This window comes from Protomyctophum bolini (genome assembly GCF_963924005.1).
Source record: "Protomyctophum bolini genome assembly, chromosome: 12".
Lineage (NCBI taxonomy): Eukaryota > Metazoa > Chordata > Actinopteri > Myctophiformes > Myctophidae > Protomyctophum > Protomyctophum bolini.
This window is the reverse complement of record NC_137873.1, coordinates 25,885,975-25,995,273: the sequence shown is the minus strand read 5'-3', so window position 1 is coordinate 25,995,273 and position 109,299 is coordinate 25,885,975. Positions and strand designations below refer to the sequence as shown.

General features: G+C 42.1%; 4 protein-coding genes across 8 annotated transcripts; 3 read left to right on the top strand and 1 right to left on the bottom strand.

The window, feature by feature from the left end:
* The first annotated feature begins 253 nt into the window (after positions 1 to 253).
* Positions 254 to 6,829, top strand: pold3 (polymerase (DNA-directed), delta 3, accessory subunit). Of its 3 annotated transcripts, none has more exons than XM_080778051.1 (12): positions 254 to 385; positions 674 to 729; positions 2,163 to 2,262; positions 2,402 to 2,441; positions 2,540 to 2,672; positions 3,094 to 3,349; positions 3,469 to 3,541; positions 4,510 to 4,666; positions 5,067 to 5,176; positions 5,374 to 5,465; positions 5,655 to 5,733; positions 6,045 to 6,829. In XM_080778051.1, the coding sequence occupies exons 1-12, from the start codon at positions 329 to 331 to the stop codon at positions 6,251 to 6,253; spliced, it is 1,362 nt and encodes a 453-aa protein (XP_080634177.1). In that variant the 5' UTR covers positions 254 to 328; the 3' UTR covers positions 6,254 to 6,829. The 3 variants fall into 3 exon arrangements, with proteins under 3 accessions (XP_080634177.1, XP_080634176.1, XP_080634178.1); XM_080778050.1 differs by having other exon boundaries at positions 5,652 to 5,733; XM_080778052.1 differs by having other exon boundaries at positions 5,627 to 5,733; positions 6,045 to 6,184.
* Positions 6,830 to 12,769: 5,940 nt separating this feature from the next.
* Positions 12,770 to 41,874, top strand: LOC308326407 (kinesin-1 heavy chain). Its single transcript, XM_080779283.1, has 26 exons — positions 12,770 to 13,160; positions 18,704 to 18,791; positions 19,897 to 19,970; positions 22,899 to 23,003; positions 23,395 to 23,443; positions 23,837 to 23,892; positions 24,004 to 24,091; positions 24,235 to 24,359; positions 26,061 to 26,165; positions 27,301 to 27,446; positions 28,105 to 28,253; positions 28,541 to 28,728; positions 28,947 to 29,015; positions 29,869 to 30,075; positions 31,267 to 31,410; positions 32,416 to 32,604; positions 32,997 to 33,114; positions 33,997 to 34,052; positions 34,467 to 34,576; positions 34,987 to 35,088; positions 35,284 to 35,344; positions 35,985 to 36,056; positions 37,058 to 37,162; positions 37,545 to 37,761; positions 38,405 to 38,540; positions 39,281 to 41,874. The coding sequence occupies exons 1-26, from the start codon at positions 13,032 to 13,034 to the stop codon at positions 39,282 to 39,284; spliced, it is 2,892 nt and encodes a 963-aa protein (XP_080635409.1). The 5' UTR covers positions 12,770 to 13,031; the 3' UTR covers positions 39,285 to 41,874.
* Positions 41,875 to 44,022: 2,148 nt separating this feature from the next.
* Positions 44,023 to 96,671, top strand: LOC308326366 (rho GTPase-activating protein 12-like). Of its 3 annotated transcripts, XM_080779191.1 has the most exons (18): positions 44,023 to 44,224; positions 50,420 to 51,265; positions 84,706 to 84,954; positions 85,865 to 86,074; positions 86,522 to 86,602; positions 87,000 to 87,125; positions 88,632 to 88,709; positions 89,082 to 89,143; positions 91,005 to 91,086; positions 91,618 to 91,719; positions 91,916 to 92,014; positions 92,490 to 92,592; positions 92,983 to 93,102; positions 93,284 to 93,382; positions 93,753 to 93,830; positions 94,024 to 94,158; positions 94,265 to 94,370; positions 95,222 to 96,671. In XM_080779191.1, the coding sequence occupies exons 2-18, from the start codon at positions 50,519 to 50,521 to the stop codon at positions 95,394 to 95,396; spliced, it is 2,652 nt and encodes an 883-aa protein (XP_080635317.1). In that variant the 5' UTR covers positions 44,023 to 44,224; positions 50,420 to 50,518; the 3' UTR covers positions 95,397 to 96,671. The 3 variants fall into 3 exon arrangements, with proteins under 3 accessions (XP_080635317.1, XP_080635319.1, XP_080635318.1); XM_080779193.1 differs by lacking the exon at positions 85,865 to 86,074; XM_080779192.1 differs by lacking the exon at positions 88,632 to 88,709.
* A 32-nt stretch (positions 96,672 to 96,703) lies between these two features.
* Positions 96,704 to 101,647, bottom strand: mrpl37 (mitochondrial ribosomal protein L37). The gene is made up of 8 exons (XM_080778158.1): positions 101,180 to 101,647; positions 100,373 to 100,556; positions 99,312 to 99,427; positions 98,658 to 98,843; positions 98,042 to 98,196; positions 97,706 to 97,837; positions 97,272 to 97,346; positions 96,704 to 96,907 (listed from the first exon to the last, which is right to left on the bottom strand). The coding sequence occupies exons 1-8, from the start codon at positions 101,532 to 101,534 to the stop codon at positions 96,809 to 96,811; spliced, it is 1,302 nt and encodes a 433-aa protein (XP_080634284.1). The 5' UTR covers positions 101,535 to 101,647; the 3' UTR covers positions 96,704 to 96,808.
* Between the last annotated feature and the right edge of the window lie 7,652 nt (positions 101,648 to 109,299).

Genomic DNA, 109,299 nt, shown 5'->3' with positions numbered 1-109,299 from the left:
TTACATGTAGATTTGAACCAGTTTGATGTGAGATTAGAGCTGGGCCAATCTACAAAACAGAATCAGAGGGATTAAAATATTCTTGATTGGCTATTTGGCTCAGAGGTGAGTGAGTAGCACTAGCACAGTGGAAGACACAGTGGACTTGTGTTCCTTTGTCTTACCACTAGATGGCAGCAGTGCCACACAAACGATGGGTCCCCTTCTCATCAGAAACAGAGGAGCACACGTTTGTTTGACCGGAAGTAAATAAAGCGCTTCACTGCACTGTATTCCCGCGCAGTTATTATAGAAGCAACTGTTCTCCTGCTGTCAATAAGGAAACGCAATGGACGAACTTTATTTAGATAATATCGACGAGTTTGTGAACGACCACAACAAGATAGTAAGTGGAATCTGACACACGCCCTATTTTTCTTCTAAAGCTATTGTTTACATGTTATAATGAATTTACTGATGCTGCTCTGCATGCTAAGTAATGTCAACATTTCAGCTTCAGCGAGGTGTCATTATCGCCCTCGTTATTCAAGAAACTGAATAATAGTTTACATTGGATTGAACCATTTTACGTGTGATACGTGTGATTTAGCTTGTGTTCTGTATTTACAAGCTAACTTGGTGTAAATAATCCAGCTAATTTTTAAGAGTAGCTAATGCTGTATGGACCTAACAGGTGACCTACAAATGGCTGAGTCTCACTCTTGGGGTCCATGTCAACACAGCTAAACAGTGAGTGACACCCTGATATACATGATGTGTGAAAACCAACAGTCAACAGATACAGATTAATACTAAAACAAATAACTGTGTGTGTGTGTGTGTGTGTGTGTGTGTGTGTGTGTGTGTGTGTGTGCGTGTGCGTGTGCACTGACTGGAATCTTTTAACTTCAAGGTATATAATATTCTCTAATAACCGACACCTACTGTATGTTACATAGCCTCAAAGGCACAGTAGCCCTGAAACATGACATGACAACATGTCATAATCTACAAGTGTCATGTTTGTGAACCATGGCTAAGTGCACAGATACTGAAGACATAAGCGAGTGTGATTGACTTTAATGATCCTACACCTCGTAGACAAACCAGACGACCCTCTCGTAGACCCCCATAACTCTGAGAGTGTATACATGGGTCTGGGGTCCATTTGATTCCAGTTGTGCACTCTAAGAGTTACAGACCTTTAAGGGTCCATTTGGAACAGCCTCAAGGAACCCTGAGGGTACCTGGACCACACTTTACGGTCTACATTGTCTGTCATTGAGAGGTTCTCAGATAGGGCTGTCAGTGTCTACTAGTACTACAACTACTTGTAGATCTGCTGTTTTTAGTTGGTGTTTACAAATGTATGACCATTTTTCAACATGGAAATGATTATGCAAAGTTATTGCGATTATTATATAATTATTGTGACAGGCCTAACCACACCACTTTCAGTGGAATTGAGTTGCTAGGGAACAGCTTGGGTCCAAGTGTATTTACTGGCAGCTACTGATATTCACCAACATTACAACAGGAAATAAACTTGGAGTGAACTTTAAAGTTTTATTAAAGGGATGTACAGAATATTCGGACAAATAGTGGCAAAAATGTGTATTTGGTTTATTTTAGAGCCGAAACCGAATGGTCAAAGAACTTGGGTTACCTTTCGTAGCCTACTGTTTTGTTGTGATCAAAATGTAATCATGTCTTTTGCCATTATTATGTAACTCTACAACAAAGGTACAGCCATACCAAAACTAGTATTCGGTTTTCGGCCAACTGTTTCCTATATTCGGTTTCGGCCAAGTATTTCCCATTCGGTGCATCCTTAGAAAAGGTCCACATGATTATAATAAAATATAATATTTATACTGATACTGCAGAATGTATCTCACCACTTATGGAGTAAACAACATTAGCGTTAAACAAATTACCAGTGTATTTTCCTCAGCTAGTTCTTACTCTGCATTGTGCTTGGCTGGTTTTGTGCCAGCACTTCCTTGTCTGAACATACACACTTTCTTATAATTTACTAATTAAGAAATAAACTTGCTGATCTAGTAATGATTGCTTTCTAATCATAAATGTTAATAATAAACTGTGTACTGTATATTATCAGTCATATTTCTATTGCTTTAATATTCCAGAATAAATGTTGAAAATCTTTGTATTTATTCCAGAATGCTTTACCATTACCTGGATCACAAGAGAAAAGAAAGCTCTGGACCACTTCATGCTACATATCTTGTGTCCGGGAAATTGGTTGAAAATGGCCTCACGGTAAGGAATGGCGTAAAGGAACTCCTAATGATTCCTTCTGATCTAGTTTTCATCCTGCTTTGACAAGTCAGTGATCCACCCTAAAATGTGGAGTGATCATATTTCGTCTCATGGTCGCTGTTTGTCTTTGTTTTGTCAGTGTCACAAGGTGTCAGTGGTACGAGAAGACCAGCTGGAAGGTGAGCCCGTGCCACGTTTTGTTTCTTAGATTTTTCTATACAAATTCTTATAATGAAATATGTATATAGAATATTAGACTTACAAGTGTCTTTTGCAGATGTCAAGTCGAAGATGAGCATGACTGTTAGTGTCCATGTGTACAGTGTCCAGAAAGCTGTCCTGAAGGACAGTGGTCCTCTGTACAGTGTTGACTATGATGCTGTGAAAGAGAATATGAAGAACTGCAGCAAGTATGCCTCCTATATTCTGTCTGGCAGTATATCCCCATATTTAATTGTTTTTTTCCACAAATGATTAATGAATGCCATATTTTATCACTAAAGTAGCGAAAAGAGTCGACCTGTGAGCTCACAATGTATTGCAACGTTGTGAGTTTGTAGGTCTTATTGTCCTCTTTTTATATACAATTTTCTCCCCATTTATAACACGCCCAAAATAGTGACACCGGTGGTTAAGCTTGTGACAGGTTATTTTTTCAATTTCTTGAAAAGTAAAAACAAACCAAAAAGTATATAAGCAACGATATCCTTTTGTGCATACAGTACATAGATGAAAAATATTACTGATTACTTTTTTTTAAGTTATTTTGTTTTCCCTTTGTATGACGAGTAAAACCCTATTCCTATTTGGTGACACTGTATGTGTTTCCAGGTACAGTGCTATCCAGTGTTCCAGTGCGGTGCCCATGTCTAGAGCAGAGGTGCAGCAGACTCGGGATGTGATACAGGCGTCTACTATAGAGCCTCAACGTGTCAAACCCACTGTGAATGGCCATGCTAGCGTGACCTCCAAACCTACCACAAAGCCACCTAAAGGCATCATGGGAATGTTTGCCACTAAGCCTGCCACCAAGAAGCAGGAAGCTAGCAAAGAGATCAAGCCAGAGCCCAAAGAAGAGGCACCTGTGGTATGTTTTCATTAGTGATGGGCATTCTGGGAGCTGGATCCTTTGACTCGGGTTACCTTGATTAATTTGATCCTTTGTTATGAAGAATTCGATGTAATGCTTTCACTTGTTTATTCTAGGATGAGGCCCCCAAAAGCAAACCAGCGGGAAAGACCAATACTATAAGCAACTTCTTTGGGAACCAAGCAGCAAGTGAGTGTTCAAAACTGCAGTCCTTCACACTAACCTACCTGACCTCACTGTCTTTAAGGGTCGTCCAGAAAGATGACAATAAGTGTATATCATTAAAAAAAACATTGTCATAACTCAAATTAATGGTGGAGTCCACACCACAACTATAACGGCAACGACCAATGTTATTTGGATCACTTTCAGATAGATTTGATGAACGATAGATACGCTTACACGAATACTGGACTACTTGCCACGGTGCTTGCCCGTTTTTCCTCCCGGAATTTTCCCCAGGGAGGGGGATAAATTTGTAATATGCTTATTGGCTGTTTGTATTCTTTTTGGAAAAATATAAAAAGATACTGCTGTGGAAAGGCTATATTATTTGACTTATATTGAACCTATAAACAATTTAGTATTATTTAGTATATGTAAGGTTTTGCCCCCTCAATTGGTACCTCGTCAGATAATCCCCACATACCGTATACTACAACAACTTCTGTGAATAGACTTCACTGTAGTAGCTTTTCATAAATTATATTTGTACTTAGGCTGTTCTGCTGTCATGAAAGTTTATAGTTAGAGAAATTCAAAGTCCAGCCGTCGCTGTCCAGCCTCTCCCACCCCTCACTGGGGAAAATTCTGGGAGGAAAACAGAAACGGGGCGAGTAGTCTTGTTACCCGCTTACACTGGTGTTGTGTTGATAACATTTATAGAATGTTATCTTTTGATCAGTGTGGATGCTCACATCAGTATTGTTATAGTTCTCTTTGTAGTTTCATTGTTGGGCTGGATGGCCCTTTATTTGCTTTTCGTCATCAGTGAAATCTTACAGAATAAACCTTTGTCAGCAAATAAATCAATATCAAAACAAACTACAGCAGCAACAATAAAATAACTATCAGTTGTGTCAGGTAAACACTGAATTCAAAGTAATATTAAATGAGGTCACACTGTTTCCTAAATAACGTGTGTCCTGGCCCGGCAGAGAGACCTGAGAAGACTGAGAAGAAGGAAGAGAAAAAGGAAGACGAGGTCCAGCCAGCATCTTCAGAGGAGCCGAGACCTTCCCCATCACGGCCCGAGGACAAACAGATCGATGTGCCACAGGAACAAACCAAGGACACCAAGAAAGAGATTAGGAGGTGTGTGTGTGTGTGTGTGTGTGTCATGTGCTTTTAACCCATTCTGACCTGAGATCAGATTCATACGAGGTTTCCACTGGACACACACTGGTCTGATTAACCCATTCTGACCTGAGATCAGATTCTAAAAAATGTCAGTCGTTCTTCGATTTTTCAAAAATAGCAGACCTACAAGCTCGTAGCGCGCCACTCGGTGGCGCGCTATGAGCTTGTAGATCTGCTATTTTTCAAACACCATAATGGGTTCCCGGTCAGAATGGGTTAATGCAAAGTGTCTGAGTATTAAGTTATGAAGCACTATACAGATACATCGTTTTAGTATTGTGTAAAATATTTTGCTCAAATATGGGTAAATTAACACTTTAGTGTGATTTTTATTCCTTATTTTGATCCTCTGAAGTAAAACCAAACGCATACAGGAATCTGACAGCGAAGAAGACAAAATGGATAAGAAGAGACGACGCAGAATTAAAAGGCCTGTGTCAGACAGTAGTGATGAGGAGGAGGAAGGTGAGTCTTCTGGATCCTTTGTTCTTTAAATCTTCTAGTCTAGACAGTCAACATGTTGGGTGAAAATGGACAAAAAACTTATTACAAATAGCAAAAAATAGCTAATCTGCTATTTTTGCTATTTGTCATACAACAAAGTGTACCTGTCCTGTATAGGGCCTAAGTGGTTAATGTTAAATTATGGTGTTTCGCTACAGTGATTCCAGATTCTCCACAGCCACAGAAAAGGAGGGAGCCATCACCATGTCCTGAAAATGACGTGAAGGATGAATCACTTTCACATGCAAATGTAAGCAGACTACTGTTTTGACCATGTTCTGGCGGAAACCATTTTTCTCTTGCGTCACGTTTGCAGTTCACACTGGGTTTGTGTCGTTTTTTACTATGGTCAATGACAGCATGTAGATTTACTTAGTATCATGATATTTTACCAAAATGTTTCTCCTTCAGCATGTTTATATTTGCATTTCCATAGCAGCAGCATTCCGATGGGAAAAGGAGGAAGAGGAGGCGAGTCTTGAAATCTCGTACTTTCGTGGATGAAGATGGGTGCATGGGTAGGTGCATCAGCCTCCATAAAAGCAATTTCTATATTTAATTTTAATATACCAGTTCTCTCAAATTCAAAACCGTATAGGATCTAATCATCTTCCTGTGACTGCAGCCATGAAATACAGTAAAGAACAATACGGAATTCAATTATTGTACTGTACATGGTCAAATAAAAATATATTTAACAGATGTTAACGAGGCAATAACAAGAGGTTTCATCATAGGTCATACATGCTTATGTTTTTGTTGATAAAAGTAAAGAAACGGGTAAAGGTTTGGTGCTGAATATTGTTGTTATGTGTTATGCTGCCCATAGTAACAGAGAAAGGCTACGAGAGCGAGTCGTACTCTGAGACTGAAGAGGAGGCTCCTTCCAGCAAAGTGGCATCGAAGCATCCCATCCAGGCTAAACTACCAACGAGCAAGAAAGACGATGACAAGAAAAAGAAAGAAAAGAAAAGCACTGCGAATGCAAGCAAAGCAACTAAGCAAGCTTCAATTGTGGGATTCTTCCAAAAGAAATGATGGAATATGGAGTGTGGAGGATGGAGAAATAACAAATACTTAAGCCTGAAAATCCACAGTTCCACACATTTATTGGATGGCTTCAATACAATTGAAAGTTCTGCTGGTTTATTTGTTGTGTGACTTTAGTACTAACCTTTTCATCTTGGACTCCAGTTTGAATATCCACAGTTTCATTTGAATACATGGTGGTTGAGTAAAAAAAAAGAAACCTTTGGGGATACACCATTTTCATTTGACAACAGCACAGAGCAGACGGGTTTCTGACTTTTTGTCTCCTAATTACTAAAGGTATTGTTTCAGCCTAATGAATACCTTTGCTATGATTGACTGTTTGTCGTGTCAATCCGACAGACAGATGTCTTGGCAATGCTTATTCAAAAGATGGTTGTAAACTCCTTAACAATTAGTTCATTTTAAAACTAATAGGATTCATCCTATAACTACTTTGAGGCATAAAGAATGCGAGGACATCAGATGTGGGAGTTCAGGGAGTTTAGGTCTTGAGTATTGTATCTGCCCACGTCTTGTCTTTTTGTGAAAACACTGCTCAGATTAAATACATTAAAGTTGTTTATTTTTCTCATTAAAGGGCTTCTAATTTATTCTATGATTTCCATAGAGCCTTACACAGCTAGACATGTGAATTACTAGCAATGAATAGATGTGGTGATGTTGTAAAGGACCTAATTATGTGTGACCAGATAACTGAAACTACTGGCTTTTATAACCTAATTTTATATAATATATCAGAAACGGCAGAATGTGAGGGCAGCTACAGTGGCATGCGAAAACCCTGAAGTTGTGTAGGGTATGCAGGTCAAGAAATCATCCGTAGACATTTTATTCAGGATAACCTACAGTATTTAAAAAAAAAAGGTGCCCTATCATGCCACCCCTTATCCCTAAACTTATATGCTGTTTTTTAATATTTAGAAAAAAACCTTTTAAAATAGTTTAACTAGCTGATCTTGTAGGTTGGCTATTTCAAAGGTTTTTTCAATATAGTCAAAATATAAGTTTAGGGGTAAGGGGTGGTGCTTTTAGTCAAACGGCTGCAGCATTTAAATATGTATATTTAAGTACATTCTAGATGGGCCTAGACATACTGTAGTACTGGTACTACAGGCTTTCTCTCTTTGCATCAGGCAGTTTGAATGTTTGTCAATGTGCAACAATTAAAAAGGAACTCGCACATATTCTGTAATGACAACCAACAGCTACGAGGGACACTGAGTAGAGAATGAAGACGAGAGATAAACAAAACGATTATTGAAGGCAGAGGACAGTGGGCGAGTAAAACCAGGTTGGACTGGGAAATGTGTGGAGATTCCCATACCGTTGTTACAAGAATGGTGGAGGTGAATATGATTAATTCATAATCTATATTTCATGTGTATGAACTCATGACAAGAATTGCATTGTGAGTTGGGATCCATTGGATTTTTCTTTTGAATTATCAATACTATTATAACTATATATTTTGATGGTTTTGGAAATGTATGTCTGGATTATGTGTGTGCCATTTACCATTTTCTACATAGGAGCCTTTCTGTTGCCATACGGTCTGTTCGCAGTGGTTTATGGGATCCCTCTCTTCCTGCTGGAGAATGTGATTGGTCAGTACACCCAAGAAGGAATGGTCACCTGCTGGACAAAGATTTGTCCATTGGCAAAGGGTAAGAATTTTAAGGCAAAAAAACCCCCACACACACACATAATTTTTTTTAAATAGTTTTTATCCCACGATTTTGCAACCCAACAGGGGAGAGTTTCCCTGGCCGGACGTAGCGTGTGGAAGGAACACGTTATTCCGACCAGTTCCTTTCCCCTCCATCAGGCGCCCCGGCTGGCCAGGGGGAGGCAGTTTAGTGACCAGGATTACTGCATTACGGGGAGAACATGCAAACTCCACACAGAAAGGCCCATATATATATATATATATATATATATATATAATTGCATTATACACATATTACTTATTAATAAAAAATAATGTTTTATTACCGTATTACCACACGTCTGACACTCACTTCATGGCTTGAATAAATTCTGCTGATCATTTCATTTTGTGAAGCAATGTGTATTTGGAAATGATAACTTTTGAATCTGCACCCTGCACCAGGAATTGGATATGGACATCTGCTCTCTCCTCTATCTGATATTCTCCTTCAAATCCCAGCTCCCCTGGGCCAGCTGTGAAAACCCCTGGAACACAGGTAAAGGCTTAAAGGTTACATTGTGGACTTCATTTTAATGAGTGCCGCACCTGTAGCTCAACTGAGCTGTGTGTGTGTGTGTTTGTGCGTGCATGTGTGCGTGTGTGCGCGTGTGAGAGAGAGAGACTGGTGGTTTCCTGTAATTCTTCATATAGACACTAGATGGTGTTAAATGACTCCCACCTTTTGCACATAAATAATATTTGAGTATTTTAATGGTTTACAATTGTTCTTGTTTGTTTAAATTAAAATAATACATTTGTTCTATTACAGTTTTAGCATTTTTTTTGTCTTTTATCCGTCTTGTTTTATAAAGGACTAGAGCTGTCTGTACCCGTTGGGCACTGGCCTACTTGGACCCATGCAAGTTGGAAGTGCATGCCCCACCCAGTTATTTAAAATGAAAACAATGAATATACACCATGAACCCCTGTTACCATAGAAAATGAATACATATATAACTGGGCTCAATATATAAATCAATATATAAACTAAGGACTCAAACTGCAGCTGAGCACACGTCAATGAACACATATATGTGGGTTCTCACACAGCATGCTGCTCACTAGAAATAACCACATTTAAATGACCTTTTAGTTACATTTGGAATTAATCATACACATCCCGAAATTACAAACAATAATTTCATTTTATTTTCTCTAATAATCCACACAGCTAGCTGTGTAGATGATCAGATTTGGCATTCCCAGTCTCCAAATCTGACAACAAACTCAACCTTGTTAAACAATGCCACCTCTGCTGCCAGTGAGTAAAGTCTCCTGTATTTGCTATCACAAAAATACAAAATTGCACAGGTGCATTTTTGTTTAGAATGTTTAATAGAATAAGAGCGTTACAAAACCAAAACACATAATCCATTACAATTTGTATCATTCAAAAGCATACTTGCATTTCTTTACTAAGCCGAGTAAGCTCACCTTTGATCTCCATATAAACTCGTTATTTGTCCTTACATCAGACATCAAGTGGCATTGGGGAGCTGGGCAGCATGACCCTGTGTCTTCTGGCTTGCTGGGTGTTTTGCTACTTCAGTATCTGGAAAGGTGTCAAATCCTCAGGAAAGGTCCTGTGATAATAATTGATCAGCTAAAACCTGTGCACACTGTACAGATGAGATGATAATACATGATAAAGGCATACCGGTATTACATCATTATTTTCCATCATAGGTTTCATCGGATACTTCATATATTGTTCTCTCTATTTGTTCTGATTAGGTAGTGTATTTCACACGAATTTCCCCTATATAATGCTCCTAGTCCTGCTAGTCAGGGGTTTAACACTTCCTGGCGCTTGGGAGGGGGTTAAGTTCTACCTGTATCCAGACCTGAGCCGCCTGTCTGACCCTGAGGTACAGTAACTACAGTACAGTACAGTAACTGCATACTGTAGGCGGCACTAGCCCCGCCTATGCACAGCTGTGTGTGTGTGTGTGTGTGTGTGTGTGTGTGTGTGTGTGTGTGTGTGCGTGCGTGCGCGCACGCGCTGTTTTTCCACTGCAGGTCTGGGTCGAGGCTGGATCTCAAATACTCTTCTCTTATAGTGTGGCTGCTGGAACTCCCATTGTTTTGGGCAGTTATAATGACCCTAACAACAACTGTTACAAGTAAGCACGACTCAATTTTAAATTCTCCCTATTGTCTTGTTGAAAAGTTAAACATTTAAACAGTAAAATAACGATGTCTAAAAATAAATCAACCTCAATGTGGATGCTCACCTAAGAATAATTATAGTTGTCGTGCTTGGTGTGAAAATGCCTTAAAAAGAAGTGAATTAAGAACACACACACACACACACACGTTCTTGTGCTGTGCCTTCAATTACAGTATACTGCCATAGAACCATAATATAACAGCTCTCTATGATTTTCCCTCAAACAGCACTTGTCTGTCCTTTGTTGTCCTTCAAAATATTCAGTCTGGCAGAAAAAGAAAACGGAAGAACCTCAGACAAACCTGGAGTTGACATCATCTATATAAAATGTTGTTACTCATGGCACCAGAATCAACTTAGTAACACAGTTAGAATAGCAGCATTGCAGTCCACTATTCTTATGAGGCCTGGATTGTGGACAGGGACTTTTTCATATACATATTTTAAAATGCAAAATTAAGACTACTGTTAAAGCATGCAGGTGTGTACATAACAAGTTTTATGTCCAAGGTCTCCCTCTCCCAACAGAGAGAGGTAACTGCAAGAATATCTGAATATCTTTATCTACGATAAAGATTGTGGCGCATCTAATCGGTACAATTGTGTCGTGTGCTTCAAATAAATAAATAACTATTGATATTGTCAACCAGTGTGTGTCCTACCCGACATCAGGGACTATTTTCTCCACTGCCAAACACTGCGGATGTAGTTATACTCTACCATACAGACTGGTTAAATTCATGTTTTATTCATTCATTGCTATACTAATTCCTAGCAGATTGTAGGTTGGAAGGGGGAAAAAGCTACTCTGAACAAACAAGTTAACACTGAATACAAAGAATACCTACTGTTCACATTTTCTGTTGAAATTCTTTGAATTGCAGGCATTTCTCTGAGCTTGGACAGCAGTTCGTCCACATTATCACATATAGCCTTCCTTCAAAAGCACAGTTCTAGTCTTTGATCGATTTACTTTATTCGTTAATTGTATTAGTTAGTTAAAATGTAAACAGCATGGGAGTACAGTAAACTGGGACTATTTTGTTTTATCCGTTGTCGTCTAATATTTTAGATAATGTGGCAAAATACAAAAGTGGGAAAAGACTTTCATATAATTTTCCTCCCTTTTCATTATTGTGTTATGTACAGTAACTAAAAGTTACTGACTGAACTTTACTTGCTGTACTGTAAATATATTATTGCTATTATTCACAATGTTATTCGTCATCACCATGTCCATTGACAACAAAATAGCAGCTACACACCACATTCCATGGAACAAATGAGATTAATTGATCAAAGTGACAGCTGGACCCCATGGTGCCTGAACCCCCTCCTAAGAGAGGCTTAATTTGATAAATTGCTGTCATAGCCTGTTAACTCACATGTAAAAAATAAAAACATTTGCTCATAATCCAAAACAGAAAAAATACATTTTGGTTTACCCAACAGTAACAATCTTTTTAATCCACCTTGCTTGTCATCCATGCATGCATGCCACCAATGGTGGATGAAGTAATCACATTTTGAACTTAGTAAGAGTAGTAAGATACTACAAGGTACCAATACTACAAGGTCAAAAATACTAAAATAAATAAGTCCATACGTCTATGTTTGCAGAATGTCCCATTTCACAAGTTTCCAAATGTATTAAACATGCTTTGAAAATAGCAAATCTACAAGCTTTGTGAGCTTGTAGATCAGCTATTTTAACTAGCCTAAGTATGCATAGGGCTGAAGTGGTTAATGCATGTTTTATAATAATAATCAAAATCTACAAAGCAACTAAAATTGTCAAATAATTATAGTGGAGTAAAAAGTACAATATTTGCCTCTGAGGTGTAGTGGAGTAAAAGTATTTAAATTTGGAAACACTTCAGTATAAGTAAAACAATCCTCAAAAGTGTACTCGAGTAGAGTACTTAACTTGGGTAAATGTACTTTTACACCACTGCATACCACCAGCCCTGTATGCCCAGTGAACAAGTAAATAGACACAGTGTGGTGTCTTGTGGGACATGTATGTTGCTCATTGACAGGCTAGCCAGACAGCCTACACAGCAGTGCCACACCCATCCACTCCCAGAGAAAACACAAGTAGGCCAGTCAAACTGGTATTTGGATGAACTACGTAAGAAGCAATGGAAAAAGGATATCCCTTGTTTCAGGGAGTGGCCAATCTGTTCTGCCACTTGTGTTTTAGTCTGGCATTACTTCATTTGTAACATGTATTCAGTGAGGTCATGCACTATTAATTGTCCTCTAGGAATAAATTGCATGGCTGAAAACAAGTATTCTTAAAATAAGAATAAGTGTAAGGGGATTATATTCTTCATGACAGCAGAACAATATATTATGATTATATAAACAAACAAGTCTAGCAAGTGGATTAACACTGATCTATTATTCTATTATATTCACTTATATGCCATTATTAATATAATTGTCAGTAAAAACGACATTCAGTCATAATTATAATACATTCTAGTCCATTCAAAATATTTTGATCTGGCGGATCTTAGAAAATAATGCAAAAATGTATATCTGATATAATAGCCTTGCCTTTAATGATTACAATGAATCAGTCCGTGGCAGTGCTGAGGGGGTGACGTCATTGTGATCCACATACACACAGCAGGAGGGGTGAGGTGGCCAGCAGCAGCACTGATCCACCGGCATCATGGCTCCCATACAGGAGAGGAAGTGATTTAGGGCGAAATAGGTTATTTTTTTGTTGTACAACAGACATATTATTGCACTTTCCAGACGTCGAGAGCGGGACAGAGGGGCTCGGCCTCCCTTCCCCCCCCACAGGCCGCCCCTAGATCCAGGATCTAATTTTATTTTTTATTGTGTGAATATTTCCATCCCGACCGTGGTGGAAGATGGCCGACGTCCCGGCGGAGTGCACCATCAAAGTGATGTGCCGTTTTAGGCCCATGAACAGTTCAGAGGTGACAAGAGGGGACAAATACACTCCCAAGTTTCAAGGGGAAGAGAATGTGATCATCGCGGTGAGTTATTTTGTCTCGGTCGTTGATATTTACCTTTTTGTCGGCGGGTGACCGTCATCGGGTACGCCATTTGTGATTGTCTTGGGGCGGTTAGCATGTTAGCTCGTCGGCTAACGTTAAGATAGCCCTGACTGACTGACTGACCTGCGTTGTGGTCCCGTTGACCCTGCTCTCATCGGCTGCAAACCCAAATTACCCCCTCTAAACGTACATGGGTGCGGGGGGTTCATTTAGACGTGGCATTTATGTGTCACAAATGAAGGCAAGAGCGACATGACAGGTTGTGTGGTTGAGCTGTCATTCAACAAAGCCACAGCGGATCCCTGCCTGCCCTGGAGGAGCCGGTTGCTCGCCTGTATTGCGACCTTTTTTTGGGGGGGACCCTCTGATTTCATGGTGTTTAACGTTACTGTCATTACCAAGATATACATTCTGACAACGAAGGCCCCAATATAGGGTGCAGTGTGTATGTGCAATGTGTGTGAATGTGTCTAGGTTGCAGCAAGCTTGGCCAGTCTCCACTGGGCTGGTCAGCTAGCTATAGCTTGCTCATGGCTAGCTGTAGCCAAGGCCAGCTAATCTGTCAGCTGGCCTAGCTATATAGCACGATAGCTGACAGTTTACTTAAGCAGCTGTTATTCAATCCAAGCCTAGTTTCAGAATTATACACTGTGTTTTGTGCTGATGTACTCTATTAATAATTCATAGTTTTTTTTTTTTATAAGCGGGTATAATATCTAGGTTGACTAATATTCAATGCACATCGCAATATCTTGTCTTTCGGCAAAAAAATAATCAATGACGTATATTCAACTGAAAGCGTCGACAAAAATGACGTAGATATGTGCTTGGCTACTGCAAAGTGTCGACATTTCTGCCGAGTGTCATTGGTCCTCTTTGGTTGATTTTCATTACGGGTTGAAAGTGACATTTAGCTATTTTAGTTCACCTTAACCAGGTCCTTCTAATCTACGTAGAGCTCAATGGTGGAGATTTGATTTCAGTGAATTATGTTTTGTTTCCATCCAGCTGGACACTGGCCAGTTCAAGATCAATTTCCTGACAACATTGCACACCCGAGCCATTACTGATCCTATCCGTTTACTGTTTGTTTTCTTTTGGCCTAATTAGTCCTCTTGTGAAACAGACCTCAACACTTGATCATGCTAATGCCTACACTGACTACACTATGACAAAAGAAGGAAATGCCTTTTTAGTTGTGCATGTGTACAGCATCGGTTTAGGTCGTTGTCCAGATCATTCTGGGTTATCATCATTACACTTGCCTGGGTGTGTTTTTCAAGGATCCCTTGTATGGAAGTTAGTCTCATGACATTTCATGCCACTTGAGCATAGAGACAGACGGGTGACAAATTAAACGAACAACTATCAAGTGTTGGGGCACCACAAGCCAGCAGAACGGCTTCAATTTGCCTTGGCATAGATTGTACAAGTTTCTAGAACTGTACTAGAAGCATCATGGAACACCATTGACCATTCCAACTAAAAGAGTCTAATCTAACATGACCACATTATCCCATAGGTGTACTACAATTGTGGTGCGATCTGGAGTCTGCGGTTGCCACGCCATAGCATATGATGATTAGCATAATACTCCAAGTCTCCAACCATTCGGTGACCCCTCATGCCCTGTGGATGGGAGGCTTGATAATAGGATAAAAGGACAAGTGGACACACACACACACACACACACACACACACACACACACACACACACACACACACACAGTAAACCAGAGTAGCTGCTGGACCGCCTCACTGTCGGTGTCAAGCATTCAGGCCTGTGCCGTTATCTTGGTGTGTGTCACACCGACACATCCTTCAAATGTGCAACACTACTATAACATCCCTCACTATGTAGTAACCTGTTGTTCTCACTGACAGTCCGATCACGTCCTGCACCTGAGGAAGAGCTGCTCCTTTATCTCATACATGTCTCACTAATGCACGAGCATCACTGTAAAGTGTAAACAACTGGTTCCCAAACTTGAGGCAGTTCCATGGGGTCCCCAGCTAAATGATAGTTGGTAACCAAATGGACCCTTATGGGTCTGTATTGTAACTCAGAGAGTGTACAAATGGGTCCATTTGGTTCCATTTGTACACTCTGAGTTAAATTAACAGTGATTTTACAATATGAATTGGGGTCTCCGAGATAGAAATGCCATTAAATGCATTATGTGTAATGCATATCAAACTGGTGGTCCTTGGAATTAAACGGGTTGAGATGTGAGCCGTAAAAATCTTCTCTTATGAGGGTCCCTGGCATATCTTTTCTAATGGGGGTCCATGGGCCAAATAGTGTCAATTTGGGGGTCCTTGACATTTCTTTTGTAGCTTAATTATAAAGTTTGAAATGGGGTTTTATTTTTTAGTTGTCTAATCACTAGTGATTTTTAGCAATGAAGCATACTGCAGCAGCTGTGCAAACACCTTTTGTCTGACTTTACATGAAAATATGGTTAAACATTGTTTCTGTAACAATAAATGTAACAGTCCTGTCTTTCATGGACTTTGTCTACCTACACAGTCGACACACCTCAGGAAGTGAGGAGAAGGAATGAAATGCTTAAAGCTTTTTACAAGGTATAAACCGCTGTCTACTGTCTAGCTCCATTTGTGTTTGAAATTTCATTTTGATTCAGGTCTTTTCATAGTTTACCGTCTGGTGTATATGGCATCCAATAGACCTGACCTATTCATTCTACATCATACAAAACGGATAAGCAAGGCCATTTTAGCTATGGTGATTTGAGTAGTTTTGGTGATGCAGAGTTGCAGACATTAGACCTGTATGACTCCATCTCCAAGAAAGCTCACTGTTTCCTACGTGCCAGCCAAGCACGATGCTCCCTGGCCCAAATCAAAGTGCCAGTCATGCTGTCATGCTGCCCAGCCCATTTCGTCCAAGTGCCAGTCATGGTGCCCAGCCCGCTTTGACGTGCCAGTCATGGTGCCAGAATGCCAGCGCACATTGTGAAAGACGCAAGTGTTATGGGGCTTAGTAGATTCAGTGCAGCTGCTGTTCTATGAACTGCTACAACACTGACAGTACTCATATAAGCAGCAGAGGCAGCAGTACAAACCTCTTGGGTAATCCCCCTGTGTCCTCTCTCCTGGCAACCAGCTGTTCTACCAATCAGAGCAGGAAACGGTCCTGGTGACTGGGTGAATATGCGTGTTATTTTGCAGATGCTCTTATCCTGGATGCTTCATATTTATTTGTGTCTCATTTTGAAACAATCTAGGCCAGGGTGTGGGCCTTGTATTAAGCCTAAGCAGTCGTAATTTTACGTCTAGGCCTGTGATGAAGCCAACCAGCTTGCCTTTAAAAAAAGGCCCTGGCTTGCAGCTAGAGCAGCTTGGGCCTCTGTTAGCTACATGTACTACATGTGTTTGGATGCTGAGTCTTTGGTATTGTTGGCTTTTTCCTCACTCTGTTCCTGCAGTGCCTGTTCTCTTAGCCAGGGCTCGCTTTAAATGCCTGCTTGGCCAGGCCTGTGCCAGGGAGGGAGATCGGGAAGAAGTGAACAAGAGAATGATATGAGGTTTCCAGATGAGGTGGTACAAGTGTGTTTGCTGGCTAGGTTTTGCCGGCAGAGCAAGTGTGTATCTGTGCTGAGTGTGTGTGTGCTGTGCTGTGGGTGAATTATTCATGCACCCATTTCTTGCGCTGTCAGTCATGTACAGAAAAAGACTCACGAGCACATCATCCTCCCAGGCTATACTTTCTCATCACATATTAGCATTCAGATGTCTTGCCAGGACACAGCTGTGCTACTTTTAGGTAAAGGATAAAAGAGTAAAGGATAAAAGAAAAAGGATGCTGAAACAGCTGAATACTAGAGTGATGACTTTAATGAGAGTGGCAGAGTGCTATCTGGTTAAAGACCCAAATCTAGTTCTGTACTACTTTTGCTCCTGTAGCTTCTAATATTAGCAAGGTAAACATCAATACCAGATTGGTTAAGTTTGGAACAGTGGCCTAATTTTGCCTTGTAACACAAATTTAATTGGAAGTTAGTCAAGTCATGCACTGCTTTATTGGGATCATGTGGATGATGGGGTAGAACTATGTTGGACTTTGCTTTACACTAGTAATTGAATTGCCTTGTCTGAGAAATTTCATGACGTGGCCGTTGTGGGCCAGGGAACTGATAATAATAATAATAAGCACATTTTGTATACTATAACAATGCTTTTCACTGTGCAATATACGGTTAAATAAGTAATCCCATGACATTGAATAGTAGGTATTAATGCGACCAATGGCACCAGCAGTGACCGCGAGTACTTTGAACTTTGGCTAGACAGTGGTGGATACTGGCTCAGCACTCAACAGTCTGTTGGGTTGTGGCTAGCAATATTGCAACTGTAATAGATTTGTGATGTTAATGGACACCAGTGGTCCCTGGTTTTCTTTTTACGGTGGCCTTAATGCTTTGGGCAGTGATAAGTGGACAAATTAAACCCCTCTCAGCTATTGAGCCTATTGTAGTTAACTACTACGATCCATCACAATCATGTGTTTTCACGATTAATGATTGAAGCTCCAGTTGATTGAAGCTCCTGTTCAGGATTTGTGCACAAACGAAGAAGTCATGATCAAAGTATGTGTTGGTGTCCATGGTGACCTAAGAAGAGAGCGGTGTCAACATTCTGCACCCTGATGGGGCTTGTCTTTACTAATTCATATGGTGTTGTCAGCCAACCTGACAATTACCCCCCTGTGCTACTAAGTACTAAGGCATGTATATTTTGAAACATTGAGGAGGGCTATCCCTTTGTACTTGATTACACACCACACACAACAGAAGACACGATGAGTCAGATAAGTCTCTAACTCTATGCAGACAGCACACCATGTCAGTCAAATCGCTTCAATGTATACACTGCAGTTGGCTCCATTTGAATATACCCATTGATAGCTTTCTCATTAACTGTACTATTTGATATTACACTATAACATTATATGGCTGCCAAATAAATAATCAAATCGTTAAGTTCCGGGATAAATTGTGCAATTTATTCTAAAAAGTGTGTGTGTGTGTGTGTGTGTGTGTGTGTGTGTGTGTGTGGTTCTAACATTATACAGTATGCATATTTTTTCCCTGTGTAATGTTTCAGTTCACTTGGCCTTATAGCATATTAGTGTAAATTATAGGTTATTATCAGCAGGTAGTACTCTCTTCTTTGTTTTGCATTAGCCTAACTCCTCAGCCAGGGGTAAAAATTCAGAGTCTGGTGGAACAGTTGATTTCATTATCGGACTATGTAGAGACTGTTGAGACTGAGATAAACTGTATAGGAGTTGGGAGCATCAGTAGATTGTGGAAGATTGCTTATCAGTGGAACATGCTGTCATTTGGGTCATCAGGCTTTATTGGGGAAGATGTAGGGCAGATATTCTCCTAATACTGTGCAATACACCTACGACTACAGGCCATTTTAACGGGACTTTGAAAAGATGAGTATCATAATGGCATTATAAATAATTCTCACCATCTTTCTCACTATTTCAGGGGAAACCGTACCAGTTTGACAGAGTGTTCCAGTCTAATACAACACAAGAGCAGGTGTACAATGCCTGTGCCCAGAAAATTGTCAAAGGTGAGGTCTCTGTTGTGTTTTGTCCAACCATAAAAACATCTTAAGAGATATATGTACGTTAATTTGTGTCCGTCATTCAAGTCACAGCAGTAGACATTAGAGTTGTGTGAATCTTAATTGCCCTCACGATTTGATTTATTACACGATTCAGCAGTTACCGATTCAATTCTACGATGCATCTCAATCTTCTAAATTTTGTGGCTTTTTTTTCATCAGTTAATACAAGCAGTCAACTACATATTAATTATACGATGTACATATTTTAATTATAATTATTACGCCTGAGAAGCGTGCACGCATCCGCCTGCCCTGGGTGACAGCAGACTGCTGGGCGAGCGCTGGTGCTTTGCCTTGGGGGGTCATAAACATATGGAATGAATTCTGTATTGGCCATATATGGAGCGTGTCTTGTCTTGAGTGTACAGTGATTGATGAGATCAGATCAACATATGGACTGTCAGAACAGGTCAGCTCCATATATGGAGATCTAAGGGTGGCAGCGGGGCAGTGTCTTGAGTGTACAGGGTTTGATGAGGGCCCAGGTACGGCCGGGCCTTAATTTTCGGGCTTGTTGATAGTAGTGTTGCACATTTCTTCAGCTGCCGGGCGCGGCTGCCTGCACTAATAACTTTGGGGCGGCCCGTTTAGAGTTTAAATGGACAGGTATCAGTCAAAAGGGAGACATCGAAGAGGAAGGATGGATGGGGAAGGATCAACATAATGGAATGTCAGAACAGGTCAGCTCCATATATGGAGATCTAAGGGTTTGAGATTTGAGATCAGATGTAGAGTTGCTGGCCAATATTGATGACATCAGAGATCATCCATATATGGGCTTAATATTTATGACATCGGGGATCTCCATACATGATGTCACGTGATGTCATCTGGGGTGACCAACCAACCAACAATGCACGATTCCATAGTTAACTGCAACCTTTGGTCGCAATAATGACACTGCATTGATCGATGCCGAATCCAAATATGGCAAATGTGTAGGAAATTGGTTGAGCGGCTCTTGAGATATGTGAATGTCAGAGAACTGTGGAATTTATACACTGTAGACTTAACCTAACCGGCCATGTTGTTGTGTGTTCTCCTACAGATGTCCTGGATGGATACAACGGAACAATTTTCGCATATGGACAGACATCATCTGGTAAAACACACACCATGGAGGTAAGGGCTTTCTGTATGCCGTTAACAATATTATATAATAATATAATAAGTACAGTATCTTATATTCGACCCTAAGCGAGGGAAATGTTTTCCAAAAAATCAATATACAGAAAATGCCAGAAGAAAAACATTGTGTTCAGATTATTGGAAATATCACTTACTGTACGTTCTTTTCTTACAGCATGTTATCTATTTTAACATTTGTCAAGTTGGTCACGTGGCCAAAAGCGGTGGACAGAAACTGGTCTACATGTTCTGTTGCCCCAACAGGGGCAGAAACAAGGCCACAACCACGCTATTTACACACACTACAACTCGCTTACAATTCGCAAACCTGGCAACACTGCTCTGTGTTCTCATAGGCCCACCAGGCCCGCCCCCACACTACTTCTTTCAGTCTCACAATCAGCCATCTTGCTTTTTAGGGCCCTCGCAGGATAACAGAAAGAAGGAAGGGGAGAAATTAGTGCTTATCCCTTCTAAATCCCTGTATTTACAAAATAAAACACTCAGCTAATCCCTTAGTCAAATCAACATTGTTCATTGTCACTACTTGGATTGTGCCGAAAAATTTACATTACACGTATAGCTTTTGCTATTTTCGCCTGCCAGCCCACCGCCGACTACACACGCCTGCACACACACACACACACACACACACACACACACACACACACACACACACACACACACACGCCAACTACGTTCACTTAATGGGGCCAGTCCTTCACAGTGACACACGCGTTAGATGAACCACGCGACCGGGATGGTTTCTACCCCTCAATGTCGTGCATTTGCTGCGCCCTTCTAATGCTGCGCCACGCCTACTCTATACTGCTCCATGCGACTCGAACAGCGTCAGCAGCAGCAGCTCCGAGCCTCCGTCAGAAAGGCTGCCCACAGCACTGCACAGCCCCACACCCAAATGAATCGAATGAATGAATAAGGCGCTTATATCGCTTTTGCTCAGTGGATGGGACATTTACATTAAAAGCAATCGGATGGACGCGTGGATAACGGCATGGCTGTGTGCAATCGGAGGGAAAGCTTCCATAATCCATATAGCTTCCATGCTAGCTGCTTCAGACACAGGGGAGGGGAGGGAGAAATAGTGCGAAATAGCGCTTATGCAACAATTACCCTAAAACACAAACACCTCAACTCGATGTCATTGTGAATAAGAATTTCGAGCGAAATAATAATTTTTGGAAGGACACTTTCACCCAGTATCAAGCTAAATGTGGAAGCCGTGTGTGTCACACCAAAACGGGTGACCTATAGATTCCTGTAACCAGCCTCTCGCACTGCCTGCGAGTTGGCTCCGTCTAAGGCTCCGTCTCATGAGCAAATTTAGAACTTCCGGTCTGAGAGCTAGCAGATTTAAGACATCCGGTTGCTTTCAGAATAAAATAAGGTTATTTAATTTGTTAATTAAATAATTTTTACATTACATTATTCGTATTATTATTACATTACAGTTATTGTAAAGACACACATTATGTTTCTGTGTAAAAATAAGTAATTAAATAACATAAAAAAGTTATCTAAATGGATAAATGCTATTCACTGGAGTGCATGGACTTTATAAAGTGGACACTGGACAAAAGACGGCTCCGCCAGGCAACTATCTGGACATACCCACGCGTTTGGGAAGATGTCCTCTACCACCCCACAGTCTCCGCTAAGCGGGAGAGGTGTAAAATTCACAGCAGCAGAGCTTCTACTGGGGTCAATGCAAAAAAATGTACCGTTTCCGGACCCAGAATGGACACTGGACAAAGAGGCCTCCGCGAGGCAACTATCTGGACATACCCACGCGTCCGGGGAGATGTCCTCTACCACCCCACAGTCTCCACTAAGCGGGAGAGGTGTAAAATTCAGAGCAGCAGACCTTCTATTGGGGTCAACACTCAAAAAAGTGCCGTTTCCACACCCAGAATGGACACTGGACAAAGAGGCCTCCGCGAGGCAACTATCTGGACATACCCACGCGTCCGGGGAGATGTCCTCTACCACCCCACAGTCTCCGCTAAGCGAGAGAGGTGTCAAATTCAGAGCAGCAGAGCTTCTACTGGGGTCAATGCAAAAGAAATTACCGTTTCCGGACCCAGACTGGACACTGGACAAAAGACGGCTCCGCGAGGCAACTATCTGGACATACCCACGCGTCCGGGGAGATGTCCTCTACCACCCCACAGTCTCCGCTAAGCGGGAGAGGTGTAAAATTCAGAGCAGCAGACCTTCTATTGGGGTCAACACTCAAACAAGTGCCGTTTCCAGACCCAGAATGGACACTGGACAAAGAGGCCTCCGCGAGGCAACTATCTGGACATACCCACGCGTCCGGGGAGATGTCCTCTACCACCCCACAGTCTCCGCTAAGCGAGTAAATGGGTGCTTATATTTCTATGTGAAATGTGGTGATGCTGGCATCACAATAGATGCCAGCATCACGCTGCCTCCGTCTAATAAGCACATTTACAACTTCCTGTTTGGAAACCGAAACAGATGCTTCTGACATTTGCCTGTGCGTGCTTAATCGTTGTACTTCTGAACACATTTCCCAAATCTCAGTGATTTATCCACACATCGCTGTGTGTGTGTGTGTGTGTGTGTGTGTGTGTGTGTGTGTGTGTGTGTGTCGCGTCGCCCTCCAGCTGCAATTGCGAGTGTGCGCTGTGTGCAGGGCACACTACTGAGTTTAAAACCACAGCTGAAACATGAATTGGAGTCAATTCCCGCAATTTCCTTCTTCCCATATTGCGCTGCAACGACACTAGGATTGAGCCCCCCGAAGGGGGGCGAAATTCTAGTCATTGACAACAGCCTCCAGTTTTATTCCTGATTGTTTGTCCATCCTCCCTGTTCAACCTCATGTTTCCAGAAGTTGGTGGAATTAACATGCTGACGTGTGTTCTCTGTCTATAGGGGAACCTCCATGACACAGATGGCATGGGGATCATCCCCAGGATCGTGCAGGATATCTTCAACTACATCTATTCCATGGATGAGAACCTGGAGTTCCATATCAAGGCACGTAGACAGGAAGCGGTCCTTCTCTCACTCTCCCTGTCCATCCCTTCATCTTTGTGTTTTTAGTATTGTTTGACAGATAACTTTATTGATGCCAGTTATAAATCATGTAAATAGATTTAAGGTGTAAGATGTCATCTTACACCTTAAAGGAGAATGCACATCAGAGTGTCAACAGTGACAGTATGTGGATTATAACTACCCACTACAATGTAGGATTTTGGTAAAACAATTAATTGTCTGATTAAGGACCTATAGACAATACATGACCACGTCAAGATTAATCAAATATCGTTTTCCATGAATGTAGCAATTTCACTTTGAAATCATGTTGCCAGAATTAACTTCATAAGTGGATGCTGAGATAATAAAACGTATCCTCCTTTCACAGGTTTCATATTTTGAAATTTACTTGGACAAAATCCGGGACCTTCTGGATGGTAAGTGGCAAGGATGATGGTTGCCGAGTCCCTCGCTTATCTCATCTCCTTGCTTGTATGCTTGTGTAATAGGCTATATGTATATACATGTTATGTATATACATGTTATGTTATATGTTACATATATGTTATTATTGTATCATTTGGTATTTTGAACTGTTGAATATATCACCAGACACTCCCTGATTTGAGCTACATGTGTCCTACCCATACAATGCCATGTTTAGGGATAAAAGTTAAACTAATGACGCAGGCCACTAGTCACATGTCTACAGTATTTGCCCTTAGAGAGTTTAAGATAATTGATTCAGTGGAGTGGTATAGCTTAGTGCGGTTTAACAGAATTCCCTTGACTGAATTCACTGACAGGATATGCTTCTGTCTCATCTCCAGTGTCAAAGACCAACCTATCGGTGCATGAAGACAAAAACAGAGTACCCTACGTCAAGGTGAGAAAAACACAGCAAAGTAGTTGCTGTGCCGGAATGCGTAATCAAAGCCACTATGTGAGATACATCTGCGTACAATGTGCTAATGTGAATCTGTCATACATTTTACAGGGTTGCACCGAGAGATTTGTCTGCAGCCCAGAGGAGGTGATGGACACCATAGATGAAGGCAAATCTAACAGACATGTAGCAGTCACAAGTAAGTTATTTTTGTTATATATATATTATTCTCTCTCTCAAGGTAATTTTGGTGTGTGTGAGCGTTTCATTAAAATATTCTGCATCACGTTACCAGCCCAAAGTGCTGTGGCCCTTTTACATAAGTATTAATCCTTCTCCTAGACATGAACGAGCACAGCTCCAGGAGTCACAGCATCTTCTTGATCAACGTGAAGCAGGAGAACACGGCGACGGAGCAGAAACTCAGTGGAAAGCTCTACCTGGTGGACCTCGCTGGCAGTGAAAAGGTACACACATCAACTACTAAGATAGCTGTAGGCAGATAATCAGCCATATTTAGAGTTGATTATTCCAGGGTGTACCCATTCTGACCTGAGATCAGATTAAAAAAATGTCTTCTACATCCTGACAGTTTTCTGAAAAAGCTATGTTTCTATGTCAGTGGTTCTTCGATTTTTCAAAAAATAGCAGACCTACAAGCTCGTAGCGCGCCACTCGGTGGCGCGCTATGAGCTTGTAGATCTGTTATTTTTCAATAGCTAAAGCACAACATAATGACAGTTGACACAATGACCTGTAACGAGCACAAATCCATGTGCAGAGGGAAGACCCATTACATGTTTGATGGAAATGGTGGATCATGATGAAGTTGTGAATACTCATCTCAGTATCTCGCTATATATAAATATTCTGTGAATTATTTTAACATTGTGTTCATTCATAAACTCTAACTCCGCTGCACACTTATCCTGCAACACTGCTGCTTGGAACAGTTTGACCTCAAACGCCCATGTTACACTAGTAATTCGGCAGTCAAGAATAACCGTATCTGTGCCAAACGTTGTATATCTCGTGAAAACGTATTAAGGTCACCTGGGCCATCGACGAGAAACATGAGATTTGATCAAATTTAAATATTTATTTACCTTTTTTTTTTAGCCTTGGTTGGTTTTCGCAGTTAGCATCCATATGCATCTCATTGTAGAAACGCTGTACATGGTAATCTGCGGTACACATGCACAGGGTTTTAATTTATTAGTCTTATTTATGCTTAGTTAGAATGGCATAAGATACCATCTTTATAGCCTATTAATACGTTAATCCATGCCATGCTGATCACCATCGCTGATCGCGGAGCTTGTCCATTCCCTTCCCTATACACAACATATCCAGGACGTCACAATAAATGCATCTTATTTTGGAAAAAGATCACACTGTACCAGCGGTTATTCCTGTCATGCATTAATGGTGGTACAGTGAACTTGTTGATGAAAAAATGTATAGCCGCACACTCTTCGCTTCGAATGCCAAATCTTTTATTGTGGACACAGACGAAACATTTCGCACAGACAAACTGCCTTCTTCAGAGTTGGTTGTTTACCCGTCTATGGTCTTCGGCACAAGGATTAGTGGCAGACTTAACCGCGGTAGTCTGCAGTGCCATGGAAAAAACAAGTTCCTTTTCTGGCGCAAACACTCAAAATCTCATTTGGACTGAGGGTTCTACATACAAGATTACCTTCAACAATTGGCCAAAAATGCAACCTGCAGTAAAACCATAACGGGGACAAAAAAGTGTGAAAAGAAGCCAAAACTAAAAATACCATCAAACACCACCACTGCAACATGAAATCTCACAGGAAACACTAGCTGTAATGTCGGTTTTTAAGTCCACCACAACGTCAAAATATGCCATCCCAACCTCACAGAGTTTCGTAGGCGCCATCATCATTACATCCATAGTATCTCATTTTCCACAAACTGACTGTCCTATGGAGCCTTTGTAAAGAGACTTGATCAATAGGAACACATTATTTGATTATCCTAGTGAGTAACTGTTCACCATACCACACTTTATTTCACTGTCAAGACAGACAAGTGCCACAACATAAACAACACTTCATAGATGCTTGAATCCAAGGTGCCTGGCTGTTCTTGCCATGGAGCTTCTCAGAACCACATGTACATGAGGTCTGTATGACTTTCAGGTCAGTAAAACTGGAGCCGAGGGCGCTGTGTTGGATGAAGCCAAGAACATCAACAAATCTCTGTCCTCGCTGGGGAATGTCATCTCTGCCCTGGCTGAAGGAACGGTCAGTAACTACTCACACACTCTTGTATGAAATTAAACTCAAATTTTGTTTTGAAGTCGTAAATATGCGCATAACAGTGACACAGCCTGTATCCTCTTTCTCACTTTGGATTTAATATACAAAGTGAGCTTGAGGTCATGATGTCTGACTAGTGTTTTAATAAATCTTTCCAGTTAGCTTCCTGAGAGGCCTGACTGCGGCCGTACTTAATGTGAAGTGTGATGAAGTGTAATGCTAATATTTATTTTCTCAGTTTACTGTGAAAGTGCTATTCTCACTCTCTGAGGGAGCTATTAACAAATTCTGCTCCGAGCAATGCTTCACTCTGACTCGGATTCTTTCATAGCAATTTCATGCCTTTTGCTTTTGATCAACGATCGGTTTGCATTTGTCCGCTCTGTAAACAACACACTGCCGACAGCAGCTGATACATCAGTGATACGTTGGAGACTAGTTTACGTTAGAGACAAGTGAACTATTGTGTTCAAATGTCTCAGTCTGCCATGAGAAATATGGTGCTATTATGCTCCGTTTAGCCCCTGGCTTCAGTTCTATTCGTTAACATTGTCATACGGAGTCATCACATTAAGTGGTTTCTGACTGTATTACATATTGTCAATGGTAAATTAAAAGCACCACAACCTGTAGTCGGTGTAGGTGAGATAACTCAGGCACTGTTCTCAGTGGTGTGTCATTTCAAAATAGAATAGAGAGTTTTGCAGAAGAAACACTACCATTTAAACTGTATGGACTCTATTTTCGCCCATGCTAAACTCCTTATTCCTGAACTACTTAGCCTTTTTTTTACTATTTTGAAAAACATTTTTGAATAGTTAAAATACTAAAATAGCCAATCTACAAGCTCACAACGTGTCGATGTAGATCAGCTGGTTCAACTATTAAAACATTATTTTCAAAATGGTAAAAAAGGCAAAGTAGTTTAGGGATAAGGGGTTTATCATGGGCGAAAATAGAGCCCTACGTCTTTGTAACCCTGTATTGCTTTACCCTTAACCCTAACCCTAAAAGCAGCTTTAGTTACGCACATTAATTTACAGCTATGACCTCAATAATTAATGCTAATGCTGTTCTGATTGTGTGTGTGTGGGTGGGGTTGTGTGCATGCGGTCGCTAGGCCTACATCCCCTATCGAGACAGCAAGATGACCCGTATCCTGCAGGACTCTCTGGGTGGAAACTGTCGGACCACTATCGTCATTTGCGCCTCTCCGTCCTCCTACAATGAGTCTGAGACCAAATCCACCCTTATGTTTGGACAAAGGTAAAGCAAAATCAAATGCTGCTGGTGCCTTCATAGTGTTCATGTTTATTGGCTGATTTATTATTATTCTTATTCGCCATCAAAGGGATGATAATGATGATCACCCCTGCAACTAATGTTTGGGCCAAAATTATTTTATATTGAAAATCACAATGTGAGTTACCACATATGGTAACAAACAGTATGTATATTATTTAGTGTAATGTAATTTAGAAGAAGAAGTTAGAAATAACGAAATAAAATATATATTTGTTTTGTCACACCCGTGTGAAGTGAGGGGTGATCTTATCATACATCATCTCATTCCGGCCAGTCAGAATTTGCGTCCTCACCTTCGTCTTCAATGTTTGTTATGCAATGTTTGTTTATACGAACACAAAAAAAAAAGTCCGTTCATTGTCAAAGGGATTGAAGTTTGTGCACATACATCAAAAGCTGGACATAGGAGTGGCTATCGCCGATTAAAAACAAGACATAGGAACGTTCAAGTCAGCATCTCAATAACAAAAACCTTTGAAATTAGACAATTTCATGCAAACTACTCTGTAATTTGGCAAAAAAGGGTGAATAAATTGTATAAGCCCATCCTAGTGAATTGAAAACAGCCTTGAACCTTCTTTTGTAAACTGTAATTTAAAAATGTTCTGTTTGCGTCCAGAGCTAAGACCATTAAGAACACAGTTTGTGTGAACGTGGAGCTGACTGCAGAGCAGTGGAAGAAGAAGTATGAAAGGGAGAAGGAGAAGAACAAGACGTTAAGGAACACCATCACCTGGCTGGAGAATGAACTCAACCGCTGGAGGAATGGTGAGGCTAAATCTGGTTTCTCTTTGTGTTTTTCCAGGGGATGCACCAAGCCCAACTATGTCGGTTGCCTGTCATCTTCAAAGGGCTTGGGGGCTTGAGTTGTTCCATCTTGCCACATCTAGTTGAGTCGAGTATATATTGATGTTATATTAACGTGACATTCATGTGAAATACTACTGGCTAGCTACGGTGGCCAAACCAGTTTGCCCCCGTTTAGTCGTGTACCGTTGCCACTTCCAGCATCCAGCACTTATCCTAAAACTTCACCTCTGTGTCCTTTACCCCAGGGGAGGCCGTGCCGGTGGCGGAGCAGTTCGACAAGGAGAAGGCCAACGCTGAGGTGCTGGCTCTGGACAATGTGCTCAACGACAAGCCAGCCTCCACGCCCAACATCCCTGGGGTTCGCCTCACTGACGTGGAGAAGGACAAGTGTGAGGCAGAACTGGTCAAACTTTACAAGCAGATGGACGACAAGGTGATTATGTTTTCTTTGTGTGCAAGTCTTAGCCTATATTTGTATTTTTTTTGTTTTAAATATACTGTATTTAATTTTTATGAATTTGCGTGCATATCTCAATAAGGCAGGCTCACCTGCAGCCTGTAGTCACAAAGCGATCTGCATTGCTTGGGCTCGTATTCCATTTTGCGTTGATGACCCAATGTGAACACTAACGTGGCCGTCTCTGTCTCCAGGATGATGAGATTAACCAGCAGAGCCAGCTGGCTGAGAAACTGAAGCAACAGATGTTGGACCAGGAAGAGGTGAGTAGGTCCAACAAACCTTAAAATCATGACTTGTATACTATGGCAAACAAAAGATATCTGCATATACATGGCATATCCAGCTGGTACAGTATGTACATACATGAGGTTAGACAATAGACATAAGGTGATGATGCATACATGATATTGGACATTAAGCTGCAAAAGGAGTATCAGTGCATTGTACTGACTCATCATTGGTTCCCTGTTATTGTTACTCATTCATGCTACTACTGCATTTGATTTCCTAATTGGTACCACTAGGGTACTTTGGACCCAGTGGCACTCCAGTCTGTGAACCTTATGACCCAGTGTGATCATACTCATAGTCAGTCCAGGCTCGCTGGTTGAGGTGTAATGTGAGGGGACATAAATAGTATCCACTATTCTCCGATTCCTCACACCTCAGATGTAGTTGTGATGGCTGGGATAAGGTTGCTAACGGGGGTGGGGGGGGATTGAGTAGCATAGGCTGACCTGGATCTGCTGGACATCTGTCAATACACCAGATTAATTGTTTTGTTGGTTTTGCTTAAATGTTGATGTCTATGCCCGATTTATGATGAGATGGTGTGTGTCACTGGTGCTCCAAATTAACTTTTAGAAAACATCTCTTTGATCTTTGATTGAATACTTTATTAGACAGAAATGTAAACGGCACAAGGTATACAAAAAATCCCTGGGCACTTTACATTACTAATGTGTATATGTACTTGATCGCATGACCACTGAACACATTTTTGTGTATGTAATAATTTATAAATGTATAAATATAAGGTTTGAGATATACAGTATGTACAGCATACATCAGACCTACTGACCAAGCTTCCCCCTCGACTATTCCCTCTGCTAGCTCCTGGCCTCCTCGCGCCGCGACCACGACAACCTGCAGGCAGAGCTGAACCGCCTGCAGGCGGAGAACGAGGCCTCCAAGGAGGAGGTGAAGGAGGTGCTGCAGGCCCTGGAGGAGCTGGCCGTCAACTATGACCAGAAGAGCCAGGAGGTGGAGGACAAGACCAAGGAGTTTGAGTCCATCAGCGAGGAGCTCAGCCAGAAATCGGTGAGTCGTGAAAGCGAAAAGTCGAGAGTAAACTTGATTAACCTGACAGAGCCTAGGACTGAGATTAACACTTATGAACTCATACATTGTATATTTTAGTATAACATAAGTTATAGAAATCATCACCAGTGTCCGTTAATTGAGTAAAAGGTTGTGCAATGTGTATATTTCATAAAGATAGATTTTGGGTCGGACCGAGGGATATCCCAACCTAGATCAGTAGTGAATCTCTGCCATAATTATCCTCTAGTGTGAGTGGTTCAAAGATCTAATCTTTTACCCAACGAGTTGCTCAGATGACTGTCGGGGCCGTCCCGAGAATTTACAAACATGTTTGATATTTCACGAGCGAGAGAAAGCCTAGAGACTAGAGTCTAGAAGTGAATGAGTGGACTGTTGCATGGAGACCGGTCCAAACAGCCTGTGGTGTGTTGGACAGCTGAGGTAGGTAGCTATGTGGGAAGTAGGCTTTCCGCTAGGGATTTTGCACTACACTACGCTGTGTAACGCAGCACTTCTTTCAACCAGTGACTCTTCGTAGTTGTCTATAGTTTCATAAACTAAAGCATCATTTATCTACTCCATGCAGGTGTGTCGCTTGCCAAAAAGAACATTAACTAGTCAGGACGGACGAGTGGAATAGCCTGGAATCCAGTGTTAAACTGACTGAATTTGAGGACATTTAAACAGAAGACAAAAAAATGGCTACCCCTATAAAGGGTCATCTTAGAGGGATGGATAGGGACGTACGTGTTGTGTTGTGTATGTAATGTATATGTACTGTTATGTATTTGTGATGTATTGTTCCGTTCAGTGTGAGAGGACCTCAGTGGAAATAAGTCTTTGGACTTTACTGTGTAATCCTTGAATAATTTATTTTAGGTTTAGCACTATTGTAATTGATTCTATGTCTGCTTCCGAGCAGACGTAAGTTTGGTTGTCTGTCCTCCAACATTTTAAATCCACAGACAAAAAAGGTGAATCAGACTGTACGTGGAAAGGGCGGATATGCAAAAAGGGCGGATATGCACATTGCACACAAGTACAAATTGTGTGTGGACCCAAACTTAGTGAATGAGGCCCAATGTGTTTATCCACCAATCAGTTGCACGGGTAGTTCCATTATGTGCATACTTGGTTATATACACACATATTATACATGTTCCTGACGTTTGTCTTTTGTCACTGCAGTCCATCCTGTCGTCTCTGGACTCTGAGCTTCAGAAGCTGAAGGAGATGTCCAACCACCAGAAGAAGAGGGTGACGGAGATGATGTCATCGCTGCTTAAAGACCTGGCGGAGATTGGCATCGCCGTGGGCAGCAACGACATCAAGGTACAACGAGTTTGCGACCACAGACACAGTGATGGGACAATCTGATTTTGGTGCACTGAATTTCTACTAGTTTGAAATCCACCTGGTCACACAGACTTCTCCCTCCCTTATTTTCTCTGCCAAGCCGAGGCGTGGCCGCAACTATGTTTTCACCACCGTCCGTCCGTCCATCACTATAACCATGCATTATAACAGATTTCTGTGAGCAGCTAATCATTGGCACTGTTGGACCGATCGGCGTGAAATATTGAGGACCCCCTCGAAAACTAGTGCTGCAACTCAAGGGGCTTATCCTTCACCACACCAGGAGGCAGATTTATTTATTATTATTATTATTACTAGTCCTTATCCGTTAGAACATATGTATTATGTACAGGGATGGGCACAAAATTAATGTTGTTACTCACACACGCACATGCGCACACTCCTACACGCATGCAAACGCACAGACACACACACACCTGTGTCCTGCACTAACACGCACCTGCGCAACCCGTCAGGAACAGACATTTGGTTAATTATCGGATTACAATTATTATTACTTGCGCAAGCAGAGAGCACCAATCGGTACACATAACCCTAACCCTATCTCTATAGTCATGTGTAGAAGGTGTATCTGTCAGAGTTTTCATATTCCATCCTCATTGGCTTCCAAAGTTTGCAGAAGTGGCCCATTTGGAACAAAATGCCTCAAATCCGATTGCCGTAAGGCCCGTAAAACATTGCTGGCCCGCAATATCCCTGTAATCACGAAATACTATAAACAGAAATATCTTGTCTAGAGAAACATATTAACAAAAGTACCCACTGACGCAGTCGCAGATAACATACAGGAACAACAGTGCTTCATGTCTCACATGGATCACTGTTCCTGTATAAGAGATACCAGAGACATTTTTTGACCATACACAGCAATCACTTTGATATGAGGCTTCTAATCTCACTTCTAATCTCCTTTACTCCCCCACACTTCAACTTCATGTTTTAATTTCTCTTGTCCCTCAGCAACACGAAGGCAGTGGTCTGATAGACGAGGAGTTCACGGTGGCTCGCCTGTACATCAGCAAGATGAAGTCGGAGGTGAAGACCATGGTGAAACGTTGTAAGCAGCTGGAGGGCACACAGTCGGAGAGCAACAAGAAGATGGACGAGAACGAGAAGGAGCTGGCCGCCTGTCAGCTGCGTATCTCCCAGGTAGGAGGAGGAGGACTTCCACCCCACAGCATTGATCTGGATCTGAAGAAATATATCCACATGGACTCTTACGGGTCCACTCTCAGACTTGTATTATCACTCGCTACCCTTTTTACAGTGTAGTCAAACAAAGTTGATGTTGTCAAATAGGCTAAAATGTATTAGTAATTATCTTGGAATATGAGTCTGAGTCGTCCCCCAATCACATGTAAGGTTTAAGAATATTGATATACTCCCAACATCTTTGAACATACAGCCTTTCATCCGTTTCCCCTGTGGGTCTGTTATTTCTCTGTTTAAATGCACAAGCAACTTAACTATCCATAAAATAATCTATATGATCATCTTTATAATAAAACATTTTAACGCTTTGGATTTTCTCCTGCTTGCAGCACGAGGCTAAAATCAAGTCCCTGTCGGAGTACCTGCAGAACGTGGAGCAGAAGAAGAGACATTTGGAGGAGAACATAGACTCTCTGAATGAGGAGCTGGTGAAGATCAGCGCCCAAGGTACGGACCATCACTCAGTGACGCCATGGTGGCACATTACTCTGAAGAAAATGTGTCGTTGTAAATTTTAAGAGGCATTTCAATTGAAAATACATACGTTTTGTTGTGTGACACAGTGACGAAAGCGCAGTGCAATAAATTAGCTTTAAGATTTACTGCTTTACCTTTTTAGTACTTAGACTCTCACTACTTTTACAGTAGGTAGTTACTAATGTTCATAGCAATTAGCAACTGAAAAAGAGTGAGCAGTGCTTGGCTCAAGGATGCCGAACTTGATAAGATACATACATTAGTTTAGTTATTACTAGGGCTGGGATTTGAACCTGTGACTTTACATTTACCGAATGGTTTCTCTTGATCAGTAGGCCGTGGCCCCACCCTGAACTACTATGAACAGTTACATCTTACAAAAAACAAAACAACACTGCATATGTACCATGTTGAACTTTTGACTTGTAGCCCCTTTGGGCAGAACTCGGATGACCCTTGAGACTTATCCTAAATGAGGTCATCCATGCTGAGTGAGGTCAATCAACCCATCTTATTTTTTAAGTGATGTTTCTGGTTTTTATTTCCAATCCAACTTTATTCATAAAGCACATTTAAAAACAACAGAGTTGACCAAAGTGCTGTACAGTAGGCATAACAATAAATAAAAACACAATGCAACACAGGAAGAACATACAATACAAAATCAATCAAGAGTTAAGATGGAGCCAGCCTGACATTGTTTGGTAGCTGGTTCCACAGTTTGGGAGCAATAACTTTTCAGACTTTGTTTAGTTACCAGCCTTGCGCCACATTGTCAGAGACCTTCTATTAAACAGGCTTGCACTTATTGTACCATTTTTATTTATCAGAGGTCCTTTTTTTTTTTTGCAGAAAAACTCCATGCCATGGAGAAGGAGAGCGAGATACAAACTGCCAATGAAGTCAAGGTACACCCCTCAGTCCATAAAACAGAGCTGAATGGATAATACATGTAGAATTCAGAATTATTTGTTTCTTTTGATTCAGTATAAGCATAAGTTTTGAACTCCTGTATTTATTTATAGATGTGAATGAGTTTATGTTGAGTATCTGTGACCCAGAAAGTGATAAATGCAGATCCTAAACAATTTGGTTGATAAAACAAAGAAGAGAATACACAAACACTTAATCATGCACCTGCAGTACAGCATTACAATATTTTTTTATTACCATTTCCAGTTCCATTATTTTTGCTATTTTAGCTTTATTTTCCCTCTGAGCCTTGATTTTAGAGAATTATGATCCTTTAATTCCATGTAAATGTATGACAACTAGTGTGTGACAATGTTGTTGCATCTCATCGTGTGTGGGTTTTCTTTCAGGAGGCTGTGGAGAAACAGATCCACTCCCACCGTGAGGCCCACCAGAAACAGCTTAGTAGTCTTCGGGACGAGCTGGACAACAAAGAGAAGCTCATCACTGAACTTCAGGAGTAAGACATGTTGACTACTAGTACTATTGTAGTGGTGTGCTACTGGGAGAACTAGTGGCTCTCACACACCTGTCGTGTCCATCAAATCATGGGTTCCAAGCCGTCCTATGACTTGTCTCATGACACCTTGTCTTTACCTATTCTTTTTTCCTGTTTCACTCTTTTCCTCACTCTTTATTTCTCCTGTTTCTTTTAGATCCCCATCTCACTCTCTTCCCCCCCCCCCCCCCCCCCCCCCTGTCTTGCTTTCTTTTTGTCTGTCTCACACTTTTTCCCGTATGGCTTCTTGTAGCAGAGATATTATGACACTTCAATAGATAAAAGCTTAAAAACTAAATCCAAGAAATAAATACTTGCCAGTGCACATGGTTCCCAGTAGTGATTGTGTGATGGTGTGTTGCTCTCTCCAGTCTTAACCAGAAGATTATGTTGGAACAAGAGAGGCTGAGGGTGGAACATGAAAAACTCAAATCCACTGACCAAGATAAGACCCGAAAGCTGCACGAACTCACGTATGTTACCACACGCACTTCTACATATGGCAAAATATATTTAATGTTGCAGTCATTAAAGGTAGAGTCAGTGATTTCACTTAATTCAAATATCACTGATAACCTAAGGGTTTTTGACTGAAATCACTGACACCCCCTTTAAATAAAGTATCCGGCGCTCTGTTAATAACCTCAAATCCAATGTTGTTTGACCAGGGTGATGCAGGATAGGAGAGAGCAGGCACGACAGGACTTGAAGGGACTGGAGGAAACAGTGGTGAGTTCACTGAGAAGACATCACAGCATTTACTACCTGGAAACATGTTGAAAGGCCTTGATGGTCACTTTGTCCCTAAGGGTGTAGTCTCACAAGCCAGACTGTTGCCTCCTACTATTTTGAAATGCGTCCATCGTACAGTCTCGAGTATGGAAGCTCTGACAAGGATCAGAGGATAAAGGAGGATGTGACGTCTCCTCCCCGCTTCCGTTTCGTCTTTACAGTCATGCAAATTTACAGTACAAAAAGGTAATATTATTAAAAGAGAAAATAAGTGCAGGTGAGAAAGGAAACCCATAAAGGTCTTATACATGGTTCTCACCGGAATAATACAACAAATAGTAAGTTAAACAAAGTAATCAAACATAAGGTATGACAAACAACACGCTTGTGTGCTGGTTGTGCACCTTCATTTCCCTCTGGGAGACGATAAAGTACTATTTATCAGTATCTCTCTTTCTCAATTCAATTCAAAGTGGCTTTATTGGCATGGAAAACATTTTACATTACCAAAGCAACTGTCAAATAAACAGACAATTATACAAATCTCTCTCTGCCCACTCCCCTACCTCCTTCCCAAAAATCTGCTCACTGCCTAAATGTTTGTTTTTCTGTTTGTCTGTTCTGTGTCATATCCCAGGCCAAGGAGCTACAGACCCTGCATAACCTGAGGAAACTGTTTGTCCAGGACCTTGCCACCAGAGTCAAGAAGGTAACTGCACTTTCAACCTGGTGTCAATATTCTGAGGATGTTTAGGCAAGATTTAATTGAACAATATCTGGTAGGAAATAGATCAAAACTAGAACTGCACCCTGCCTTGTTGCACACTAGTAGGCCATAAATGGCCAACTAGTGCGCAAGCAGAGCGCGCAAGTACTTTCGACCGCTGTAAACTGTCACATCTCAGTATCTCTGTGAAGGAACGTTTGAAATGTATAATCATTAGGTGTAACTATTTGCTACCTACCTACTTTTTTACAGAAAAATGTGATGAAAAAAAAAAGGTATATAAACTGAATTAAAATATATTATACAGTATAATTATTTTATTACTTATTGTAAATTGTCAATTGTTTTAAATCTATTTCATTTTGGACTATAGTGATATTAATACTAAATCATGATCAGAGTAATATGTGTCTCTAACTTCAATTTCTGTAATGATACTTTCAAATTTGTTAAAATATACATGATCTAAAATACTTCCGAAATCTGTAGTTAATCTAGCTCTCAGTGATGACATAAGAGAAATGGTCATCTGTGTAATCTGTCCCAGCAGACCAGGCACAGATTTACAAATTACAAATTTCACATTACAACTACATATAGAGTATGTAGTTGTAATTTGATTAGCAGTATACTGTGGTTACTTGGTGCCAAAAAGTGACAGCTGTCAACCGTTTTTATGTGTATGCAAATCTGTGCCCGGTTTTCTGGGACCAGATTACACATTACGTCATCGTTGAGAGCTGGGACCAGAGTACATGGTGTGTATATGTATGACTAGCTCTCAGTGATGACGTAAGAGAAATGGTCATCTGTGTAATCTGGTCCCAGCAAACCAGGCACAGATTTGCATACACATAAAAACGGTTGAAAAAGACGGCTGTCACTTTGAAGAGACCGAGCGAAATGATTACTTGCGCGCTCTGCTTGCGGAAGTAATTGAGCATTTGATCACCTGTGTATGTGTGTGTGTGTGCTTCATGCAGAGTGCTGAGATGGACTCTGATGACACGGGTGGCAGTGCTGCTCAGAAACAGAAGATCTCCTTTCTTGAGAACAACCTTGAGCAGCTTACCAAGGTTCACAAACAGGTGAGACTTCATCCACATTCTATATTAAAATTGGCCGGCCAGTCGGCGGACCAATTTATATTGTAATTGTAAATTGACTTGTGTGCACAATAATTATATAAGGTATAAAGCTGTGAATGGCCTAATGGTGTCAACTGAACGTTGTTGTTCGCTGTGCTAGATGGCTGGCCCCTTCTGCACCATGTCGTAAAACCATATCTGCATGCTAGAATTCAAGCTCCCTTGTTTGGACTAATCTAACGCAATAGAGCTTGAATGTAATTTTCTTAGCACTCATGATTTTATCCAGTACCTGGCCTACTTGGGTTTAGGATGTGCACAGCACTAGTGTGATAGTCATTAAAACCACATCCAACCAAAGTTCTCTTCCTCCTCTGTGCAGCTGGTTCGTGACAATGCAGACCTGCGCTGTGAGCTTCCTAAACTGGAGAAACGTCTTCGCGCTACAGCTGAGCGGGTCAAAGCCCTGGAGTCTGCTCTGAAGGAGGCCAAGGAGAATGCCGCCCGTGACCGCAAACGCTACCAGCAGGAGGTGGACCGCATCAAGGAGGCAGTCAGGGCCAAGAACATGGCCAGGAGGGGGCACTCTGCCCAGATCGGTGAGTAGAGGAGCTTCAGGATTCGGAATGAACCTACCATATATATCAGCAAACCAGTGCATGAAAGTCATTACACTTCCATTCAACTGCGTTGTTTGACATAAATTGACTTTCTACTACAGTAGTACAGTACTACAGTAATAATATGCCACTATTAACACCCAGTGTACGGTGCATCAGTTTAGTTTCCGTTTCAGCACGGATGAGGTGGTGGTTGTTGTGTTGTGATCAGTCATTGTTAGCATTAGCTGGCACTCGCCTGGCACTTGCCTGTCACCAGAAACAGTTGGATGTCGGGAGTGGTGTGAGACAAGGTCACAATAGACATCCGAAATTCGGATGCGCGAAAGACCTCCATGGACAGCTCACGTAGTTTTAGAGTTATGCTGCTTAGAAAATCCTGCTGTAATGGAGACGATTTGTAAAAGACTGTAGCTGGTGGTGACGGAGGCGTTGCATAGCAACGGGAACAACGCTACAAGGTAATCTGCCGGTCGGCTATATATATATATATATGTGTGTGTGGATCTGGCGAATCACGACTCCTAGCCGCGAGGTACGTATACTGTATATACGGACCTGGGAGAAAAATAATTAAACATAACCACTCATCTCCTATACCCTCCTATTCTCTTCCTCTCAGCCAAACCCATCCGGCCCGGGCAGCAACCGGTGGCCTCCCCCACCCACCCCAACTTCAACCGCACTGGAGGGGGCTTCTACCAGAACAGCCAGACAGTGGCCATCAGGGGAGGGGGTGGCAACAAGCCGGAAAAGAAGTAAGTCTCTCGACCTGTCTGTCTCCACCAGGGTGACTCGCTTATATAAAAAAAGAAAATAACTCCTAGAGTAGAGTTCGGTGAAGTTTACCTGGTCTTAATCCAGTTTGATTTCACGTAGACTGACTGATTCAGTGAATGTCAGAGTTTAAAGTAACCTACAACAACAACAACCTGTTGTATTTACTTACAGATGGCACTGAATACATCTTGTATTCCATTAGTAGTAATCAATATGACAATGTGATTAACATATTATGTAAACCAAGCCATGCAATGGACTTGGGAATTGGTATCATGTAGCCCTAAACTTTGCCATTGTGGTGGTGCATGGTATTGTATGTTATTGCAGTAATGTATTACAGCAGCTTGTGGCTGCTTAGTGTTCAGCATCGGGTGTCAGGATCAATATTTGTTTTGGGGATGGGTCCCTTTGACACACTAGCATCGTTATGTCCAGGGTGTGTAGAAACTTAGCTATAGTTTTGGAACATGTTCCTTTTATATGGAATTGAGAGTTGGAGTGCCACTCAGTAAAACACATTTTCGGACATTTGACAGCATTTTGTAAAGTGAAACTATCACAGTGTCAGTTGGCTGTTTCACTTTAGCCGTGTATATGTTTTGATAAAAATGCAGCAGAATCTGTATGTTTAATCAGTGTCATCCATCCACAGATAGCCTTCTCTCTTTCTTAAATTTTCCCCTTCTCTTCCTCTCTCCTCCTCATCCCTTTGCAGCTGAAAAGCAGAGGGACAGCTGATCAACATCACAGAAGAAGAAGCTGAAATCATCCCCGACAACCTGTCATTCCATTACAGCAAACAGCTCCTGGCCACAGCTTTAGAAGACGGCCAAGGAGCCTCATAAATATAAATATATATATAAATATTCCTGACCTGTACAGCTCCACCGCCCCCCACCCTATCCCCACTCCTCCCACCTCCTCATATCTCTTATATCTCTGGATATTAAAAATGAATTTAATTTACAACACGCTAAGATATCATTATCCACCGAAAACCAAACGTCTTGAGCGCTGTCTCGTCGAGCGAAATCGCTGTTGCTGAGTTTCGGTTTCGTTTGATTGCACGGCCTGTCGTCATCCGTGGTCGTTTTCTCCTGCACCGTGCCAGGCTGAATGTAACGGTAGCGAGGTTTTGGAAAAACAAGCGAAAACATATATATATATATATGTGACCCTGCCACGAGAATAGCTCGGCCTAGTCTAACCTCTGTACAATTTCATCGTCATTATTATCGGTTGTTAACCACACTTTCTCTGGATAGATTTTACTGTACATGCTTCTTTAAGGACAAAAAAAATCAAAGATGGAGAATTGTTTTTCCAGTTTTGAAACGACTCGATGGCATCAAGCACTACTGTTTTTGTCCGGTCTTGTTGTACAGATGTAAAATTGGCACTACTGCACACGCTTCTACAGGATTTGGGGAATGGAAGAGGGAAAAAATAGAGAGGAGGAAAACAAATAAATGCCAAGACGTGCGACAGTGTAGATGTATTTAACTAAATACCTGTGGAGGCCAATTGTTTTTATTATCATTAAATTAAAAAATAATTATGTATACTCGTCATTGGTGACTTCACACGAAGGGTGTATTGTAAAGAACAAGGAAGGAACGTAGGAGAATGATCCGGTATAAAGAACACATCCTATCCAAGTATCCAAGTAGATACTGTATGTACTGTTTTAACTTCTCTAGGTGGTTTAATATGCATTGTTACTGGATCCTATTTATATCTGCACATTGGAGCACATAGACTGCAGGTTGTATAGGCTGAGATTGCACCCACACAAATGCTTGTCCTGTCTTAGCTAGGCTGGTGTAACTTGCTCTTTCACAAGCTGTGTCCCTTTAATTTGCTTGGATATTTGATGGATGGCTGGAACCATTATTTAATGTAAACGTGCCCGCCTAGGAATAGTGCATTGATTCGCCGGCTCCTCATGGGACGTTCCCTGCCATGTCAAGTCAATTAAACGTAATATAATTGATCATTTTAAGGGTGCCTCACTTTGACCGAATCCTTTTTACCCTAAACGGTGCCCCTGTCATTTGTTATGGATGTTTGGCCTATTAACTGTACTTGCACAACTGTAAGGCAATGTGCTCAGCTGGATGTATGTACAGTACTGTATTTGTTGCATTGTTCCATAGCTTGGGTGTGTAGATTGGGATGTGACAGGGTGGGGCTGCATTTGAGTTGCCAGACCCTTGCCACTGATCGTCCAATCAGAGGAGCAGGGTTTATGGCAAGGCAGAAGTTTGATATGTAAGAAATCCCATATCATGATTGAGAGGAGAGGGTAATTTAAGTAGTTGAGGGGTTAGGATTCTCTTTTATTGTCTTTATTCTTTTCTTTTTTTTCCCTTTTTTTTTTTTATGTTTCCCATTTTAAAATATTTTCCCATGCTCTATCTCACCACACTGTGTTTTTAATCATTTGAAACTCCTTAAGCATTTGCAGAGAGCTTGCTGAGACTGTAACCCCCTTTCAGCATGTAAACACTAACAACTTGTGCAAGTGCAATACACTGTAAGAGTATATCAGTCATAAGTGTTAGGTTTGGCCAGGGTGACATGTTGTTTTTGTTGTTTTTTTAGTTGTAGTCCTGCCACATTAAGTAAACCTGTTCTGAAAAGAAACATTATGGTCAATATCACTTCAGAATCCTCTCCTGTGGTAGAAAACACTCCATATGTGTGGCTACTTTGAATGAGGAACAAGATGTTTCTAAAGCTAAACAAATTGACTTATTAGTAAAGCTGTTATCAGTTGATTAATTGGGACTAGTATGGGCATTTTAGTTTCCCACTGTGGGATGAGTGGCTCCTCCATACCTATGACAGGACAATGTATTGTGTCTCTTAAGAGGTTTATTCCTGCTGTTGGATCTTTTAGATATGGTGATACATCACAGCATGGTCTACAAAAGGTATACCTTTTTTTCCATAGCTCCTACCCAATACTGGATATGAAATGGGAAGAGCATAATGAAAAAAACTAAAACACAAAAATACAAAATGTTATGTTTATGGTGTTTATCCAAATTGAAAGTTGTTTGCTTTAACTAAATAAAAAATAAAATAGCCACTTTTTATTACTGTGTAATAGTTTCTAAAAAGGAAAACCCAAACAAAAGGACAATTTCAAGGATTCCATCTGTGGATGAAGGTACTGGATCATTCCTAGAGAACGGGGACACAATAGCAGGGCTCTGATTTGGAGGGAAATGGGAAAGGTTATTATCACCTTTTGGATTGACTGCATGATGTAAATGTATGTGTGATTAAATAATTATGAGAAAACGTCTTGTACTTTTTTCCCTTTCATTTGAAAAGTGAGGCCATTATGACATTTTCAGATAAGTTGATTGAAATATAACTATCTATATAGGCTTTAATAATATCATCAAGTGTTTTACTAGCACTTTTAGGTCATATCCAAACACCTTATGGAATTGTGAGCAAGAAGACACCAAGAGTAAACTTGGATTTTTATAAACGTTTGTCTTGAACAGTCTCCTACAATTTCTACTTGTCATTATCATTATCATGATTATGTTGCCTCTAGTCATTTGCCTTCAGTTCAACTCAAATGTAATGTATACGCTGCCCACTAGGTGGTGTCCTGGCAGCGCTGGAAACACCTGGAAAGCAGGTGAAATATTTAACCCATAGCCCGAAGGGATGGTCCCATTGAATGCTTGTCTTTTTAAGTAAACTGTTGCCCACTGTCCACACACAGCAGCTATGACAGAGGTAGCAGCAGTTTGTTTAGACGAGTCTTCTGGTTGCCTGACAACTAATTAACGAATCAAAGCGCAATTGTTCCTCCGGGAAATATGATGATTAAAGGAAACTGCTGGGAGCGCGTACCGAGTCGAATAGAAGAGGAGGCTGTCCTGCACCACCAGTGACAGTGTTACATTAGAATAATCTGAACTCGCTCGTCAAACTGTACCTACATAAGCATGCCACTTCCAGTTGTGGGACTTCAAAATAAGAGTAACGTTATTTGTTGGCCTGTTTTAACTTTTATAAATAAAGTATCTATTTTTATCCACCCTCTCCTCATTGTTAACCTTTTGAGTGCTCGGATCGCCGCCTTCTCTTTAGTATTCTAGTCTAGTCCCATTGATCTTTGAAGCACCAGCCTACTTTACATTATAATTTTTTGCATCTCCATCGAGCACCTAGTTTTGATTGATTGATTGAAATATTTATTAACAGTTTGTAGAATTACAGTACATTTTAAGCACAAACTCAATACAGAGACTGTTAACTGTGAGTGGACGACCCAAGTAAGCATTACACTTGTTTACAAGTTCAGGGTCCACATTGTTCAATTCATCAAAACATTTAGAGACAGAATTCATCATATAGGAAGCAAAAAGGGAAAGGATACAGTGAAGGGAAAAGGGGGGGGGGGTGCGGTGGGGGGATTCAGATTTTACAGAGGCCAGTTTCGAATTGCAGCCATCCTTAGGTGCCCTTTGAGAGCGGTTTTGAAGGAGTCAAGGGATTCACATGTCTTAATGACTGTTGGTAGGGCGTTCCACATTTTGGTGGCATAGGAGCGAAAATAATTTAGTCCCTTTGTTTGTGCCGAATCTGGGTTGTACATGGTTTGTTGCACTCCCTCTGGTGTTGTGCCCTTGTGGGTGTGGACTTCGTTTACATTAAGGAAGTATTTAGACAGGTACATGGGTATCTTGGTGGTGTATCGAATCTTGTGGACCAGACCCATTGCAAGATGCTGTACTCTGTCGTCGACCCTAAGCCATCCCAGCCTGTCAAAGTGGGCAGGGGTGAGGTGGGTTCGGGGGGTGAGGCCAAGTATAGGAGCCTGACCAGTTTGTTTTGGGAGGTCTGGAGCCTTGTTTTAAGGGCCTTTGAGGTGCTGTGATTTTCTTTTTGTAACGTTATTTGTATTTTGGACAGTGCAAAATGCCATAAAGGAATTATTATAGGCCTACCTTAATTTCACAAGCCTGCTGCTGTTTGACATTGAATAATACGGATTCTTATTGGGAAATTATAGGATATACAAAATGTGTATTACCCTTACAATAGATATGTAAATTACATCACATTCTTCTACATTCATTAAAACTCTGAACTCTGACTGGGGTGGGAGTCTGCTCTGACTGAGTCTAATGATCATTATGAAAGAAAATATTTTAAAAATAAGGGAAAAGGTTATATTATTGACTTTGATGTAATTAAAATGCATGTTGACATGGTACACTACTGACTATCTAGAAAATAAAAACATGGCACTTGTTGCAGACCCCTGCAGTAAATAATCAAATATATAGTGCTTCTTCATTTTATAATGTTTTATTCATGTTTTATTAGTCAAAATATATATATATATCTTATTTTGAGGTCTGCCAACCGGATATGTATTACTTCGTAAGGCGCGTCTTGACGAACGTGTTAAGAGCTGACGGAACATCGGGTTGTCCTGTGTTACCTTTTTCTTTCGCAAAGAAGTAACCAGACAGTGGATTTTCACATACAGGTCGAAGGAGGGAAGAAGAAGGAATAGAAGAACATTCATGGGATTGTTTTAAACTTTAATCCAGGAAAACGTGCCGCGACGCGCGTGTTATTATTGTCTTCCCTCTGGATCCGATTCTCGCTACAAGAGAAGGTAAGACTTTTCCCTGAGTTCCAGTGTTTGGATTTACACTTCCAGGGAAAGAGAATCAGACAAAACCCTAATTAGCTAAAACGTTAGCAACAGCTTAGCTACTCCAGTTTCTACCTGCCCTGCCTCATGTTCATGTATAGAGTGTAAACGGTGTCGCAGGTTAAAAAAAAAAAAAGAAAACAATAACTGATCTAGAAGCTACTGTAGATCAGTTCAATAATCAATTTGACAAGTGACTTTAAAAAGCATCCCTGTTTATTCTGTTTTTCTGTTTTACTGTAGTAATCTTGCAGCAGTGCGTACTGCGCTTCAAACGTAAACATTGTGTAGCAGTGGTCGTGGAGACACCTTGATTGTCATAGCTCTTGATAGATGGACAGCAGGTATAGTTTGTAAACTGCATAATTCGCTGTATTCTGGGGGCATTGGTAGGATTGTTTACACAAATGGGAATAAAGATTTAAAATCTATATTTATAAATGGGGTAAGATAGTTCCAATTCATATTGAACAGCTGACAAACTCTTCAGTTCGTGGAATATAGATTTCTACAGTAAGTACAGTAATTGCTGTTATTGCTCCAACATTACCCAACACTTTCCCCCTGAAAATTCCATAAATGTCACACACTGGATGCAGTGATGCTGTGTGTGGTTTAGCATAGTCTGAGTGAGACATGGCCTATTTGCTCTGATTCAAGGAACGCTGTGGGGAGAGAGTTGTTTAACTAGGACATACTGTGCTGAACCAAGCTGTTATATTTGGTGTGCTTACACCCAGAGGTCACCCTCCTGAGGAGCGAGTACTTCTGCTTCAGACCTCTGTGATGTATGATGTTACAGTATAAATCACATTGATTGGAGATGTGTGTTTAACAGCCAATTTACTTGTATCACCTGAACCCTGGAAGTCATATTTCTTGACACATGCAGTCGGGTCTCTCTCTCTCTCTCTCTCTCTCTCTCTCTCTCACGCTCTCGCTCTCGCTCTCTCTCTCTCACTTTGCCACTCGATCTGCCATTCACTTTATGCATGTGCATACACTCTATATAGTATAGTCTATATGATATACACATACACAGTACACACGTTCTGTATCTTCATTATATGTAGCTAATGTATCTACATGACTAATGACTATTAACTTGGAGGCAGTTGCTGGCTAACTATTACAATTTTACAGAGTCCAGTGAGTGATATTAAACTCATCTCTGTTTTGTAAAAACGGTGAACTCTGCAAAGTGGAGCCATTTCAGAGCTGACAGCCTGACACTGAAGAACGATGCCCGCACTTCGATGGAAAACACCTTACAGGCTCATATTGAAAATTGAAAATTCCTTCCGAGGCATTGCTCTCCACTTTGCTGAGGAAGGAGAAAAAAACAACTGTAAGGGGTGCATCAGTGAACGTGCTGACGATAGCAGATTCTTCACTACAGTTGCCTTATCAAATAGTCCTCGACTTCACAGACACAACTCCTCTCCTGTCATGTCACTCTCTCGTGACCTTTCTTTCCTAGAAGCTCCACTCACTCCCATCTGTATTTCGTCATGTGAAACCACATGATGGCGTGTTCCTGAGATAAGCAATGACAACAACGACATGTTCCTTGTTTTTAGATAGCTTAGAAGTAGATGGTATTGTAAGAGCACATAAGAGTTAAGACTCAGTCGGCTCTGCTCCTTCAATAATATACACCACTGATCTGCCCTTGAGCAAGGCAGTAAACCTCTCCAACTTCTACACACTGCTAAATGTGGTTTATAGTACCCTATATTGGGAAGGCCTGTGTGTGTTCATGGCAACTCCTCAGCCCACGCTTCTCCAAATAAGAATATTTTTAGGTTGAATTAGGGTTTAGTAGTAGCTATTTATCTGAAAGGGAGCAGCGTAGTCTAACTTTAATGTAAACTGGCTGAGTCAACAAGTTTCAGACTGACTGACACTCACTCTCTCTGGCCCAGGCCTGACTTATGGGAGGTTGTCGGTGATCTTAGGGGGAAGTGTGAAACGGGCAGGGCAGGGTGGAAAATAAACGTTCCCCCACAGGCTCAGTGGATCATGGGAAGTCCCCAAATCCACTTGATATTTTACTGTGTTTGACAAGCCAACGTATTTTTTTAAGAGTTAAAGGAACCCCTATGTAACGGTTAGGACTGAACACACACACACACACACACACACACACACACACACACACACACACACACACACACACACACACACACAGTATTAATATTTGAGTCGTTTTATTTTTCCAGGCTGAAAAGACAACCACAAAGCATTTAAAATGTATATTTTTTTTAATGTGGAATTGAATTTTTATTCTTGTCGTGAGTATCATTTCCAAGGCATAAGATAATAATATGACATAAGAGATAACCTTCTACTGGAGTGATGGTGAATTCAGCTCCATCTTAACCACAACGTCGTCTCTGGGCTTACAGTACAACAAAGGTCTTCAGTGAAGTGTGTATCATCATGACAGATTGTGTTCAACAGTGCATAGTACAGTTTACTTTAGAAGAGGTTACTTATAGATGGATAGATAGGTGATCTGTGTATCTGAGGGTGGAGGAAAGGCTATGGGCAGACACAGTTGCACGTTCAAATAATAAACAACAGATCAGACAGCAATGGAAACGGTATCGATTTCTACCGGTGATACTTGCCAACTGAATTAGGACATTGCAGATGAAAGCGTTAACCATTGAAGTGATGCCAGTTTGCATCACCAGAATCTTATTAACCATATTAATTATACAGTGGTGTATGGCATTCTCTACTGTGTTTACCCACAAACCTTCACTGTTGTATGATTGGACAGTAGACCACACCCACTTCAAACTTCAAAGAATGAACATTGAAAATGATTTATTGTGTTGATTATGTTAAATACCCAAACTACTGCGTGGGAAATGGGAATTGCCCACATTACAGCTCACTCGGCCTAGTGCAGTCTTTTGTCATAAGATTTTATCTTTTACTGCAGTGTTTCACATAATTTATGATTTTAGCATGTCTGCTTGTAAAGGATCATGAACAATTTAGGCTAGGGGATGGATGGGTGAAAAAGTGTGAGATCAACTTTGCTTAATGAAATGAAATCACAGACAGGTTTGATCAGCTTCTGTAATGACTGTTCTAGCTTGAATCTGTTTTAGTGAGGTGTCCCTCAGGGTGTGGTTTGGGCTACAGTGGATTATAATCCGCAATGTTATTAGTCATCTGGTCACTATATCAGGAGGACTAATTTATGTGTTTCATGTAGCCCACTTAAGCAGTCTTTTAAGATTCATGTTTTGGCTTTTTTTTATTTAAAATACGTCTGTATTATGGAGACAGCAAACCAAGGGCAGAGAGAGGAGATACATATGATAAGACAGAGGGGTCAGAATCAAATGCTGATCCTTCCTCACGTTCAAAAGGAGCATGATGGTCTCTGTGTGCTAACTGGGCTGAGCCACCAGGAATAGTCTTTGATTAAGATAATTAACCATGGAAGATGAGTGAAGACAGCACAGCACTGGGTATTCCATAATGGCTGCCTAGTGCCTACTAGCCCAGAGTTTGCGGTTCAGCACGTCCAATTATGTTGATGGTGCTTGTAACGAGACTGTTGGTGAGCTGTAAGCATGTGGTTTAAACAAGGCTATATCACAGTGATGCTGATTGCTGTGTGGTCAGGCTATTCTCAAGAATGCTCCTACTTTGAAGAGGCTTCATTTTTTGAGGTATGGTGCAATTATGGACACACACACACACACACACACACACACACACACACACACACACACACACACACACACACACACACACACACACACACACACAGGGAATGAATAGGCCAGCCAAGAAAATCTGTATTATAGTTTGAATCACACCCACTGTAAATATAGACTCCTCTCCTATGGGCACATTGGGCAGTGCTTATCTAAAGCAACGTCCATGATAAATTCAGTCAGAGTGGATCCAATAATAGACAACGTGAAAAACACCATTATAGGGCAGTGCAGTACACACTCGCGCACCCACGCACGCCTCAGATCTCGGCACCATAGACATACAAGGAATAGATAGGTTATAAGTGCCTTACTTCTGTGTTCAGCGGAATGGGACCTGGTGATGCTTGTTGCTATGGATAGCCTACCATTATGCTTCTTAATATTGAACAAAAGTGTCAGAGCCCCCCATGATTTGAAGACTTCCTGGTTGACGGGAAAGCACAGCATTGCTATGAAGGGAAATGTCCGTTATACGTTTCTATCATGCTTAACACAGTCTGGGAGGCCATTCTAATTGGGGACACGTCGTAGAGGTCCCAGAATGCCTATATTTAAGTTGGCCTTTGTGTTCTAAAAGTGAATGCGCTGGCAGCATTTTTGTACCAGATAATATCTAGACTGGGTTATGCCTGTGTAGACTATTGACGTGCAAGGCCAACAATACAAGCCAGTCACTGAAGAAACAACAAAACTTTAAGGCGCCATCTACCCTAGCACTAGTCCACAACTTCTCAGCACAAGAGTGTTAAGGTTAAGGCTCAGAGGCTCAACAGCCTCACGGAAATCGTGTTTGGTTGGTTGACATCACCAATGTCACTGTTGTGCAGCCTAACACACACACACACACACACACACACACACACATTAACTGTGTATATATATATATATATATATATATATATATATATATATATATATATATATATATATATATGATTTCGGGTGTGACAGTACAGTACAGTAGAGGCATCTGTAGACTGGGCCTCAGGTCTTACATGAAGTGGATTCTACTGTGCAGGAAGCATAATGAGAGAAGCAGGATGTGATCCCATACCAGGTGTGCTTCCAAATGGACAGGGTATACCCTTACATACTTTCTCTACTCTTAGCTCTGGTCCATAGCTCTAATGCGTTGCATTTAGAGCTATGTTACTCTCGATTACCGAGTGCTCCCACTAAGGAAAGTAGGCTTCCTAATGACAGTATGACACAACCCGCCTTTGTTGAGTAGCAAAAACCAAAAACTTTATTTTTATTTACGCCAAAGACGAGAGGCTGGTCTGCATTCATGCGAGAGGCGGAAGTCGAGAGTAACATAGTTCTAAATGCAACGCATTAGAGCTATGGACCAGAGCTACTCTACTCTATACTACTTGGCCCCCTCCTTTTTTTTACCCTCTTTTTTTTTTTAAACAATTCCAAGAAGAACAATTGATTTGTCCAATTAACTAATTAAAAGCACAGTTCCTCTTAGCAAGACTCTGGTCTGCCGTCTAAAGCGGAGATGTTATGAATTTTTTCTAACTGGGGTGTGGTGTTTATGGAAATAAACCCTCTTGATTCTTGGATGAGTGCTAAGCGACATGATTGCAAAAAATATATATAGAATTGTGGACATCATGGAGTCATCATGAGCTACGTAAATCCTATATTTATCACATAACCACGGCGCTGGTATAGTGGTGATGAGGTTATTGTCCCAGCACTACTCAAGTCTGCTTTCTAAACGAAGCACTAGGCTTAGTAGACTGGTTTTACAGTCGGTTTAATAATTGAGTGTATGCTCATTTCTTTACACATTCCATTGAACAAAGCCTTGTCAACTCTTAGGTTGCTAAAGGTGTGTGTGTGTGTGTGTGTGTGTGTGTGTGTGTGTGTGTGTGTGTGTGTGTGTGTGTGTGTGTGTGTGTGTGTGTGTGTGTGTGTGTGTGTGTGTCCTATTAGCACTAGTTACTGTTTGAAATCAAAAGGGATGGAATGGAAGAGAGGAAGATGGAGAAAGAGACAGACAAGACATTTCTGTCTCTTTAATCTCATGTGCTGTTCAGCCACCTATAAGCCTGGGAGCTCTACCTAGGATTACTGATCTTCATTTGTTCTGACTGGGTTGAGGGGTTAAGTCTGTCTGACTGAATGTGTATCTGTGTTTGTTTGGGTGTGTTCAGTGTTGTAAGAAAGAGTCTCATGTAATGTGTATGGCAGCATGTGTCTCATTCACGTGAGTTTCTGTGTAATCATTAACACTCACCGTGTTTTCAATGTCATTCTGTTTCATCGGCATATGTTTCAATGTTGCCAAGAGTGGCAAGTGTAAGGGAATCAGATGAATATTAATGATGTTAATTGAGAAATAATTATCTCTCTCCAATGAACTTCTGTGCTGACCCCTATGTCTATCTGCTGTCTCCAGCCTTCATCCGGCGAGCCATGCTGAATCTGCTGATATCTCCGTCTGTCCTGCGGTGAATGTCCTTCCAGAGGGGAGACTAGAGAGACGGTCAGTGGCGTCATGGCGGACCTGCCCATCGCGCCGGGCCAGATCTATATTGAGGTGGAGTATGACTATGAGTACAAGTCCAAAGACCGCCTCATCACCATCCACCAGGGAGACTGCTACATGCTGGTTAAGAAAACGAATGAGGACTGGTGGCAGGTGAGGAAGGAGGAAGGCACCAAGGCCTTCTATGTGCCGGCTCAGTATGTCCGAGAGGTCCGCAAAGCTCTCATGCCCCCGCCCAAACCCATCCACCATCAAGCCATGCCCCCAGAAGGCCCAGGCAACAACGCAGTCCCTGGCCAGCACGCTGGCGGGCAGACAGGCCGAGCTAGGCCGGACGCCCTGGACCTGCACTCCGACAGCTTCCAACAGCGGCAGGAGTCGTCCTTCTGCCGCTCGCCGTCCTCGCCTAACACGCCTACCACGCCCTCGGCCACCTCCTCTTTCTCGAGCTACCGCCTCAGCCCGTCCAGCCCACACCGCGACGCCAACCACAGCCCTGCCGCCAGCAGCCCCACCGAGCACAACCGAGTGCTGGCTGAGATCCTGGTCCAAGCTGGCCAGAAGGGAAGCGGCGACGGCGGAAGATGCAACACCCTGCCCCGGAGCCGCGCACGCTCCCCGGACCTGGTGAGGTCCCCGCTGGACGTGGACAATGCCCAACAGCTCTGTGACTCGGCTGGGGAGAGCTCGGAGAGACGTACCAACGACTCGGAGTCTGGAGACGAGCTGAGCAGCAGCTCCACAGAACAGCTTGAGGTAAGGAGCCAAGGGCTGATGTCATGTTGGTAGTGATTCTGGATCTATGAGGTTGTGTCACTGCCCACAATGAGCCTGATTTGTGGATGTGATCTTGATTTCAGAGAGTCCTAGCTCACCAGTTTGACAGATTTTAGTAAATATTTATAATGTAAAAAATCAATAATAATATAAATTGCTGATACCTAAAACCAATAAAAATAAAAGCTGATCTATTGGTCTGGCTGGCCAGGCTCTACAATACACTGTATCGTCATCAAATTAGAAACATCATAACTCAATATCTGACAATGTGTAGGTCAAAGTTCAAACAAACAATTATTGATTAACACATTGTCGTACTCGTACACATAACATTTGAATAATTCATCATATGAAGGACGAGACTGATTGCATTTGACACATTGATGTCTACTGGGCCTGGCACTTTGCTAGACTGCCCTTTTTTGTTTGTTGTGTTTTGTTGTGTTGCACTACCAAAGTCAGGTCTCTGGGTAACTGTTCTTCCCCCTAGTTAAAAAAACAAAACAAGAAATCATGTTCCCGTATATTCCTTCCATAGCTCTAACCTCCTATACAGACTTGCACATTCTCTCATACTGAAAGAGAGACCATTGACAAAATATTTCTTTGACTGGTAAAAAATGCTGTGAATATGACAGAATATTCAACATTCAGGAGGACTTGCAGCTACTTTTAATTAGTCAGGCAGTGCTGTCCATTAGTCAATTAGGTGGACAATGGTTTGGGTGGGAGGATGGAGGCCTGGGTGGGCGACTGGTGGGGAGTACGGTATTTGTCCCTGACATTATTAGCTCAGCCTGTTGGCCAAAACAAAAGCCAGCGAGAGCCCAAAAAACTGAGTTGTTGTGACACTTGAACCCAGTCTACTCTGTCTTTGTGTGGGAGACGAGATGAGAGGAGTGGAGATGTGCTGGTGGATAATTATGTGAGTATGGCTCTAATAGGCCGGCTCAGTGTTCACTGTACACACATTCACACAACCTGCAGTACAACATTGTAACCTGCTCTATTTTGACACTGTAGAACTCCTTAAAAATTTGAAGATCGGGGTGTAACATTCAAGTTCAACTCTGTATGCACTCAGTTGACTTCCACATACCGCAGTTCAGATGGCATTTTATGTTGCGTACTCTGCATAGATTAGATGGTACCATATTTTACATAAGAATGTGTGCAGGTTTCCTGTGAGTTAAAATACTTGATGTTGTTTCAACCTAGCTTCTTTTAACAATGTGCTTGTGACTACTTATATTAGTCCAAATTTGATGTAGTACCCCTTGAACATGTTGTAGTACCATCTAGAACATGATGTATTACCCCTAGAACATGTTGTAGTACAAGAACATGATGTAGTACCCCTAGAACATGTTGTAGTACCATCTAGAACATGATGTATTACCCCTAGAACATGTTGTAGTACCATCTAGAACATGATGCATTACCCCTAGAACATGTTGTAGTACCATCTAGAACATGATGTATTACCCCTAGAACATGTTGTAGTACCATCTAGAACAGGGGTGCCCACACTTTTATGACATGAGAGCTACTTTCAAAATGATCAGCTCAACAAGATCTACCCACCATTGCTGAAAAAGTGAAAATAGTTTAAATGTGTACCCGAGGGGGCTTTAGAATAGCGGTGCTGGCATTACATATAGGACAAATGCACTTGGAATGGGAAATAGAGGGGGAGAAATCTAACAGTTAGGGGGGTTTTGTATTTAATTTGTAATGCTACAGACATTTGTGCACAGCAACACTGTTGAAAACAAAATATTGCACGGTGAGTTTATATATTTTAATTAAATATTCTTTAGGGACATGTCCTGTGATCTACCTGTACAGACTTTGTGATCTACTGGTAGATGGCAATCTACCTTTTGGGCACCCCTGATCTAGAACATGATGTAGTACCCCTAGAACATGTTGTAGTACCATCTAGAACATGATGTATTACCCCTAGAACATGTTGTAGTACCATCTAGAACATGATGTAGTACCCCTAGAACATGTTGTAGTACCATCTAGAACATGTTGTAGTACCCCTAGAACATGTTGTAGTACCCCTAGAACATGTTGTAGTACCCCTAGAACATGTTGTAGTACCATCTAGAACATGTTGTAGTACCCCTAGAACATGTTGTAGTACCCCTAGAACATGTTGTAGTACCATCTAGAACATGTTGTAGTACCCCTAGAACATGTTGTAGTACCCCTAGAACATGTTGTAGTACCATCTAGAACATGTTGTAGTACCCCTAGAACATGTTGTAGTACCATCTAGAACATGTTGTAGTACCCCTAGAACATGTTGTAGTACCATCTAGAACATGTTGTAGTACCATCTAGAACATGTTGTAGTACCCCTAGAACATGTTGTAGTACCATCTAGAACATGTTGTAGTACCATCTAGAACATGTTGTAGTACCATCTAGAACATGTTGTAGTACCATCTAGAACATGTTGTAGTACCATCTAGAACATGTTGTAGTACCCCTAGAACATGTGCCTAAGCACTGTGCAGTGGTCTCTAACGGGAAGCTCGCAACCGCTGTTTGATGACGTGAATAAGAGTTTGGCTCCATAAAGGATGAACACATGCAGTTTCAACATAGAACCATATTATCACAGTGCTCCAGAGTGGAGTTCCTGGCTTCCTTCCTTTACAGGTGGCCATTGAAATTGTGCCCTGGAGAAAGGTCAGTGTCGGGTGTATCAACAGGCAGCTGTTGTCCACCACAGCACAGTAAAACGCTGCTGCTGGATCGCTCGTTTGAGCTCAAATCCAGCCTGTAGTCCAACTGCACTCTTCTAAAAACATACTATGTTGGTTGTATCTGTTTGTGTGTGTGCGCATGCGTGTGTGCATGCAGGTGAAACTTTCCCAGTTTCAATGGGCAGCCTGTTTTGTTTGTTTTTCCTCTGCTTTGACAGCATGCTGCTGGTGACTTCAGCTCAGGTGTCAATGAACGGCTCCGCCCACCTCTGTTTTCTCTTCGCTGCTCTGCTCTTATCTTCTCAAAATACTGTAGCCTGTGTCACAGCTGATGTAAATGTATTCTCAGTGGAGAATTATTATAGTATGTTGTGTACTATGTATTGGTGAATGTGAAGTTAATAGATAATCTATGTAATCCACACATGTAAAAAGCTATTTGTGAGTTTATGTCTTAGTTATACCAGCATTGTTTTGAAGCAGGTTTTACTAATGGGTGTTTAAAAGATTTAAACACTACTTTGCGATCATACAGTATATGCAGTGCACCAGCACTAGAAGATGGAATGGCATGAATACATAACCAAAGCAGTCTTGAATGCATGACCACAGCAATGCCGAGGGTCCTAAATACATAACCAGAGAGGTGATGAGGACCAGACTGCAGAATGCGCTGGTTCTGTTATATCCAGCTCTCAGGGAATTGTTACTCACTTAAGCTCCATACACTACCTCTGATAAGCCAGTGAGTCCTTGAAGAACTTGCAGCATTATAGTTGGGCTCATTTTCTTATCGGCAGTGCAAACCATGGCCTACTTTGTCACCATCCCCAGTTTCCCTCAAGTTCCAGCCCTTCTACTGCCATCCTCATCTTGCCTGCCTCCTCTCTCGGTCCTTAGATGGGGAGAAAGGCTAAGCCTCCCCCAGCTCTTCGGGACTTTGAATTGATGCAGTGCTGGAACAGTGGATCTCAACTGGATTCATGCTGAATCTGACCTGAATATTGTGCTTCAAATTAAGTCATGACCCCGTTAAGTAAAACATAGCATGGCGTTAAATTAATATTTGTTATGTACTGGGGCTCGGACCAACAGGTTGAGGATGACTGATTTAAAACTCCAATTGCATCTGTAGGATTGTGACGGATACCTCATCTCCATTCTCCAGGACCGGATATTGATTTTCATGAACTCTCCTTCAGATGAACGATCTGGCTCTGATATCAGTGGATCGTCCGTCTTTCCCTGGGCAATAGAGTGTCACACCAGTTATAGTTTCCTACTGAGAGACAGATGTTTATTCCCCATCCAGTCGCTTCGTTTAATGACTCTGCTCACACTGTCCCTGTGTAGTGTACTATAATTTTCTGCTCCAGTGCACCTCCTTATTGCCCCCCCCCCCTCCTGTACTGTTTTCCAATGCTGCTGGCCAGAGGCGAGAATTAAGAACCAGTCAGTAGTGGTGTTTCTCTACACTTTCCCAAACACTGGGTCGGGACCATGTGGGTCGCAGACACATTTGAATGGTTTCCTTTATTTTTTTGTTTCCTACATTTTGGTTTTAATTATATTATTTCAAAACGGTGTTTCCCAGCCGCTTCGCACTGCATTGTGAGCTTGTAGATCTGTTATTTTCACTTGTTTGGGTCCCGGGCCAATGTCTTATTTCTTTTTTGGGTCTAGAGCTAAAAGGTTTCTGTGTGACAACTTAGACTTTCGTCTTTGGCTTTCATGATACGTTAATATCGCAGTGACAGGACAGGACACTCAGGGCCATGTAGTAGTGCAGGACACACATTGCTGGTTATAGTAGCTAAGCTACTGTATATCAGTGTCTTGTAGGCCTACATTAAACCATATATACTGTATCAGTGTCTTTGTCTTGTAAACCATGAAGCATAAGCGCTTTGATCGCCAAGAACATTATCGGTGGCTTGAGTTCTGCACACATCCAGTGTTGTGGGACAGTGAAAGACATACAGTAGGACACGCAGACAATGGACCTTCTGTGTGGGCACACACATTGACAGGGAGGAAGCATCAAGAAGAGATGTTGTTGACCTCCAGCTCTGGTTAAAGAGTGTATTGATTGTCCCAGCTCAAGGCTATAGATTACATCTATAGGCTCCCGTCTCCTCTCCTCTCCTCCACTCTCCTGTGTTGTCTTCCATTAACCTGGAACTGTTTCTCTGCTAACACAGTGTGTGAGTCAGCAGGAACACTACTCCATCTCTTGATGTTTTGCTTCCTCTCTCAGTATGTCTTATCTAATTCAATCACTTCACTTGTCAGTCACAGCTCTTTTCCTTCTCTTACTTCAACTATCCTATCTCTCTTCTCTCTCATTCTCAGGGTAAATATCAGCCAATCAATTGCCCCCTCCCCCATCCTCCTTCCTGTAATCAAATGTGAACATTGATTGGAGGAAGGAAGCACTTCCTTATTTGTTTGATTATATAATGTATAGTACACATTGCACTTGCATTGTGATTTATTGCACTCTTATCTCCTTTCCACTCTGCACCTGTCACTCAGTATATTCTCTCTGTCACGCCTTGTTTGACATGTTCATGTCCTCTCAGTATCACCTCTCTCACTTGTTTTAAAGCAGCCTGTTATATCAAATATTGGCAGGGTGCCATATGGAGGGTTGTCTGTTGCTAGAACTGGATTAAATAGAACCTTAAGTACCTATATACATCGGCTATTTTCCAAAAAATCATGAAGAAAGAAAAAAAAGATTTTTTTTTACAACAAATGTTGTAATGTGTAATTGTCCCTGGTACAAAATATTTTCAGATGGAGGTCAGCAGCCAGTAATTTGGGTGTTCTAATCTTAACATGAAAACACCTGAGAAAAACTCAACTCGTGTAAGTAATGGCACAGTATGTGCTACAGTAGCTTATGTGGTGTGGAGTTGTTGACACAGGCTTTGCGTCTCTGCAGCCAAAGTCGTATAGGAGCCCTGAGGGCTTCATACTAGTACCATTCTGTACTGTTCTGACACACATACATGCTGCATATACACACACATTTTGCATACACAGAGGCTACACGAGCACAAAAGCACACCCACTAGACCCCAATCACGCCATACAAGCGAGCCAGTGCATGCACGCGTGCATAGTCGGAGCAAACACCCTCTGACATGCACAGACTCGCACGTGCATACACACAGCCTGAGGCGGTCTGGCATCGACTGTTCTCTCCTCTCTCTTCTCAAAATGAATGGAGCCTGGAGAAAAGGTGACATCTCTTCTCGATTCTTTCTCCATCTTCATTTTAAGTCTTTCTTTTTATTTCATCCTCCTGTTTCTCTCTCTGCACTTCCCTCTTTTCTTTTTAATTAGTGCATATTAGTGACTCAAGACATTAGACATTTCTCAGCTAGGTTCAAGATGAAACATTGCAAACTAACCGTACTGTTTATCTCTGTAATCTTGTGTGCAGAGTCCACTGACCACAGCGCTGCATAAAAAACAGCCACTTGCAATGTTATGGCGAACATCTAGATATTATGGGATAAGATGACCTCCAAATTGTCAAAAAGTGTCTTTTACACCAGAGTTTCAGAGTTAAACTAACCAGGTGTACTCAAATACCCCCCTCCTCCCTCCCCTTCTCTCCGAGGGCACATGAATGCACCATCCCTGCAGGGAAGGTTACTGTATAAAACACTGCATTAAAGTGACAACATTGTTTCCTTGCGCAATCCTCCCTTGCTGCTGGTCAGTTAAGTCTCTGCTGTGTTCCAGACTAAAGGGAAGGGATTAAGGACATATAAGAAAGCTTTCTCTGTGGCAGCCTGGCAAGACAATGCTCGTCTGTCAGTGTGTCTTTGTAGTTTCTCCATATCGACATTACACATCATCTCTTGTAAAAAATGATGCATACATGGGCTCTAATGCCTGACAGTGAGTCTCCGGTTTGATTCCCAGCAACCCAGACCATTTTCTTTATGTCACTGACTCTCTGTATTTGCTGTCTCTCTACAGTCTACACCATACCTGTCAATAAAGGCCAATACAAAGTGTCAATAAAGGGAATGAGGAAAACTAGGTTTGGAATTTCAGTGATTTTTGATTGAACTTCACTTCTACAGAAATGAGTGACCAAACAAAAAGATCTAGCATAAGGGATAATGGTAACACATGTCCCTAGTCTGGAGTCTGGACAGTGGTGTACATGTATGAATGAATAGTGGTTGGTGTTTGAGGATCTATCTCTCAGAAGCCCCTCCTGAGAGTCTTTGATTAAAACGCAGAACAAGAACATTCTCTGCGGAGGGGGGAATACCACCCACTCTTATAGAGAGCTTTTGTTAATCCCTCTGGGACGAGGCGGCGAGCGCTCGCATCTGTGTGTGTGTGTGTGTGTGTGTGTGTGTGTGTGTGTGTGTGCATGCACGCACGCGTGGTCGCGTGCACATCTGAGCATATTTTGTCTGTATGCGTACTTGCTCTGCCGCGTGCATGTGTGCACGGCACTGCACGGAGTGCATGCACGGGCATATGAATGTGCTTGTGTGTGTGTGTGTGTGTGTGTGTGTGTGTGAGAGATTTGGTGTTCCCATCCTTGCGTGTTGGTGGTCTGTTGTTCTACCAGCTGGGACGGCCTGTGTTGTGCAGAGCGGCATTCTGCGAGGGCTGGGCCATCAGCGGTGACTGACAGTGACTGTTGTGGGCAGTATCACACAGAGCACTGCACGCACCCCCACACTCTTTATATGAGAGTCTCATGTCAGAGATGTGTGTGTTTTGAGAGGTCCTTCTTGGCATTGATTATCTGTAACAGTAATAGTCCAGTCAGTCAGAGTGTGTGTGTGTGTGTGTGTGCGATAAAGAGGGAGAGAAAGAGAGGGAGTTTGTGAATAGACGGGGTTGCCACTGCATGTCTGGGCTCCTCTGCTTTCATCAGCATCATCTCCATTCTCATCAGCACCACAGGACAGGAGTCTGCTACTTTAACGGCAGCAGTACAGCAGCAGGACAACATGTACCCAGACGGCAATGAGACGGTAAGACAAATTATCTGTTCACGCGCCCCCCCCCCCATGTTGTGTTGTCATGTACACAACATGCCATGCATGCATAGGCACTCAGAGCCACGCACACTTTTTGACCTGAGCATCAGATATGCAATCAAATCCAGATGTGTGCGGCTGCGGCTTCTTTGGCACTACCTGCAGCGCAGCTTGTTTGCAGAGTCAGCACGAGAATCGATCCTGCTTAGCCTAATGTATTTGAGTAAGTTGCTTGCTGCAGAGTGACTCAGGCATATAATGCAAAAATATATCTGCCTCTCTCAGTGAATATTAGACATCAGATTCAGAATGGCTACTGGCTTTTTCTTTTTCTTTTTCTTTTGGGGGCTCTTTATCACTCTCGGATGCACTCATGCCAGCTGGCATTGTTGCGTGCCGCTCTATTCTGTGCACTCTCAAGCATTATCTTTTAATTGAGCGACACCGCTATTGTAGACTTTCTAGTGTGCTGCAATGCTCTGTTGTTTTAATTGCAAGCCTGTGTGAGCAGAAGCTCTTGAGCTTACAGTTCAGAACATGCATGCATCGGAAGCTTTGTCACACAGTACACACACACACACCCATGCTTTTGTTGCAAGACTTCTCTCGTTCGGTTCATTCAGGTCTGTTCTCATCTCTCGCAGTTGACCCTTAAAGATTTACAGACAGAACACAGGCTATTTCTCTGAACGCATAATGTCAGGAGCCCCTGAGAAACAGACGGACTGCTGAGATTCATGCTAGTCGGTCATGATGAGGACATGCGACGGGTGAATCTAAGGGGGTGCGCTAAGCACTACATTACATAATCGCAGGCTATGTAACATTTGTTTGGGCAGCTGGTTGGAGAGAAGAGATCAGGGCGGCAGCGGTACTGCGGTGGGAGTGAGAGAGGGAGAGGAGGTGTAGACTAAATCCCAAATCCGCAAAGCAACATTACAGAATATTTGGTCCAGTTTTTTTCTTTTTTTCTTTGTGCAAACCCAGAGGCAGACTCTGTGTATATTCCCATGCTTTGTTTTTCTTTTACAGTCCCGATTAGTCGGGATGGAATCTGAACTTGTCCTGTTGACTGTAGAGCTTCATAAAATAGGAATTTCTCATCAGCATAAAGCCGTTGGAGATGATACGATAACAGATCTGCAGTCTTAAGTTTTTTAAACCGCTGTCTTCTTGTGGTACGCTACCAATTCTCACCAGCAAACACTGCTGAAATCTTAGCAGTACCCACTGGCCAGTGAATTTGTACACACATAAGCTACTGACCCGGCCTGAAACTTGGATGTTCTGTTTCCTTTCCTAGCATGTCTCTATTTCATGATCCCTTTGCACTCATTTCATGCCATTGAGCAAGATATTGAGCTGGGCACCAGGGATATTAAAGGGACTGTTGTCAAAGTCTCTTGGACTAGGATGACTTTTTGGGATCAGACACACTGTATGGGGAACAAAGGTTATTTTCTTGTAACATCTGTCTCTTAAATTATATCATCAAGACCGCGTGTCTCTCTGACCTCGCACCAAATGACAGAGAACAGTTAGTTCTGTATAATCTCCCAGTCCAGTATAAATAAAGGTTTGTTTGGGGCCCTGCCCATGTGTACTTAGGGTTGTCTGGGCAATGACAGTGTGCACTATAACTTCTCACTCTGCTGGGAAGGATTGTCTCTTTCTGCACTTTGCCCTGAGTCAATTCTGAATCTGAGCCAGTGAATATTATCTTTGGTTTAATGTGGTATCTGATCTGAATCTAATATGGAATAAGAAATAATTGAGTCACTGGTTTGTTTAAAGAAGTGTGGCAAAGTATGCAAAGTGAATTTATAGAAATTCACCAAAGGTCTCGGGAAAAGTCAAGGTCCGCACTACAACCTCCTTTGGTTTTCGTTATTTTGCGTCATGCTATTTATTGTGAAGTTAATAATCTTCACTTTGTATAGTGTGATGCACTCTAGTTACAATAGCCATTTATGAGCTACACTAGTACTTCCTATTAAATGTCAAACTAAGCCATCTCAACTTTATTTGTATAGCCCTTAATTATTGTTGCAGTCTCAAAGGGCCCACGTACATTTCTCAAAGGAAACAAACCACACACTCTTTCCTTAGCCCCTCCCAAACTCCCAAGAAAAACCCTTTTATGGAAAAAGTAAAGAAAAAACCTCAGAAAGGAGCACAAAAGAGGAGACCCCCTTCCAGGGTCGACAAGTGTGCAATTATATGTGGCGAGTAGGCAATCTTTAAATGCAAAAACAAAAGAACAAAATGACTGGAAAGGTCTATTGGTTTTATACTTATTTCTCCAAAATGGAGAAATGTTTAGGAACCCTGCTCAGATGATTGTGTCCCTATACTGGTTTGTGGAGGCTACTGTAACTAGAGCTCCATTGAGGACAATGAGCATTAGCACTGGTTTAGCCTTCAATTACAAAGAGCTACTTTCTCCTCACAGCTTGTGGGTGGATAGTGGGTTTCCCGTAGACGTCATCACTCCCAAGGTTTGATGTCAGTAGGTCAGACTCAGTGTAACATCTACGAATGGAGGATTTTATCCCCCCCCCCCTTCCCAGCTGCTCTGTTGAACGGTCACGTTTTGACGTGAAGCTTTCAGCGCTATTACCGTTACACAGGGCAGAGGTCAAGGTTGCTGGAAACCAGTCAAGAGATGGAAAGGAAATGTTATTAACTGCAGAGAATCAATTGTGATCTAGTACCTTTTTGATGTGGTACTGGGCTTGAATATACAGCATTTCTAGGATAGGCTTGCATGTGTTCTCCTAGACCTAGACCTAGAGGTGGAATGCTGTAGTCCAAATTATTTTAACATTAACATTTTATGAATGGCTTTGGACCAGGCCCCTCTTATGACACAGTCTTGATGTTAAACTTTACAAATCACATTTTAAAATAATTCTATAGTTGGACCATTGAATTAGAATTGGACAAAGAAACTCATAATACTTGATCTGACTATAACCTTGCCTGTAGTCGTTGTGTGAACGTTTTAGGGTTTCTAATGAGTCAATTTGCAACCAAGCTGGTGTCCAGACAGCTGTGTGTCCAACTGTCCAACCTTAAACACAACCTACACAGCTTAAAGTTGTATTTTGTGGGATTAGATCACAACCTAAACCAAGGCATGCTGAGGCAGGCATTAGAAGTATTCATCCAGTTGTTCCAGCGGAACTGGGAGGGATATCGTGTTTGCCGGCACATGTTACACCCTCCCTGGGAAACTCCTCACTGTCAGGTGAAATGAAGTGTCTGGTGACTCCATCTGGTGACTCCATGTGTATCAGAGTGAGATGTGGTTGGACTTGGTTGTCTACTCTGCACACCCTCCCCAAGAACAACAAGTACGTGTTTGCAGTGACTGGCACTATAGCCCACATGGGGGGGAACTGGCAATGACTACTTATGGGGAGATAATCAACAAACCTCTTTCTGTTTGCTTTTCCTTTTTATGGCATATGAATCTATCACAGATATTGTGGATCCCGGTATATTGTCCTCTTTCATGTGCTCATTGACTGCTGTCCCCTTAGTCCCCTGTCCCCTTAGCCGCAGGCTTTACTTGCCTCGGGGAGCCTACCTTGCAGCTCAGTGTTGATATTACCGATGTTGCTCCTTAGAGACTAAAATTAATTTGAGAAGTCTGAGAACACGTTGTCCCAGTCATTTAAGTTGTCAAACAAACCCTGGCCCATACTGTAGAAACCCATAATATTTCCCAGAAGCCACTTAGTTTTTGCAACATAATTAAAATGGATGGTTGTGGCATGACCGCATTGAGGAGCTGTTTATAATTTGTGTTGCAGTATAGCCTGTGAGGTTCCTCCTGGGTGATACTTTAAAGCAGAGAGTAGACCACCCTGTCCTTTGGGTGATAACAGCGGGGCTCACAGCGACAAGGGTTGGCTGTGATACCGTAATATGATTATGTATACATTCTTGTAATAATTATAATTTTATTGTTTCTTTAGAATCTTTTAAGCTCTCTCTCCTCTTGTTACTTCTATTTTACCTTTTGTCATCCCCTTCCTCGCAGCGATGATAGAGACAGTATCGGCCCGGCAGACTGTCTGATGATTACACAGCTGGTTTATCTTAACGGTGAACCCTTTCCCAAAAGGGACACAGTCTGAAGCTGGACTGAAGTCTCTGTCGTTCGGTGAAACCGCTCTCCAGAGCCTCATAATCCACATCAGACCGCTCTGGTGTGTCAACAGACCGGGGTTGAACTGGGTCAAAGGACACTGGTTATGGCAGATGCTTCTGTTAAGAGCTCACTACAAAATGTGTTATATGCGTGCGCGCACGTGCGTGTGCACATACACACAGACGCACACACACACACACACACACACACACACACACATGCACACACACACACACACACACACACACACACACACACACACACACACACATACACGCACACACACATGTATCACCTGTCACTCATGATGTAGTGGCTGGTATGCATCTGTCTGTATTTACTGTATGTCTGTCCACGTGCATGTGTGGCTGTTTCTTTTAGCATGTTGTTTTCTATGTGTCTATCATGATGTGACACAACATTGCATGGAATGCTTCCCAGCTGTAGCTTCCATCAGAGACAGCCAGGCCAGTTCCATTTGTCTTGCCAAACTGGTTTGATGCAAGAAGAAGTTTTTGTTGCCTCGCTCAGGGCTGCTGTCTCAGGAGCCAGTGAGATAGTCCCAAGCTATTGTTCATTTGCATTCAGGACCTGAAATACAGGTTCAGGGCTGTGTGAATAGCAGGTCATTCTTAACTGTGTGTGGACCAACAGTTTTTTTTACCAAGGACACATTAGATTTCATTACACACGGATAAATATGACAACAAATTACACAATCAGTGACTGGCAATGTCTTATCAACCGACTTGTGCTGGGTTGTCTTGCTTTGTTTTCAGACTTCAAATGACTTGATAAATACGTTTCCCCTCATCCCTCATCTGTGCATGGGAATAGTATGAATATATTTAGTGAACTGCTGTGATTTGACTGCTTAGTGTGCCCTATCTCTAAGTGTGCACATCTCTTTGTGTCATGCATTGGAGATAAGAACTGCGCGTGTGACACTGTGCGTGTATGAGTGCGTTGGTGTGGTGGAGGCCGGCAAAGGAAGAGGATTCAAGAGACGGTCTCTTCACATTACATCAGTAGTATACGTCACATCATCCTTAAGTTTAGATCAAAAGGAAGCGTACGTTTTGTTTCCCAGTGTCTCTCAGCCCTCTGTATGAAAACAGAGGAGACGCACTGGGAGGCAACTGAAGCCATACATTTGATGGAATGCTTTGAAGGTAATGAGAGCTGGGTGGACAAGCTTATGACATTTTTTTAAAAATGTGATATATATCATTGTGACCTTTTGTAAAATAATCTGTGGAGCTTCACATTGTTTTCAGATTTCTATTTTTCTCGATGTGCATTGTGTTATGAATTTTCAGGTCGGCTACTTAAAGCAGGGTTTCCCAACCTTTCTATTACTATGAACCGGCTGACCATTCATAAAATGTTTGCGGACCGGCATGGCTGGGGGGTGGGGTTGTGCGTCGCGGTCATGCATCATCGTACCAAAACACGGAAGACAGTTGACTGGCCTCAAGTAGCCTACCCGCTGGTATATTATTATATCGCATTCACAACATAATGTTCTATCATTGTCAGTGACCATATCATTGTTATAGATTCACGTTTTGGAAAACTTGGGATTCCCTTCTCGCGGACCAGTGGTTGGGAACCTCTGATCTAAAGCGCATAGAGTATGTTTCTGACTGCGCAGTTTGGGCAGGAGACTAAAAACCGTCAGTGAGCCTGTCAATACCTGAGTTAATCTCCTCTACTGGGCACATACTGCCCACAGTGCCCAGTCAGAAAGTTACTCTGTGCTCTTCAGATAATTAGGACAGGACCTGCACATAATGCATACACGCAGTCGCACACATACTAGACATTGTAACCCTACTTGGAGTTAAATTAACTTTGAAGATTTAACTGTTTACAAGGTAACTTGCATTACCAGCCGGCAGCCGTGCCGACTGCTGAGCATAAGCGTTCAGACCAACGACTTTTGTTTTTACCAGCTGCAAGCTGGTCAATATTAGCTTGTGAAAGTCCCGACAGGAGATCGACAGGAGATAATTTTCTGCTGAGCCTGCTCTGTCACCAGTTGGCAACACTGGTTGCCAAGCCTGCATATTTCCAGCCTAACGTGGATTCATTCACAGTCGCTTGCCTGGTTTGGTTTTTGGAGGCTGCTTAGCTTATTTCTGTCACGACAGTTGCCACCACTGGCAACAACCCATAACATTCCATCGTCTGCACGGTATGGCTAGTCGAGCACGGTATGGCTAGTCGAGCAGTTCTGATTGGCTGCCTCGTCTCCAGCCATGTTGCGCATAACAGCGGAGCACAGCTAAAAAGTGGCATAATGTCAGCAGCAGACCCACAGATAATAATAATGCAGCTGGTAATTAATTGATTTAATCAATTTGGGCTTGTTGTCTTGATGCAGGTTATTGTTGTTGTCTGCTCTCAGTGCTTCACTGCTGCAGAGATCTGACGTCTTAGTTTGACCTTGTGGGAGGGCTTGCATGGCCATTGGAGTAATCACAGCCAACGGTAACCTCCTCTGCCTCATCTCTCTCTTGCCCTCGTTTTTCAATTTTTAAGCCAAGCACTCCTCCATTTATATTCCCCCCCATTCGCCATCCTATCCTCTGCTCGGCAAGATAGACAGCGGCTGGCCACAAACTCATTTGTAAAGCACTTATCAGCACTCTGTGACTGATTGTTTGCGAAAGTCCTTGTCTGTTATTGTTGATGTTGTTGTCGTCTTCTCTCGGCTCGCTCACTGGCTGATAAATGGCACGCGGTGAACGGCTTCGGCTGTATCGCTTTAAAGGTTGTCACTCTGCATATGCGCAGTTGAGGAGACGACTGAACTTCTCTCCTCTCTCCTAGCCTTTTCTTCTCTCCTCTCAGAATATGGGGGATACATTTACTCCCCCTCAGCGTCGGTGAGGATGCAAGCACTGACTTGGGAGCAGTAAATCATTGTGAGTTGTACGACTTTATGGTGGGAGTTATGAAACGGATCATAGGTTAGTCTGATTCTGAACAATGTTACAGTTCATGAAAGTCGTATTCAAAACAGATTATTTTGCATTTTTACTTACTAAGCTTTTCATTTATATCTTTCAGCAATAAAGACTTTTCAAAATAACTTGGAGACTCATGGGCAGATATGGTATGCAGATGCCAGATATCTTTGTTTATAAGTAGTGGCACTGAGCCAGAAGAACAAATAAGAAGTAGGTTGGTATATCAGGTGCACACTCACTCTTCATTCTTTAAATACCTCTACAGCCCCGTCATTTCAGACATGGCCTTCATCAAGGTATCTTGTGTGGTATTTGTGCAACAAATATATTGTGTAATTCTTTATTTTTTGTTGTGTAAAATAACCATCCACTTTGGCAGCAGTAGTTGAAGTTGGCCTTTTATATGGTTCAACCTGTTAGAACAACATTGTGCCAGTAGCATATCTGGGATCTTCCCTGGCCCAGGGATCCATTTCTCCACCTCCCGTTGTCCTCATACCAATACTTAACCTTAAAAAGGTATGTCGTTTAGGACACGTGGCCTCTTCTCCATAGCTGGAGGAGGTGGAAAATGTTTGTATTGTATTGTAATGTATTTTCCCCCTCCCTCTCTATCTCCCTTGGTCTCTATCTTCTGCATTCTTGAGGTGAGCAGAGACAGGTTGATACAAGACGTTGTACAGTTGAAAAGAGAGGTTTTACAGCATGGCGCTAGTGAGAAGATGGAGAAAAGCAGCAGAGATGATCCAATGAGATTGAAATGGGACTAGGGAGGGGTGGATGAAATAAAAAAGTAAAGAGCTAGTGTAATTATTGTACACAAATAAAGGAAAATTATAAAACAATCTTATCGATACTGCAGATGAGATTAAAAGTTTAAAACACATTGATGGTTGAAAACGCCTTTAAAACTCTTTAGCATTTAGACGTAAAACACTAAGCCATCAGCGCAGAGACCCGGTTCACTAGTTATAGGCTCGCTCCAGTGAGCACACACTAGTTGTCTACAACCGCTTTATTTGGCATCTAATCTACTCCCACATACTTTGTGCTAGAAATCTAGTTCAAACTTGAGCATGTTCAACTTTATGCAGTTAAATGGAGGACAATACCCACCCGAATCATGGGCTGTTTGAGCTGCTGAAGTCCGGGAAAAGATACAGGATGCATAAGGCTGTCCTTGGAAAAACGTAGAAAAAGCTTTTATCCTCAGGCTATTCGGATCTTGAATGATGACATGGACCTTGAAAGGCGACGAGGATTGGGCCACCCCCCCCACGTGCTTGAGCGTGGAGAAGGGCAGTTGAGTGCACATACAACCCCCCAGCTTTCTTCAGCTTTATATATTTTTTACAGTACATATACATTGCGGGTTTTCAGCGAGCCCACGCAGTTTCTGTTTCTAGTTTATGCCGTGTTTTCCCATTTTGTGAATGGAAAGTCAACCAGCGTTTTAGCTTTTCCGCATATCATGTCAACATTACATGTTGATGCACAGGGCGTAACTTCATTCATTCTTTATCTCTTTATCCCTGCCGACAGGACCCGTCTGATAAACATGTGCGGGTGCGTACAGATCTACATCGTATTGGGTGGATGGCGGGTGGATGATTTATTTGTACACACAGATTCAGATTACATCATAGCTCACAGGTGCGTCTCTACCCCCATGTAGACCCTGTTGCTGCTGACATTGTTGGTCTTTTGGGAGCATACTAGCGTAGACATTGGACAACCATGTGTCTCCTGTGAAACGCATGACATTGCTAGCTGCTGCTTTTCACATGACAGTGAAGAGTTTCACCGGGAGTGCGTAATGCATGCTGAGGAACACAACGCTGTCCCTCCCAGTTCCACTCCCCACTGAACAGGCACCTGATCTATCAGTGGGAGTCATTAGTGCAGTGTCTGTGACATATTTTCATTGCTTCCCATCATGTTGGGAACACAATTGGCCAACTGTGTTGGCTGGAGCTCAAACAACATTTGATTTGTTATGGGCATGAACTTTACACCTGCACCTCCCTGAGACACTTGAACCATATACTGTAGGTTCCAGGTACAAAATCTACAAAGATGTCTTTTAAAGATGGAGTGCCGTGATTTTGTATGTTTTGTATGTGTCTATGGAGTTACCGGTATTCTAATAGACCCCCAGGTGTGGTTATAATACCCAAATATGTCTTCCCTGTGTATTTTTGGTCAATCGAAATACACCACCTAAACCCTCCCCCATTATCATACAACAACAGCTGTGGGCCAGGCTTAAGTTCAGATGGGTTTTGCCCATGTGAAAACCATGTATACTTGATGAACTGGAGGGTATTCTGCATACTGTTAATATTTAAATCAATCAATCAATCAAGTCACTTAAGCTTTATATTCTTTGTTGACCGGAGTCATCCTCATTTTGTTCCCCAGGGGTCTGTACTTGGCCCCCAGTCCCCCAGGGGTCTGTACTTGGCCCCCAGTCCCCCAGGGGTCTGTACTTGGCCCCCAGTCCCCCAGGGGTCTGTACTTGGCCCCCAGTCCCCCAGGGGTCTGTACTTTATTTTTTTTTACACCAAACAATTTGCTAAAAATAGCCAATCTACAGATTCACAAACTAGCTTGTAGATCTGATATTTTTTAGCTAATCTTAGACATTTTTTTGCTGAATGTTCACCTATTATGACATTCACAGAATGGGGTCACTAGGGTTTGTGTGTAAAAAAACTGCATTGATTGGAAAGAGAATTGGCCTAAAATGATATAAAATTACACCGGCGGATGCACAAAAAAAAAGAAAAACTTGATCTGAGCTGTATTTATGTTTACTGTAATGAATTAGAACAGCAGCCGAAAGCAGTGGCCTGTTTTGTGAATGCATCTCTCTATCTGCTGCCGTGTGTCCTGTCTTTTAAGTGGGATATCTGATGATGGATGAGCCTCTCGCAGCAGGATAACCCAGTGTAGCACAACCGTTGGTTCTCTGCAGAACACAGCTACTAGGACACACCACTAAGGTCTAACATAAATCATGGTCTCTCATATTTAGCCTTGAGAAGATAGATGTCAATGGGTATGGATTAGTAAAAAATACTGCTTCTACACAGAGTTCCCACGCTGGCTGATGACGGATCTTAACCGATGTGAGTCACAGTCTGTGACATATTGGACGTTGGTGAAATCTATTTTCTAATTATGTTTTAGGCAGTTTCTGGTTTATTTAAATGGGATAATACTAGAAGGTAAACTGAGGGCAGAGATGGGGAAGGACGTTGTGATTATGTGGTCAACTCGTTGTTTATGATTTTAACAATTCCGGTTCCTTAACGATTCTCTCTTAACGGTCCGATTCCTTAACGGTTCCCTTTAACGATTCCTATGTGGGTTACAATAGACCCTTGCAGGTCTGCAACTCTTGAGAGTGTACTAATGAACCATTTCCATACCAATTTGGTTCCATATGTACACTCTCAGAGCTATAATGGTTTTTGCTTTTAGAATGTCTGAGAGCCACCGTCATTGTATTTTTATAGCAGATGTGAAGTTCACATACCAGCTCTGACAGTGTGATAAAACTTGTTCCAGAAAGAATATGGACGACTTTTCTTGCATGTCAACAAGCAGAGGAGCTGAGACATGAATGACCCCAGCTTTATCTTCATCCACCTCTTAGCTTTCTCTCAGCTCACCTTCTCTCTCCCTCTCTCTCTCTTATTTGCCTCCCTCTTCCATCTTGATGTACAGTGTATTGTTTTGTGATTGGTTTGGTTTCTGCAGTGGCTGACCTTGTGAAAAGACATCGGCGGTAGAACACTGTCACTTTGTCATGTCTGATTATACTCTGAAATCCTTTAATAGCCGGTGCCTGTCGTTCCGTGTTTTGTGTGCTCTGCTGCTACTGAGCTCTCTCCTGCACTGCAGTGTTTGGTCTCTGTGTCCGCAGTACTGTAAAGCGTTGTAATCCTGGTTGACTGTCGAATAATTTACTCCACATTTCCGCAGACCAGGATTCCTACTAGTCTGTACCTTTTATTGATCAGGTCATTAAATATACCGTATATATATTTTAAACCGTACTTTAGTATCAGATTTGAGTGAATACTGAACAGTGAATCCAGGGGTTGGGGAAGACTTTCTAGAAGTGCTACATAAAATAGTAAATGGTGCATTTATATATCGCTTTTATCCAAAGCGCTTTACGTAGAGTGTGCATTACATTCACCCTTTCAAACACACATTCATACACCTTTACATAGTGTGCATTACATTCACCCTTTCAAACACACATTCATACACCTTTACATAGTGTGCATTACATTCACCCTTTCAAACACACATTCATACACCTTTACATAGTGTGCATTACATTCACCCTTTCAAACACACATTCATACACCTTTACATAGTGTGCATTACATTCACCCTTTCAAACACACATTCATACACCTTTACATAGTGTGCATTACATTCACACTTTCAAACACACATTCATACACCTTTACATAGAGTGTGCACTACATTCACCCTTTACATAGAGTGTGCACTACATTCACCCTTTCAAACACACATTCATACACCGATGGCGGAGAAAACCATGCAAGGCACGAACCTGCACATCGGGAGCAATTAGGGGTTCAGCGTCTTGATCAAGGACACTTCGACACTAACTCTGGGGCAGCCCAGATTCGACTGGGAACCTTGCGGTTCCCATCCGGACGCTCTTCCGGCCACTCTACCCCTGAGCCACTGCCGCCCCCAAAGTGGTGTCCCCATCAGCTTGCTAGTTCACCATATTGCTTTGGCTTAGAGTAGGACTACTTGGTGCCGTCATACTCACTTTCTTTTTTACAGGGAAGGAGGAAGCATATTGTGTTATATATTCCATATCTTGGAAAAGAGTGCGAATTGAGCACTCATCTGAGTAGTGATTCTGGCAGAAGTTGTTTCTTAGAAAGGAATACCAGCACTCACTTTGTTCCATTTAGGATTTCTTGTTTATTACAAGATCACCCCCAGCAGCAGTTCATACGGACGTTTTGGCCCACAGGCCTTCCTCAGCGTGCATGATACATATAGACATACTGTAAGTGTCACTTACAGTATGTTGCTGGGGGTGAACCTGGGGGGTGAATGCTGGTATTCCTTTCTAAGATTCCATATCTATCATACAAAGCCACATTTGTTTTGTTTTGGGACTTTTTGAAGACTGGTAATTTATGGAAATTAGTCTTTCTCCGCCAGGGAAAGTACATGATTTCATGATTTGAGGAATTTTCTAAATGGGCCACTAATACAAACTTTGTAAGCCAATCGTAGCTAATCAGGATGCAATATGACAAATCTGACAGATCCGTCCTGATCACATGACTATAGAGTGTGTGGACAAAATCTGTAAAGTGTGTTTTTTTTTTAATTATAAAATTCGGCCTCCTGGCTCTGTAACTAGGAAGTGTGCATGCACAATTTCATGCTAATCAATCTAACTGTACCAGAGATGACTTGCTCACTGATACACTTACAGACACACACACACACACACACACACACACACACACACACACACACACACACACACACAGGAGTGAAAACATACTCTCTGCCACGTCTTCGACCTGCAGGAAACAAGTTAATGTTGAACCCTCTACCGCCTAGGGCTTAATGCCTCATCTCATCTCAGTGCTGTGCTGTGATATAATACATTCATCTCCCTTGTGGCAGGCTGGCAGATAATCCTTTTATTTCAGTGCGTTGGCTTGTCAATGAACAGGCTCCTTGTGTCACTTGACTCCTCAGGAGTGACTCACCCACTAACTCACTCTCTTTTCCATTCCCCATTCATTCATGACGTCATTTTTACATCTGTCAGAGGTCATTATTGCATCTGTGACATGCATACATGCTATCCACTCTGTGTGCGACATCCCCAGTACTGGAGGGAAAGCCATGTGAACAACGATTTCACATTCTAAATGTGTTAGGGATGCTATGGAGACTGACTGAACCAGCTCAGCACCAGTAACCATAACATCCTGGGTTCATTGTCTGCCTCAAAGACGGTGTTGCATGTACTATCTGACTTCAAAAGGACTCTCTCTATTGTTCGTATGTTATCAACTCCACATGGTTTAATTTAGCATGTTTTATCTTGTGTGGTGAATACTGTTTGTTTGTCATCATTTGTGTCATGTTTTAAATCAAGCTGCAAATAAAACTTGAACTGAACGCATTGTCATAATATTAGCTTACGGTAACTAAAGCTGATTGAAAATCCCACAAAGCTAACACTTCATCAACTGGTTTTGAATTCACCAACAACAGTGCTCACTCATGACGCGCTTAATGTCACTCTGTGTCTTCACTTGAATGACTTCCCGTCACTGTGGTCCCACACAGTGCTTTGATAACTGCCATCCTCTGATCTCAGTTCAGTAAGAGAACTTGAATGGAGAGTGAATGAGTCATGGTTTGTGGGACTACCTACAGCCCCATTGTCGTCAGCCCAGGCCACATTTGACTCTATCTCCCACCCGTTGACTTCACAGCCATCATTCACACAGTGGGGACAAAAACGTGTATTTTCCTATTGACGTCCATGGTTCCTGTAGTCGGAACAAACAACTGTCTCACATGGGAATGCTGTAGGACTAGTACTGTAATTCTCCATTCAGACTGCTAGTTGTCTATTCTAACACTTAGTTCATCACATTGATTCATTGATTGAATCATTTATTAACAATTTTGGAGAATTGCAGTACATTTCAAGCACAACTCAATACAAGACTATTAACTGTGGACGACACCATAAAGCATTTACAATAGCGTCCACCATGTTCAATTCATAATTCCTAATTCATCACCCCTGGTTAAAACTGACCCCTGAATAGATGGCTGTAAATAATGAAAATTAACTAACATGCTCTTGGTCCCCAGTGGACCCATGCTTTGGCTCTTAGCATTGAATTTAAGTGTCTGTGTGTATTACTAAAAGCAATTAGCCCAAGAGGTTCTGCTTGTCCCCAGTGGTGCAGAGTTCAAACTATATCCAGGGAATGATTACAGTGGCGCTACTAATTTGGTGTTTACACAGTGTTATGGACTGTATACTAGTGCATGTGATAGTCAAATAAAATAAATTCAGCTGCATCGATAGTCAATTATGGGGCTAATCATTCATTTAAATTTAATATGGCACTTCTTGAAAAGTGTGCTGAGAACCTAGTTTATCATTTGTCTATAATATTCGAGTAATTCCACTAATATTGAACAAATTAGGTTAACCACAATATATATTTGAGAATTCAATGGATGTGGAAATGTTTTCTTTTTTTGGTTTGATTATCGAATCAAATTGATTTGCATTGTGGTGGTGAGTGATGATCACCACGACGCAAATCGCAGATGTGAGAGATTTCATGCTGGACTAAATAGTTTCAGAAAGAATCGTATTTGAATAAAATTAATTGTGATGTCAGGGATTTACTACTACAGTAACTGAGACCAGCATGGATCTAATTTTACCGTACCTTTTTTCTCTGATGTGTAGGATAAAGGAATAATGGGGAGAATATGAATGATTTCACCAGCCTATAGTAGTATACTAGTATGCAGAGTTGTGGTAAGGTTCACCTGAATATAGTCTTATCTGCTTTTATGGCAGGGGAAAGGTCGCCACAACAGCATGTGAGTTGGCAGTTCCCTTCACAACTCTGTATGTGTGAAAAGATACAGACTCTAACTATCTTTTCCCCTAGAGTTTTGTGGTAAGATGCGTTTCAGTAAGGCTGTCATTTATGGTTAAACTTCCTCCAGTCTCTTTTCGGTGTGAAGTATTTCGTTTGCCATGAATTTGAATTTTTGGCCCTTGCTCTGCTCTGCTGATATAAGGACATCTTGATATCGACTTACTGTGGGTGTCTGAATGAAAGAAGTCAAATGATATAGACAACCCTCCTCAAAAGGCCATGGTCTCAACTGTATCAGAGCTCCATGGATTTATAATGTCCCCGTTATCTGGCATATACAGCATGTGGCTTCATTGAAGTTGGTGAATGGACAGGCAGCCTTGAACGCACTATGCACATTTGACTGAATAAGACGCAGCCGTGTCCTTTCCCACAGGATATGGTTTCATTTTATTCAAAGGGCTCAGCTGGGCCGCGCAACTTCAACACAGTGAGGCTGTGTCCTTGCAATGTGATCTGAACGGATGACATACACACTTCCTGTGTGTACATCATTCTCTTTCGTGGGTTTGTGCAGTCAGGCTGATATCTCTGACAGAGCTAATGTGTGATTGAATTGTAAACTATTGAAATGGAAACTACAAATGCACAACGTTCCTCCTCTGGTGGGCTCACGAAACCTCATCTGTCTTTTGACAGCAACGCAGAAGGTATTCACTCAGTGTTCACCAGTTGAACCGGTCTGTTAAATACCATGGATTCTAACAAAAGCATTGCTAAAAAAGACATGTAAACTTCAGGCAAATTAGTTGTCTCATAAACCACTCTATTTAATAGATAGCATGTATACTCTGCACAGTATTACACTTAAGAGATTAGTGTGGTGTAAAATCTTGTGGCTCCCCATGGCTGTTAATCCATAATACTAACACAGGGCAGGTCAAAAGGTCACATAACTCTGTTTGATATCTACATCTTCCTCAACTACGTTGGCAAACCCTGAAGGTGCTGGATGTAGATAACTAGTTTCACGATGGAAACGGTGGTTCACTGTGGTCAGACACTGTCCTTTTCAGAGACCAGTTGAACTGGGCTCTGTCCTGTCATGTAGCAGAAGACGCATTCTCAAGCATAGCCCGGCTCTGGGGCATGTGTTGTCGAGAGGGGGCAACATTTTCTTTGCGAAGCATAGCAGAAGCATGACGCGAAGCTTGTCAAGCTTCCGCGTGCGTCACAGAAGTCGCGGAAAAGACATGCTGTGATTGGCCGTTTAGTCATTTGAGTGACAGCGAGAGACATGGAGGAGTCACATGAGTGACGTCACTTGGGCAGCGACGCAGCGTGCCTTCAGCACTTCCTGCGCACTTCCGCCCCCATTTGCACACACATCGCTCCAACGAACTGCAGCGGCCTTATGAGGCATCTATTTGTTTAATATCTATTATCTCAAGGCAGTGGAGAAGCTAATCGTTTATTGACAGAATCTCTTCGCATGCTTACAGGGGATTTCAAGTAGACTCATGTGTAGCTGCATTTATAGCTTCTCCATGTAGGCTAATGCTTTGTTTATTTGTGCATGCATATACAGCATTTATCTTCACCAGCCCCAACGTGGGAAAGTATGTGTAGCATGCATCATTCCCCAGGCCATGTCCACTTGCGTGAGATGGCCTTAACACTGACCATGTCCACCTGTTTCCATTGTTGCATCATAAAAGCACCCTCATACTCCTAACCTCACTTGCTGTCCTCAGTGCACAGCCCCCCCCCCCCCCCCCCCCCCCACACACACACACACACGCCCTGGGGCCGTCAACCAACCGCTGTGCTGTAGAATTAGACTCATTATCAGGGACCAATCAGGTGGCAGGTATTAGGAGAGGATTAGTGGTTAGGTTGAGGCTGTCTGCAGTCTCAGTGAATGTCTGTGTGGCTGCGTTTTAACATGGCGTCTAGTGAGAAGACCAGCTTTTAAAATAAGCTTTTTTCAGTACCATTTTTACATGTTTAGCCCATTCTGGGCGGGAACCCCTTTTGGTGTTCTAACCATTCTGGATGGGAACCCCTCTTGGGGTTCTGTACAGTATGTACAGTATTCAAAAATATTTGCTGCTACATGAATACAATATGCTACAATATGTTTTTCAGAAAACTTTGGTCAGCATTTAGAATTCCAAAATGGGTTAGGGATACAAGGATATTGGAGAATATTGACACTGGTGTGCTGATCTACAGTATGGCAGTCGGCCATCTACCGCATTTCTACTATTTCGGCACACCAGCGTCAATATTATTTTTGTTGTACCACAGTTTAATTTGTTTTTAAAATAAAGTTATTAATAATAGGTTATTAATAATGAATAGGTTATAGGTAAGGTAAACAAGGTGGAGTGCTGTTGTCGGGAGATATTGGCACTGGTATTATTAGTTGATTATACCACAGTATTTTTTTTTATTATTATAAATTAATTGTAATGTATATGTTTAGGAGAATTGTACTATACAAAAACACAACATGATTAATAATATTCGACAGCTCAGTTATTTAAAAACCTGAAATTATACACAACCGGGACAAACAAAGGTACAGCTATGGTGGATAATGGCAACTATGTTCCATTAAACGGTACATAATGGCATGAACCAGTATAACCACAATGGAGAGATTCATAAGTATGTTTCGGACTGTGATTCACTTTGTTGTAGCCTTGAATCAGTAGTTAGGAAACCTTCACCCAGGCTGCTTTAAATGACTACAGCGAGAACAGTGCAGCCAGCTGTTGGGCTGGAACACGCAAGTGTGCACACACACACACACGGACATCCACATTATGTCCACAGTAGACAAACCGTTTTGTGTGTGCACCCACATACTCACCCTGGCATATCCACAGATGCATGCACGCACACAATCAGTTACACGCGCACACACACACACACACACACACACACACACACACACACACACACACACACACACACACACACACAGACAGATAGATCAATAAACAGCAGCAGCTGTAGCAGCTGTGTGTCCCGTCTCTGACTCGCCTTATTGTGCGTGTGTATCAGTCATAGAGGGACATTGAGGGCCACAGTAAAAAGCCCGCCACAATGTTGTGACTTTGTACAACAGCGTCACAACAGTCCACAACTGTCTGCCAGTGCTATGGAGACACACACACACACACACACACACAGAGAGAGACAGACACAGCAGTAATATAATTAATTGGTCTAGTACTGCACTGATGAATGGCGTGCCGTCCAGTTAATGGGGCTTATCTTTTATCAGACTTGTATTTAATGGACAACCGAAAAGGAGAGACTGGGAGGCCAGTGACACGTTAGGTTAGGTGCACTGATGTCTTGTCCTGTGTTAGGTGCACTGATGTCTTGTCCTGTGGGTTAGGTGCACTGATGTCTTGTTCTGTGGGTTAGGGTTAGGTGCACTGATGTCTTGTTCTGTGGGTTAGGGTTAGGTGCACTGATGTCTTGTCCTGTGTTAGGTGCACTGATGTCTTGTCCTGTGTTAGGTGCACTGATGTCTTGTCCTGTGTTAGGTGCACTGATGTCTTGTCCTGTGGGTTAGGTGCACTGATGTCTTGTCCTGTGTTAGGTGCACTGATGTCTTGTCCTGTGTTAGGTGCACTGATGTCTTGTCCTGTGGGTTAGGTGCACTGATGTCTTGTCCTGTGTTAGGTGCACTGATGTCTTGTCCTGTGTTAGGTGCACTGATGTCTTGTCCTGTGTTAGGTGCACTGATGTCTTGTCCTGTGTTGGGTGCACTGATGTCTTGTCCTGTGTTAGGTGCACTGATGTCTTGTCCTGTGTTAGGTGCACTGATGTCTTGTCCTGTGTTAGGTGCACTGATGTCTTGTCCTGTGTTAGGTGCACTGATGTCTTGTCCTGTGCTAAATTAGGGAGTAGATGGCCTACTATTCTAAGCACCGTAACTACTGTACGCAGGGAGTCTGTTGTTTGCGTCGGAGCCATGATGACAAGTATGTCCCTTGTACGGTAACGGAACCCCCCCAAGTAACCCCCCCCCCCCCCCCCCCGAGTTGAAAAGGCATCTAAGGAGTTCACCTGAGGTGATGGCAGCCTAGTCATCTGTAGACCACGAGGATGTAGGATCTCACTGTATCACGCTAGAGACTTGGAGGGCGGCCTTGGAGTTGGTGTTGTTCATTAAGTCGTGTGTTTGACATAAAGTAAAAATGTCTGTTGAATTAAATGAACACTGTAGTAGTGTTCATGTTTGTTTCCATCTTTTTTCGGCATATTCTCAGAACGGCAACAAAAGGTTGGACCCAGGTGCCTGCCAAGTAGCACGTGGCATTTTGGGGTTGTTGTAACCTGCAGAGTGTTTCCTATATTGGGCTGAGCTTCATAAAGTCATTCTGAGCACAGAGCAGCCACCCCAGGCTGTTTTCCCTGCACCACATTGTATGCCGTTTTCTCCTATTCAGTGTAATTGTAGTTGTGTAATTGCCTGGGTGGTGGCAAGCGTTTCACGGCTGTTTTGTGTGGTGACTTGTGTTTGTCTGGGCATCGGTCGGCCTTTATTCCATGTCGTTATTCTGCTTGTTCACTTTGACTGGGCTTACTAAACCAGACTGAATGTACACTCACGCATACACACACACACACACACACACACACACACACACACACACACACACACACCCTTTTTTCTTTATTTATTTGTATTTTGTCAGTGACATCTGTGTTTTGTTTTTTTTCCTCCAATACTTCCCTCCAACAACTGTTACTAGACAATAAGTACATGTGGCTGAATTGTAACAAATCAAAGGGATTAACGCAATGTAAACTAAGGAATGAATGATAAACACGTCAAAAATGGTGTGCGTGCGCCGTGCGTGCGCCCCCCGTTCCCCCGAGACCCCAGTTCACCTCATCTCCTGAACCCCTGACTCTCCATCTGTCTGTTGTCTAATCTCATCAGGAATGACAGACTTGCCCTTTAAATCGTACAGAACTCACCCTCTTCCTGTTTACATGGCATTGTCCCTCCCTGGCGCCCCTTAACCCCTCCCCAGCTAATCTCAGTGGTCATCTGTCACCCAAAAGGCTGTCTGTCAATGCAGCTACTAAATGTCCACCGTGAGGTCTATCGTCTCATATTACTGCACCAAAAGGAGCTGTACACGGGCAATAGCTTTGTTTGTTTGTCTGTTTGTTTGTCTGAATCCCATGAATCCAATAGATTTTAGGTTCTGAAATGTGGTGACAGAAACGGTCCTGTAACTCAGTGGTTCCCAAACTTTTTCATGTCGAGGACCCCCAAATTGACACTTATCAGCCCGTGGACCCCCATTTGAAAAGAGATGCCAGGGACCCCCATAAGAGAAGACTTTTACAGCTCCAGCAGTGATTCTCAACCCGTTACATTTCAAGGACCCCAATTTGACATGCATTAGTCTACTCTATACGGTCCCCCATTTAATGGCATTTCTATCTCTGGGACCCCCAATTTATATTGTAAAATCACTGTTAATTTAACTCTGAGAGTGTACAAATTTAACTCTGAGCCATTTGTACACTCTCAGAGTTACAGACCCATAAGGGTCCATTTGGTTCCAAACTATCATTTAGCTGGGAACTCCCTCAAGGACCCCTGGGGGTCCCCGGACCCCACTTTGGGAACCACTGCTGTAACTGAAAGTTCACAGGATCAAACCCCACAGTGTGTCCATGTCCATGTGTCATGTGCAAAAAACATGGGTGAAGAAGTACAGCATATACCCTGAAGAAGGCAGTTGGTTCTTACTCTGCATCCTAATAAATAATCGGCACTTTGCCTATCAGTGTGTACGGCCACTCTTTTTGTCTTTTTAAGACTTGACTCTTTAGATGAAAAATTACAGCAGTCATTAACAAGTGTGTTAAATAAGTGTGTGGGTTATGTGACATGTGTGTAATGTGTGTGTGGGTGTGTGTGTGTGTGTGTGTGTGTGTGTGTTTGGGTGTCCTGTCCTAGTAGGAAAAGCACTGCAATGATTATCTTTCCTATGTAACTAAATTTGTGTGTGCGTGTGCACGTGTTACTGTGTCAACATGCCTTGTGTTTAGGAAAGTCCATAGGCTACTTTGAAGTGCCTGCATTGCAGCAATAGCAGAACTTGGGAGGTGTGTGTGTGTGTGTGTGTGTGTGTGTGTGTGTGTGTGTGTGTGTGTGTGTGTGTGTGTGTGTGTGTGTGTGTGTGTGTGTGTGTGTGCGTGTGCGTGTGCGTGTGCGTGCGTGCGTGCGTGCGCGTGTTCGCCATGCAAGCTTGCTCCCTGTGGTATGCAGTAGAGCAGGTTGATCTGTGCCACACAGGAAATGTCCTCCACTGGCCCCACCCTCCCTAATCTTCAGACAACTTTGAAGTCAGACTGCCACCTAATGGACAGCACTGCCTGACTCTGGTCAACTTGGAGCTTCTGTTTAAGACCTATCTTGCCTGTACAGCACTAGCATTAGCACTAGCCTACTGTTTATAGTAGCATTAAACTCTTAAACCATATATATACTATACCCCTGGGAGAGGGGTCTATACCAGTCCCCTCTTTTCCCCCTGACACCAAACGTGGCTGATCTGTAAGCTCATAAAGTGTTGCAGCGCAAGGTGTTGTGACTGTGAGCTTGTAGATCAGCTATTTTTGCCGAACGTCCACCTCAGAATAGGTTGTAGTTAAAGTATATGCTTCATAAAAACAAGAAACGTAAGAAACAAATCTGGTGTTTACGCAAGGGAGTGCACTCATTCCACTCAGAATTTGACAAAGCCGCGATTCATTTTTAAATATTAATTTATATATTTACCGTTTTTGTTTGAAACATTGTCAATCTTTCAACTCTTGAAAACCGCCTTTACTTACTGTAAGAGAGTAACAGATATATATTAACTCCCGTCAAGTGCAGACAGTATGGGCTGTTAATGTTGTCCTTCGACAGGACCAGAGCCACTACTTTATCACCGTCTGTGCTGTGTACTACAATCGCCACAACGAATGCATTTCCTGGCCTATAAAGTCAGAATACAGCCTCAAAAAGAACGGCGTGTTCTAGGCTTCATCTCAGAGTAGACAAACTGATGCCACAGCCTCATAAACCATGTCTGTCTAATATTAGACCTTATAAATCTAAATGTATATTCACCAACCTGACACAGGAGGCCCGCATGAAACTTCTATTTGTCGTCTCTGTGGTCTATATGTCGCTGTAAAGAGGGACAGTAACAAAGATTAACAATGTTTCATTACTGAAAAAGGTATTTCCTTTCCATGGTCTGCTCTGTAGAGGTACTGGTGTACCGGCCTGACTTTACCACCAACAATATCACATTTAAAAAGAGGGCAGTCATCAAAATGTAAGAGGTCAACCTGTGGCTGTGCTTTAGTGGTCAGAGCCCTTCTCAGGAGACAACCAGTCAAATACAGTAGTATTGATCTGATGATCACAATGTGCTGGACCAATGGAGGTACCAAACACCCTGTGTCTGTTCATTGTTAATGGCACTACAGCCCTTGGATAACTACAGCTAACAGGTTGCCAGGTTTTGGCTAAAGACCGGCTCATTTCTGTTGACCCTTTTGAGCAATCTATAACTTAGTGTTTTGAGTGAGCACCTCGCAGACTGTTCACACACAGTTCTGTGTTAGCAGCGCCACACACACACACACACAAACACACACACACACACACACACACACACACACACACACACACTTAACTGTGTATATGACTGTATTGTGGTTGGTGGTGGTTCATTGAAGTTGTGTTTAGAACACAGATACTCCAGAGGGGAAATTTGTGGTTTTGTGGTTCCATCGTAGTGGATTTCTGTCTCTGCAGCTTCCCAACGGTTGAACTTCCCCTTTGATACATAAACTCACATGTGCGCTTAACAGCACAGAGAGAGACTTCAGAACGGTTCAGCGTTGCACTGAAACCAAAGTATTTCCATGACATACCGGTACTCGCCATGATGCGTCTGAGGAGAGTACTGCTCCATCCTCTCCCAGAACATGGAGATGATAATCTGTTCACTTGTTGCTCACCACCAAAGGTAGACAAGTTTTCATTTATACATGTGTTGGGTTCTGTTATGTGAAGAGGAATTCTGGCCAAGAGATCCAACCCAAAATGTTTTGTCTTCCTTTTGTTTGTTTTTTCCCTTAAAAAAATGTATAACCCATAAAGCATAAGTTCTGTGTCTTGCTCTACAACACTTAGACCACTACCACCTTGACTCTGCTAACCAGATGCATTCAAACAAAGTTACAAGAGAATGCGAGCACGTTTCCAGCTTATTTGAATAGTTTCTGTGTCTGCATGGACTAGATGCGTTTTTACATTGAGAGGGAATACCAGCACTTACAGAACTGTTCTTGGGGCACATGATACCAAAACATACTGTCCATAGGCGAGGCATCTTGAACAGTTTGTGTAGATGCCACATACAGAATTTGATCAGATTTCTCTACCTTCAAAATTCCATTGACATATAGTACAAATACAACATGTATGAATTATGTAACCCGAATCCTTGCACTTGTATATGTATGTATAATTTATATAGAATAGAAACATGGAATTGAAGAAAAATAAAAAAAAGGTATATCTCAACACTGACGCTACTGTTCCAATGAGAACAAATCATCATTGTGTTGATTGTGATTTATAAAGCAATTGCATGTTACAGTGGTTTGCAGATCATGGTACATGTAGGCAATATAGGCATACATCAGTGCTTCAACAACCTATGGTGCCTTGTCAAAAATGAAAATGGTTTCTCCACTGGGAACCAGAGAGCTGTATATACTGTATGACACATTTCTTTGGTAGTACAGTCAGCATGAGGTAGTATCTAACTATCTCCTCGGGACCAGTGAACAGTCCATCGATTGCCAGCAGCCCTCCAACTGTTGGCCCCTGCATATTTCATCCCTATTGATCTCCGAGTAATAAAACCATCACAGGATCTACGAGGCTTCAGGGCACACTGGCATTATTTATGAGCCTCTCTCTGCCCTGCCACTCCCCAGACATTCAGCTCCTTATGAGCCTCTCTCTGCCCTGTCACTCCCCAGACATTCAGCTCCTTTGTAATGCCAATTTTAAATGATCATGAAGAACAGTCTGTGTCAAGAATTTACTACGTTTCTCTTTTCTTTTTCATAATGTCACTTGTGTATTATAATTTTAAGTTTAATGACATGTTATTTCATGGGCATTTTGATATTTCAGGCAGATATTTCAGATTGTGAGGTCAGTTTAGATCATTGTGAATTGCAACATGTTATTTTTTTAGATGGAGTACGCTGCTTTTAAGAGCCTGTATGTAATGAGACTTATAACTATAATAGGACTTGATTGATGTTGCGGCAGGAATATTGGCAGAAGATGTTTTCTGAGATGATGTTTTGTGATTCTGGTTCTGTCAAGGGTGTGTTAGAATATGTTGGAATCACATTGGAGATTTATTATTGCAGTAACATGGGTTAAACACCTGAAATTGTGTTTATTTGTTAACATAACAAATACACATCTTCATGGATTGGATATTAATATGCTCTTTCTTTCTTCTAGCACAGGGAGTATTCTCACTAATCTAAAGTTACATTTCCCAAGAACTAAAGAATAACATGTACTGTATTTCATGCTTTTATAGTGGCATTTCCTTTATTATTTTTCTCATACATTTTTTTCTTGCTGTTGTTCTTGATGATGTTCTGTTAGGTTGATGTACAGAATAATCAATTTCCACAACAAGTCAGTCTCACTTCTGCATTTCTCCCAGTATAATCTCTTATGTAACAAGTACAACCTGGCAGTTTACGGTTCCCTGTCTGTCCCGCTCTCACTTCCTGTTATGTGCTACACTTCCTTCCTCTTGTCCCATTCCTCGGTGTCCTCCAATGTGACGAGGTGTTCCATGTCTAGTCTACATTAGACTGAAAGTTAGAGCTCCTCTCAGACTCTCAATAGCAAGATTAAATGGTAAAGTGGTACATGGACTGCTTTTATGTAGATCCTCTACTCTTTCGACCACTCAAAGCACTTTACAGTTCATTCCTCACATAAGTAAACCTTCTGATGCCTATAGTATAGATTACTGCTGAGCTCTGGAGATTAGGATTGTACTAAATTTGGGAGTTGAATTGTACTTTATTGATCCTGCAGCGTAAAAGTAAGTCATTAATACAAGATACATAAAAGTAGATACAAAGATCAAATTGGTACTTATCTAATCAATACTCGACTATACTGTACCTAGTCGTGTATTAACCAGATAAGAATGTTACAGTTTGTAGTCTTACAACTTGTGATTCACAATGGGTTACCTTGACCTGATTTTAAAACGCTTTTCCTTTACCATAGGGTTTTTTAATTATGGACAAAATAACTAATACATTATATAACATGAATTATACCCATATCTCTCAGCGTCTCAGCCATACATTTTTAAGCTATTATGCATTTTTTTGTGCAGTGGTTAAAAAAGTCAGGGGGGCTTGCTTCAACATATCATCTGCGTTTTCTAGAGAGCTTATTTTCTCCACTGAGGGAGACCATCCGATATTTCCGGAGATCAATACCTGGTTGGCCTCCCAAAATGCATGTCTGTAGTAGTACAATGTTAAGTATGGTTAAGTGTGAGATAGTGCTGCTATGCTTATGAGATGAATTGTCAAATTATGACTTTTAAATGATTCAGTGTCTCTCTCACACACACACGCGCGCACACAACTGCTGCCTGCATTCATGATTTTAACCAACTGCTACCCTGTCCCCCCCTCCTCTCTCTCTCTCTCTCTCTCTCTCCCCCCCCCCCCCCCCCCCCCTCTCCCTCAATCAGTCGGTGTTTCCATCAGGCCAGGGGCGCTCCGACTCTCCGGTCTACTCTAACCTTCAGGAGCTGAAGATCTCCCAGTCCAACCAACCGCCGCAGCCCTCCTGCTCCCCGCTGTCCGTGCTGGGGGACTGGGAGACCCACAAGGATCACAGCGGTCGACACTTCTACTACAACCGCTCCACCCAAGAGAAGACCTGGAAGCCACCACGGGCCAAGGAGACCGGCACAGGCAGCACTGGAGAGAGCACAGAGGTACGCACCTTCACATTATGCTTGTACTGTACATGTATTAAGACATCTTAGCATCATATCACATCACTACACCGATTATTTCATTACTTACATTTCATTTGATACATTTTCTGTCGATCGATAATCGATTATTCAATTAAACGGGGCATTGCGGAACATAATTCTCAGACAATAGACTATAAATTAGATTGCAGACAATACTCAGACTTGGCGTTAGGTAGTCGACTCGATTGTGTATGATGCATGTTGTACACGTGTATACACACTGTCGCACACACACACACTCACACACACTCACACACACACGCTTCCAATTCCATGTGCATGCCTGTGCGGCAGCAATAAGGGTGACATCACTGCTATTTCACACATGGATGAGTTGTACTGTACCGAAACATTACACGTACCATAACATACTCTCATTCACATACTGGCCCGCCCACTGAAACGGCACACAGAGTCCTTCCTCATGTAGCAGATCAGGCGGTGACTCACACTGAAGGCATCAGTGATTTTGAGTCATCAGTTCCATAAGTTAAAACTGCTTTCCCACACTGCCATCTACTGGCGAGAAGCAGTCAATGGTATTGCTGAACGAATGCAAACCGACAGTCAGGTCACCACAAGATCTCCTGCACTCACATACATTTGAAGGTTTATAGGAGGTCAGAGTTCATCATAGTAGTGATGTATTGGTTTCTGCATTGTGGGTGTCTGGTTCTCTATCCTCTGCACTCTGTTTCATTGGTGGCGGGCATTTCCTTGGCTCTGCACTAATCTGATTTACACTGATCGGTTATGGGTGCATTCCAATCATCTGTTCTCCATGGTGAAAGATCTCTCTCTCTTCTCTTTACATCATTCTCTTTTTTTACCCCCCCCCCCCCCCCCCCCCCTCCCCGAATGGTAGACCACGCCTCCTCTCCCGCTCTCGCCGTCCTTCCTCCCTCTCCTCTCGTTGTCCATTGGCCGCCTCCAGCCTCTGTCATCGGAGGACACCTGCCTCAGTACCTACTCTAGCCAGTCAGACAGCCAGTACGGCTCGCCACCACGCGGCTGGTCAGAGGAGATGGATGAGCACGGCCACACGCTGTACGTCAGCGGTTACACTAACGAGAAGGTACCTTCCTGCTGCAGGCGGTCCAAGGGTTCCCTCTTTTGGAAGGACAGTGGTGACTAGTTCCCTCTGCTGGCTGTTTTCATTCCAGGCAGACTCTCCTGTCATTTTACATTTTTGGTAATAGCCAACGAACATCCCCAGCTAAGCCGGATGCACCTGTGTTATTTTAATAACGTCATAATTTAATAAATCACAGTCAAGTCTTTGAATACAACCAGCAGAGGACAGTGTGATGGTGTTGTACGTCCTCTCTGGGGTGCTGCTTCTGTGTTTCTGGGGTCCTTCATGCCATGGTGGCGTTCCAGCATCACACACAGTCCACTTCATATGATGTTCCAAAGAGGATTTGTTTTCAATGTTATTCAGGCGTCAGACAAATACACTATTGCGTAAGGTCAGGGCACATTCCAGTCAGACCTACTTTTGACCTTTTGTGTGTGTCAACAGTGGATAAAGCATGTAGATGACCAGGGCAGGCCCTATTACTACAGCGCAGATGGCTCCAGGTCAGAATGGGAGCTGCCCAAGGTAACAATCTTTCACACTCATTGCTATATAATTATATATCAGGCTCACCTCATCTTATGAAGCTTGTATTTATATTGTATACAACCCTTTGTCTGTGTTGTGTTGTGTTGTTTGATGGACTCAACCAATTTTGGGCGGGAACCCCTTTTGGTGTTAGCATTATGTTATGCTTTAGCTATTGAAAAATAGCAGATCTACAAGCTCATAGCGCGCCACTCGGTGGCGCGCTATGAGCTTGTAGATCTGCTATTTTAGAAAAATCGACTGACATAGAAACATAGCTTTTTCAGAAAACTGTCAGGATGTAGAAGATTTTTTTTTAATCTGATCTCAGGTCAAAATGGGTTAAAGTGATTTGATTCCAACCCTGCTCCTTTCTCTTTTTTGCCCCCTGCAGTACAACCATTCACCCCCCCAGACGGACAGAGATGCCCCCAAGACCCGCAGTCTGGACAGGAGACAGGAACCCATCGTCCTCACCAAGTGGAGACACAGCACCTACGTCCTGGAGCCCAACGACAAGGTCTGAATCACTGCATGCAGTACCTGTTGTACATGTTGCTTTACTGTCATTAAATAGACAGCCACTAAGCACAGTTTGCAGTACAGGCCATACACCACTTTGGTTTACTCTCATTAAATAGACAAAATGTTCTATCACTTTATGTTATTACACTACAACCAGAGAACATTTCTCCCTTGTTTCATTTAATTTCCTCCCAATTATCTCATTGCATTCCATACCCAGTGATTACAAATAATTGGACCTTCCTTCGATGTTTTATTACATTCAATAAACCTTGGTCAACTGATACTATATTACTATTATTATTAAAGACAATAATTTTACCCCAATTAAAATGAGTGGGGTAAAATCATTATACAGTTCCTGTACAAATGTAGGTTGTTTTGTGTGTGATAACGACAAGGTTAAAATGGATGGTTTTGTTTCAGCGGCTCCTCAAAACCAGGCGTTTCCGCGCAGGTTCTGCCCGCCCACACCCATACAAACACCAAGTCAGTGTGACCTGTCACTCAACCTGCCAATCAAATCAATTGCCTTGACCCTCAATCCAAAAAGCCAATCACCTTGCATGACGATAATGAGATGAAACGAGGCACTATAGCATCACCGGATTTATCTGTTTCTCTATCCTGACTTCTGCGTTAACTTTAGGCTGATCATCCTCCCCTGAAGCACCTGACAGGGAAGTGAAGGACACTTTGATTTGTGGCAATGTGTTTGACAGATCTTGCTCACTTGAATGTCTCTTTGATTACATTTTTCCCCCACGGAAAGAATGTTTTGTGTTTTTCAACATACAGTAATTTATGTTTATTGCCTCTTGATGTTTTGGCCTCTAATTTGAGGGCGATGAACAACAAACCCTCTTGTCATTATACATCATCACATTCCAGCCAATCACAATTGGCCTCCTCACTTTCTATTCTTAAAGTACAGTACATTGCTCAGCCAATCAAATCATTGCTATGGGATGCTCACTGCTCAGCCAATCAAATCATCGCTATGGGGTACTACACACAAACACACAAAGCTGGTTATAGGAGGGGCTAGCGCCACTCAAAAAGGGACATCCCACCACAATAACACTGGCTTTTTCAGACCTATCCATTTTATGTGATTCTTTTTTTTAAAGGCAATCGGAAATCGTTTTGCTAGTTATTGATCATTTGTCAAATTTGCACATTGTCAGCAGAATATTGCCGACTTCCATGGCAACGGATTCAATTAAATTAAATCTCAGTGCTGACAGGAAATTGCATTGGCGACATCGTGGAACTATTGTCCTGGGTGCAGTTTACCACAAACTATCCAACTATCACACTTCAGACTCCCACTGCTTAATTCAATCTAATCGAAAAATGTCTTCCTAGTCAATGAATAACACTATCGTCAAACATCTGCACTTACATTAATGTCTCATATTCTCGTGCTGTGGTCCCTTCTGGTTGAAGTGACTTTTTTTTGACTGATTTGCCTTGTGTCATCCCTGTTTGTCAATATTAGGATGTTCCTCCTCCGGGCCCCAAGCCCTCCACTCCTGACTCTGACTCCTGCCCTTCATCTCCAAAGCACCCCCCCTCTGTTAGTATCTCCCCTCTCCTCCCCTCTTGCCCTTCATCTCCATAGAATTCTATGATTGAAAGTCTAGGCAACTTTATCCCTGATTTAAGCTTCCCTTTCTGAAAGGTGTGGTGATGGAAAGCCTATTTGCAGTGTTTTTCCTCCTGAAGTGGTGTTCTTTTAGGTGGTGGTGATCTTGGTGGTGGTGTTGTGTTCAGAGCTTTCTCTGCCAGAGCTCTTTGGGTTGTACGACGGGTTTACTAGCATTGACAGATGTTTGATCTCATCTGTGAATGTAGTTTTGGGCATTTCTTTGCTGTTCTTTTTTCTCTCTCTCTCTGTGGTTCCTGTATGCCACTATTCAAATATGTTGATGTTTGTGTGTCTCTGCAGCCATCAGAAAAGTGTGGCGTTCTGAATGTGACTAAGATCACTGAACATGGCAAGAAAGTGCGGTGAGTAAGAGGCAGTTTAAATCTGATGCAGTACTTGTAGTTGCTGCTGACCTAGTACTAGGTTATTTAGATTACAGATTAAACCACAGGTAAAATACATTGCTGTGTTTCTGTAAGAGAAAATAATGATAACTCTCTGTGTAGAATGTCAGAACTGAGGGGTAAATTATTTGCTTGATATCAATGTACTGCAATATACTTATCCCGGACTATGGCCCTCATTTATCAACCGTGCGTACGCCAAAATATGGGTGCACGCCGAAATTACCGACATTTTTGACATTTACCATTTCCGCCAAAGCTTGAAATTGAACGTGACAACGTTCAAAATCCACGTTTGCTCCTCAGCTGGCGTACGCATGTTTTTCTGTCGCAGAACGGCGGAGCAGCATTGTTTGACCAGCTGAGAGGCTGCCAAAGGCATCGAAACATATGTATTCACTCCTAAAATGTTAATATAAAACTGTATGTATATGGGCTACATGTAAAAAAAGAAAAAGAAAAAAGGAATGGACCTACAAGATGTGTCTTTGTGTCATATTAAATTTATAGGAGCTTTCCAACTTTACAATTAAAATCGCACTTGATTTAAGCCATTTAAACAGTGTTTTGCATGAGCGCATACATGCGAGGATTTGGGCTGTCTGTGCTGGAATATTTCCATGACGTTGGAAAGTATAGCCTATAGTGCAGTGCTGCCTGCAGCTGCGGAGAGTCCCAACATGCATGGGTAGCCTATATACTGTAGCCTAATCTACAGTAGGCCGATGTCTTTCTGGAGTTACATGTGCAATCTCCTCCTCGGTTAATAAACCCGACGCGTCGCTCGAATGCCAAATGTACCGCCAGCGCAAGTGGGAACCGCATCGGAGATGTAGGCTACCCAGCCAGCCCACCACCACCACTCCTCCAGTGCCAGCCACATGGGCTACGGTTTTAGCTGCACATTCATATATTGACAGTTGAGTTGAGTTGACAGCCTATCCACTGCAGCGACTAGCGACTGTGAGGCAATCTAAATAGACTGTCGAACGTGCATGGTCAGTTGATCACGGTGTCACGGACAGACAGACAGGCAGACAGGACAGGATCAGGATCGAGGAGCAGCACCTATGCAAAACAGCAGCGTGTGTGTGTGTGTGTGTGTGTGTGTGTGTGTGTGTGTGTGTGTGCGCGCGCGCGCCTATTTGTTATTTAATTCATGGTTCACAGGTTCAGGTTTTCGTTCACTAATAGATCTTGTTGTATATTAAATTAAAAATACTTTAATAATTTAATATAACTGTACAACTAACAACACACAGTGACAGTTGCTTGCAAATTGCGATATGTGCGTCAGCGTGCGTGCGGGGGGGGGGGGTGAGGCGGGCAGCAAGGGGGAAGCGAAGCGAGAGGAGAAACAGACCTACAGCTTTATTTAATTCATGCAGGTTTATTTATTTAAGATACAACAAGTTGCAAGTTGCGTGTGCGTGCGTGCGTCTGTGTGTGTATGAGAGAGCTGGGGCAGCAAGTCCATGTAACCATGGTTTCAGGACGTATTCCAGAACGTTCAGGTCGCAAAAACGAGCGCGTGCCCGATAGATTTCAGCCGTCACATTTATTAACGTCAGAACGAAATTAAGGAAGGATCAGCTGTTTGCGATCACTTTATAAATGCCGTGGCGACGTGGGTGTACTACGAAACCTGCACTCGAATCTGTGGCAGATTTTACACTCGATTGATAAATGAGGGCCTATCACTTTAAATGTGCAGTACCAGAAGTTGTGTTTTTGTCATTTCGAAAATGATACAATAATAACATTTTAGATGAGAGAAAACTGAAAATAAGATAATGTTGTTGAATCATCCCCTTGACAGGAAGAACTGGACCTCTTCCTGGACGGTACTCCAAGCATCCACACTGCTATTTGCTAAAGGCCAAGGAGGCGGGACCAGTTGGGTGAGTGACAGAAGTCTGTGGGAAGACGTCTCTACCAGCAAATACTAATACGGCTAGTCTGGTGCGTCACAGGAGCAGGGACAACAGAAGGGATAGACACTGGAGCAGCTCGAATAGTTTAAGCCTTTTATTCAGGTGCTAGTATTACAAGAAATTACCTACTGCCGTTTCGATCTTTCAATCTTCCTCAGATCATGACTTTGAGCAAGATTGAAAGTCAGTCATTTCTTGTACTAGCACCTGAATAAAAGGCATAAACTTCCCTTCTGGAAAATAGAAGTTGTCGAAGTGTGTGTTTCTCTCTCTCTCTCTCTCTGTGGTGTTGTTGTTGTTGTTTGTCTCTTGGCTGTTTGGGTGGCATTCATTTATTTAATATTTTCTTCCTGCTGGACTGCAGGAAGAAAATATTAAATAAACTACCCTTCCAACCACTCGTCTAATATGTCAACCAGTCTAAGCACACATTCTCAGAGCGTATTTCCAAATGCACACTTTTGTTCATGTGTTATTCTCCTGCCTCCTCATCCCCAGTTTGGAAGCAGCCAATCCAAGCCCGAGTTCACGGTGGACCTGAAGGGAGGTTCGGTGGAGTGGGCCTCAAAGGACAAGTCCAGCAAGAAGCATGTGTTAGAGGTGACTGAGGGGAACCCACACCTGGTCAGATAGACTTAGTTTTTAATGAATTCAGTTTTTAGAAGACCAGAGGGGTTGGGTTTGCTGCACCGGACAACTGCCTCAATGGCCGTTGTCCTGGAGTGGATGATATGCGGGTTGTAATATCTGTGTGTGTGTGTGTGTGGTGTGTGTGTGTGTGCGTGTGCGTGCGAAGCTGAAAACACGCCAAGGCACGGATCTCCTGATCCAGTCGGAGAACGACAGCGTGATCAACGACTGGTACAGAGCACTTCAGGACACCATCAGCACGCATGTAATAATGCACCCCCACCCCACCCCACCCCCTCCACCCTCACAAGCACAATAAGAAACACTGTGTTTATGAGTGAAACGTACACGGAAGCAATTTACTTTTGTACCCAGTGCTTTCACACCCCAACATTGACCATATTCACATGGCAGCCATTTTGCGCTTACCTGATAGTGAGACCAAAATGGCCGTTGTGTGTATGTGGGCGAAGCACTCACCCTTAGAGGAACACTGTAGGACACAATACCCCAATACAAGACAGGACCAATACCTGTAATACTGATATCGACCTCTGTGTAGGATACATGTGTTGTAAATTAGGTTTATACCAGCTGAGGTCCAATAGCCCAGAAGTATTGGCATAGTTGAGTAGCCAAGCGTAAGAAAGTAGCGTAAAAACAGACGTGTAAGTGTAATGCAACATGAATAAATGGGTAAAATAAATGTTTTTAGAAAATGGTGTTTGTTTTGTTTCCAGGCATGGGAGTCTGATGAGGCCATAGAAGAGGACATGCCAGAGTCTCCTGGCGCTGAGAAGCAGGACGAGGAGAAGGATCACAGAGACTCTAAGAAGGGCAGAGGTGAGTCAGTCACACCTCAGTGGTTCCTTCTAGGGGTCAAACAAACAGTTAATCGAACAAATCTATTTAGTCGATTTTATACAAAAATAATCAATTTAATAAAATAACCGATCAATAGTCAATCCCTATTTTAAAATAGTGAAAATAGCCAATGTACTAGCTCACAATGCATCGATTCGTGACACGTTGTGAACTTGTCGATTTTTGCACAACACTGTTGTGCAACATTGTATAAAATAACACCGAAGTATAGTTAATCAATTTGTTGATAATGGCAAAGTTTTACAAATATTTTACGAAAAGTAATCGATAGAATAATTGCTAAGAAAACTATCGGTTGTAGTGCCCCCCTAGTACACTGGATAACGTTGTCCCGTCCCTCCCCCACAGCCATGAAGACCTCCACCAGCATGGATGCCTCGGAAAACAAGAAAACCAGACACAAGCTGAAGAGGTTCCTGACGCGCCGGCCTACACTGCAGGCTGTCAGAGACAAGGGATATATCAAAGGTAGGATGCAGGTTAATAACCCAGATAAATCCTGATGGGTTACATTTTGGTCAGCCTATTGTATGCAAATAGAGATCCGCCAAATCTTTGTCTATTTTAGCTAACTGTCTGCCTATTACAGTATGACATGCCAACAATAGGGACGCTGGGGTTCTTACGTGTGTTTAACCTTTGTCTTCAGATCAGGTGTTTGGCTACAGCCTGAGTGACCTGTGTCACATGGAGAACGCCACTGTGCCGAGCTTCGTGATGATGTGCATCGACCACGTGGAGAATAACGGTGAGTGATACTGACATGGACTACACACACAAATCATCATCTGCAGTTCTTAACTGGGACTCACTCAAGTCAATGGGCTGAACATGCTATTCCACCGATGTGATCCCATAAGAACTGCAGACGGTGTGTGTACGTGCATGTGCATGTGCAGATTATGATCAGTGTGTGTTAACTTCCTCGTGCATGTCTAGGGTAATGAAGGAGTTACATGCCAAACTGTTGATTAAATATATATATACCAGTATATAAATATACTCTTGTAGAGTATTTATTAGCTTGAATTGGTCCTGTTGACGGCACTGTAGATTGACTAGAAGAGATACCCTGTGTTGGGCAACCAACACTACATGTTATTTCTACCCTCCTGCAGGTCTTTCTGTGGATGGGCTGTACAGGGTGAGTGGGAACCTGGCCATCATACAGAAGCTGCGCTACACTGTCAATCACGGTAAGGTTCCGCCCTCCAGGTTAACACTTCACCTCTAACCTCCACCCAGCATGCATTGAGGCTTTGTAGGAATACACGTGCATATAAGCATATTATTGTACTGTCTAAAGCTATTGTCTGGCAATTGATAGTACATAATTTACACGGTGGGATTCTATTTATTTTGTGTGCATGCTTGCGTACGTCTGTGTAGATGAGAAGGTAAACCTAACAGATGGGAAGTGGGAGGACATCCATGTGACCACTGGAGCTCTGAAGATGTACTTCAGAGAGCTGCCTGAGCCTCTCTTCACCTATGCCTACTTCCACGACTTTGTCAACGCCATCAGTATGTACAACACACACACACACACACCGCCAGGCCATTGGCTCAGCCATCATGGAAGTCACTTTTGCATCGATTCAAAGTTGTGACAGGTTTGTCCATTCTGCAGAGATTCCTGACTACAAGCAGCGTGTCCATACCATAAAGGAGCTGGTGAAACAGCTGCCCAAACCAAACCATGACACCATGCAGGTCCTCTTCAAACACCTCAGGAGGTAAGCACTACATTCGACCATCATTGTACACATAGTACAGTGGTTGGCCTAGGTAGACTTGTTGAGTGTCAATAAACACGGTGACATATTTAGTGTAGTTCAGACATTGTTGCAAATCCCTCTTGCCATAAATTGTATGGATTGTAGTTTAAGTAGTCAAATTAATCAAAACGGAAGCAGCCTGCTGTATGCTCTACATTAGGAAGATACATTTAATGCTTAAAGCAGAAATAACATGAATTTTAAAAGTTTTTAATATCATATTGTCTATGTCCCTCAAAGTTATTTCTAATGGTTTGAGCCTCAATCACCACTCTGATATAACCAGACCTTGTCATTTTTTTCTGGACTTTGAAAGCAGTTTTAGCTGCAGTACCACAATTTGCTGAGGTGGTGAGGGCGCTGATATGCAGATTATTTAATATTTGAGTCATTATAATACCGGTACTGATGTTAGATAAAACCAGGCTTGTTTCCACAAAGTGGAAATGCAAATTTGCAACTGAAGACTGAAGGAGGAATTATACAAAGTAGAGCGACATTGATGACATCACGAGGACAAAATCAGTTGAGCTGTTTCTGAGAGAAATTTACATTAAAGCACCTATATGATATGAAATCCTGATTTGTTCAAAACTGGTTATTTGTGGGGATAGAAAACACATGGGAGCCCCAAAAAACATACAAGAAATTGAAAAAGTAGATTTTTTATGTTATCGGTCCTTTAGATGATGCGTGGAGCCGTGGACCATTGAAGCAATTCCTTATTTAGCATTTCACTTACATTGTGTGTCTATGCTTGTACCTGCACTTCGCCCTCCCTAATACACTCTTAATCGCACTCTCTCCAGGGTGATCGACCATGGTGAGGAGAACCGTATGACGACCCAGAGTGTGGCCATCGTCTTCGGCCCAACTCTCTTGCGACCTGAGACGGAGACGTTGAACATGGCGGTCCATATGGTGTATCAGAACCAGATTGTGGAGCTCATATTGCTGGAGTACGAGGGCATCTTCGGCAGGTAAGACGACGTCACAGGAGGAAGCGTGTTTCTCTGCACCCCCTGACCTGAAATACAGAGCTCCTCTTAACCCAGCATGGCCCTGTCCCCGGAATAAGCCTGGCCCAATACAGCATCCCTCCATCTCTCCAGTCAGCTGGCTTTCTCACATGCTCACATTTTTCAAACCACATCGAGAACTTGAAGACCCACCTCCCTCCAAAAGAATGTTTAGACTCTTTGCACTTAACCAATCCTCTGATGTATTCACTGCACTGCTGTTAGTGCCACTTTTTTCCTGTGAAGGTCATATCCACTCCTGTACCTTACACTGGATTGCTATATATGTGGACCTCGCGGAACTGGATAAGTCCATCGCTACAAGGAGGTTTCTGTTGGAGACTATGGGGGGGGGGGGGGGGGGGGGGGGGGTGAACTGGACTTTAACTAACTGAAGGTGGCTTCTAGCCTCGGTAGCTGCCTGCAGACGCAATAAGATGGCAGGGAGGTTAACAATGCTGGCTACAATACATAAATGTACAGTACTTGACCACCACTTGTACAGACAGAACACTGCAGTCCTCTATAGTCATACTATAGAGGCGTGACCAATATCTGCTAGGTGACGGTCCTTGTCTGCTGGATCGCAGTGCGAGTACTATACAGATGCTGTCGTTTTCTACTTTTTGTTGGACCGCCGCAGTTGAATGGAACACATGACGTTCATCAGAAAGCTGGTGGAGCCAATAATATAATTCTGAGCAATGCGGAAGTGTTAATGCTTCTGAGGAAAGTCTCACTTCTCTTTGAATCTTTCGCCTCCTTTTCAGTTGCTAACACTCTCTCTCACCTTCTCCCGTTTTCTCTTGGGTCGCAAAACACTGATTTAGACTGTCTCAGTTTTAAGGGGGGAAGATTATCTCATGCCAGTTAAAACAACTTGAAACACAAGGTACTCAGCTGTGTATTTTCTTGCCTAATGGATAATACATCTATAGGTAAACAGACTTTGGAAAATTATATATGTATGTTCTATTGATCAATTTGTACAGCATTGTTTGTGGATGGGATGGGTTGATGGACAGATAATATATTGTACAAATAGTAAATAAAGATGTATGCCAAAATATGCGGGATGGATCAATAATGTATTATGATTCTACAACCAACAGATTGTGGAATAAAGTTGTGAAATGTTTCTCTTGAGGTTTCATCTCTGCGTAAATGGACAAAAAAAGAATGTAATTTTCCAAATGAACAGCTTTTTTAAAACTGGAATAAAGGCCTCTGTTGAAAAGAACTCCAAAGAACATGCTACTTTATCCATTTTGTTTGATTTACCATAATAAGAGCATTTTCTTGTGTGTAGTTTATTATTTAATAACCGATGAATGAAATGCAATACCATTTAAAACAAAAGCACAACACGACATTGAGTCATTCCGCTATGATGCCGTCTTTAACAGCTCCATGGAGGTAGAGAGCCAGGAATTTGCTGAATGTTTCAGGATGGTATCCCGATAGGCCGGCTGGTACCTGGATGTAAGATACATAAACAAGACTAATGTGTGTGCAGTACAGGGAGGAGTAAAAGTACTGTACGTTTTCCAAAACAAAGTATTCAATCCATCAAAGGAAAACAAATAAATAGCAGCCATTAATTAATCTGAATTATGCCATTATAATATCCCATTGTCACTCTATATTTGCACATGTATGTAAAAATTGTCCTCTGAATTTACCCATCCTATAACTACTAGGAGCAGTGAGTGCTCAGGAGCGACTAGGGGTTGAGTCTTGCTCAGGGAGACACATTGTTGGCCTGGCCTCACCAATCACTAAGCTATGGTTAAACATATGGTATATACATTCAGACAAATATAGTAGGTAATGGTCTCACCTTCACTACTTTCTTCTTGATGAGCGGGCGCACCTTTGCAAAGTCATAGAGCTTATTGTCCTCATCCAACCACACCTTCCAGTCACAACATACAGAAGACATGAAGCATGGATTAAAGCCAAATAAAAATGTTAGGCCAAGTCCTAATCTGCGATTTGTGAATAAACAATGTAGAATTAGGATGTTTTGGTATACAGCCAACCAGTGATTGAGGCTTAAACCAGTTTGCATTATTAGCTAGTTTACTTTCTATGGTCTGGCTTCAATCGTAAAATAACAATTGATATGCTTCCATAGAAGACATGCTGACTTCTATGGAATTTAACTGACAGAACTTTAATCTAACACCACAGGCTTTTAGTAATGCCAGAGCAATACAGTAGTTTTCTAACACATCAGCAAATACAGCACAGACAAAGTATATAATACCACACCTGGTTCTTTATGCCCTGGTCATCACGGAGATCAGTGGTGTTTAGCTGGAAGACGACAAATTCAAATTGTCTACCGTTGGTCCCGACAGCCTGTACAGTTATAGGATGGTCCAATATGCTCTGAGGCTGAGGCTGAATCACAGGCAGACAGATGTACACAAAATGAAACTCAGACACATAACAGACAGTTCCCAAACATGGACCATTCAGCAGAGGCAGGCAGACAAAAGGGAAGTAGGGAGAGATGTTTTAGAAACCGTATGCCATTTATAAGGCAAAAAATAATATGCTGCTGAGTGCACGTATGCAGTTGTGTGTGTGTGCGTGTATGCTTACCCCATATAATCTGTGTGCACGTGTCAAAGCATTTCCATAGGCAAACATGATCATCTTGGCTCTGAGCTGTGGTGGATGCAACCGAGGTATAACCTCCCCCGACTCCAGGAAATAAAGTGTATGGGCATGAGGGTAAGGGTAATCATCTTTGAAACCTGATTGGACAAAAGGACCATCAATTAAACACTCATTTTAATTCAATTGCCATGAAATCTGATTGCACGAGGACTGTCAATTACAAACTAAAGGGCCGTCCACAGCACTATAACTATTATACTATATATATAATACAGATTGGCATACATAAACCAGCAGGGTAAAAAAAAAACTGGTCTGTCAATTATTCATAAATAAACATTGATGGATTCATCTAGGCATGGGCAACATGTTACATTTTCAATTGCATACAGTACACTTATTTAATTTTGTTTGTATATCCTTTCATAATCAAAAGTGTTGACTTTCTGTTGCTTCCCCTTTAACCCAGGTTATTAAATAACGACATGGAGGCACATTGTTGAGCTGTGAAATCTGAGAAATTTAGAGGAAATGCAACAATAAGCATATCAGATATCAATGTTTGGGGGAGGGGTGAGCGAGAGAGATGTGACGTCACCTGTGTAATTCTCTCTCTTATACGCATATATTTTCTGTAAATCGATAGCTGGAGAGATGGGGTAGAATGTTTCCAGTGCATTTTCTGTTGTGCTCTGAACTTCCGGTTTCCCAGCGAGTGGTGGTAGGGGAGCCATGCTGCTCAGCAGCAGACCATTCATACCCCTCACCTGGAATAAATCTTCACCTGGGAAAGAGACAATACAATGTTCAAAGTTTTGACAGTTTGTAACTTTTCTTTTGACACCTGAATTTCTCCCTGGGAATAATAATCTTTATAAAGATATCACAGTTTAATTGTTGAGGATCATAATCCAGAACCATGCACCGTTTATAAATTCAAACATGTGGGATTCGACAAGAGGTGTTCTCAAAACATTGCGACTGAAGTTGTGAACTGGAACTTTAGTCATCGTATGTAAAATGACAGTCTCATGCCTCTTAACCTTTTCTTTTGGCTTTCTTCTTTACTTTACAATTTAGGCTGCACATCTTCTCTTTTTATTTTGCCCACAACATGTGTTTTTCTTAATAGTACAAGTTGAGTAATGGTGACCGTGTTTTTCCAAAACCACTTTTCAAAGGGTTCTTTACACTAAGTAAGTAAACCAGGAAGCATGATTAACAGTAACACATTAGAACAGTGTTATTATACCTCTTTCCCATGTAGCACAGAGTGTGTAATTCTCTGATAGCATCCTCTTGCCCAGGGCTGGGTGTCTGGGTTGTAGTGAACCACATAGATGGAGCAGATTATTGAGCAGGGTGTGGCTGGATGGAGTAGATACGAACACACAATAGACAGTCAGGTAAAATGATTAGTTAAGCCTCTACCTTATTAAGGCTATGGGTAGAGAATATATCATTTGATCAGCACAGCCACGGTTTGAGTTTGATATTCTGAGTTCCCAAGAGGAGTTATCAGTTATTAACCTCTCAGTGCTTTTATTACTCCCCTCACCCAGGGAAAAGGCTGGGTATTTGATTAATAGAATATAAATAGAATAGAAACATACATGTAGGTGTAAATAAGGATAACATCACAAAGGGAGTTTCAGGGAGATTCAGCCAAGTTATGAGTAGAAGGACAATTATAATGTGATGGAAAGGTTATCTGGGCGCTTCAAAATAGACTACCCAAATACATTACTGGAGCATGCAAATAGGTCTGAACAATTTACTGTATTGCAGCGGTGACATTTCAATCAGCATCTTCCTCAGAGTGAAAGTGTTTTTGACTCTTTGAGAACGAGTAAGACGCGCAAACGCGGGAAGCGAACGCAGCTCGTACATATTTGGGTTTTTGGACGTATAGCTGCTTTGGGGACTCCTTATATGGTGCCCCTTTTGTGCCCATATATGGAGCTGAGTGGACCTGGCCCCTTTTGTGCCCATATATGGAGCTGAGTGATTGCTGATGCAACACACTCCATATTTGGATAGCGGGACAGACACACGGACAGACAGACAGACAGACACACAGACATGATCTGCTAGGTCTCATAGTAAGTGCTCATTGCGTTCGCAATGACGCTGGTAATTGCCCAGGTAACGCTTCTTCTTTTTATATAACTAAGTACATTATTATACCGTAGATTGCATTTACAACAGATTTAAGGGGCGGTGGTGTCAGGTTGTGCAGACGCCGCAGACCTATTCGTATTGCTTAACTAAACTGTAACAGGCATGCCAGTCTTACTAGGCTAGCACACATACCAATATTGGGGTTTCCTCGGCCTTCTCTCTGTCGTATCCCAGAAGCGAGCACGTTTGATGACATCCTGCACATGCTCATCCTGATCGGGGATCTGATTGGCTGGATCATGGGCCAATGACAGGAGTTGAGGGGGGAGACCAGCGGTGAGATTGGCCTTGGTCAACCACAAAGCCTGACGCACTCCTGAGAAGGAGACGGAATAGAAGTGAAAAAGAGTCAAGTCACATCGAGTGGCAAAACAACATTTGATGATGTCATGTACATCACTGTTACAATCTCAAAAGGCTTTACAGGCTTGTATACAAAGGAAACAAACAATTCCCCCTGTCCTGCTCAGACCTTCAAATGGGTATTAAAGGATTAAGAAAAAACCCCAAGGGAAGAAACATTGGAAAGGGAGGGAGTGGGCACGCAATATCCAAATGCAACACATACAAAAAAGCAAAACTGTGAATATGAATAAATATATGACAAATAAATAAATAAAATAGGGAACAAAAAACAGGGAAGAAAAGTGTCAGTGTGAAGGGGTAAGATCACAGTAAAGGCTAGTAGGCTATAATTTACAAGATTGTATTACTATTATTAGGCTATAAGGAATAATAAAGTAAGTTTTCAGCACTCCCTATTTCAGCCATCCCCACATAATAAATCATTGGAATTGACCCCCCCCCCCCCCACACACACACACACACACACACACACACACTCACACACAAACTCTGGTCCATAGCTGATAGCTCTAATGCGATGCAAGTGCAACGTATTAGAGCTATGGACCAGAACCACACACACACAAACATTACCTTCCAGTACGCTAGACCTCTCGTTGAAGACGTAGCATGTTTGTTCTTTATAAAGTGGCATCTCTTGAAGCGGGGGTGATTTGTAATGCTGTGGGTCCTTATAGTCTCTCTCCCATTTAGGGTAAACGGGCTTGGCGAGTCCCAGGGCATAGTGCATCTTTTCCCCCCATGTTATCTTCTCCAGTCCTGGAATCTCGACTCTCTCCCTGGGTTTTGGTCGAGGAGGAACCTTGGCTGACAGTTGGCCAGTGACATTGAAGTGTCGCCGACTTGTCCCACCATGTGAGAGGAGTGCTGTTGTTTGAGACAACAACGGAGCCGCTGATTTTAAACGGTTTGCTGTTTCTGTTATCATCTCGGCCCTGTATGTTTGAACTATTATGTAGATCGCGCAGAGCGTTACTGAAACCTAAATCATTTAACATGTATTGCCGCTGGACGCCGCCATATTTAGTGGAGATTCTTCCTCTTCCTCCAGTCCGGACTACAGTCAGGTCACTTTTTGAAAGGATCTCAAAGTTACTAGAAGCCGTGATAGCGCCGCCAACAGGGCAGGAGTCATTTTACTGATACATTTTACAATGTAACAAAGGCAATCTGTAACCGAGGCTCTAAATCAAGAGCCTGATATGGTCTGGGAATTACAGCCGAGAGGTCCCACCTTAGTTTAGTAGTAAGTAAGGGATAGAAATGGGAGCTCTTGAGGCAGGCTATATGGGTTCAATGGTCAAAGGTGAGTAGTCACAACTAAAGTTCCAAGCTATTAATTATACCGGTAAACCTGCTAGGCGTTATATTTATTTTATAATGTCGTGATGTCAGAGGTGACATCACCTACACCACGGTTGTGATGTCGGAGCGATTGATTGATTGATAATTTTATTAGACAATAAGATGCAAACAGTACAGGGTACAGTCAAGCACAGCGTTGGTCCAAAAGGACAGCACCGAAGAAAGAAGAATAGAAATACATTAATAAAACATAAAGGGGGGGAGAGTCAATCACCTTCTCTCCCTTTGACCTGACAGTGACAGGTGAGTTTTCAGACCATTTTTAAAGGAAACCAGTGATCTGCTTGTTTTGAGGGAAGGGGCAGGGCATTCCACACTTGAGTGGCAGTGCTGTGAAATGTGAATTTACGCATATTTGTTCTGAAAATGGGTGGCACCAGATCATTTATTTACGCTCCCTCTAGTATTATGGCTGTGGGAGTTGCTCACCTTTTTGAGGTAATCAGTCAAGTAAATGGGCACTGTGGGCATGGATGGCAGTCAGAGCTGCATTTACAATCTTGAATGCTAGTCCCATTTTTTGTTGTTTAACTCTGTCTTCAACACTGACCAACCTAAGCTATCCAATTGTGTTGCACAATTTGATACACTTCGTTCCGAATCCTTCGTAACACAATCCTTTGATCTGGAACAATTGTACATCACTCCCCAACTCCAGGCCATCGCCAGTCATGGAAAGCATGTGTTGTATTTCCAGAAAGAAACATATGAATCAGCCTGGAAAGAACTGTCAGTCAGATTTTATATGATCGAACATATTTCGCTCATAGTCAACTATGGTTTGAGAATCTTCAAGGTTCAGGGTTTTTATTGTCAACACATGCAGCTTCATGCATATATTATCAATATTGTGATTTAAAATAAATAACATTTGAAACAATTTAATTATCTACAATCCATAACTGTAAAAGAAAAAGAAAAGCTTGTGTGGGAGACTGGGGTATCAATCCTCACCTTGGTAAGATATTAAAGTTATGAATATAGAAGCTTAATGATTAACAACAAATTGCTTATTATAATACCACATAACTGCATTACTTATTTCTACATTCTAAATCGTTGTCAACCACGGCATTGTATGGCTTTGCTTTTATATAAATGTTAACTTGAAAATTATAGATGCATAATTTTTAATAGCTTTTTTTTTACAAGAAAGAAGTCTCCGACTGTACAAACAAGGCGTAAATTAAATGACTCAATTTTGAGGAACTGCATGGCCAATCCTCGTCTAAAATGTTAACAGAAACTGGATTTGAAAATCAAAAATGTACAACAAAATCAGACATTTTGAAACAGAGTTTGGCGCGGCTCTGTCTGAGCTAGAGTTCCATGCACGTGTGTGTGTGTGTGTGTGTGTGTGTGTGTGTGTGTGTGTGTGTGTGTGTGTGTGTGTGTGTGTGTGTGTGTGTGTGTGTGTGTGTGTGTGTGTGTGTGTGTGTGTGTGTGTGTGTGTGTGTGTGTGTGTGTGTAAAGACCTGTTGTTTATCAATTTCAATGAATTGAATACTCAGGAAGCAATGGAAACAAGCCATATTGCTTTCTTGGGTTCAATCCTTTTAGCATTGCATTTGTATTAAACTCTACTATTCTATAGGCTACTGTTAAAGTATTCAATCAATCACTTGATCTTCAAGTAGACACTTCATCCTCTGAAACTCACTGACAGTCTTTTGACATTGCTCAGCTGATTTTAATATTCTTAGCTTTATATCCTGCTCTGATGTTGGTGTTACTCTGATGATCCCAATTATGAACAATCCGACGTTCCAAAATACACGTCGCAGTTTTGCAGGTAGGGTCAGAATTTCCGTGCTCACTGAAGATAGTTCAGTCTCTCTCTCCAGCAGACGTTCAAATTCTGCTGTATGCCAGAGACTTGTCTCTGCTTGTGCCACCACCGTGGAGGAACTTTCATTTGACTCACTGTAAGTCTTTACTACTTCATCCAGGCAATGGGTTTGTCGTTTGACTATTGTCAGAAATTCTTCGCCCAATTCTTTCACGATATTTGTGGAACCTCTTTCTCTCATTGTCTTATAGAGGTTTGTTGTAAAAATAACCCCAAATGCTGCTGATAACCACAAGCTCCAACTGCCCGTCAATGGAGCTGCAATTAGTCCCACTAATACAAGCACTAATAGTACTCTCCTGACCTTGTCCGTCTTGATGTGCATGTTTTGAACGTCATCGGCTGTTTCCCAGAGGCTACTTGCAATAGATCCCATTCTTCCTTTATCGGTATCAAAATGTTTTATGAATGTTGCAGCACTCTCACAGACCAAATTGGATAAATCTGGCGGATTTTCCATGCTGTATCTTCTCCTTCCCCTTGGTGGTTCTTGGTCCATTTTCAAAAATAGAATCAGTCAACACATAACTCAGTTGTCTTCTGTGTGTTGTGGGCCCCCACTGGCCGAGTTGTAAAAAGTAAAAAAGCTGAAAGATGAAAACGGGTTATTAGTTTTCGTAGTTCACAGTAGTCACAGTAAAAGACCAACATTATTGTCCCTTTGTGGGGACTTACATGGGCACAAAGTTCCCATGTAAGCACCACAAAGTGTGAAAGCACACTATTACCTGTCTCTATATGAGGGTGCTGAGTGCTGACTATGTAAAAATGTGACAAAACATACTACTGTATATTGAAGTTGTTTGTCTTTTCATCTGAGCACCGAAAGGAAAACTTTCAAAGTGTGTCGCAGGTTCGAATCCCGAATCACTCCCCATCTCTCTCTCCCAATCCTGTCAATCTACTGTCCTATAAATAACGGCATAAAAGTCCAAAATCAAATCTTTAAAATAAATAAATAAAACATGTTGAATCATGTTGTAACTTTAAGGGCCATTCGAGCAAGTGGAGCCTACAGTACCACCGTTGCCCAGGTGGAGCCTGCAGAACCATTGCGGCTCAAGAATCCACCACTCCTGAATGAAGTGTGGTGCTGGGAGTGGACCTGATGATAAGTAGGAGGGGCCCGGACAGGAGTCAACCCACAGAGCCTAGTCCCTCCACATGCTAGAATTGTGCCTCCCAGTCCCAGCAAAGTAGTTCTGGAGTGGTTCCAACAGATTATGTGGCCCTGGTCTTAGTGGGTCTGATCGAGGGTAGCTACTGGGACGTATTTCGGGACTTGATAACCCCGGCTGGGTCACCCGAGTGAGGGGTATGATCCGAAACCCTGATGACCTTGGGATACATCACTGAGGATACGTCACAGGTATATCCATGCGATGTATTTACCTTTTGTTCTACAAAATATATGTTAATAGAAGATTTAGAACAATTTCCTGGGGGTCTCTATGTGTGTAATATGTGGTTTTAGATATTTTAGATTTTAGCAGTGAGCCCAGTGTCTGATGTCCCATAATGCTTTGGTGCACTGCTCCTCCTTGTGGATAGGGGGAGGGCTCTCTTACAGCGTTTCCAGACCTGAGCCGACAGCCGCGGACGTCTTCTCTGTCGGCCAGCTTCTTTTCCGGGTTTTTAGACAGCTAGTGGATGGAAAAGAAGCTCCACCCACGCGGCTGAATGCCGCGACGGCCAGATTCCCGGAAACGCTTGCCCCCGTGGCAGTCAGCCGCGTGGATGGAGCTTCTTTTCCATCCACCAGCTGTCTAAAAACCCGGAAAAGAAGCTGGCCGACAGAGAAAACGTCGGCGGCTCTCTGGTAAGTCTGGCAACAGCTTTACTGAGACAGCATGTAGTCCAGGAAGTAAGTGAGCCCAGTGTCCATGACATCAGAGACACTAGTGGGCTCACTGCTAAAATCTAAAATATCTAAAACCACATATTACACACCCAAGGAAAGTGTTCTAAATCTTCTAAACGTCATGAACATATATCTTTTTTCCAAAAACTTGCTTATCTGGGAAGTGTATGGTGAGGGTTTTAATGGTTCTGAAAATAGTGGTCAGTAATGCATTGCATACCCAATACCTATATTGGCATTACAATTAGTAAGTGTATTTTCCTTTCTTTCTTTCTTTCTTTTTTTACATATAGGCCTATATATTTTATATATTGAGTGCACGTTGAAATATGTCTTGCAACAAAGGCTCCAAACTGGTTGTCATGGTTCAAGGTTCATGTTGTCAGTCACAAGGTAGGTGTATTTAAGGTGTGTGCACTGTGCAGTGCTGTTGTGGAATTCTTTGTCATACGCTCCCAGTCCCCATAAATCTATGTCCCTGAGCAGTGGTGTAACGAAGTACATTTACTTAAGTACTGTACTTCGTACAATTTTGAGTTATTTGTACGTTACGTTACTTGAGTATTTCCAATTTCCAGTACTTCTACTTCACTACATTCTAGCCTGGTGCAACCAGACTTCATCTCTGCACTGCATATTGTCCCCCAGGCCCCAGTGCAGTGGTAGGCCTATTAGTATTGCAACGCAAGGCTATACATCTCAGAGGCAAATAGCCTATTGTACTTTTACTCCACTATATAGCCATGGTTCACGTACATGGCGCTCGTACTTCATGTTTCAGGGCTAACTCCACTACATTTAAAACTTTTGTTACTTTGTAGATTATGATTTACAAAACATTATTGATTTTGAGCTTGTAGATCTACTATTTTCAAATGATTATTATACAATTGAAAACTTGAAATGGGACATTCTGCATAATTAGTACTTTTACTTTTGGTACTTTGATGCCAACACTTTTGTACTTTGTACTCAAGTACATTTTAAATTCCGGACTTTTATAATTCTTACACTTCATATGCTTCTGTACATAACAATAAAATAACAAGTTAAAATAGTTGTAATTCAAGGAAAATGAGCTGAGCTGCTGCATCAAAAACATGATTCAGGTTTTGCTTTAATATTTGATTATATTAATTTTCTTACCTTTCTTTCCCAGAAAACAGTGAGAGCTAGCCTAAAATAAATAGATATTCTGAAGTCCAATATACATTTCAAAGCAGAAAATCTATGGTATGAAATAAATGCCTACGTGTATGTAGTCTATCTATACTCCGTGTCCACCTCAGACCACCTGTTGCAGTCACTTCACAGTGAAGTCGACTATGAAAATATTGAAAAAAACACTTTCATTTTACTGTTCCTCACACTGCACAAGGAAACAATACGTATTATTGTTCCTAGAGCGCCCCTAGTGGCACTTCAAGCGATACAGTGTGACTCAAGAATTGATTGATTGAATAATGAATACTTTATTAACAGTTTGCAGAACAAAAGGAAAAGCACAGGAAAGTACAGTTCAATACTTGTAAGGTCTGCTAAGATGATTTTAAAGCCAAGAAAGCCTATGACTTGTTTCCACTGGGGTCATTCATATTAAATTCATGAACATGAAGGAATATTTAATGATATACAAACAAGGGACTAAACTAAATTAATTTCGCTCCTATATGCCACCGAAATGTGGATACAGTCATTAAGACATGCAAATCCCTTGACTCCTTCAAAACCGCTCTCAAAGGGCACCTAGGGCAGCTGAAATTCGAATCTGGCCCCGTCAAATCTGAATCCCCCACCAATCCCCCTTTTCCCCTCGATGTATATGGTTTTTTTTACCTTTTTACCTCCTCTATGATGATTTCCTGTTTTTGGTTATAGAAGTGTGTATATTTGTATGTCTCTATGTAGTCTACTGTAATTCGCCAATCTGTTAATAAATATTTAAATCAATCAATCAATCAATCAAAACAAATGCAATACTATGCAAAAACATAATAGAAACAAAGAATAAATATTATACATGTACAGTAAAGGGGGGACTTAGATTTGTTTTACTAGTCCAGTTTCTAATTGCAGCCACCCATAAGTGCTCTTTGAGAGCGGTTTTGAAGGAAAGTAGGGATTCAATTCCTTTACAACTGCGGTAGGGTGTTCCACATTTTTGTGGCATAAGAGTTAAATTAATTTAACCCCTTGTTTGAGCCAAACCTGGGTTAGTGGAGCACTGGCGCTCCCTCTGGTGCTGTGATTGTGGACGGCATTGACATTTAGGAAGTAGTTTGACAGGTAGCCTACATCGGTGTCTATACTGTCTTTGTGGTATTGTCTGGAGCCTAGCTTGTTTATAGGGCGTTTGTGGTGCTATGGTACCATGAGGTGCATGCATATTAGATTAGATATTAAAAATTAGAGGGTTTATTTGTCACTACTCAATACTCATACAGGAAGCTAAATGGTCCACATCACTGTGCTAATAGCAACAGCTATATAGAAATTATAATAAAGCCACATGGGGGTATTTTAGTGTCTGCCTGTATTTATAGAATTTGCATGTGCAGATTTGTATTATACATTGTGCAAGTACATCTGAATTTTGCATGTGCATGTACTGTAATTATTCTGGTACAATGTATAATAGTTATAATACAAATCTGTACAAATGCTTTGCATATACAGATTTGTATTATACATTGTGCAAGTACAGGAATAATGAGGCTACAGTTAGTCAGTTACAGTGCCAGATCCCGGGAAATTGCCTTTTCCATATCACACATGGTAGCAGAGTAAAAGGACTCCAAGGTCTTCTGTGACACCCTGAATTTCTAACTGCCCCTTGTCTTCTTCAGATCGGGTCCTCTGTGATGTGCACACTGAGGCATTTGAAGCTGCAGTGGTCACTCTCTCCGCTGCCCATCAATCAAGAGGAGCACGTAGGAACTCTGCCCTTCCTTCACGCAGAAGGCCACAATTATCTCCTTCGTTTTTCCAACACTCAAGAAAAGGCTATATTTCCGTGGCACTACTGCAACACTTCTGACACCTCCTCCAAGTAGGCACCCTCATCATCAATTTAGTCATTGAGATCAGGCTCACCATCACTGTGTCATCACTCATCATCAGCCATCTTGACAGTGGTGTTGGAGCATGGAGCTATACATACAGCAGAGGACTCTATCCTTGTGGGGCTCCAGTTTTAAGCGTGTTACATGTGTGACTGTCGACCCTGACTAGGATATCAAATGGAACACACAACCACCCTAAAGATTAATCATTGTGTGTATTCCTCCACTATCTGCATCAAGTGATCTTGGTACATAGAAATTTATTTATTGGAGATTCTGACTTTCAATTTCATACATTTTGTTTTGATTGTATTGTTCCACTTCTTTTGCAATGTAGACATATGTTTTGTCATTACAATAAAGCCCTTTGACTACAGTGTAACAGTCGTCTGGGTTTGGCAGTTAGGAAGTCCAGGACTCAGGCAGGGTTCAGAGTCAGACTGAGGTTAACCAGTTTGCTAGCCAGCCAGCCTGGCTAACCCCTGACAGGGTTCCTGTCTACAGTTTTAGCTACATGTCTGCTCTGTAAGACATACTCTAGTTTGAAACGCTGAGG

Excerpts from the sequence above, each read along its gene's own strand:
- LOC308326407 (XM_080779283.1), top strand. The coding sequence starts at position 13,032 with ATGGCCGACGTCCCGGCGGAGTGCACCATCAAAGTGATGTGCCGTTTT. Across the intron at positions 23,893-24,003 it reads ACAGAGTACCCTACGTCAAG|GGTTGCACCGAGAGATTTGT; the intron begins GTGAGAAAAACA and ends TACATTTTACAG. Across the intron at positions 24,360-26,060 it reads ACCTCGCTGGCAGTGAAAAG|GTCAGTAAAACTGGAGCCGA; the intron begins GTACACACATCA and ends TATGACTTTCAG.
- pold3 (XM_080778050.1), top strand. The coding sequence starts at position 329 with ATGGACGAACTTTATTTAGATAATATCGACGAGTTTGTGAACGACCAC. Across the intron at positions 2,673-3,093 it reads AATATGAAGAACTGCAGCAA|GTACAGTGCTATCCAGTGTT; the intron begins GTATGCCTCCTA and ends ATGTGTTTCCAG. Across the intron at positions 3,350-3,468 it reads CCAAAGAAGAGGCACCTGTG|GATGAGGCCCCCAAAAGCAA; the intron begins GTATGTTTTCAT and ends TGTTTATTCTAG.
- mrpl37 (XM_080778158.1), bottom strand. The coding sequence starts at position 101,534 with ATGATAACAGAAACAGCAAACCGTTTAAAATCAGCGGCTCCGTTGTTG. Across the intron at positions 99,428-100,372 it reads CCGAGGAAACCCCAATATTG|CCACACCCTGCTCAATAATC; the intron begins GTATGTGTGCTA and ends TACTCCATCCAG. Across the intron at positions 98,197-98,657 it reads TAAGAGAGAGAATTACACAG|GTTTCAAAGATGATTACCCT; the intron begins GTGACGTCACAT and ends TTGTCCAATCAG.
- LOC308326366 (XM_080779191.1), top strand. The coding sequence starts at position 50,519 with ATGGCGGACCTGCCCATCGCGCCGGGCCAGATCTATATTGAGGTGGAG. Across the intron at positions 92,015-92,489 it reads AGGACACCATCAGCACGCAT|GCATGGGAGTCTGATGAGGC; the intron begins GTAATAATGCAC and ends TTTTGTTTCCAG. Across the intron at positions 92,593-92,982 it reads AGACTCTAAGAAGGGCAGAG|CCATGAAGACCTCCACCAGC; the intron begins GTGAGTCAGTCA and ends CCTCCCCCACAG.